The sequence below is a fragment of the Eurosta solidaginis genome, chromosome 2 (genome assembly GCF_040869045.1).
Source record: "Eurosta solidaginis isolate ZX-2024a chromosome 2, ASM4086904v1, whole genome shotgun sequence".
NCBI classification, from domain to species: domain Eukaryota; kingdom Metazoa; phylum Arthropoda; class Insecta; order Diptera; family Tephritidae; genus Eurosta; species Eurosta solidaginis.
In genome coordinates, this window is record NC_090320.1 from 288,598,326 (window position 1) to 288,723,218 (window position 124,893).

The 124,893-nt window shown below is 36.4% G+C and overlaps 2 protein-coding genes and 2 long non-coding RNA genes across 7 annotated transcripts; 1 reads left to right on the plus strand and 3 right to left on the minus strand.

Annotated features, from left to right (window-relative positions):
* Positions 1-615: 615 nt before the first annotated feature.
* Positions 616-60,312, minus strand: JhI-21 (Juvenile hormone Inducible-21). Of its 4 annotated transcripts, none has more exons than XM_067768405.1 (9): positions 60,154-60,312; positions 59,133-59,272; positions 46,801-47,276; positions 30,627-30,822; positions 24,548-24,650; positions 19,169-19,436; positions 12,641-12,965; positions 12,446-12,570; positions 616-12,368 (listed from the first exon to the last, which is right to left on the minus strand). In XM_067768405.1, exons 3-9 carry the CDS (start codon positions 47,055-47,057, stop codon positions 12,092-12,094), a joined length of 1,551 nt encoding a protein of 516 aa, XP_067624506.1. In that variant the 5' UTR covers positions 47,058-47,276; positions 59,133-59,272; positions 60,154-60,312; the 3' UTR covers positions 616-12,091. The 4 variants fall into 4 exon arrangements, with proteins under 4 accessions (XP_067624506.1, XP_067624505.1, XP_067624504.1 ...); XM_067768404.1 differs by having other exon boundaries at positions 59,133-59,341; XM_067768403.1 differs by lacking the exon at positions 59,133-59,272.
* Positions 60,313-93,477: 33,165 nt separating this feature from the next.
* LOC137242845 (uncharacterized) lies at positions 93,478-94,230 on the minus strand. Its single transcript, XR_010950386.1, has 3 exons — positions 94,052-94,230; positions 93,659-93,882; positions 93,478-93,604 (listed from the first exon to the last, which is right to left on the minus strand). It is a non-coding gene; the product is annotated as an uncharacterized lncRNA (long non-coding RNA).
* A 2,134-nt stretch (positions 94,231-96,364) lies between these two features.
* LOC137242846 (uncharacterized) lies at positions 96,365-97,163 on the minus strand. Its single transcript, XR_010950387.1, has 3 exons — positions 97,040-97,163; positions 96,647-96,870; positions 96,365-96,592 (listed from the first exon to the last, which is right to left on the minus strand). It is a non-coding gene; the product is annotated as an uncharacterized lncRNA (long non-coding RNA).
* A 14,911-nt stretch (positions 97,164-112,074) lies between these two features.
* On the plus strand, positions 112,075-114,060 carry Rack1 (Receptor of activated protein kinase C 1). The gene is made up of 3 exons (XM_067768406.1): positions 112,075-112,270; positions 112,413-112,624; positions 113,067-114,060. Exons 1-3 carry the CDS (start codon positions 112,162-112,164, stop codon positions 113,700-113,702), a joined length of 957 nt encoding a protein of 318 aa, XP_067624507.1. The 5' UTR covers positions 112,075-112,161; the 3' UTR covers positions 113,703-114,060.
* Positions 114,061-124,893: the final 10,833 nt, after the last annotated feature.

Here is a 124,893-nt window from a genome sequence, read left to right on the forward strand (position 1 = left end):
GGCTGCGCTGGCTAGGCCATGTTATGCGAATGAAAGATGATGCTCCGGCCAAGAAAGTGTTTCTATCGGAACCCGCCTATGGAAGCAGATGTAGAAGGCGGCCTCCACTCCGTTGGAAGGACCAGGTGGAAAACGATTTAAACTCCCTTGGTGTGACCAATTGGCGGAGCGAAGGAGCGACTGGCGCGCGATGGACGGCCATAACCGTTTAGACGGTTAAGTGCCAATTAAGTAAGTAAGTAAGTTCTTGGGACATAAGAAGACAACCCGTGGCAGTTCTGAGGGCTTGGCGACTATATCAGGGACGCGTAGCATGCAATGGGCTGGCCAATTGCTTTGTAAGTGGTAATGAGCGTTTCTTTGTCCTTTCCCCAAGTACTGCCACACTGACAACGTCATCAAGGGCGCTTTCAAACGATTTGGCTTTACGCAATGCGTGTTGCGCTGCGTCCATCTTGCAGAAGTTAGCGTTGTTTCTTTCATGCAGATCAATAAGTCTCTTCAGTGGTTTAATGGGTGGTTTCTATAGTAAGTTTCCTAAATCTTGCCTGCAGACCAGTCAAAAGTTGTTATGTAGATCTCATAGCAGTTTAGTTTACATTTATTAAAACAATATTTATTTTTTTTTATTTGGTATTTTTATATATAATATTTATTTTTACTTAAAACTACAGTTTACAAATTCAGTATATTGGTATTGTACATATGGGGTATTCCATCCCATTTCGACTAATTTTGAGCCCGACCCCTTTAGAATTGGCTGAAAGTTTTTCTTCTTTTTCTAGCTTACGAAAGACGTTTTTCAGAATTTTTTCAAATTTTTTCATCCAACTCAAAAAAAGTTATGAATTTTTAAAAAAACACCGTTTTTGTTTACAAAATGCTATAGCTTTTTCAAAAATTGACCGTTTGAGATCTTTTTTTTAATTTTTTTTAAATGTACTTTTCGGAAAAAATACAAAAAAATTTTTAAGGTTTTTTTTTTGTAATTTTTCAGTTTTTCGAATTTCCCCTTTTTTTTCTCGTAATAAACTTCAATCAATTCTGCAATCATCCCCACTAATCTCGGAGTGGGCCGACTATTATTATTATTTTTTTTTATTTAATTGAAAAAAAAACTTTAAAAATTTTTTTGTAGTTTTTCCGAAAAGTACATTTAAAAACAAATTTAAAAAAAAGATCCCAAACGGTCAATTTTTGAAAAAGTTATAGCATTTTGAAAACAAAAACGATGTCCAACTCAAAATAAGTTATGAATTTAAAAAAACAAAACGGTGTTTTTTCAAAATGCTATAACTTTTTCAAAAATTTACCGTTTGGGAATTTTTTTTTTTATTTTAAATTTGTTTTTAAAAGTACTTTTCGAAAAAAATACAAAAAAAATGTTTAAAGTTTTTTTTTTTTTTTCAATTAAATAAAAAAAAAAATAATCGGCCCACTCCGGGATTAGTGGGGATGATTGCAGAATTGATTGAAGTTTTTTTATGAGAAAAAAAAAATGGCGAAATTGGAAAAATCTCGAAAAACTGAAAAATTACAAAAAAAAAACTTTAAAAATTTTTTTGTATTTTTTCCGAAAAGTACATTTAAAAACAAATTTAAAAAAAAAAAGATCCCAAACGGTCAATTTTTGAAAAAGTTATAGCATTTTGAAAACAAAAACGGTGTCCAACTCAAAATAAGTTATGAATTCAAAAAAACAAAACGGTGTTTTTTTCAAAATGCTATAACTTTTTCAAAAATTTACCGTTTGGGATTTTTTTTTTTAATTTGTTTTTAAATGTACTTTTCGGAAAAAATACAAAAAAATTTTTAATGTTTTTTTTTTTCAATTAAATAAAAAAAAAATAATCGGCCCACTCCGGGATTAGTGGGGATGATTGCCGAATTGATTGAAGTTTTTTATGAGAAAACAAATGGCGAAATTGGACAAATCTCAAAAAACTGAAAAATTACAAAAAAAAAAAAAAACTTTAAAAATTTTTTTGTATTTTTTCCGAAAAGAACATTTAAAAACAAATTTAAAAAAAAGATCCCAAACGGTCAATTTTTGAAAAAGTTATAGCATTTTGAAAACAAAAACGGTGTTTTTTGTTAAATTCATTACTTTTTTTGAGTTGGATGAAAAAATTTGAAAAAATTCTGAAAAACGTCTTTCGTAAGCTAGAAAAAGAAGAAAAACTTTCAGCCAATTCTAAAGGGGTCGGGTTCAAAATTGGTCGAAATGGGATGGAATACCCCATATATATTTCAGCAAATATTAGGGGGATTCCCTTTGTACTGCAAACGGTGTACTACAATTTGTAGGAAATGAAAATGCAACCCTGCTGTTCTCTCAGTTCTCTCACGATTTTTCGTGTTTTTTTTTATCTATGCCAATCTCTTGACGCTTGTTAATGTTGCATACTAGGTGTTTTTTTTTTCAAGCGAGCTTGAAAAAAACGCTTCAACTAGCTAAACAGTTTCATTATGGCAAAACCATACAGATGGTTACTTTTTTTAGCTGCTTTGACATTTCTACTTCTAGCGCAGTATGTTTTTGACACTCAACCAGAGAATTACAAAAACAAAATACATGAAATGCGTGTGTTTGTTCGTATGTATGTCACCCTACCGCCACGCTGTTATTTTGTTATTTTTGTTTATCTGCACATTCGTATGTTCATTTCGTTCGCTCGTTCACAATAGTGCCCTATTTTTGAATATGCAATACTATACAACACTATCAATCAGGTCGACAATTACCCAAGCGGTTTCAGTTGAAATAGTAAAAGAAACCGCTTAGCCAACTCAACTCGATTACTTTTTATTGTTGCTTTCCATGCAATTCGGTAAGCTAGCTAGTGTTTTAATTGTAATAGTTTGCAACGACTATAACTCCGCAATGGGCTGCTCTCGTAGTATTTCATAGGATATACGCCATCCATGCAATCCTTGCACCATGCAAGACAAAGCGAATCCCTTTTATATTACTATACAAAGCAAAGTCTCTCTGAGTATATGGATCATATTGGCATTTCTTCAGTTATTCTTTCTTGTGGCAGGCTTTTGAACATTTATACAGTCATACATAAATATACTACATGCATGAATATATTGCATAACGTTAGATAATATCTTTGAAGGCAATATTCCCTAAAATGTCACAAATGATATTGATTTTTTACTTACAGCTACTATAAAAATATGGATGTACAGGCAATGGAAAAATATGCACAAAGATAGCTAGGCAGATGAAGCTCTACGTATTTAATAACTTTTATTTAAAAACATTTGTTTTTTTTACATTAGGAGTTTAGGATTGTGTGCAAATAGTCTAGCGTCATTGTATTTTTAACTGGTGTAGTATTTTTACACAAAACGCCAACAAATTATTATATTTTTTTCTTGATATTTTGAAAAAAAAATTGAAAAATACCAGAAGCAGTGCTTAGATTTGGGTGATTTGTTATCAACTCTTCTTTTTTAACTCAGAGTTAACCTGACATGAGGGTTTTAATTTACACATTTTTGACAAACTTTTTAATTTAATTCTGAATTAAAAAATAACTTGCCGACAAAGCAAGAACGTTGAATTTTTTTAATGATATGAAAGTTATTGTAATCTTTTCGAAATTTTTATCATTATTATAAATTTTTTTTTTTTGCAGCTTCACTTATAACATAAATATTTTTTGAAATAAGCCTGGTAGAGGTTGAAAAACTAAAAAATCATTAAGATTGAAATCACACGATAATACTTTCATCTTTTCAATTCCTTTAGAACTTTTTTTTTATTTCAAATACCTAAAATTGTCTTCTTTTTCAGATTTTGAAACATAAGTAAATTAATATTGTAACGAATTTAGGGAAACTCCGCTTATTTTACACCTTCTACTAAGTTCGTATCGCTAAATTGTTGAATAAATAAATCCAATATTCAATGATGCAAAATGGTCTTTATTAGCCTACTTTGAAAATACTTCACTATAACACTTATACTTCGCAACCAATAGCGGGCTTAAATCAAAACTGAATACGGACTTCTCAGCTTCTGCTGCTTTTATACTCTCTGCCCAAGTGTCTACACGTTTCTTCTTCTAGAATCCTCTACGTGGTCACCAGCCATACGCGCGTGTATTTGTAGTGTGTAACCATATGCGTGTGTATATTTGAGCGAAGTAGTAGCTGATGATGACATGCGTTTGTGAGTACCTCTCTGCTGATTGTATGTATGTGTGTACATGATGATTAATTTGTTTACGTACATACAATGCCACGCTTGCTTGCTTTATTGTGTTGTGGCTTTATTTACTTAGTATCAGATTAGTGATGTGAGTAGCACATAGTGTTACTAATATTCGTCACAATATTCTTTTGTTTTGAAAGTTATTGGAACTCAAAAATTGAGAACTTCACATAGGTTTGAATTTTTTTTGCATATATTACTGCTCTAAAAACTAAGTTTCGTTTTATTGTGTTCTTTTTTTTTAATTGTAAGAAAACCAATTAAAGTTTTGAGACAAACATTTTCCTCAACTTTTTTTATTTTTGAAAGATTAAAAAAAAAAATCGAACAAGCAGAAACTTGGAAAAGATATGTACATACATATCTTCAAAATTATAAATCAAAATCTTGAAATAAAAAATAAAAAGCACTGTAAAGCTGTTTTGCAATGTCTATCCTTCTGGGGCATTCTTTCTCAACACGAAGAATCACAAAATGTAATGTTCTTTTAATTTTTTTTAAATAAGTTATATAGCTCCAAAACAAAAACAATAACTTTTTGTAGAGAAATCGCAAAAAAACCAACTGTTTGCAAGAATTTTAGAACTTTGAAAATCATGAATAATATTTTTGGACCGTTTTGAAAAAAGTTTTAACAAAGAAAATTTTTTTTGTTTTTTAAATGGATTTAAAACAAGCTGACTTTTGATATAAATAATTTTTTTCAAATATTAAAACGAAAATGTTTAGCAATCCGAGCTTTGATAGACGCTTTTAAAGAAATCATAATCATCGTTCAATTTACAGACTTTGTGATGAAGGCGCGAAATTGCATCAAAATGCGTAGCAGAAAATAATTTTGTTTTTTATTCAAAGATCGAAATAAAAGCTCCTAAAACAAGCCAAAAATAATTTATTTAATAATTTGGGAAAAATTTAAACAACGTGACATCAGGACGGACAAGGCGACAGCTGTTTCGATTATACCTTGTAAATCTCTTCAAAGCCTTTTCTCCCGGGAGTGGGAGTCGAACTCGCACCCCTACGATAGTTGAAATGGTTGTAAACGCATTCAGCTACGTCATGCCTGTTGTGAAGTCTTTCCCAATTGCCTTCTTTTTGCATATTTTAATCTTTTACACATTGCATACTTCGTATGCAATTATGTGTTAAAGCTATGCTTGGTACGGCGGTTTTCAAAGAAACTTTGGTTTTGTTGCTGTTTTCGTTCTATTTATAGAACTACAACGAATTAACCAATTTTGTCTGTTTGTATGATTTTTTTAATAATCGGGGATTGCCCATATTGCTTTTTTTTTTAAATGTATGAAAACATTTATTTGAAGCAATTTTTTAATTTTATAATTTATTTAATAATTTGGGAAAAATTTAAACAACGTGACATCAGGACGGACAAGGCGACAGCTGTTTCGATTATACCTTGTAAATCTCTTCAAAGCCTTTTCTCCCGGGAGTGGGAGTCGAACTCGCACCCCTACGATAGTTGAAATGGTTGTAAACGCATTCAGCTACGTCATGCCTGTTGTGAAGTCTTTCCCAATTGCCAAAAATAGTTCAAACATTGATTTCTTCTAATTTTTGTGGAATGAAGTTCAAAAGTTTTTCAAACATTTCTCCGATTAGCACTCAACATACAAATAATTTGAATGTAGGCACCATCGTAAATACCGATTTCAATAACGAATGCTCTGATGCCGCTGCTTATCCTGAAGCTTCTACTGCCCCGAATTATATTACCTCTGAAACGGCATCTCCAAAATCTGGTGCTCCTAGGGAGGTGACTGCCGTTCCACCTCGTAGGAGCATTTTTATATCAAGGCTGCATGCATCGCTGACGGAAGCTGATATTGCTAACTACATCTGCTCCAAGCTTGGTGTTACACTTGATAAAATGTATGTCTTTAAGTTTAATTTTAAGACTGAGAGGGAAATTGCATCTTTTAAAATCTCAGTTCCTGATTCATTTTTTTATAGAGTACTCGATGCTTCTATCTGGCCCAAACATTCTGTGGTGCATTTGTACAATAGAAAGTCGAACCGTACTCTAAATAATTCAAAAAACTTGTAAGAAAACACTTCAGAGGTGGTAAAAAACTAAACAATATTTCATCAAACAAAAACTTGACATTTAATATTTATTATCAGAACGTTAGGGGGTTGAACACTAAACTAACGGAAATTTTTCTTCAGAGCCATGACATTTGTTATGATGTATTGGTATTTACCGAAACTTGGTTGAAACCAACAGTGTTTAATGTCGAAGTTTTATCAGACTCGTTTGAGGTTTTCAGAAAATATCGACTAGCCAGAGTTGGTGTGGTGTGTTAATAGCCGTTAATACTAAGTTTTCGGCGGAGGAGGTGCATTTTGCAGATTCCGAGGATGCTGAGTTTCTTTGTGTGAGGGTAAATTGTTCTCAACTTACAAATATTTTATTGCAAGTTATATTCCCCCACATTCTGACATTTATTTATATTTAAAGCATTTCTCAATCGTGAAATCTGTGTTCAGTACTGCCAGGGCCTGCGATTCTGTCATTGTACTTGGAGATTTTAATCTGCCATGTGTGACGTGGAGTCATATTGAAGGAATACTAGTCCTTACTTCTTCTCGCGCTATCTTTTGCGATTTCCTGAACGACGTATCTGATACTGGACTTTTTCAAGTGAACACCATTCAGAATAAATTTGGTAAATGCTTGGATTTAATTTTTGCAGACGATTCATAAAATTGTTTTGTAAATCGATGCGATCCCATTGCCCTGCCTGAGGATGTATATCATCCAGTTCTTGCGTTTTTTATGGAATCTCACAATCTATCTGAGCTTACCTCCAATGTAGTGCGAAAGACACCTCACCGATTTCTGTTTAGAAAAGCTAACTGGTCTAAATTAATACTCGAAGTGTCTTGAATAAATTGGCCTGAATACGATGGGGATTTTGATGAGAATATATCTCATTTTTATAGTGTTTTATACGAAATATTCCAAAAATGCACTGCAATAGCATCGTCGGCTTGGAGCACTAAAGAACTGAAGCGCCTGAAAAATCAAAAGACGCGTTCATTCAAAGGATACAAACAATCTGGTTCAATGACTGCCTATGCCGCCTACTCAATTTTACGTTACAAGTATAACACGATAAATAGAAGTTGTTACAAGAACTATTTCAGTAGGATTAAGAGCCAAATTTTTGACAATTGTAAGCCGTTTTTCAGCTTCGTTAATTCGAAAAAGAAGACAAAATGGTTTCCTTCTACAATGAAGCTGAATGATCTCATTTCAAATTGTCTCCCCTGAATTCACAGGTAGTCCCATTTATACGTACTGATGATGTTTTAACGCACCTGGAAAGTCTAAAAATTTCTTACTCTGGTGGTCCGGATCATATTCTGTCAGTTGTGCTGAAATCTTGTGCTAGATACTTATATCGGCCTCTATCCTCTTTGTTCAATGTGTTCCTGAAGCAAGGGATATTTCCTAAGAAGTGGAAAGAATTATTCATAATACCACTGCATAAAAATGGAAGTAGAACGTGTGTTATAAATTATAGAGGAATAGCTAAGCTCAACACTATTCCTAATCTACTTGAATCGCTTATTACAAAACATCTTGCTTTTAGAGTATCTTCATTAGTTGACTTTTCACAACATGGCTTTTGCAAGCATAAGTCTACGGTGTCCAACTTGCTTGAGTTTGCAACCTTTGTATCCAGCAGTTTTAAGACTAATTGTGATGCTGATGTTATTTATACTGATTTTAGTAAGGCCTTCGATAAAGTTTCTCATCCCATTCTTTTATTCAAACTTGATCGGTTAGGATTTCCTAAATTGTTCCTCTCTTGGGTTTCTTCTTATTTAAAGGAAAGAAAACAAACAGTTATATTCAATAATTGTTGTTCTAGGTTGATAAACGTATCTTCTGGGGTTCCACAAGGTAGCCACCTTGGCCCAGTTTTGTTCCTGCTGTTCAGTAACGACCTTCCAAGTTTTTTGAAGCACTGCAAGCCGTTGATGTACGCTGATGATGTCAAACTTATACTGCCTATCCGCTTACCCGTGGATAGGGCATTTCTTCAGGCTGACCTGAATTATCTAGTTGATTGGTGTAATGTAAAGGCCTTGCCACTAAACCTGCCGAAGGTTAAGTGTTTTACAAGGAAGTCCTTCCAATCACATCATTATGCTATTGGCGATTATTTAATCAAGCGAGTCATTAACTTTATTGATTTAGGCGTTACAATGGACCCAAAACTGGATTTTAAATTTCGAAATTCAATCTTGTGTGAATAGGGCTAAAGATACTTTGGCTTTCGTTAAGCGTTGGTCTGAAGAATTCAATGACTCATATCTTACAAAAACTCTCTTTATTTCGTTGTTCAGGCCTATTTTGGAATCAAGTTTAATGTTCCAAATAGGCCATCTAGATATTTTATTTCAATTTTTGTAGCTACATGCAGATCGAATTATGAAATGCACGAACCACTTCGCTGTTTATGCCATGATTTTAATAAACACTGTAAAAATTTTTACGCCTGTGACTCGTTTTTAGTATTAAAAAATTACTTTTAACCACATTAAATTTTTAACTTGAAATGAAGCAAATAACGCTAAACCGCGAAAATACTGTTCAACCCTCTATTTCAAATATAAAATACCAGTTATTGAAGCTTGATCATTACTTTTATATGTATGTACTCAAATTTATTCTGTTTAAACTTTGTCTACTATTATTTGCCAATTTCATAAATTCTCGTGTGCCCCTTGCGGGAAAACAGCTCCATCATGAGTACTCTGTGTGAAGTCTTTTTGAGATACTTACAAAAATTCATTTACTACGTTTTACTTCTGCTTACTTTCAAAATTTTATTTTGAAATTGTCAAGCGTTTAAATAAATACTGTTTAAATATTATTTTAAAATATTGCATATGTTATTTATATCGTACATTATATCTTTAAATTAATTATGTGTCTGGCATATTTCATACTTTTTTTCAAATTCGAAAGATTCCAGTTCTGGCAATGAAACAAATTTTTTAGCTTTTTGTTTAAAATTTACTCGAATTTTTGTAAATTTACCGCGGATGAAAAAAAATTTAATTTAGTTTTTTTCTGCATACATATGTTAGATGTTTTAAATATCTAGTTTTATAATCAAAACTTTTGAGAATGCCATCCTTCCTCTTCGAGATTTCAGCATCATTATTTTAGTTATTGGCTGTCAAAAAATTCAAACCTAGGGAAAGAGTATAACATATAATCGATCTAGATTTTGGAAAATATTAACATAATAACATTTTCAAAAAAAATTTCAAAAATTTACATTTTTAAAATACCTTATTTTTAAACTGATAACGACTGTTGAGCAGAATATCACCCTATCTTAGCTGTCTTTTCGAAAAAGCGCTGTCTCAGTATCCGATTGAAGAACGGCCCGTCTTAGAAAACACGACGGCTTCTTGTATTTACGTTATTAGAATTTCAAAACTAAAGTTTTGTGTCAAAATTTTTCTTTAACTTATATATTTTTTCCTTGGCCATAAAAATCTTATTTAAAATTAACACCACCTTTTTTGTATTCCTTCAAACATTTTTTTTATTATAAAACTTGCTAAATCGTGATAAAGGCTTTCATACAAATTTGCAGAGTTTGTGAAAAAAAAAATTCTTAATTTAAGTGTTTTCTGTACCGGAACTTCGTTATGACATGAAAACAGTGCTGCCCAAAAAGCTTATGCCAATCGCAAGGCTTGGATTTCGAACAACGATTTATCGTGGAATGACGCAAATTTTTTTGATTTGCAAAACAAGATTTTAATTGTTATTCATTAAGCAGTATAAATATGATTTTTATAATTTTTTATGAATTATAAGATTGCATTATAGAGCTGCTCTACTTTATTTAAAAGCCTTTTAAACTATATTCAAATGGTTTTATTCTAAACTTAATATAACTTATTCAAATTCATACGTACAAAAGCTTCTGATTTAATGACAAACTTACATATTTAAACATTTTGCGTATTAAAAAAAAAAACATTAGGGTGGAGTGAAATTCAAAATGAATCTGGCAGAGGTGGGATTTCTAGCGTCTAAACAGAGATCATATTTTGTAATTATCCGGTCAATTTACTTATAGCATTTACTAAGACTTACTTAGGCTCTTTGAACCAATAGCGTTTGGTGCAAATAAAAATAACGTATCATCATATTTTTATTTAAAAAATTTTGTGTAGTACACTTAAAGTTAAACATGCTTCAAAAAACTAAGACTTAATTGTTTAGCTTCTATCCTTTGAGAACATCTAGAGAAAACAACTTTTTTCAACTGAAGTTATTATGGAATCTCAAAAGTAGAATAAGGAAATAAAAAAATTGAAATTTTTGAAAGGGAAATTTTGTGATTATACCGGAAGTTTTTATTTTTTTCTCTATTATTTCGAAATGTCCAAGAATCAATAAATATGATTTTTTAGGATCTGCAGTTTAACTAAAATGGCCAAAACTTAGCAAATGCTACAATCTTTGTTTTCAAGGAAATTTTTTAAGTATTGGAATTCACAACTATCATCCTTAAAGAATTGGGGCTAACTTCTCATGTATAAATTTTTGCAATGCTCACAAATTTTGCTTGCAGGGAAATTTTTTTTGTGTATTTTAATTTTGAAAATGGGGGGTTTTCATAAATGGACTAATTTTGTGGGGAAATGTTTATTTGCCTTCTAATGCTTTAAAACATCCTTCAATTTAAAGTTGTCACCTTTTGGTTTAAAAATATGAGCTATGGCCAAAATTTTTTAAAATTCCCAATTTTTGTTTTCAGGGGAAATTTTAATTTTTGATTAGGCATCCCCGTAGTTAAAAATATGACCTTTTAAATGTCCAAAGTTGATGAAAGGCTACGATTTTTGTATACAAGGCAAATATTTTTGTTTGCTTTTAATTTTTGGTAACATCTTAAAATTTAAGACTGTTTTCCTTCAAATGAGACATTATTTGTCCCTACTTGAAAATAAGAAAATGTCGTAATTTGTACTCAAATTAGGCCAAAGTACTAACTTACTTCAGAAAGGGACATTTTTTCTTAGATTTTCGAATACATATAAAGTAACACAAATTACATTCTCCTACATGAAATTATGAAAATGTTGTAAAATATGATCTTTTTGAACCCAAATTAAGAAAAAGTACCAACTTAATTAAGAAGGGAAAATTTTTGTTTGCTTCGAAAAAATTTGTATTTTACTCCACCCTATTATATATGCATATGTCAATGTAGGCATATATATATATAGTAGGGTGGGTCGATTTGTATGGACGAAAGTTAACCGATATCGCGCCAACGATTTTTCGATAGCATTTGGGCTCAGGAAAAAAATTCCACTACGCATACCCAAAAAAATAATTTTCGAGCCTGCGAAATTTAATTTTAAAAATTCTTCTAAATCTCCATAAAAGACATTTTTTTCAAACAACTGCATTTACCATCGTCTTTAGCGCATGAATTCACTTGGGACTACGCCAATAGACACTAAAAAAAATTAAAATGAAAAAAAATTCATAAAAAGCGAAAAAATCGATGAAATTTCGCAGGCTCGAAAATTATTTTTTTAAATATCGATGGCGCGATATCGGTTAATAAAGCGACCCACCCTAATATATATGTATGTAATATTTGAAAATTAACTTTAAATGTAAATTATGAAATAATTACAATATTCAAAAAAAAAATCATTTTCTTAAACTAAATTATGTATTAAGCTAAAAATGTTTGTTTTTATCGCTGAGTTAATTTAGGATTGATTGGAGATTTTAATAGCCTTAGTACTGTTTAACAAATACAAGTTTTCTCTCTCGCCCTTTTTTTACTTCTCCGCACTTTCGCTGCACTCAATAATTTCTGTATTAAACATAGCTCGACAGAAATTCACCATACCACGCGATAATCGACTATAACCTGCAGGTTTATTCTTGCGCGCTATACAAAGATAATAAAACGGTATACCAGCTACCGTTATACAAATGCCTACAATTAGGTTCATAGGATTCTTAAAGCTGGGCAAAAGCACCAGCGTTAGGCAGCAAACAATGAAAACTATCGGTAGTGCTAAATTCACTTTGATGGGGCGTGGCATGTTGGGTCTGTGAAAAAAATTTAAATAAATATATTGTTTTTTGAATATTTTCAAGTCAAGTGAAAATTTATTTAAATTATTTACTTTGTATGACGTAACCACAGCATACCAGCAATGCATGCCACCACTGAAATCCACAACATAGCGCTAAAGTAGTTAATCAATACGTAAACATCGGCAGTGAGTAAAGTGAGAAGCGACATAATGCACTGAAAGAAATAAATGCAAAAAAAAAGGTTTTATATTTTAATTTTTTTGTGTAATTAACACTTCAATTACCGAAAATATAAGCGCTGGTATTGGTGTTTGCTGTGTAACATGGAAAAGCGTGAAAAATTTTGGTAAATGTCCTTCTTGTGCACCGGTTGCAAAAAGACGCGCCGAGGTGAAGAGTACACCATTAACACCACCAAATGTGCTCAAAGCCACAAAGATTGGCACCATGAAGGCGAGTGGTCCAAAAACACGATTTCCAAAAGTTACTGCCACAGCCAATGAACTGAGCATTTCCGTTTTCGAAACCACAATAAAATAGGCCAAATTTACCAGCACATAAATTGCAGTCACCACCGGCATGGCAATCCATATGGCGCGAGGTAAATTTCTGAAGGTTAAAGAAAATGTAGGAGAATTATAATTTTAATTTAAGGTATATGCTTTTGAAAGTATTTTTAGAATTTTTAGAATATCTAGTGAATAACAATGTCTAAATTATACCTATTTACATTAGGTTGGAGCTTTGAAATTTGGTTTATGTCAACGCAGCAGAGTTTCAAGGGCCAATTAAACTTCCTTAACCCTAACGCCATAGTCGTAAACATACCCATATCCATAAACATTTCCATTGTGATCGATTAGTGGTGCCATAACTTTAATAGCTGACATTTTCATAAAAAGGAGGAAAACGCAAAAGATTACAAACATATTCCACAAAACATAAGTCTCTTAGTCAAAACGTATCGAAAACAATAAATAAAATTTCCAAAAGTTAATAAATTCACCAACTCATATATTTTTAGGTTATGGATATGGCAAAAACCAAAAACCAATTGGTTGGCTATGGTATGGTTATTGCTTTAGCGTTATGGTATGACACCATTAGTATTAAATTAAGTTCCATGGGACATGCAAATTTTTCTGAAGTTTAAATTTATTGTACACGGATGTGGGACCTAGCGATTATACCTTAAGGAGACTATCGAGGCAGGGAGAAACCTCGTTACGATGGACGTCCGAGCAGACACACTTCAAGAAATACGATACATCGGCTAAAGAATTACTGATTATTAACGCAATAGAGTGACATAAGCGCTATACACTCCGTTGATGAAGCATACCGCATGAACTGAGTATTGAGAAATCGTCGGAGACGTAAGCGTTTTTTTTTTCAGGAGCTTATAATGCACACATTAACCCGGGACTCAACATGAAATGTCTATGAATTAAGGTAAAATACAACAACACTGAAGCCGGCTGAGATAACAAAAGTGAGTAGAAGACATTGCTCTTACTATAGCCATGCAGAGATAGCGTTTGCGGTAGATTCGCAGGACTCCACATATTCCCAGTAATGCCGATTCCATATTTTGACGAGTATTTGTAAATCCATCCGTTTTAGTTTATAAGCTTTCCCGGCTAGTCATCTTTCAGTTTTAGGAGGATATTGAAGAGATGGTTATCACAGCTAGCTCGATGCACTGTAAGCGTTCTTGCGGTTTTTAAGCCACTGAAAGATTGCATCTGCGAGTTCCGGCTGATCATCATATAGTTCAATGCCCAGTGAGCAATATATTTCATTTGATTACATATACTCCTATATATAGAAATACCTGAGGACTGTGCTCCTGCAAGAGTAAAATAGTTTCAACCAATTATAAGCATCGCGAAACTAAGTGCTTGGTAATACGGCTATATGGCTGTTTAAGACGAAGATGGAGACAAACCCGTAGAAGAAGGCGCGAGGGAATACGAAGCCGAAAATAAGCAAATTTGCTGTTAAGTATAAAGTGATACCCAGAAGCAAAGTTGTTATGTGCTTCTCCGTAAAAAAAGAGTGGGCAAGGTGTGAGGCAAGTAAAGTGTTGCTTCGAAAGCGAAAAGGCAAGGTAGCGTCTAAGTTGCTCTAGCTATTGGAGTACATCTTCTGTAAAAGCTTGTTACTACTGCCTTATTCTACTGGGTAATCAGTTTTACAGTTATGGTTGCTACGGTATATTAGGACGGATTTACATAAAACATTTGCGGCGTTACTTCGCTTTGAAAGTGTTATAAGATAACAATAAAACGCTTTGAAGTGCTACGTGCGGTCAAGACTATGGTTACAGTTACGGCTAGGGGTACTATGGTTTTGATTACTTTATGGTTACGGGTTCTAGTCAGAGTTTTATTAGTTTTTGTCTTTACGTATGCAACTAGGGTTACAGTTAATGTCAAGACACTGCTAATTTTTTTGGCTAATATTACGCTTCCGAATGCGCTGTCCGTTATGGTTATTATTATGGCTATGGATATGGTTAAACTTGTGGTCACGGTGACCGCTACGGCGGTCATTGTGGTGGTTACGGTTATGGCTATAGTTACGGTTACGGATCGTCTTCGGTTACGTTCAAGGTTATGGTAACAGCTACTATCCCGGTTATATTCACGGGTACGGTTATGACGACGGTTGCGGAGCCGACTGCGCTTTTGGTTACGGTTCTGGTTATCGCTACGGTTACGGTTATGGTTACGTTAATGGTCTGTTAATATAATGGTAATGGTTACGCTTATAGACTCGGCTTAAGTTAAGGTCAAGCTTATGGTTACGGTTACAGTTCTGCTTATGGATCGGGTTTAATACTGTCATGTTACGAGTCTGTCTAGGGCCTTCATTATGGTCACTGATACTAATTTGGCTAACCTCAACACAATAGTTTCAGCACACCTGTCATCTGAAGTCTGATGACTCAAGACCTTTTTTCATTTGGCTACACCCAAATCTGTTATACATATTGTGGCGAATATTAGCATCACTATGCTAGTAGTAAATAGTCACAACACATTAAAGCAAGCCACACTTGTGTACATGAACACATCAATCATCATTACACACATACATGGAAGGCGACGAGAAGTACATGCACACACATAACCAGCAGCTCGAAGTGAAGAGATATCTCACACACACATGTATTCATCAGCCGAAGTTCTTACTCACACATACACACGCATAAAACTAAATTACCAAGCAGGAGATGCAACAGTTCTAGCAAGTGAAACGTCTAGACCTTTGGAGAAATATGCGGACGAGGCAACAGCGAGTATAAAATCAGCGCAAGCTGAGTAATAACTAATCAATTCTGATTTAAACACGCTATTGGTTGTGAAATTTAATTGTGAAGTACTACTCCCAAAGTAATCTAAATAAAGACCAGTTTGCAATACTGAATATTGGAGTGATTTAGCGATTCGAACGTTAGCAGAAGGTGCATAAATATCAGAAATCCCCAGAATTCGTCACTAAATGTACATGCAAGCAAAGTTTTTGCATAAAGTAGTCTTAGCTCTTTTATTTAAATGGACAATTCATTCGAATATTTATTTATTCATCCTAAAACGCATCGGTTACATAAAAAAAAAAAAAAAATGTAAGGCGCAATAACCTCCTAAGAGAGGGGCGAGGGGCGACCCCGCTTAGAAAAATTTTCTTCTAATTGAAAAATCTTATTTCTAAAATTTTGATCTTGCTTTGTCCGGGGTTTGAACCCAGGGAATACGGTGTGGTAGGCGGAGCACGCTACCATCACACCATTATGGCCGCCATCGGTTACATACATATTTATAAAATCATCCATTTACATACCACCCACTTGTCTGTCGGTGAAATAAGGATTTATCAAAGAGATCATCATGAATTGTAAATTATCAATTCAACAAGTGTCATGTGCATACATACATACATACATAATATTAAAGTGTTTTGTAGAAATTAACAGGGTTTGTTGGATAAATCCCGTGTGACCATGAAGCTATCAATATATATCACGAATAGGAGGCCAAAAGTGATGAAATCTTACACGTACACTCCTTGCTCTTTCCAATGCAACACAAATTCATCTACATATACTTACATACATACATAGGTATATATTAGGAATGTCACGGATCTTCTATTCCAATAACGAAACGTCAGACCTTGGGTTTGATTTAAAATTCGGTTCTCGATTTCTGTTCCGAATGTGCACCAGCCGTCATACTTGGGTTCCTTATGTTGGCTTTATACTGGTCAATTTCTATTGGCGGCCGCCGTGGTGTGGTGGTAGCGTCCTCCGTCTACCACACCGAAGATCCTAGGTTCAATTTCCCGGCATGTTTCTTCCATGAAACACTTTTCTGTGGAAACTAATCTACCTTGCAGATGCCGTTCGGAGTCGGCAAAAAACATGTAGGTTCCTTCCGTCCATCCAATTTTAGGAAAAAATATAAAAGCAGAATGACGCAAATTGGGAGACAAGTTCGGCTCAAAATCTCTTCGGAGGTTATCGCTCCTGGTATTTATTTTGTTTAGAAAAACCGACCAAAAATGTGCATGGTAAAGGCAATTTAAGTAGTACTCGAATGGGAATACTTTGCTCTGCTAGCCCCAAAACCCTGATTACAGGGACTTTTGATATAATTTTGTTTGTATTATTTAATCCAACATTCTTTTTACACTTCTCTAACTATGAATTTCCTGTCATAAAATAGCACTGAATATGGCAAAACGCCGAATAATGTTTGTCTGCAAAACAAATATGACAAGGAATGGCGTAAATCGTTCCAATAATCTCTTTACCCCTTATCTTTATCCTTCCTATTCCGATTCCGATTTCTTATTCCCATTCCGGCAAACTCTCTTCCATAACATCCCTAGTACAAACATTTTCCATGCGTAAGCAATAACTTTTAAAATCAGCTGGTGGTTTTAAGCCCAAGTATGGCGGGGCAAGTGAGTGAAGGCAAATACTGCATGACGTTCAAGAGAATAAAATTGACGCACACACGCATTCATTTAAACGACTATAATGCTTTTATACGCAATGGAGCTACTTGATTGTGATTCAATAGGAATCTTGCTAAAGTGTGTACAATGGCAACTGGATGAAGAAAAGAATTACAAAGGAAGTGTACATACATACATATTTCAAGAACTAATTTGTATGACGCAAGCAATTAAATTACGACAGCACTTCTGGAAGCTTTAAGAAATTACACATTGAAGAAAGACTAAAGAAGCAATGATCGCATAGTAAAGGATGTTAGTATATATGTTTAGCGAGGAAAAGGATCTATGTATATATGTACAGCTTCAAGGTCATGAGTAATTGTGAGGACAAAATTTGTTTCAACAGTTTTTCTAAGCGAGGTCGCCATGATAAGCTTCTTAGCAAAAATTCGTGGGAAGAGAAGTTCGGCTTAAACCTCCTCGGAGGTATCTATATCGTGTCTAGTATTTATTTATTTGTTTATCCTTATCCGTATCCTCATCCTCATCCTCGTGGTTCTTATCCTCACCCCCGTCCTAATCGTCATCTCCTCGGTGGTATATCGTATCTTGTATGTATTTACCTATTTTTTATACTCAGCGTGCTTTGCACATATAGTATATTAACTTTGATTGGATAACGGTTGGTTGTACAGGTATAAAGGAATCGAGATAGATATAGACTTCCATATATCACAATCATCAGTATCGAAAAAAAATTTGATTGAGCCATGTCCGTCCGTCCGTCTGTCTGTTAACACGATAACTTGAGTAAATATTGAGATATATTCACCAAATTTGGTACACGAGCTTATCTGGACCCAGAATATATTGGTATTGGAAATGAGCGAAATCGGATGATAACGACGCCCACTTTTTATATATATAAAATTTGGAAAACACAGAAAACCTGATTATTTAGTAAATAATACACCTGGAATGTTGAAATTTGACGTGCGGACTGATATTGAGACTCTTGATAAAAATTTGGAAACATTTTTTAAAATAGGCGTGGCACCGCCTACTTGTGTTAAAAAAAGCAATTTTACAAATATTATTAATCATAAGTCAAAAATCGTTAAACTTATCGTAACAAAATTCGGCAGAGAGGTTGCCTTTACTATAAGGAATGCTTTGAAGAAAAATTTACGAAAACGGTTAAAGATCACGCCCACTTTTATATAAAGGATTTTTAAAAGGGCCGTGGACGAAAATAATAAGCTATATCTTAGCGAAAAAGAGCTTTGTATCAATAGAATTTTACTTTTTAAATTGAATTATAACATTAAATTGTAAAACACTAAAATTTTTGAAAATGGGTGTGGCACCGCCCCTTTTATGACTAAGCAATTTTCTATGTTTCGGGAGCCATAACTCGAAGAAAAATTAACGGATCGTAATAAAATTGGGTACACAAATTTTCATTATAGCAGAACATATATTTCTAGTAAAAATGGACGGTATTTGTTAAACACCACTGCAACTTAGATATAAAACAAGTTTAAAAGGGTCGTAGACTAGAATAATAAGCTATAACTTAGCAAAAAATAGTTTCGAATCAATGATATTTCACTTATCAAGTTTTATTGTAAGAGGAAATGGGGAGAAATTTTTTTTTAAACGGGCGGTGCTACGTGTTATGTAGAAAAGTAATAATAAGTATATAATGTTCGGTTACACACGAACTTAGACACCTTTACTTGTTATCCTTATTATTATTATACTTCTTTTTCTCGCCCTCATCCTCATCCTTATCCTCATTTACATCCTTATCCCTATCCATATTCAACTTCAGATAAACTTACCTATAAGGATCTTGCAATTCCTCCGTCACAAAATTCAAATAATTCCAGCCACCAAATGCAAAAAGTCCCGAATAAAATGCAAATCCAATATTGCTCGCATCATAATTACCATCCCAGGCGTTTTCGAAATTTTCATAACGTCCCAATATCAAATAGTAAATGCCAGCCAAAATGATCATGAGTAGCGCCAATAGTTTGCCAGCAGTAAAAATATCCTGTACCTTCATAGACCATTTTACAGATAAACAATTAACCGCAGTTAGTAAACCTAGAGACAAATAGCTAATTAGAAATAGGTCGATTTCATTTTTTCCGGAATAACAAAGCGTGTGGCGTAGTGTCACAGATAGTATATATACATATACATATTAGATGTGTACGCAATTAACGATAAGTGCATATACATAACTTATTTAAATTCATCAATATCAGAGAACTGCGTGAGTCATGTTTTTTGTTAACCTCATACCAATTTCACACAGCAACTTAACTGAGTCACAATTTAGTTTAATGGAATAAGTAATTTTTCCTTTTAACACTTGCTTCACTAACGAACATCTATCTGTGAGGAACCTCAAAAAAGTATTATGCTTTTTACAAAAAATAGTTAAAAGGGATAGCACACGTTTCCTCTTTAATTTTAAAAACGATCAAAACAAAATACATGCGCAAATATTTATATGTGGATGGTTTGCGCAAGGGTGCCCAAATAGCGAACGAGACGATACACGTGTAGACGTGCGGTATACTGTGCTGGTCCGGAAACAAACAGATCATACCTGGTGCCAGATCACCCAGCGTTTTTCATCACAATAAGTAATAGCCGTAACCAAAGCTGTAGAAACAGTAAAAAATAGCTTAAATTGCATCCGCGTCAAATTTTATATTGACAGCCAAGCAGCAACTAAGGCAATAATCTTGCATAGCACAGCAGTAGCGTTGGAGGGTAAGCAATTTATGGAAAGAATCAGAATAGGGACAAGCACACATCTGTATTAGGTCCCTGAACATATGGAAAGTGCGGCTTGGCAGAGAAAACGATCGAGCTCGTAGGAATTATACAGCCGGGTAAATCTTTTTCAACTGAGCCCCGTTTTCACCAAAGTAAATCACACTTATTGTCATTGTCGCCGTCGTCACTGAACGACAACGACTCACGACGACGTGTTAAATTCGGTATTGCCATCGTCGTTTTCGATAATTATTCACCCTTAATGTCTTTATCGTCGTCGTTTTTCAGTCGACGTCACATCGTATCAACGTCGTCGTCACTTCGACACCAAATCGGTATTAGCTAAGCTTGGTGAGACGACGACGACAATTTATCGATAAAACGAAAGCAAAATATACCACCTCTGCCATTTCTGGATCAGCTGTTCGATTTTTTTACTCTTTCTGTATCTTTTTTCGCGATTTGAGATTTGTTAAAATATTTCATTTCAAGATTTTACAAATATGTTTTATTATGACAGTAATGCGAGCTCTAGTAACAAAAATAATAAAGGGGAGCTTAGGCTCCAAAAAAAAAAAAATCAGAAATTACTCCGATTTTTTCTAGCTCAGCTACAAGAACCTCGAATTGTTGCGTACTCGTTATTTTCATTTGGAATATCTAAAAAACAATGCATATTACATGTTTGTATATTTAATTAATTAAAAAAGAAATATTTTACTTACAAATTTTCCTTCTGTCGTCAGTAAAAACAGCGTCGTGTGAGGGCGAAGACGACAGCAAATTTGATTGGCCAATACCAAACATGTGTCGATATTCCTCAATAGTTATCGAAAACGACGATGGCAATACGACGTTCAGTGACGACGACGACAATGACAATAAAGCTGGAGACATTGGTGCTTTATCGGTAACCGTATCGGTAACCTTTTAACAGCTGATTCGACCAACCTTATGAGAATCAATGCAATCGGTTATTGGTGCCGCTAAGGTCGTAACCGTATGGTAGCCAACCAATTGGGTTTTGGTTTACCGTCGTAACGATAAACAGCTGATTACGTTAGGGATACGGATACAGCGATACGACATACGGCACCAATGACTCCGGCTTAATGGTGATTGACTACTATCGACACATCTTTGGTATTGACTAAGCAAATTTGCTGTCGTCGTCGCCATCACACGACGCCATTTTTTTCGACGCTGTTTTTACTGACGATAGAAGGAATATTTGTAAGTAAAACATTTTTTTTAATTAATTAAATACACAAGCATGTAATATGCATTGTGTTTTTAGATATTCAAAATTAAAATAACTAGTGCGCAACAATTCAATGTTTTTGTAGCTGAGCTAGAAAAAAATCCTTGCCTAGCAAAAGGTTTTCAAACAGGTATGGCACCAGCAAATTTTAAACAACAGTGGAAAGCGACAACATAAAATTAAATTCTTCGGGACCACCTTTAAGAGACAGCGACGGTTGGCAAAAAGTGATTAAACTAATTCAATTAATGGAGCATAGCTTTTAATGAAAATATACTCTGCAGATGTGGCGAGATTTAAAATTTAAAGTGAAGAAAAAGTTATTCCTAATTTTTTTCTATTGAGTCTCTTCTTTATTATTTTCGTCACTAGAGCTCGCACTACTGTCATAATAAAACATTTTTGTAAAATCTTGAAATGAAATACATATTTAAACAAATCTCAATTCGCGAAAAAAGATACAGAAGTAGTAAAAAAAATAGAACAGCTGATCCAGAAATGGCAGAGATGGTATATTTTCCTTTTACTTTATCGATAAATTGTCGTCGTCGTCTCAACAAGCTTAGCTAATACCGATTTGGTGTCGAAGTGGCGACGACGTCGATACGATGCGACGTCGACTGAAAAACGACGACGATGTCCAATGACAATAAGAATGAATATTTTGCGATGATATTTAGTCAGAGCCAAGTTTTGTGGTCGAGAAAAACACTTTGTAAATTTTGTTGCAAAATTCTGCATGGTTTTTTTTATGAAAAAAAAAATCTGAAGAATAAGCCGAACTACTGCTGGCAGTATTCTTAATGTAATTGGCACTTGATGCAATTTTTTCTCGATCTGCTCTCGATGGTTTGGAGATCCGCCGAATTTTCAAAGGGTTTACGCCGCATTTTAGAAGAAAATTACTGACCTTTCCAATTTTAATGGCACTATCAGCTGCCCTGCATATAAAATGGGGATCGCTTTTTAATTGTCGTCCGTAGGATTTTCCACAATATTTTGCGAGCCGTCTTCAACAGTGGAATTTATCTACGTGACATAAAAAATAATTATAACCTTTGCACAGGGTATGACCACCAGTACTTACATCAGGAGACGAATGTAATTTTCCGTTGTATAAATATTTTCTACACATTCGACCCACATATTGTCCGGCTATTTCGCTAAATTTAACATTTTCATCACTTATTCGAACTAAATTTGTGTACACTCTTATGGTTTTTTTTTTTTTTTGAAAAGGGTTACAGCGGTGATTTGGATTCGGCATTTTGTTCACCAATATGCTCGTATTTAACCCTTTCGAACCTGAAAGCAACCAGAAGGAAAATTCCTGGTTTGTTGATTATTTTAGCTTTAGTATAGGCCTTAAAAGTAGAAAATTTTGAAGTGGAGTTTCTACCCCCTCCAGGGAGGTCTAGGGGGTGGGACATATGTGGCCCATTCGGTGTTTTTAGCGGGACGTATAGTTCCCGTTGAGACAGGAAGAGGTTTGTAATACATTTTTTTTCAATTACTAAAAGTTAGAGAATGTCGGCAAGCTCTAAACGGGAAATATTTATACCAACAAATAAACCTAATGGGACACATAAAACCGTTACCTGAGCTTCAATATACCAGACGGGACAGTTTGTAATGAGTTTAAATGGAAAATTAAGATTTTAGTTATAAGAAAACATTTTCTGGGATATATGTGTCCCAACAGGTCCGAAAGGGTTAATATCAATGCAAATAAAACAATTATTAATAACTCAATTTTTATTTTTTTTTCCTTATTGGCCAGAAAATTTTTAGTACTAAAGGTTCCTTAAAGAAAGCAATATTTTCAGACTACATATGTATGTCGGATCTCAAGCATTTTTTTTTTTTTTTATTTGTAGATTATCCCAGAAATGGTTTTTAAATAAACTGTTCATTAAAATTTTCGTCTGCAAAGCGCAGAAATTGTTTAAATCTTCAATTGTTTATAGAAAATTTATTGCAAACCAAAAACAAAAACAATTTTTGCAAAAAAAAATTATTTTACTCTGTATTTGAATGTCTTTTGAATCTATATCTAGAAAATTGCCCCGTTCGGAAACTTACTTTCAGATAAACAATTATTTTCCCAAAACAATCCAAATATGTTTAATTGCTAATTAAAAAAAAAAAAAACTACATAATTTTGCCACAAAATTCACACAGTGTTCTTCTCGACCACAAAACTCGGCTCTGACCAAATATCATCGCTAAATAATGACTTTGGTGAAAACGGCGCTCAGTTGAAAAAGCCTTACCCAGCTGTCAGATATAGAAGCAGCAAGTGGCAGAGGTTCTAGTATTTGCCAAGAGGAATTATTTTATAACATATGTAGGTTTTGAGTTTTGATAGGTTATTTTCAGTTTGGTCGTGAAGCATACGGTGGTAACGGACCGGCCAGTTTAATCTAACCGAATTCATAGATGTTGCACCTTACCAAATGTATGCCCCTTTTTTTAAAAGCTACATTATCTTTTAGGGCAAATGCAGCAAAAATAAAATGGAAAAATCGTCTGGTGTTTATGTATTTTTGGGAAATTATTGAAAATAATTTATTGTTGATTGACAATAAAATCTGAAACACGAAGCAAAACCGACTAGATTTTTCACTCCATTAGGCATTCAATAAAGCAATAATGAGATAATTAAGAATGTGGTTTTTTGTATGGAAGATCGAGTTCAATTAGGGCTTTAATGTAGAAAATTCGACTAATTATTTCGTTAAACGTCTGTGTGAAATTGGCATGAGTACCTACTCTTGCCCAAAAATTAGGTTGCATTGTGATCAGTACAGCATACAGCACTGATTGACAATGTTTCGTGTTTCTCGTGTAGCCTGTCGTTCCCTGACGTAGTTTTGACCATCGTTAATTCTGTTTATTTTCACGGTCCAAAATCTAAATCGTAGAAGCTGTGTTCTTCAGCTCTCTGCAGCAATCGTGCGCCTTGTACATGTGATTGCGCTGTACTTATGCAGTTCGCTGATATACATTTAATATATTGTTTATTGCTAATAATTTGTTTACTATTATTGTTATGACTAAAATATAATATTAGATTATACAAACAAAAATATTTACGTACGAATATTTCCTTATCAAAGTAAACAAATCATTTGTGGCGCGGGTGTAAAACTCTTACGATACTTACACAAGCAAATCGCTGCTAAAATTTTTACAGCCGAATCTGGAGGAGAACATTCTTCGAAGAATGGTTTGGCAGCGTATTGCGCGAATGTCAAGGCGACAATAGTCTGGAAATATGTATACAAGAAAATAAATATTGCGAGGAACACAAAAATGAATTAAAATGAAGCAAGAAAGAAAATCTAAAGGCTTGGGAGGACATTTGTTAGATCGAGGGAGGAAATCGTTTAAAATATAACCCAGCGGTAGTCGCTTTAGCGGTTGCTTAGTGAGCTAACACAATTTCTGCCGGAGGAAGTTGTTGTTATTGTAGTTTCCCAATAGTTGTGGGAGGGTGTATCAGCACATCAAGGTACTTTCTCGATAATCTCGGAAAATCATATATTATTTCTAATTGCTGTTTTTATGTACGGGTCCCTTTTTCGCACTTATTTGTGATCAAAATCTATAAATAAAGTTTTGGTTGTAAAGATGGAGATTCGGGCTATTAGCGAGCTTTGGTAAATTTTGGTCTTAGCGCTTTTGTTTAGCTATATTTTATTCAAATAATTTGTTAAAAATAAACGATTGTGAGCACACAAATAAATCTATTTGTACTATGGCACTATTGTGAATATTTGCACTGCATTGCCGACAGTTGCTACCATACACCCGATGGAATTGGTTGATAGAACAGCTAATTTCTGTTGATATTTGATAAGAGACTTTTATATTGGTTGCGCAAGATGCGCACGGGTCCGGCTCGTACTTCTTATAACTAATTTCTACGTCGTTCCATCTCTTTAACGGGGCAACGGCACCACTTTAGAGCTTATCACCTAGTACAGTACTCTAGCTTTTTGAGGTCAATAAGGGCCGCTTTAAAAAGAGGTTACTATAGGCGAATATTGCGTGTACTATCATGGAAACCTGCTTGTAAATAAGGTCGTGTTAGTGACAGCAGTTGGAAAAGCGCTGCCTGCAGGAAGAAACAATAGAGCACATTATGTTTTTATATCCAGCGTTCGATAGATTATGACTTCTTCACCTAAGGAAGACACCACTATCAGATCCCGAAGCAGTAAGTATGGTAAACCCGCGCCTGAGCTTCGAAAGAGATATTGGGGCCACAATTGAGCCGGAGGGTTGGTGCCAGGCTGCAGCAATGGGGAACATACTATACACGTGTATACGTATGGTTCCCAATTAATGGAAGGGGTTGGGTCTGCTGTTTACTGTGTCGACCCAGAAATAACTAGATCCTACAGGCTGCCAGATTACTGCAGTGTTTTCAGGTGGAAATTATAGCAGTGAAGAAAGCAGCAGAAATTCTGGGGGAAGCGTGCTTAAGCTGCAGCCGCGTCAATATATACATATATCGATAGTCAGGCTGCGATAAAGGCAATAATCTCACACAGTACTTCATAAAGAAGAGTTCTGGAATGCAAAGAAGCATTGGAAAAACTTCGCTTAGGCCGGACCATATATCTTTACTAGGTTCCCGGCTGCAGTCGCGTCAATATATACATATATCGATAGTCAGCCTGCGATAAAGGCAATAATCTCACACAGTACTTCATAAAGAAGAGTTCTGGAATGCAAAGAAGCATTGGAAAAACTTCGCTTAGACCGGACCATATATCTTTACTAGGTTCCCGGTCATAAAGGGATAGAAGGTAACGAACAGGCCGATAAGTTGTCAAAGGAGGGTGCAACTCTCGCTAAGTCGGCGAAAGACGTCCCAATCCGTTTGGGCGAAATCAAAAGGAGACAGGGGTTGCATATGGTCCATCAAGCAGGAAAGGCGTGGACAAAAGCGCGGGGCTGCAAAATTTCTAAGATATTACACTCACAAAGTGGCTCATATATCTGAAGAGAGAAGACTTAAGGCTCACAATGGGAATACTGACTGGACAGTGCCTTCTGGCGTCACATGCTTATAAGTTAGGTCTCGTCAGTAACATCTAGTGCAGGAAGTGTGAGCTGCAGGAAAAAAGCACGTTCTGGGTTCGTGTCCTGCGCTCGCCAGGTCAAGGCTCAAGCTATTAGGGGCGGTAGTGTTGCCAGATCTCGAGGCAGCAATTAAGCTGGGTCCTAGAAAACTGCTAGTATTTGCCGAGAGGACGGAGTTATTCTATAACATATGTATGTATGTCCTGGCACCTGATTAGGGTTCTTCCGTTTGGTCGTCAAACAAATTCTGGTCAAACAAATTCTTTATTGACCGGCCAGTTCAACCTAACCTAACCATGCGTTTCGCCCAGTTCAAATAAAGTTATTCTTTATATGTCACTGCAATTTAAAAACGCATACTAATTTCAAGCCCAATGTGGCGGATTGTCTCAAATAACAGCAAAAATAATTCAGTAAAGGTAATTTTATTATTAAAAAAAATAACGAATGAGTTCAGCTTGTGGCTTAAGCCGAAATTGCTCATGTCATACTGTGCAATGGTGCTTTGTAGGGCTTCCGAAATAGAGAAATATATCACATGAGTGTACTTTGCGGTTAGCAACCGATATGATATAACAAATTTGCTCAATAAAGAACTAGTTTTTTAACGTTTTTCTAATATTTTATTAGTATGAAATATTTTGAATTGCTTACATATTCATATGTATGTATGTAAGTATATATAATAGGGTGGGGGAAGAAAAACTATTTTTTTACATTTTTTGATAGCAGGTCCAATTTTTTTATACTTTGACAGAAAAAAGATTTTTTGCTAACTTGATTCGTTTATTAGTTATTTGAGATTAAGGTTCAACTTTAAATTGTATGAGATTCCCCATAAGATTTGTATGGGAAAACTAAAGTCCTGATCGGGCACGTTTGAACATTAAATTTACAGGCTAGATTTTTTACATTCTGGACAATATATTCACTATACCAATAGAAAAAAATGTTTTGGCCCACCCTTATAAACATATAAGCATTAAGTATGTACCGCGATTAAAGGTATGAAATGACCTGCTACTGTCACTATGACAAGCATTCTTTGTCAATTTAATATACGTACTTTATTTACTGGAAAATTCACAGCAAATTCCAAAAATTGAGAGACAACAACAATTGATAGAATGCCAAAAAACTCAATAACTGCACCCCACACCTATACAACATCACATCACTATAAAACTTCCATCTCCCCACTAATCACAACTGTATAAACAACCCATAGAAAGTAATGGGAAAAAACATTCCGGTCTTGTCTTTTCGCGCGAGCGGTCGTTCGGGTCATCCTCTACTCAACGTCAATTTTCGGGCTTTTTGCGTTGAGTGAAAAATTAAAATAGGCCACAAGGTTGGCTTCTGTGCATCCCTCGGGCGTTTTGGCGGAGTTAGGGGATGCGTTGCCTCCCTGACCAGGAGTTGGGGTGGTTTCTTGTGCTCCTAACAGGAATCAAAAACTCGTACATATTTAATAACTGGCGTGGCGCCATAAAAGCCAATTCGCTTTAAATACATACATAAATGATCGTAACGGGTCGTGAAAGACACTTGGCAACAGGCCACTGAAAATAAATGTTCATATACATACATACTAATGAAAATAAAATTCTCGAAAATAAACGGGACAATTTAACGGAGTGTATATAATTGATGCTGAAAAAGCATGCTCGATTTACATACTATGCAGTGTCATTGCATACATCTAACTGCAAATTATTGCAAAAAGAATAATAACGGGATTGAAAATATCCTTATTATATACTAATGTACACAGTCACGTACACACAACCAGAATAAAAATAAAATATAACACCCGACAAGACGAAAATACTTTTACAAAAATAAAATAAACGAAAAATAATTACCCCAATTGGACTAAAATCAACAATTGAATGAACTAGATTTAAGGAATTACTGGCAAAAAAAGCATAAAATAATAACTATAGCAAGCGCATTGCAGTGTAAATATTAGCAAATAAGCATAGCAGAACAACTATAACAAGCGCATTACAATACCTTGTCTAACCTGATTTCAACTTTACAATTAAACAAATTTCTACGATTGGAAGTGCAACTTTATGATTAAAATATTAATAATCTACATAAAGAAAACAAGTCACCACTTGGAATTACCCAAAAAGCTGAATTATTTAAACAAATTTAACATTGCTATTACAATGGGAGGATGTCTGAAGCCACTGGCTTGGGCATGATGGGGGTACCACTTGCTGGATGGGAGTGAAATTATGATACATACATAAAAATATAATTCACGATGAATTGCAAATTTTGAAAAAGCACATGGCAACAAGCCATATATTTAGCAATTACAAGGAGAAAATTTGTGCTACGGGTTTTTACTTTGCGACATATGTTAGCTGCTTATGCACGTCTAAATGTTGCAAGTATATTACCCTTATACCAGGCATGCTTAACCAACGAAACGATATCATTTCGTTACGATAATCAACGTTAATAAACGAAACGAACTCATTTCGTTTCGTTTATTAACGTTAAGATCGTCAAATTAACGAAATGATTTCGTTTCGTTTTCTGCCATATCAAAACGAAATCAAATCGTTTATGTTGATTATTAATTTCAAACTATGCTGGCAAAGCTGATTGATGGCGGAGTCATTAAAGGTGAAAGCATTAGCCAAGCTGATTGCAACTTTTCTCTTGAATTTTGACAGTACGAACATTTCTCAGAGTATTTTTGACATTACCACCAACGAATTACACAAACAAATTACATAGAGTTTGTGTGTGTATGTGCGCTCGTTGTTGCCACCTTACGGCTTCACCATGGCTGTAGCATTGCCAGCACAATTCAAACATAAAGTATCACGTTTTTGTTAACGTTTTTAACGTTAACGAAAGCTTTTCGTTTCGGTTAAAAACGAGATACAATTTATTTTGATAATTTCTTTATCGATAATATTTCGAAGTGTTTCAACGGAAACGGTGGAAATTTTTTGATAAACGATTAGCTTAACGTTAAGGTGCATCCCTGCCTTATACGTTTGTTAACCTGGCGATTTAAGAAGCAATTTAAAGGTCCTCTTGCCATTTATTGGAATTGAAAGATTCAATTCCCAAACCAGGAAAAAAAAATAATGGGAAAAAATTTATAAAAGTCTAATAAAAATTAAAACGAAGATTCTAGAAATGTCTAGGGGCTTCAAAAGGAAAAATTTCAACGTTCTCCCAGACCATAAAAGGTATGAGTAAGCGAGTGCAGGCGATCCGTTTTTTTTTTTTTTTTTTGTTTTGACATTAATCCAATCAGCGTCAAAACTTAAAGCCAATAAACAAAAAAACTACACTCTTGCTTGCCTGCTCAGAGGCTACAAAGAGGTTAAGTCTGTCGATGGATGTGAGTGATTTTGGTTTTGAATATTAGTTACTACTGAACAGAGAAGTAATTTCTAACATTTCTTTGGGCAATACGGAAGAGATCCTATATTCAGGAAAATCAAAGCTGCTCGGTGTCCATTTGAAATGAATCCCGGTTTTCATGCCACTGCCCGGGCCTCATTATAACCTTGCGATTGTGAACAGATGTTGAAGGCATAGTGACTGTTTACCCTGCACTAGAGGAGCTGGTGCGATGCCGATATTTAACTTAGATGAGTCTACGACGATGAACGAGCTAAAGAAATTTTTCTTGTATCTTCCCCAGAGAATATTTGAAGTGAACACTGCCACCTAACATTAAATAAACCAGAAGAATGAAAGGTGTTTGCCTTGATCTGTAATAAAAATTCACGCTACTACACTTTGCGGCATCCCAGAGACAACTACGACAACATCGTGATCACTGAGCATCAGTATACGGCTCACCAGTATTTCAACACCCGCTTATGGCAGCAGAGGAAAGGAAAGCTCGCACCCACTATGTAGAAAGATTCGGACTAGCTGGTGTTTTCTACTGATGTCAGTAATCGTGAAGGAAGAAAATAAATTGACTTGATTGAGCTCGGGCTAAGAACGAATAGCAAAAAAAATTCCTCTTTGATACCTAGTAGTTTTTTTTCGATAGGATAAATTATTTCAAAACGATTTTATGTTCTCCCTCGTAAATTTTGATTACCAAAGGATGACGGAAAATTGTTTGCAAACAGTCAAAAATAAGATTATATTCAACCAACCTGTGTTGTTGGTCTTATAATTAGCAATGCCTGCCATAATCTCAAAAAACCGACTAACGGTCCAAATGCCACCAACAAATATGCATAATCACCACCCGATCGTGTAATACTCGTACCCAATTCAGCATAACAAAGTGCACCGATCGTTGAGAGTACACCGCAAGCAGTCCAAATAAGCAGAGACGAGCCCACCGATCTGAAATGTTAATAAATCAATAAAATATATGTACAACCAATTAAAAATAAATTGAAATTGTGAGCAAAAAAATTAATTCGAGTTAAGATGATACGCGTGCTCGTAGTTGGGTATTGCGGGCGCATTTCAATGGAAACGCTCAGTGCCGGATTAACAAGTAGGCAGAATAGGCAGTTGCTAAAATTTTCTTACAAACATAAAATTCTAGACAGTGAAAGAAAAATATAATCTGAACTGAAAATAAAGTTTACTCAAATAAATAAAACTCAATTGACCGCATTCAAAAGGCGACGACCGACGAACTAAACAAGGTTCCTAAAAAGGACATTTCCGACTCATTTGACAAATTGTATGAGCGTGCAAAGAAGTGTATCGAAGTGAAAGGAGAGTATATTGAATAATAAAAAAAATTATCTCAAAATATACACTGGTTGTTTTTATTTTGAAAAATTTCGGTTATTTTTGGAAAAGAGGGTGTAGAAGCCTTCAACTCTATTTTGATTGCTATGCGTTCCGTGAGTAAGTCATTGCAAACTGAAAAAGCAGATTTGCAAACGTGCGCTTTTTTGTACGGATCGTTAGAAGAGAGTTTAGTTTCATTCCGTGAAAAGTTCAATGATTTCTAGAAAAAAACAAAACAGTTATTGACTGGTGTAGGTTATACAGAAGTCGTAAAACGTACTCGTCGTAGAAAAAAACAACCTAATGACGGAAATACTCTAGAAGTAGAATTTTCGCCTCGTGATGATGTTAGGATAAAAGGTTTCCTCGAAATCATCGACAATCTTCACAGTAAAATCAAACGACGCACAGTGGCGCCTTTTGAGTTTTTTCTTTGCAAAAATCATAACTTTTGAACCAAATAAGATATTTTAAAAATTTAAAATGCAAATGAAAGCTAATTATATGAAGTTTTATTGTGTGAAAGCTCAGAATGTCACAGATACAGGGTGCTTCAAAAAAATTCGTCACAGTCGAAAATTTTTAATGACGTATTTAAGCACTAAATAAGATAAACTAATGATTTTGATAAGATAGCGTGGCACTGCCCACTTATGATAAAAAGTTATCCAAGAGTAGTCACGTAATCAATAACTACCAAAATCGATAGACGTATTGTTTCTTTTAAATGGCAATACTCTTATAAAACTCAAATGTCCGTTTTTGGTGCCACAATAACAAGGTGCTTCAAAATGCATCGTAAAATTTTACATGTTTTTTTTTTTTTTAATTTACAAGCCAAATATGTATTTTATTAATAACTAAAAGTTATTGAAAGTGGTTCAATGAAATTTTATTTGAGCTAAAGATTAAACAGCCAACGAAATTTGGAAAAGGGGAGTGGCACTGCCCATTTATGCTAAAAAGTTTGATCTTAGTAACCGCTTTACCAATTTGTACCAAACTCGATAGACGTATTGATTTTTATAAAAATTTAATACTCGTTTGAAGGCGAAATGCCTAAGCTTTAAAATAACTTTGATAAACTTTAGAGAAATGCAATAACGAAAAGTATATATTTATAAATTACTAAATTAATTAATTCTTTTATTTGAAATAAAAAATTAACTTGTACATAGATATCTTATTTTTCAATAAAGTAAAAAAATTGATTAGTAAATCTCTTTTTCATTGTTGTGATAAGAAGTGAGAAACTTATTTTATCTTAACATAGTCATCGTCACTGGAACATATATCTAACAAAGCAACCATTTCTGAGCTATACATCTGTAAAATCTTTTTGTGTTCTTACATACCCCATAGATGATATGACTGGATCAGAAGAGATAGCTAACATGTTGAAAATGTCTTCGTTTTGTCTAACTCGTCATACTTTGCAGGTGTTCGTACATCTATATCTTTTGTAGTCCTTGTTCTTAGATTCTTGAGCTTCTTCAGACAATTCTCCTAATGGTAAGCACTGATACTCTATTAGATCTTTTCTATGTGCTAAAATTTTATGTACCGTTGATGTAAGTTTCTTCTCAGGATACTTTTGATGCAGCAACTCTGTAGTTTTAGATGCATATTCTCCAAATTTGGGTCCATTAACTGGTTCATGGCAGTTTAAAATATTTAAAATTACTCCCAATCTTTTCACAATATCTCTATCAACTCCTGTTATGCGAGCAATCACTTCATCGTTTTCAAAAAATCTTCTTGAGGAGTTACCATCATTTGTATTTCCGTATCCATACTTTGGACAGTCAACTCTAAGCCCAATCTCTTTATAGAATGCATCCTGAATTATTTTTTTTTCTCCTGTTTTGTTTCTCTTTACATGTTGTATTGTCGTCGAAAACTTCTCCTTGTTGTGGTAGTGTATAAGCGAGCTTCAAAACAAATTCCATACATCTTATCCTAGCGTGCAAAGGAGTTATTCCATACTCATAATTTAGTTCGTCAGTTATTGAATCATCAAGATTTTCAAAGTCCTTTTGGCTCTTCTTACAAATAGGTCATTTCATTGTAGATGTCGTATTTGTTATTAAGTTCAAAACTTTTCCATCGACCATTGTTAGAAGAAAATCATGCTTTATTGTAATGACATTCCCCTCTTCAATTTCAATTATTGTTGGTTCTAATTTGGCAATTTGATTTTGTATATCACTCACTGTAGCTTTTATAAGTTCCGAAAACTCCTTCTTGTATTTAAATAATATCGGACGGCACAATATAGTTGATGACGGACGTGGATTTTTCCAATATTCTGAAGCTTCATCTTTTAGTCGTGATAGAACAATAGAAGCCATAATCATATTACTATCTGTAATTGTCTCATCGTCTACATTTATTCTTTGTTTATACGCGCTTTGTCCTGATGATCACAGCCCCACTTAGTTATCAATGCTAACTCCTTTGGCAGTGATTTCAACTTTTCTTCAGTAAAACTTTGAAGGAGTCGTGTAGACGTATGATCCATTAGGTTTTGTAGCTCAATTTCAGCTGATACTTCGGTTATTTTGGGACTTAGCGGAACTGCTTCTTTCTTGGCTTGAGTAATTTTTTTGTATCCAGGTAAAATATCGGCATTACGTTGCAATAATGACTTACGCAATATAATATATTTTTTCCTCGTTAAACCGAGATCTATAAACAGCGCCAAAGCTTCTTCGGGAGTGCATTTCCTAGGTAGCGCATTTGGTGGTGTGGGAATGCTGTTTTTGATCCTCATCAGTCGCACTGGACTTGCTACCGAAACTGCTTCTGTTATATGAGACTTCACGTTTTCTTCGTCTTTTTTATATTTAATAGCCAGTACTTTTGAAAGATGAGTCGTGGCCATAGCTTTTGTGGTATCAGACAACTTCCTTTTCCTTGTGTAGGTAGAACACTCTTCTATGGGTTTTGTTGGTCTCGCTCTAGTTGGATTGGTTGACGTGCTAGGCGTTTCTTCGTCCAAAAAAGTTTTGTCAGCTAGCCACTTTTCATGTTTACTTAGAAATTTTGAATTGCTACGATAGACGTCCTTCCATTTTCTTTCTATCATAATGTATTGTAAACCAATTTTTTCTTCCAGGCCTTCCTTTTCTTTAATGCTTTTTTCACTCGCCAATTCTCTCATAATAGCCTAAACGAAGTCTCGTCTTGACTTTGTAGATTTAAACACCGCAAATAGTTTCGAGTTTTTTAGATACATATTAGAATTGGCTTCGAGTGTATCTGACTAAATATTAAACTGTGAACTATATTTAAAAATACTATTCACTTTATTTAAGTAAACAGAATACTTAGTTCCTTAATCACCGAAAGACGAATTATAATGTGCATTGTATGATGGATAGCTTTATATACCTACTAAAATTATTAAAACGAATTTCAGGTATACAATTCGTAACTAAAAACAAGTAAGAACGGGACTGTCTTCAGCTGTGCCGAAGACTTCATACCTTTCATGAATGGGGCCGAACAATAATCTTATCCCGTTCGTAATCTCCGAATAATCGGATGTATAAGATAAGAAATATATAGTGAACAGATCAAAATACCTTAACGATTTTTAAGATAAATATAAAATAAAAAACAGGTAGGTACTTTGTGTGAGGATGCAAAGTTTCAGGTTTTTTGTGGTCTGCGTGTAAAAACTATGACTACGAATCACGTATTTCAACAATATATGACGTAAACGTAACTATTTGATGAATTTTGAAGCTTCTAGCCGTAAAAAGGGGGCAAAAATTAGAGTTTATATCGGGTATATAATATATATACCACCGATCTCTATGATTTTTTCAGACAACAATATATGCTATATACGTAATCATTTGGTGAAATTTGAACATATCTAAACGATTTTTAAGATAAATAAAAAATAAAAAATAGGTAGGTAATCTGTGTGAGGATGCAAAGCTTCACATTTTTTGTATATATGACGTAAACGTAATTATTTGATGAAATTTGATGAATTTTGAAGCTTCTAGCCGTAAAAAAGGGGCAAAAATGACAGTTTTATGAAGTATATAATATATAACCCACCGATCTCTACGATTTTTTCAGACAACAATATATGCTATATACGTAAGCATTTTGTGAAATTTGAAGCTTCTAGCTGTTAAAACGGGGCAGAAATTGCGCAAAGTTTCTTATCTGAACAATCGGTTGTATGAGATATATACTATGTATATCACCGATCTCAATGATTTTTTCAGACATCAATATATGCTATACACGTAAGCATTTGGTGAAATTTGAAGCTTCTAGCTGTTAAAATGGGGCCGAAATCGCAAAAAAAATATATGTATACTATATATATATACTATATATACCATCATATATATATTATATATATCACCGATCTCTATGATTTTTTGACACAACAATACATACTATATACGTAAGCAATCGGTGAAATTTGAAGCTTATAGCTGTTAAAATGGGGTAGAAATTGCGAAGTTTCTTATCTGAACAATCGGTTGTATGAGATATATACTATATATACAACCGATCTCTATGATTTTTTCAGACAACAATATATGCTATATACGTAAGCAATCGGTGAAATTTGAAGCTTATAGCTGTTAAAATGGGGTAGAAATTGCGAAAAGTTTCTTATCTGAACAATCGGTTGTATGAGATATATACTATATATACAACTGATCTCTATGATTTTTTCAGACAACAATATATGCTATATACGTAAGTATTCGGTGAAATTTGAAGCTTCTAGCTGTTAAAATGGGGCTAAAATTTGCGAAAATATATATATATACTATATATATATACTATATATACCACCATATATATACTATATATACCACCATATATATACTATATATACCACCATATATATACTATATATACCACCGATCTTTATGATTTTTTCAGACAACAATATATGCTATATACGTAAGCATTCGTTGAAATTTGAAGCCTCTAGCTCTTAAAATAGGGCAGTAATTACGAAAAGTTCCTTATCTGAACAATCGGTTGTGGGGGATATATACTATATATACGACCGATCTCATCAATTTTTTCAGGCAACAATATGTGGAATATACGAAAGTATATAGTGAAGTTTGAAGCTTCAATCTGTTAAATTGGGTAAGATATTACAAAAATCCTCTTTTTCTGAAAAATCGGTTGTATGGAGGATATATGCTATAGTGGTCCGATCCGGTCGGTTCCGACAAATGTCTAATCGGACACCCAAATACACCCGCTCACCAAATTTTATCAAGATATCTCAAAAATTGAGGGACTAGTTTGCATACAAACAGACAGACGGACAGACGGACAGACGGACATGGCTAAATCAACTCAGCTCTTCAACCTGATTATTTCGGTATACTTAATGGTGGGTCTATCTATCTTCCTTTAAGGACTTACAATTTTCGGTTTCGTGACGAAATTAATATACCATTTCATTTTCATGAAAGGTATAAAAATGTATGTTGTTAACAAGTTCCAATAACAAAAACGACCTTACGGCCGTACTGAATTATATATACCTGCTCAGGCGCGTATTTATGCCCAAGGTTGTTTAACTTTATTTGATGCATAAAGTGAAGTTGCAGCTGGACGCAGGTAGACTTTATGAATTTAGGTAACTGAATATTTCACAAATAACTACTGTTAATTTGACGGAGCACATATTTTAACATTTTTTTTTATTTTCCATCAAAGTTTTAAAAAGGGCCTAAAAATAGGCATTTCGAAAAACAGGTATATCCGCCAACTTTTAACAAAAAAAAACAATTTTTTACTTGCTTCAATCATAAATTAAATTATCTTTAATTGCTATACAAGAAAACGACAACCGGCCGCCTTATTTACTCACAAAACCATTTTAAATACAACGAAAAAGAAGAAAAAATTCAAATTTTTCCCAATGTTGAAAATTGGGCAACTTTGAGCGGCTCTACCTGGTAAACTGTAATTTTCTGTGAACAAACAGTTGTATATTCTTGATCCCTGCAAAATTCTCTATTAGAAACATATATTAGATTTAGCGAACGCTTTCATGATTTTTTTGATTTTTGCCATGCTTTAACGGCAGAGGCGCCACTGTGCGACGTGCGAAAGTGTATATGGAAGTTTCAGAGAGATTTGCATTTCTCATCAACTTTTCTCTAAGTGATGGAGACCTCCACGAAGCTATAAATTCATAACTTAGTTATTTTTTATTCTAGAGATTTGGAAGAATTATTCATTGAAATGAAACAATTCCAAAGTTACGTGAACTCCAGATACACTGATGCACAAAAAATTCATAGTTATTTGTATAAAATTCTAATGTAAGATCAATTAGCCGTTGTACTACTTCCTAAGACAGAAATAGCTCTGCGGTTTTTTTAACATTAATGATCCCAAATTGTTCTGCCGAACGATCCTTCTCGCAATTAAAAAGAATCAAAGCTGCTGAAAGAGCTACAACAGATTTATTGAACAAAATCGATATTGATGATATAATTGATAAATTTGCTGAAAACAAATGTATAAAACGACATGTTTAAAATCTAGATAGTAATTTTATTGATATTATTATATTGTGACAATAAAAATTTCATGAAAGATATAAGTTTGTATTTTTAATCGAAAAAAGAAGGCAACGGACGTGAAAAAAGGGCCCCAAATTGATGGTTGCCTAGGGCTCCGTTGAGGTAATCCGGCCCTGGAAGCGCTTCAACAAAAATGTTCGTTAAAAAGTGCAGCTCACATACAATCATATATGTAATAATTCTATATCACTACCACTGAACTGTGCAGCCTGTCAAACATTACAGTACAGATATACAACGAGAGAAGGAGACAAAATCTCAAGGTTGTCGTTAAATTTTTGTAAAAAGGAACTAAAGATATGTATATTTCAACAAAAGCCGTGTTTTTTAACACGCGTATATCCGTTTAAGCTTAAACTTTATATGGACTGCTAAGCGACAAACTTTAAATACACCTCTGAAATTGCTGCGTATAAAATTTGTCCTACTAAATTTCAATACGCATTATACTCAGATGTAACTGAAATATGTGTCTTTGTTTCACCTTCTACACTAATTCTATGTATTCTATGTATGTCCACAATTCATCGCAACTGATTCAGCTATATGTTATACCCTATGGCCATCAGAGCGTTGTGTCTCCGCTTTCCGGAACACCCTGTTGCTGTAGCTAGTTGTTTAACCACAGCCGCTAGATGGGTCTTCTAAGCATTATCTGAGCGAGCATAGGCGTTTTTTTTCACGCATACGCGTGTAAAAAAAAAACACGGCTAATATCAATATTGTACATTGTACATTACGCTATTTCGTTCTTCAAATGAAAAATTAAGGCATGCCCAATTGAAAATGCAAAATTAAGTTTAATAAATAAAATTTTTCAAAATACAAGTGATGCATTCTCCAATGGACGATCACATAGCCATCGAACATTTATTTAGCAACGACATGTTTAATAATCACCGGACACAGCTGTGTTAGGAAGTAATAAGTTTTTATTTGGATATTCGTTTGTTTTTTGAAACGAAAAAAAGTATGTTAGAAAAAAATTTACAAAATTGGTATTATTTCAACACCAAAAGCAGCCAGCTCATACTTTGTTTACTTCAGCAAAAATTTACTTTATTAAAAAACTTAAAATAAGTAAAATTTTGAAAACGTTTATATATCGTTTGTTCAAGCTAATTCACTTTAAATTATTTTTAAAAACGTTTAAGGAAATGCTTGTTGGGATGTATATATAGTATATTTTTATATACATTTGCACAGTTTCAGCAAATAATGATTGACAGAAAATTTGCACATTAGGAAGATAGGAAAGTATTGATATGCATACAATAAATAAAAAACAAGCACTTTTCCACTTAAAAAAAAGTTTTTTAAAGTAATAAAATTTACCGTTTAAATTAGTTGAAAATGTTTTATTTGGGTTCGATGGTTTTGGATTTGTATTATAACCAGCTGTGCCGGTAGACAAATTGAGATAACAGTGGTTTCTGATCGTATAAAACATTCGAGGGATATCATTCCTTTCGCCCATCTTTAGAGTTGGTAAATATTTGAGTACCTGCGATTTTGTCACATCGACTGAAGGAACACTTCCAAGCGTATAAGAGAAATTTCCGTCCCTGGCAAACTGACGGCTTTTGGGTCTCAATCGCAATCACGCTTACCAGTGCTAGCAATCATAGCCCCAATCTTGACAATATGAACCAAAGAGACTATGATTTGTGCTGTTACTAACTACACTACCTAGAGTTACACCCTCACATGTAATGCTACATTAAACAAATCAACAAGACCTATCTTCGCCTGCACTTCGACTCTATTGTCTACGGAGAGGCTTATCCTCGAGGAGTATCCTCATTATGTTAGACAGCCAGGCAGCCTTGTGTGCCTTGCAGTTTTACACAACTAATTTTAAGCTAGTGGATGATTGCGTTGTAGTTCTAAATGATGTGGGAGCCAAAAATAAGGTTTTGTTAGGATGGGTTAGCGGTTATCAGGAACATGAAGGTAATGAACAGGGAGACAACCTAGCCAAGCAGGGTGCTATAGCAACATATGTGACCCAAGGCCCTACTGTGGACCCCGAAAGGCACACACTAGGGAAACCATAAGTAATTTTGAAACAAAGCAGATCAGACAACCCTGGATTGACTGCCCAGGGCAATTACAACCCAAATTGTTTACAACGAGAGTATCAGAGAGGATACACGAACTCTCACCTGTTACTATACGGGACCTGTGAGCTACGATATCACCTGAATACACAACTATTCCTATATAGCATAGAGTTCTATAGTCATTTTTATCGAAATCGCTTCTTCAAACCAATTACAATGTATTTACATTAAGGACTGAATTGTTTGGTTGTATGCAATTTCTTTAAGTCCATTGGAAATGTAACTTACGTACTTTGCACTGTCACATTTCAATTGATTGTTGTTGTTGTAACAGTCCAATAGGTGCGACATATTACAAATTGTCATCAATTTCCTCTAACGGGAGTCCAAAGAAACCTGCAGTTTCAACAGGTGTGGACCACACAGAAAGGGGTGTTAGAGGCGTTGGTTCCACATTGCAATTGAAAAGATGGTTGGTGTTGCAGTATCCAGTTCAAATAGAGCTAGTGTGAAGCGCGTCCCCATAGGGAGATCGCTTCCCCTTCGGCGAGCTCAGGGTTTTAGCTTTAAGAACGGGGTTCGCCGGGAAATTCCTGGCACAGAGGTTCGATGTCTTTTTGAAGATATCACTGAGGACCTTTTTGTGTTCTTCTTCTACATATGATTTAAATATCAGGTGCCGTATTTCCTCATAATGCTTGCGGGGATGAATTCTTAAGACCGAGGGGCGGGATCCTTTAATTAGATGTCTGTTGCGATGCCCAGGTTTCTGTGTATTAAACAGAAACTGTTTGTTCAGCACTTCATTTATCCCCCCACTCTTGCCTCACTATGTAGGTGGTGCTCTGGGGACAAAAGAAGATAGCCCGCATCGGTTCTGAGGGCGGTGTTTAAACAGGCCTGTATTTTCTTCCAGTGAGTAACCTTTAGACTCGGCGAACATATCGGAGACGCGTAGTATGCAAGCGGCCGGCCAATTGCTTTGTACGTGGTAGTGAACGTCTCTTTACCACAAGTGCTGCCGGCAAGAGATTTGAGGATTTCGTTCTTTAATTATCTTTAATTGTCAATTAAATTAATTTATTGGAATTTTTAAAAAGCGACAAATTGGCAATCGCTACCCATTAATGGTAGTGAAAGACGCCTGCCTAGCTAGAATGGAATTTATCGTTCGCTGATTTTAATTAAGTTTTTGCTTTCATAACTCAGCTACGTTTAAAGAGTATGATGATGATTATCTTAATGCAAATTTCAATCGATTCAATACGAGTTATGAAAAAGTTCTATAATCAATGCTATCCAACCGGTGTGGAGAAACATCGTTATTGGATATAGGAGATTTCTTCAGGCTACGTTGTGCGAATGTCCCATATCCCATAAACTGTTTCTATTGCGCTATCAGGTTCATCAGTAGTAAGAAGTCTCCCCCCCCCCCCCCCTTCACCAAAAAGCACACTATCTTAACGCGGCACAACGAACATACATGGAAGCTGACCAATAGCGCGCGAGCGCCCAGTTATATATCCCGATGGAGACGGTTACACAAATAAGTTCCCTCTCATTGAAATTGTCGGAGACTACTCTGGAATCGCAATGCTTTGGAACTCTACGCTACCTTGTCGAGTTAAGCACATTTTTACATCTAGGGTGGCTTATAGGCAACACCAAATTGTGCCGCCTTCCCAGCGCTTTCCTAAAAAGACTTGAGCGGTTCTATCTTGCACTCATCTAACTGCATCAGTTGTGTAACGATCTTGTCGAAACTCAAACTAGTTTTCTGCCACCTCACCTGCTTTCTCGATGCGACTCAACACGATCTATTAATAGCCTATGCCACTTTACTAATTGGCCCCATGCTGCAGTGGAAGGCTTGTTTGGCCTCGGCAGAAGCACGGGTTTCTAAAGCTTCCGGTTATTAGGCAGGTGTGTGTGCAGCTTAACCGCAGCTCCTGCTTACGAAAGTTCATACTTATGATGTCTTTTATCAATATTTCTCAAGCCAATGACTTTTTACCATCAACCATGCGGTTTTGAACCAGTTTATAGTCCTACCTCACGGATGATTTTCTGCTTGGTCAAATTGTTCAAGAAAGAACTCCCGTTTACAAGCACCTATCGTCTTTTGTCACTCTTCACACTAGCAAATTAATATCACATATTTCATGCAGCTTGGTTGCACTCGGTCAGATGCTGCTCCATCTCCACCTTCCATTTGGATACCCTCTATATAGTGTGCAACTGTATAGTCCATGGTGACCAGTGAGAGGATGATGGCTCCTAACCGCAGTAACTGCAGCCTTTGTAGGCAATAATCTCAGATAGACGCCTCCACCAGCGGACACCTAAGGTAATTACCCGCTCTAGGCCCCCCAGCGGGTCAGGCTTAGAATATATGTACCCGCGGCAGGTATGCCTGTCCTAAGAGGCGACTAAAATACCAAATTGATTTAAGGGGTTGTGTAGTGCAACCCTTTCAAGGTGTTGCTAGCGCAAAATATAGCTTATTCAACCCAATTGTCAATATCACCTTCCCGTGGCGAATCCTGTTACTTTAAGAGCCGATGCTCTAGCGAACCCAAATTCCTCACGGATCTATGGGGTGGCAGGGCGGTATGGCCTTGAAGGTTTCATGTGGTCATACTAAATCGTTCCCGTGATGGTCGGGCTGGTGCCTTAATGCTAATTGTTATCGGAACGTACCGGATCTGTATCCGGCCATCAACATCGATAACACTCTCCAAGGCCTTCGGGGAATGTCCTTATAGCTACAACAACAACAACAACCCGGTCTGGGAGGAGGATTCAAGGTATAGCGTAGTGCAACCATTTATGGGACTACCAGCGTAATTTAAAGCTTCTCCAATCCAATTGACAACCTCAACTACCCGTGGCGAATTCAAGGCACACCTTTCCTAAGCACACTGTTAGAATTCACGCCCGGATCGCAAGTAACAGCTTTCAGTTGATTTCGAGTTCCTGACATAATACACCTTTCAACAATCGCCTCCACCCATCTTTTTCCCCAAGCTTGGAGCCATAGGTAAGTAAGTTCACCAGACTCCTACCTCATATATGTTGTAAAGCGAACAGCGGGGATAGAAACTGGGGCACATACAGAATGCCGAACTTGGGATAATGTCAAAGCGTGAAGGTTGGTAGGGTCTAAGCAATCTTTCCCGCAGCCTTCCCAGTGCCTTCGTGGTTGTCGCTCTCTACTGCTGTGCTGTTCCTGTTATTATATCCTGCTGCTCAATTTCTTCCGACCTATCCACCTGGTTTTTAAAACTTCTATCATACGTAGATTTTTCTGGTAAAATCTTCGAACCTTATTTCTAAAAGCCGGTATATTAATCGCTTCACACTCACGACTTTCGGGTACCTTTATTTGTTCTCTTATATTTGTTCTCTTACAAGGCCTTCGTCCTTTATTACATTTAATTTGGATGTCAATTGTTGTGCCATCTCTAAAAGGTAAACTGGACCTGAAGATGGAACAACACTCAAAGCATTTTTTTTTTTTTCAAATCAAATTTGAACAGTGGAAAACGCTTTCAATGTGGAACTATATTTAGACCAAAAAAATTCCCTGAGGATGGCGCAATTCTGAAACCGATTTGTTTTCAAACTAAATTTAACAAGCGAAAACCAACGCTGAAACAGGTTTATTTCAAAGCCAAATCAAAGCCATGACGGAAAGCGTTGTCGTCTTTCATCTTTGAAAAGCAATTGAAAACTTTACTATGCAATGTAAAAATCTTATCATATCTTAATAATAACAAGTAAAGGTGTCTAAGTTCAACTATACAACTAACTTCAATTATACATTTCATTTCAAATAAATTACTTTTCTACATAACACGTAACACCGCCCCGTTTAAAAAAAATTTCTCCCCATTTCATCTTACAACAAAACTTGATAAGTGAAATATCATTGATTCAAAACTATTTCTTGCTAAGTTATAGCTTATTAACTATTCTTGTCTACGACCCTTTTAAACTTGAGTTATCTCTAAAATGCCGTGGTCTTTAACCGATCCCGTCCATTTTTACTAGAACTATTTTCTGCTATAAGGAAAATATGTGTACACAATTTCATTACGATATTGTGACGAATATTAGCAACGCTAAGGGATACTATCATCTCTAAGTCAATACTAAGCATTGACTTGTATGCACATCAACAAATCAATCATTATGTCTATGCATATGTCCATACAAGCAGCGGAGAGCAACGCACAAACACATGCATATATCTGAGATACTCCAAAAAGTAGGCAATTATTGTACAGTTTATAGTCCTACCTCACGGATGATTTTCTGCTTGGTCAAATTGTTCAAGAAAGAACTCCCGTTTACAAGCACCTATCGTCTTTTGTCATTCTTCCACACCTGGTTTTTAAAACTTCTATCATACGTAGATTTTTCTTGTAAAATCTTCGAACCTTATTTCTAAAAGCCGGTATATTAATCGCTTCACACTCATGACTTTCGGGTACCTTTGTTTGTTCTCTTACAAGGCCTTCGTCCTTTATTACATTTATTAATTTGTTGGTTTTTTTTCAATCTCCCTTTAAAATGACGCGATTTTCCTCTGAAGAGCTTTAGGCCGAGCTTATCGTCGTCAATTTCTTATTTGGAGATCAATTGTTGTGCCATCTCTAAAAGGTAAACTGGACCTGAAGATGGAACAACACTTAAAGCATTTTTTTTTTTTTTTCAAATCAAGTTTGAACAGTGGAAAACGGTTTCAATGTGGAACTATATTTAGACCAAAAAATTTCCCTGAGGATGGCACAATTCTGAAACCGATTTGTTTTCAAACTAAATTTAACAAGCGAAAACCAACGCCGAAACAGGTTTATTTCAAAGCCAAATCAAAGCCATGACGGAAATCGTTGTCGTCTTTCATCTTTGAAAAGCAATTGAAAACTTTACTATGCAATGTAAAAATCTTATCATATCTTAATAATAACAAGTAAAGGTGTCTAAGTTCGGGTGTAACCGAACATTATATACTCAGCGTGAGCTTCAATTATGCATTTCATTTCAGATAAATTACTTTTCTACATAACACGTAACACCGCCCCGTTTAAAAAAAATTTCTCCCCATTTCATCTTACAACAAAACTTGATAAGTGAAATATCATTGATTCAAAACTATTTTTTGCTAAGTTATAGCTTGTTAACTATTCTAGTCTACGACCCTTTTAAACTTGTCTTATCTCTAAGTTGCCGTGGTCTTTAACCGATCCCGTCCATTTTTACTAGAAATATTTTCTGCTATAAGGAAAATATGTGTACACAATTTCATTACGATATTGTGACGAATATTAGCAACGCTAAGGGATACTGTCATCTCTAAGTCAATACTAAGCAGTGACTTGTATGCACATCAACAAATCAATCATTATGTCTATGCATATGTCCATACAAGCAGCGGAGAGCAACGCACAAACACATGCATATATCTGAGATACTCCAAAAAGTAGGCAATTATTTGTGCAAGTATCACTCACATATACACGCGCATATGAGAAGCTATAAACGTAGTTATAGCTGGTAATTTTATAGCTGATAACTATCTAGTAAATTCTAAAAATAGAAACGCCTAGAAATATGCCAACGAGGAAACCAAACAGTTGAGACACGACCAATCAGCATGATTTAAGCAAGCTACCAGTTCCGAAGTATAAGTGTTATTTTCATGTAGTTAGTTTAATAAAGACCATTTTTGCATTATTCAATATTGGAGTTATTTATTCAACAGTTTAGTGATTCGAACGTTAGCAGAAGATTTGGAATAAGCAGAATTTCAGTAAATTCGTTACAATATGTTAATTTTTCTTCGAGTGATGGCTCCCGAAACATAGAAAATTGCTCAGTCATAAAAGGGGCGGTGCCACGCCCATTTTTTTTAAATTTGAAGTTTTTCCTATTTATTGTTATAAATCGACTTGGGAAATGAAATACCATTGATATAAAGCTCTTTTTGCAAAGATATAGCTTATTTTTATCCCGGGCAAAGCAACATCAAAATTTTAGAAATAAGGTTTTTCAATTAGAAGAAAATTTTTCTAAGCGGGGTCGCCCCTCGGCAGTGTTTGGCAAGCGCTCCGGGTGTATTTCTGCCATGAAAAGCTCTCAGTGAAAACTCATCTGCCTTGCAGATGCCGTTCGGAGTCGGCATAAAACATGTAGGTCCCGTCCGGCCAATTTGTAGGGAAAATCAAGAGGAGCACGACGCAAATTGGAAGAGAAGCTCGGCCTTAGATCTCTTCGGAGGTTATCGCGCCTTACATTTATTTTTATTTTTATAGCTTATTTTATTCGTCCACGACCCTTTTAAAAATCTTTTATATAAAAGTGGGCGTGGTCCTTAACCGATTTCGTTAATTTTTATTCAAAGCATTCCTTATAGTTAAGGCAACCTCTGCCGAATTTTGTTACGATAAGTTTAACGATTTTCTTTTATGATTAATAATATTTGTAAAATTTATTTTATCACAATTGGGCGGTGCCACGCCCAATTTAAAAAATTGTTCATTCAATTTTAACATTCTAGGTGTATTATTTACTAAATAATCAGGTTTTTGTGTTTTCCAAAATGTTATATGTATATATAAAAAGTGGGCGTTATCATCCGCTTTCGATCATTTTCAATCTATTCTGGATCCAGGTAAGCTCGTGTACCAAATTTGATGAAGATATCTCAATATTTACTTAAGTTATCGTGTTAACGGACGGACGGACGGCCATGTCTCAATCAAATTTTTTTTCGATACTGATGATTTTGATATATGCAAGTCTATATCTATCTAGATTCCTTTATACCTGTACAACCAAGCGTTATCCAATCAAAGTTAATATACTCTGTGGGCAAAGCACGCTGAGTATAAAAAAGCTATAATAATACTTACTCTGTATATTTGAAGACACCTGTTGGCGCTATGAAAATGCCCGATCCAATAATCGTACCAACAATTATAGCCACACCATTTATTAATGTCAATTTGCGTTTTAATACGATTTTATCGCCATCAGCAGCATCGCCGTACGCAGCTTTGCCATTGAGACTGCCATTGGATGCGGCAGCTGAGACGCCATTTCCAGCAACAGGTGGCTGATTTAGATGCAATAAACTTGTGTTCACACCATTCGCGTAACGTTCAGTCATTTTGATGCGACTCTATTTTTTTTTTTATATACATATGTATAAATGCGAGTTTTGTACTTTTCGCTTGATTTACACTTTTTCGCGTATTATTTAAATAAACGAATTATTTAGTTATTGTAAGTATGTCATCAAGCAAAATATGATTGGAAAATTTTTTAATGCATTTCACTACTTTTTGCTTTTTTTATTGCTGCCACCTCGTTTTTGTAATAAATTTTGCTGCAATGAAATTTATCACAATTTGCTCAATTTACAACCGTTCAACTGGAGCTCTCATTGCGCACTGAATAGTTTATCCATCAACTGCACTCAGATAGGCGATGGCGAAACAATGTAAACACGGCGTAATTATTATATGCTCATGAGAAAGCACGTAGGCATAGACGCAAACACACAAACACCCACCAAAGCATAATGTCCCACCATCGTTGCCGTTCTTGGTACAAAAAAAAAGTTGGATTTAAGTTAGTTTCTCACAGAGGTAAGAATCAGAATCTTGTTCCAAACGTACCGATGTATTTCAACTACTCTCTATTCTTGTAGTTGACTTGATAAATTTTGAATTTTTCAAACCAGTTTCATACACTTTGATATAGTTTTTGCAGTGCTTTGGATTTTTTTTTCTTCATTTCGATCCTTTTTTGGGTCTTAAGTGAGATCCAAGTTTAACGAAACTGCAACGTTCGTATCGTACATTTTCGTCGTATGGGATTTTGAGACTCAGTAGAGAAATAGAGAAATTGAATACCTGCCGGCCTGTATACTAGACTAACACTTCCACTGTTCAGCGAGAAATGGTATTCGTAAAAAACAAAGAAGAATGGCTAAGTTCGGGTGTAACCGAACATTACATACTCAGCTGAGAGCTTTGGAGACAAAATAAGAAAATCACCATGTAGGAAAATGAACCTAGGATAACCCTGGAATGTGTTTGTATGACATGGGTATCAAATGGAAGGTATTAAAGAGTAGTTTAAAAGGGAGTGGGCCATAGTTTATAGGTGGACCCCTTTCGAGATATCGCCATAAAGGTGGACTCTAGAATGTGTTTGTACGATATGGGTATCAAATTAAATGTATTAATGAGGGTTTTAAAACGGAGTGAACCTTAGCTGTATATGTGAAGGCCTTTTCGAGATATCGGAACAGGGTGACCGAGAACATCATCTGTCGGGTACCGCTAATTTATTTATATGTGTAATACCACGAACAGTATTCCTGTCGTGATTCCAAGGGCTTTGGATTTCGCCCTGCAGAACTTTCTCATTTTCTTCTACTTAGATGTCACACCCATTTTGCAAAGTTTTTTCTAAAGTTATATTTTGCGTCAAAAAACCAATCCAATCACCATGTTTCATCCCTTTTTTCGTATTTGGTATAGAACTACGTCCTTTTTTTCATTTTTCGAAATTTTCGATTTCGAAAAAGTGGGCGTGGTCATAGTCAGATTTCGCCCATTTTTAATACCAAGATAAAGTGAGTTCAGATAAGTACGTGAACTAAGTTTAGTAAAGATATATCGATTTTTATCGTGTTAACGGCCGAGCGGAAGGACTGTGTATAAAAACTGGGCGTGACTTCAACCACACAGAAAATAGTTATCGTCATAGAAGCTATGCCCTTACCAAATTTTAAAAGGATTGGTAAATTTTTCTTCGACTTATGGCATTAAAGGTATTCTAGACAAATTTAATGAAAAAGGGCGGAGCCACGCGCATTTTGAAATTTTCTTTTTTTTTATATTTTGTTGCACCATATCATTACTGGAGTTGAATGTTGACACAATTTACTTATATACTGTAAAGATATTAAATTTTTTGTTAAAATTTTAATTTTAAATTATTTTTTTAAAAAGTGGGCGTGTTCCACATCCGATTTTGCAAATTTTTATTTAGCACACATATAGTAATAGGAGTAACGTTCCTTCCATATTTCATCATGATCTTCAACGACTGCCAAATTACAGATTGCAAAACTTTAAAATTACTTTATTTTAAAAGTGGGCGGTGCCACGCCCATTGCCAACATTTTTTTTTAATTTTCTATTCTGCGTCATAAGGTAAACCCACGTACCAAGTTTCATCGCTTCATCCGTCTTTGGTAATGAATTATCGCACTTTATCGGTTTTTCGAAATTTTCGATATCGAAAAAGTGAGCGAGGTTGTAGTCCGATTTCGTTCATTTTAAATAGCGATCTGAGATGAGTGCCCAGGAACCTACATACCAAATTTCATCAATATACATCAAAATTTACTCAAGTTATCGTGTTTACGGACGGACGGACATGGCTAAATGAATTTCTTTTTTTCCCCCAGATCATTTTGATAAATAGAAGTCTATATCTATCTCGATTAGTTTATGCCGTTACAGGGTACCGTTATGCGAATAAAATTAATATACTCTGTGAGCTCTACTCAGCTGAGTATAATAAAAATTATATTAGCGCATATGAAGTAGGTAGGTACTCAGTTTCTTGGCGCTTTCTATTTTAAAAATTGAACACTGTTTTAATGTAGCTGTTTGATATCAAATCGTTCCAACGACAGTGGTATGTGAGCGAACCGTTTTGAAACCTAACTAAGGAATGTGGTACTTCAGCATTCCACAAAAACGTCTTCGAATATCTTAAAATAAAATTATATATATGTCTATCCACAACTGTGCGATAATTTCAAATCACGCCATCAACTACTTTAGTTCCGATCGTTTCATGTCACATGGTATTATATGAAACCAGTGATTGTAATATCCGATCAAATCACAACAGACCAAATCAGTTAAAATTTTATAAATTTCGATGTTGGCATATGGCATTTTAATTAAAAATTGTATACAATCATCAAAAATATCACACCATATTGCGTCATTCGATCCTATTTACTTTTAAGGAGAGATTTCATAATATATTTGTTGCGCAGAGCAAATCTGATAAAGTTTGATAATAAAATTAAGAGAATCAATTTGATAAAATATGTTATCAAACCTCAGTAACATCATATTACAATGACATAATATTATATCCCATCATAGCACTCTATGAGATGAAATAAAGTAATATCTCTCAACAACTGAATCAGTTTACACGAAATCTCTGTGAACATTTACATACGTATTACATCAAATTTAAAGGCCAATTAATGGTGACTTATCCATAACCAGATAAAACAGCTGATCGAATCAACCTTATGGAAATGAATGTAATCGATTAAATTAATAACGCTAACGCCATAACCATACCATAACCAATTGGTTTTTGGTATGGATAAGTAAATATATGGTTATGACTATGGCGTTAGGGATCAGGAAGTTTAATTGGCCTTTTAATCATATCACATTACGTGCGATGAGTTAAAATAACCATATCGAGGGATCATAAGCATCACATCCGATGAGATCAATAAGATTACGAAGCACCGACTGATATCATTTTAGTGCATATCTTATAACTTCATATCAGATCAAATAAGATCATATCAAACCACCTATGATCAGATAATTCAGAATACACCAAATAAATCGTGTACGCCGAAACTGGGCCAGTATCGTGTTATACGATCACGTATAGAAAACCATTTTCACTCATACTATAAATTTGAAGTTGTCCAACTATTTATAAATTTTATAGTAAATTGTGGGCCTACTATGCACGCATTATCCATCGCTCAAATAATGCACTAATCCGATTCACCATTTTAAAGATATTTGGGTTTAAAAAAACTGATTTCGATCACGGATCATAAAACACGATAGGGCTCCTGATCAGATCTGATCATATTAACTCCATACCATATCTTGGCTACAGTTCATACGATACCACATCGTAGCACAAAGCTTTTCATGTGTTGGTATGAAGCTAGAATTGTACGCCAATTCGATCTATGTTAAGATTTAATCGACCGATAAGTGAAGGCCACCGCACAATGAAATTTTTCATATAGATGCGTTTAACACAAGCTTATGTCAAATTCTTCTTCATATCATTGTGAATGATAACTAAGTGTGATATCTTCTGCATAGACGTCAAAATTCCAAAGTGATTGGATCACCTGATTTGAATTTGACTATCGCTGTCTCATTCTGTATCTCTTTCTATCACCCGCTGAAGATAGGCGCCGCCATATTAAACACCCTGTCAAAACGCTAAAAAGTAGCCACATTGAACATCCTGTCAGGCATTTGACAGATAAGATATCACACTTAGTTATCATTCACAATCATTCATATTGTAACGAATTTACTTGCAAATCCTCTTATTTGCCCTTTTGCTAAGTTCGTATCACTAAACTGTTGTATAAATAACTCCAATATTGAATAATGGAAAAATGGCCTTTAAGGCTAGTTTACTCAATAGTGAGGCAGTTTCCTGAGTAAATGCATGTGATACCGTCTCTGGAAATGTTGGCTTTAGGTTTGCGTATGTGGCTCGCTTCGTTTAGACGTCCCGTATGTCATTTATAAAGCTCTGAATTTTTACTCTTTCGGTGTATTCCACGGGTGCGTCGGCATTTGCCAAATGTGCAAGCCTTTCGACATCTGACGCAAACTCCTGCCAAGTCTCATTAGCTTTTTGGTAGCGGTTTTGCAACTCTATTTGGTGTATCTGCTTCCTGTGTTCGCTTCCGTATCGCCTCTCTAGAGCGCTCATCAATGTTTCGTAGTTGTTCCGCTCTCCCTCGGGAATAGTCTGTAGGATTTCAGCAGCAGATCCTTTCAATGCCACGAATAGTGCAGCAACTTTATCTTCCGCACTTCAGTCGTTCACTGCTGCGGTCTTCTCAAACTGAATCTTAAACACCTGGAAAGGAACAGAGCGGTCAAAAGATGGAGTTTTTACCTTCGTATTGCTTGCTGAAACAACTGGGCGAATTAGTTACAACTCCTGTATACGACCTCTCAAAGCATCCACCTCTGCCTCGAATTTTTCTTCAAACTGCGTTATTTTTTCGTCCATACGCGCTTCGAGTTTTGATGATATACGCGCCTCTTGCTCTTTCAGTTGTGTTTCCATCTTTGATGTAATCTGTGTCGACATTTCTGAAATACGTGTCTCATGTGATTCCAGCTGGGATGCCATATATGTCTTCTGCTCTTCCAGTTGAGATGACATTTGCGATGACATTTGTGAAATACGTGCCTCCTGTGCTTCCATATTGGATGTTAAACGTGACGACATTGATGCTACTGTCGATGTTTGTGCAGATATTGCAGCCAATATTATGTTCAAGTCTGTGCTCGTAACCTCCTGCGATGTTTCGTTTTTCTCTTCAATTTTTGTTGTCTCCTCGCCATCAAGATGAAAGACATACTCTTCCACATCAATTCCTTCTGCTTCCATTGCCACTCGTAGCCGTGCTTGAAGTTCGAGTTTAACGCCGTTTGTATTCAATCCACGGCTCTCCAACTCCTTCTTTAGTTGCTGGATCTTCAATTCACTTTGCCATGTCCTTGTTGTCTTCTGGAATTTATTCAACAATTCCTCTTCTTACACCAATTGTAACGAATTTACTTGTAAATCCTCTTATTTGCCCTTTTGCTAAGTTCGTATCACTAAACTGTTGAATAAATAACTCCAATATTGAATAATGGAAAAATGGCCTTTATTAAAGTACTTCACAATAACACTTATACTTTGCAACTAGCTTGCTTAACAACCAAACTGATTGATAGTTCAAATGAAAATCTACTATTGCCCGCCAGATTGCGTGCTTAATCAGTAACTGCTTGATAGCTAAAATCAAACTGAATTCCAGCGCCTCTACATTTGCTGCCTTTTATACTCTCTGATTTCAACGTTCGCATCTTCTAGGCGCTTCCAGAATTTACTAGTTCATCAGCTCTCAAATTTCTCAGCTGTAACTCCAATTGCACGATTTTATAGCTCCTCTCATTGCATACTTTAAGGAGTATCTCAGATATATGCATGTGTTTGTGCATTGATTCTCCGCTGCTCGTATACGTACATGGTACATATGTGTAGACGCAATTATTGTTTCGTTTATGTAGATACATAATAATTGATCTATTGATGTGAATTCATGTCACTGCTTAGCATCGGCTTAGAGATAGCAGCACCCCTTAGTTTTGCTAATATTTGTAAAAATATGCTTTGCTTGCAACAAAAGTTGCACTACTTTTTCACGTCAGATGACGCCAGTGTCGCACAATCTACTCATAATGCATAAGAATATGAAAAACTGCTTATGTGACGGGGCTTTAAGTAAGAAATGTATTGAGAATTTTAATTCAAGTTAAACGGCAACCATGGTTTTTCGCACATCTTTTGTACTTCCTTATTTGTAAGTATTTAGCATTAATTCATGAGTGATATTTCACGTCGCCGTGCAGATTTTAGGGCATCGCCAACGCTTTGAAAGTGCGCACTTTTCAGCATGCAGCTCTTTATGTATAATTCTTTCCAAATTTATAAGGGTAGTTATGCTTCTCTTTCTTGGATGGCGTGAGTTCGTGAGGTGAGCGTAGCATAGGGTGAGTGATTAAAACGGAAACTTTGTTTTTAAAGCTAACTAAATGTCGATAAGGTTGCTAGCTACAAGCAGCGAAAGTTATTGATAAAGGCAAGGTGTCCCTATTATAGATGACCTGCCCAGATTTTTGAAGGAGGCACTTCCAGTAGATTTTAGATATATCCTGACTAAAGGCCGGCATTTTCACTGAAAATTATTTACTGTCTATTTTTTGTGTCTCCTGCAGTAATGGCCTAATCATACTAACATTGAATCAGTACTGTTATGTAAAAAAAAGCTGACAATATCTCAGAATATGTGCAAGTTTTAATAAGTTTTATAATTACCAAGGCTGGGTCAAAGAAAAGACGCTATCCATTAGTGAAGCTACAAATTATAACAACTCTGCAAATATATGGAAGTAGCTTTAATTTTTTAAATAAACGCACTTTTAAGGAATCCAATAGTATAGAAGTAATTAATTTTTCTTAAATGATTTCTTTGCTATAATGTAAAATTAAGTGTCACGGGTGGGGCAGCATTTTTCACGGGTGGCACGTGTTCGAATAAAAAACGCTAAATTAACTTGTTAATAGTAAATAAAGTATTCCAAAGGTTCAAAATATGGTTCACGTCATGAATTCATTTCATGGGCTAAACATATTTGAGTTACGGAAAATTCTCAGATTCAAGAGCCATGAAACCCCTACTTCGTATTTTGATTAAAATTTCTACTGGACGGGCCTTTTGCTTCATTAAGCGTCAGAAGCCCCAAAAAATTGGATATAAAAAATATCATAATGGAAAGAAGACGTTTCTTTCTTAACTATAAATAGAATCAAAATAAAATGCATGCGCAAATACCCATAGATGTTGCACCTAACCCAATATGTGCCTATTTTCGAAGAAGCCATACTATCTTTTGCAGCAAATGCAGTGAAAATTAAATTTTGAATTTTTTCGTGTTTTTCTATTTTTAGTAAATTATTGAAAATAATTTATTTTTGATTTTTATTTGTAACATTGACAATAAAAAGCAAAATCTACTGGATTTTTCACTCGATTAGGCATTCAATAAAGCACTAATGATATAATTAAGAATTTGTATTTTGCATGGAAGATTGAGTTTGGGCTTTAATGTAGAAAACTTGACTAATTATTTCATTAAGCCTCTGCGTGAAATTTGCATAACACTATTTGATAGATCTTATAATAATAATGTAAGGCTTATATAATTTGGTATTTTAATGAACTCCATTAAACAATGATGATACAGTTATTTTTCCCATTAATCTCTCGAGTATTAAATAATAACTTTTTCGACATTTTCCACCTAATTAAAATAGTTCAATTGGCGCTTAACTTTAAAAGGAAAAATAGATGTTGAAAATGCATTTAAAGAAAAAATTTAATACTTTTCGTTTGATTGAAGGTTTTTACAACAAAGGGCCTCCCGTTTTGTAATAAAAATTATCTCGCACCAAGGTGCACTTTCTCATGGAACCTCCCCGTACTCAATGTATTATCTTACTATGTATAACGCCTTATATAAAACTGCTATGGAATCGTAATATAAGATCACGGATCGAAAGCTATTTTCACCAAAGCGATAAAAATTAGGTATCGAACTATTTAATAAAATCACCATTTATACTATTTCTAATTTCTGTTTTTATGTACGAGTCCCTTTTTCGCTCTTATTTATAAATATAAACTTAAATATTAACTCTTCGAGTAGCTACAGACTGAATGAAATTTGTGCACGTAGCGCAATGAAACAAAAAATAAATTTCAATACAAGAGTCGCGGAAACTTCTTAAACAAAAATAGATTTATTATATGCAAACGCTGATATACTGTCTTGTGTAAATCTTTAAGACCACAGAATATCCGATCACGAAACTATTTCATTTGCTATAAAAGTAAGTAATTCAAACCATTTCAACTATCGTAGGGGTGCGAGTTCGACTCCCACTCCCGGGAGAAAAAGCTTTGAAGAGATTTACAAGGTATAATCGAAACAGCTGTCGCCTTGTCCGTCCTGATGTCACGTTGTTTAAATTTTTCCCAAATTATTAAATAAGTAATTCAAACCCGTTACGAAGAGTTATTTCATCAACATCCTTGACCACTCTGCTGAGGAATTGCGATCTCAGTTTAATAATAAGCATGAATGTCAACGACATGGTCAACTATATAAATACTTGTTTACTAGATTCTATGGCAGTATTAACGTTTGAAAAAAAGTACGGTAAAGTTTAGAAATAAATGGTATGACCAAGAATTGACAGAATTGAATAAACTAAAATACCGGTTGCACTCACAAGCTAGAGCAACGGGTGACTATACCGAATATAACATGGTCGCGAAGTACTACGAAAAACTAATCAAATTTAAAAAGATTAAATACATGGAGAATAATATTGATATCAATAGTTCAGATAGCAAGCTAATGTGGAAGCATCTTAAGCATGCTGTAAAATTAACGGGGCCGCAAGAAAAGATCTTGACGGTGATCGTAAAAGGTATGACATATGATACACCTCGCGATATTGCTGAAGCATTGAACTCCTTTATAGATAGCATTGTTGATATAAACAGGGAAATTGAAGTTGTTCAAAGTCAGAACGACTTCCAATTTACAGCTAGGACATGTTTAAAATTCGAAGAAATTATGGTTGAGGATGTTACACATATAGCAAAAAGGTTCAAAAATAAAACTGGGGGAAAAAATTTACTTTCAAAAGGCGTAATTAAAGATGCGGTATCGTACATGGGTTTCTTCTATGCAACCGCTATAAACAAATCCATGACTACTGGAATAGTGCCAGACATGTGGAAAATTTCGACAATAGTACCAATTAGGAAAGTAAAAGATTCAATAATGGCAGAAGAACTAAGGCCGATAAATACATTGCCGAACATAGAAAAAATTCTAGAAATTGTAATAAAAAATCAACTGCTTAATTACTTAGAAAAGGAGAAAGGCACTCTTGCCAGACGGCGTTAAATTACGTCATATCTAGCTGGAAGGAAGAGCTGAGCCTAAAAAAACATATAGTAGCAGTTTTCATTGACCTGAAAAGAGCGTTCGAAACAATTGATAGGAATATAATGCTCGATAAACTACAAAAAGTTGGTATTAGGGAAAATGAATTGCAGTGGTTTAGAAGCTTCTTATCAGATCGGAAACAAAGAACAACCATCGAGTCAGTAGTCTCATCTGAGGCACCAGTGGACATAGGTTTACCACAAGGGTCGGTTTTAGCACCAATCCTGTTCAACATTTACATACACGATATATCATCAGCACTGAAATATAGTAAAATCAGGTTGTTTGCAGATGATGCGTTACTTGAACTAAATGAAACGAACATTTCAATCAAGGAGCAAAGTTCAAGAAGATTTGGACTCATTTGTATAGATGGCTTTGCATTAATAAACTCAAGCTTAACGTTAACAAAAATTGGATTTTGGAAGAGATCGTGTAAACTTATTAGTAAGAAATAAAAGTTGAATGTATATAGATCCATCATAGAACCGCACTTCTTATATTGCCCTACAATATTCTTTATTGCCAATGAAACACAAGTAGACAGGTTACAAATTATGCAAAACAAAGCTATGAGATTTATATTGAAAGTGAGGTACGATACTTCCATAAAAAGTATGCTTGATGCACTAAACTGGTTGAGTGTGAAACAGTTGATATTTTACCGTAGTATGAAATTTGTATTTTATATCAATCATGGTAAATTACCAGCCTACCTAAGTGAAAAACTTGTTTATGTGAATGAAACCCATTCTTACATAATCAGGGAAAATAATAATTTTAGATTACCTCTTCTCAAAACAGAAATGGACAAGCAAAATATATTTTACAAAGGCCTGAAATGTTTTAATGAACTACCTAATTATGTTAAAAATTGTGAAAACTTAAACACCTTCAAAAAACGTTTTTTAGAATATTGCAAAACCCTTCCAATAAGATAAAATATTTTGTATCTGTATTTCATGTTACTGATCCTTCAGCGTACATGGCAATCCAAATAGACACAGAGGAACCTTATGCATCAGGTCAAATACATATATCGCTCGGAATCAAATTGGGAAAGAATTCCTGAAAATATCGTCCCAGACAAACAGTTAGAGTTTTCATGTGAATCACGTATATTCCTACAACAATGATATATTATAATTAATTATGTTTACATAAAAGCTGGTACAGGGATGATTGCAAACACGTCCTTTCCAACCGTCCGATAAGAGTGGCTCATTCTGCTGAGCTGATAGCTTTTGGGTTGACCGGAATCAAATGCATTCCGACAGCATAAATAATAAAACTGTGTAATCATACGTCTTGGAGTAGGGCAGGATTGAGAACACGTCCTTCCACCCTCCCAATGAGCTGACTCCAAGACTCGCCTGTTGGGACCACCAGTTCCCGTGCTGATCGGAATCTCATGCATTCCGACACCCCAAACGCTATAAATCCTATTAGTATTAAAATGTATTTATAATTTGTAATAATCTAAGTTTTAGGCTTAAAACGCCGTAATAATAAATAAATAATAATAAATATAGTTTTGTTTTATAAATAAAGTTTTGGTTGTAAAGATGGAGATTCGGGCTATTAGCAAGCTTTGGGCAATATTGGTCCAATTGCTTTTGTTTAGCTATATTTTATTAAAATAACTTGTTAAAAATAAACGATTGTGAGCACACAAAGAAATCTATTTGTACTATGGCGCTATTGTGAATACTTGCACTGCCTTACCGGCGGTTGCTATTGTACGCTAGATGTCAGCGCAAGCTGTATTGTGTGCTAGATGGTAGCGCAAGCTGTTAGTTTTGATTGATTGTCGGCAGTTGTTATTATACGCTAGATGACAGCGCAAGCGGTTGGTTTTAATTGATTGGCGGCAGTTGCTATTATACGCTAGATGGCAGCGCAAGTTGTAAGTTAATAGAACAGCTGATTTCTGTTGATATTTGATATGATGCTTTCATATTGGTTGCGCAAGATGCGCACGGGTCAGGTTCGTAATAATATATTATGGATCTAGTGAGTACGCGTTGTCCCTAGTTCACATATTGCAATAATCCGATACACCATTTCGGAGCTATTCTGATTTAAAAAACGGCATTCGATCACGGATCGTATGTTACGATTATGCTCCACATTTCGAGTTGGTTTTTAGAGCTCATAAAAGGTCGTACTACAGCAAATAATGCCTTATGTGAGCCTTTTTGTTTGGTACGTAAGCCTCATAATAAGGTTGTAATAATCTTCCTAATGGCTTATAATAGTTCCTTATGTAAGCCTTCTTTTATATGGGCAATAAGCCTTATACATAACGTTATCTTTCAGATAAACCTTATGCCTGCTGACATAAGTACAGAAAAATAAGGAGCAATATAAGTAATACACCATAGAACTAATATTCCTTTGCGAATTAAGTCCTGATGCTATAAATTAGGCTTCGGGATCTATTGAACTAAAGAACGAAAGAACTAAATCTTTTAATTGAACTAGTTCGTTCAGTAAAGTGAACTAAACTTTTATGTGGCAACTTTTAAATTAAAATTTCAAAATGTATGGCAACTCACTTCTTTGTCAAAATTAATTCAGCTGATCGAATTTCGCGATGCTTACCGCCATATCGTCATTTTGTGAAGTTTTACAATTTATTTTAGAAGTTTGGTCTTTTAAATGTAATAGTGTTTCCATTTTGCTTTCATAAATTTAACTAGAAAAATGTGTGCTTAATACATAATGATTTGTTTCAGATGCCAAAGCGAAGTCACATATGGAAGCGCTTTAAATAAAATAAAGTCGTGAAGAAAACAAAAAGAAATGCAAGTACTGCCAAATTTCCATAAGTGTTGCTGGCAGCATATATGATGTTTAAATCAGGGAGTGAGTAGATTTGAATTCCGAATTAAACTATTGAATATAGTTCAATTAGGTGACCGAACTAAGAGTCAAAAGAACTAGTTCGATGGTGAGAACGAACAAGAAGTGAACTAATCTTTTCTTTGAACTAAAAATCCAACTCTATTATAAAACGTTTCGCCGTTTTCGGTTTGAAATAAGCCTTTTATAAGGTTAAATTTTTTTGCTGGGAATGTTTTTATATTTGGATACAAAAGCTTTCCAACTTTCCGAGGTGCAATGCAAAGTAAAATTTCATCAGCCAATGTGTTCCTTACTACACGTGTAAATATTTCTGTTCACGATAAAATATTTTGCTATTCTATGGAGTTTTATGAGCAATTTTTCTTAGAAAAATTTACTCCATAAACTATTTGTCGTACATTAAAGCACATAATATTGCACAAGTTATTTAATTTATTTATTTGCTGGCACTTATTGCCGTGTTGGTTATGTGGGAAAAACGCTTGCCAGGCGTATGAATTTCGAAGAAGTGCACGTTTAGCAGTTTACTTAATCAAGAAAAAAAATACTCTTTTAATGTGATTCGTTGACATCTGTGCGATGTGTGTCATTACGCAGTTCCCCCACTGATAACGTTCATTTGTATGTAATAGGTGTTTGCATTTCTGCATTGGAATATTTTTCGATATTAGCACAATTTCTTATAGTTTATTTTTTACAAAAGAAACTCACTATATTCTATTTTATTTTTCCATATTCTTAATTTATTATTTTCTTCACTTCAATAAAATGATTTCTTCAATTCACACACGCTTTTATAACATCAAAAAATGCGGCTTTAAAAACTTCCACAATCGGCTCGTGCGCTCCAACTGAACAGCGTTTGCCTCTTTGGCATTCGTATTGGCTCTGCGTCTTCTCAATGCCGGCGCTAGCTTTTGTGCGTATTATGAGCGTATTATGAGCGGACCTAGTGGGGTGTCCATATATGTATGTACACATTTGTTCGTAAGTATCCAGAAAAAACTGACATAACCGGTTATAAGCGATAAGGAATACTGATTTTATCCCCCAGCGGGTTAGGGGGTCAGAATATACCCGCGGTAGGTATGCCTGTCGTAAGAGGTGACTAAAATAAAGGATTCAAGGGGCGTGTAGCGCAACCTTTTCAGGTTCCCAGCGCAATATATAGCTTATCCAACCCAATTGTTAACCTCACCTACCCGCGGCGAATCCTGTTTCATTAACAGAGGAGGCTCTGGCTCCTCATGGAACTTGGAGGTGGGGAGGGAGGGATGGCCTTCTTCTGTCTGTGAGCGACCTTTTCTAAAAAAAACAGTTGCTATCTCTGCCCAATTTTTTATTATAAAAATGAGCTATAAACCAAATTAGGATCGCTAGCGCAGCGGCCTATGCTGCAAAGAACAATGGTTAAGCACATAAAAAAACCGAAATAATAGTCAAAACTATTAAGTTATCGAGGGTTCGAATCGAGCTCAAGGCCTAACAATAATTTTTTATCATTATTATTGTTATGATAAATTTTTTCTTAATTGAAAAAATTTTTAAATTAGAATAGAAGAAAGAAAAAATTTAGACAACTGCCAAAGCTCGTTGTATAGATCCATTTCGGGAACTGCTAAATTCCTTCATCGGCAACGTTTAGGCGCCGCTGCTATAACCATTCAGCCATCACAGCGGTTTTTTGTTTGTCTTCATTAATCCTACTTCTATTCTGGTTCGTGCCAATTGATATTCACAACACTGCGACATCTGTTGCAGAATGGATGCGAAAATTGGACTTGTTTGATGGCAATGCCGCCATAGTGTCATATTTTATTGACACTTTTTCCCCGTGCTCTGGGATGTATTAACAATTTTTGTTGTTATATCGGCCTACTGATTTTAAGATCGCGGGTTCGAATCGAGCTCAAGGCCTAACAATAATTTTTTATCATTATTATTGTTATGATAAATTTTTTCTTAATTGAAAAAATTTTTAAATTAGAATAGAAGAAAGAAAAAATTTAGACAACTGCCAAAGCTCGTTGTATAGATCCATTTCGGGAACTGCTAAATTCCTTCATCGGCAACGTTTAGGCGCCGCTGCTATAACCATTCAGCCATCACAGCGGTTTTTTGTTTGTCTTCATTAATCCTACTTCTATTCTGGTTCGTGCCAATTGATATTCACAACACTGCGACATCTGTTGCAGAATGGATGTGAAAATTGGACTTGTTTGATGGCAATGCCGCCATAGTGTCATATTTTATTGACACTTTTTCCCCGTGCTCTGGGATGTATTAACAATTTTTGTTGTTATATCGGCCTACTTATTTTAAGATCGCGGGTTAAAAGTGTCAATAAAATATGACACTATGGCGGCATTGCCATCAAACAAGTCCAATTTTCACATCCATTCTGCAACAGATGTCGCAGTGTTGTGAATATCAATTGGCACGAACCAGAATAGAAGTAGGATTAATGAAGACAAACAAGAAACCGCTGTGATGGCTGAATAGGCCGATATAACAACAAAAATTGCTATTAAGTTATCTTCTAGGAATTAACAGGCATATAATCAGTTATCCGTTGACCCAGTAAATAGCCGCGAATCTCCTTGAGATCCTCATCGGACTATTAAAATGAAATGTTCTCAGTTAAAGCCTATGTAGATAATATTATTATTAGTAGATAAACCTTTACCTAATGTCACAAAACTAAAATATAAGGAGTATTATAAGGAATACACCATACACCTAATATTCATTATATAATCAAGGCCTTAAGCTTGTTTCCCCTTATATATGGTCATTTGTTTTGCTCGATAGATACATACATACTTATTGTGCCCATCTCCACGAAGAACGTACAAAAAAGAAACAATTTCGTGGAAATAAAATTTTAGGTTTTCGAGAATTATTTGGACCTCGATCTGACACGCATAGTAAATATCAGGGGCCGGATAACAATTCTAATCGGTTCGGGTTCGTAGTTCTGCGTTTTCAGATTAGTTTACCAAAGCGGGCTTTTTGGTCTTTGAATCTGGTTTGGTTTAACTGTTCGAAAATGAAAAAACATATGTACTTTTGTATACTATTTGTTTCGCCTTCATTCAGTATTAATCCAAAAACTATATATGAAAATACTTACAACACACATAGCAGAAGTTCTTTGATTTTATTTGCTGGTAAATATTATGGGACCAGGTCGAATAGGTCCGAGTTACAACTAATTAAAGAAAGAAAACTGTTACAAGAGAGGGAGAGCGGGGGAATGATCCTAAAATATGTAGCCTCGACACAATGCTGGCAAAGGTTCCGAAAGAAACGCGCAAAGTTATAAGTCAAACAATCCCGAAATAGTCCGGAGATAACAAAAACAATCCAAAAGTTTTCTAGAGATGGTCACGAAATTGGCGGTGGTATCCTGGAATTATCTCTAAAACACACCGAAATAATTTGCAAAGCAAAAGGTAACGAAACCAATCCCGAAGTAATACCTAAATAATTCAGATACAGTCCGGAAATAGTCCCGATACCGTTTCAATATAGATCCTTGAAAGTATCCCAAAATAGTTTCGAATAGTCCAAAAAAAAAACAATTCTGAAATTATACCGAACATAACCCCCAAAATATCTGGAAATAGTTTTGAAACAGCAATCAAAGGTAATAACGAAAACGGTACCAACTAGTTCTTCTTTGGTAATAATTGGCAGGTTTATCGAGCCGCTGTTGTACAACTTGTACCACCAGCCTCGCCTCGCCTTTTACAAAGCTTGGATTTTCTTCGTAAAAGTGGATTTTCAGAATGGGTACTAGCAGAATACCAATTGATGTGAAAATAATAGTTAGGAGGCGATACGCCTCCGAAGAGATTTAGGCTGAGCATCCCTTAATTTTTCTTAATTCTTCCTAAAATTTTACGGGAAGGGCATGGCAGAAATACACACGAGGTTTTTTGCAGGCCACAGGCGAGGGGCGGCCCTGCTTAGAAAAACTTTTGTCCAAGTGAAAATTTTTTTCCCCACATTTTGGATGCTGCTTTGCCCGGAAGTTGAACCCAGGACCTTCAGTGTGGTAGCCGGAGTACCTACGGCCGCAGTGGTGTGGCTAAATTTTCTTGTGAGGCACATGGGATACTTGGAAAAGTTACCCCCTTCTCCCCCTCTAAGATTGGATCTGGGTATGCTCATGGCTGAAAACATGAAACTTTCAACATATGTAGCTTAGATTCTATTAAAGTATTATAAGTAAAATAAATCTATCGATTTTTTTTTGTTGAAGCTATAACGAAATCTTTTGGAGGTAAACAATACCCTAGTAGACGCCCCTCAGAACCGCGCCCGCCATGTAAACAACATACACACTATGCCTTTTACATACATATCTATGTATTCTCAGTCATTGTGGGCCTTTCACGCAATGTAACACCGTCAACCCCAATGAAAGGTGGCAATGTAGGTACATGGCGATTGTATTTTAGTTGTCGTTGCACTTCGGTGCGTTCATCAACCCAAATTTGCTCTCTTTTAAATTTGTCATCAATTGATGTGTGTATATTCTAAAGTATTACGCTTAATCGTATCGTATTTAGATATAGTATGTACATACGTGCAATACGATGCAAGGGAATGGAATTGAATGCATTTTGCTACCTATATTTGTACACTGCCGAGCAGCAGAATAGGTTAAACAAGTAAGGAAGGTTAAGTTCGGGTGTAACCGAACATTACATACTCAGTTGAGAGCTATGGTGACAACATAAGGGAAAATAACCATGTAGGAAAATGAACCGAGGGAACCCCTGGAATGTGTTTGTATGACATGTGCATCAAATGAAAGGCATTAAAGAGTATTTTATGAGGGAGTGGGCCATAATTCTATAGGTGGACGCCATTTAGGGATATCGCCATAAAGGTGGATCAGGGTTGACTCTAGAATTTGTTTGCAGGTTATGGGTATCAAATGAAAGGTGTTAATGAGTATTTTAAAAGGGAGTAATCCTTAGTTCCATAGGTGGACGCCGTTTCGAGATATCGCCATAAAGATGGACCAGGGGTGACCCTAGAATTTGTTTGTACAATATGGGTATCAAAAGAAAGGTATTAATGAGGGTTTTAAAAGAGAGTGGTGGTAGTTGTATAGGTGGTCGACCTTTCGAGATATCGCCATAAAGGTGGAGCAGGGGTGACTCTAGAATGCGTTTGTACAATATGGGTATCAAAAGAAAGGTGTTAATGAGTATTTTAAAAGGGAGTGGGCCTTAGTTCTATAGGTAGAAGCCGTTTCGAAATATCGCCATAAAGGTGGACCAGGGTTGACTCTAGAATGTGTTTGTACGATATGGGTATCAAATTAAAGGTATTAATGAGGGATTTAAAAGGGAGTGGTGGTAGTTGTATAGGGGTCGCCTTTTCGAGATATCGCCATAAAGGTGGACCAGGGTGACTCTAGAATGCGTTTGTACAATATGGGTATCAAACAAAAGGTGTTAATGAGTATTTTAAAAGGGAGTGGGCCTTAGTTCTATAGGTGGACGCCTTTTCGAGGTATCGCAATAAAGGTGTACCATGGGTGACTCTAGAATTTGTTTGTACGATATTGGTATCAAATGAAAGGTGTTAATGAGGGTTTTAAAAGGGAGTAATCCTTAGTTCCATAGGTGGACGCCGTTTCGAGATATCGCCATAAAGATGGACCAGGGGTGACCCTAGAATTTGTTTGTACAATATGGGTATCAAAAGAAAGGTATTAATGAGGGTTTTAAAAAGGAGTGGTGGTAGTTGTATAGGTGGTCGCCTTTTCGAGATATCGCCATAAAGGTGGACCAGGGGTGACTCTAGAATGCGTTTGTACAATATGGGTATCAAACTAAAGGTGTTAATGAGTATTTTAAAGGGGAGTGGACCTTAGTTCTATAGGTGGACGCCTTTTCGAGGTATCGCAATAAAGGTGGACCAGGGGTGACTCTAGAAGTTGTTTGTACGATATGGGTATCAAATGAAAGGTGTTAATGAATATTTTTAAAAGGGAGTGGGCCTTCTTTCTATAGGTGGTCGCTTTTTCGAGATATCGCCATAAAGGTGGACCAGGGATGACTCTAGAATATGTTCGTACGATATGGGTATCAAATGAAAGGTGTTAATGAGTATTTTAAAAGGGAGTGGTGGTAGTTGTGTATGTGAAGGCGTTTCCCAGATATCGACCAAAATGTGGACCAGGGTGACCCAGAACATCATCTGTTGGATACCGCTAATTTATTTATATATGTAATACCTGCCAAGATTTCAAGGGTTTTTTAGTTCGCCCTGCAGAACTTTTTCATTTTCTTCTACTTAATATGGTAGGTGTCACAACCATTTGACAAAGTTTTTTCTAAAGTTATATTTCGCGTCTATAAACCAATCCAATTACCATGTTTCATCCCTTTTTTCGTATTTGGTATAGAATTATGACATTTTTTTCATTTTTCGTAATTTTCGATAGTGGGCGTGGTCATAGTCGGATTTCGTTCATTTTTTATACCAAGATAAAGGGAGTTCAGATAAGTACGTGAACCAAGTTCAGTAAAGATATGTCGATTTTTGCTCAAGTTATCGTGTTAACGGCCATGCGGAAGGACAGACGGACGACTGTGTATAAAAACTGGGCGTGGCTTCAACCGATTTCGCCCATTTTCACAGTTAGCGTCATAAAATCTATGCCCTACCAAATTTCAAAAGGATTGGTAAATTTTTGTTCGACTTATGGCATTAAAAGTATCCTATACAAATTAAATGAAAAAGGGCGAAGCCACGCCCATTTTGAAAATTTCTTTTATTTTTGTTTTTTTGTTGCACCATATCATTACTGGAGTTGAATGTTGACATAATTTACTTATATACTGTAAAGATATTAAATTTTTTGTTAAAATTTTACTTTAAAAAAAATTTTTTTTTAAAGTGGGCGTGGTCCTTCTCCGATTTTGCTAATTTTTATTAAGCGTACATAGAGTAATAGGAGTAACGTTCCTGCCAAATTTCATCATGATATCTTCAACGACTGCCAAATTACAGCTTGCAAAATTTTTAAATTACCTTCTATTAAAAGTGGGCGGTGCCACGCCCATTGTCCAAAATTTTACCAATTTTCTATTCTGCGTCATAAGTTCAACTCACCTACCAAGTTTCATCGCTTTATCTGTCTATGGTAATGAACTATCGCACTTTTTCGGTTTTTCGTAATTTTCGATATCGAAAAAGTGGGCGTGGTTATAGTCCGATATCGTTCATTTTAAATAGCGATCTGAGGTTAGTGCTCAGGAAACTACATACCAAATTTCATACAGATACGTCAAAATTTACTCAAGTTATCGTGTTAACGGGCGGACGGACGGACATGGTTCAATCAATTTTTTTTTCGATCCTGAGGATTTTGATATATGGAAGTCTATATCTATCTCGATTCCTTTATACCTGTACAACTAACCGTTATCCAATCAAACTTAATATACTCTGTGAGCTCTGCTCAACTGAGTATAAAAATGTTGTAACTTAAGAGACGATGAATCCTTTCCACGTCATTTGCAACAAGATGTGTTAAATTGTTGCTCTTTTTTTCTCTGTCGTTTTGCTTTAAGTTTTTCCGGACTCTTGTACATTTTCTACTGGTAAGGATGCAGCCTATATTTACATTCCGATTCTGGAGCGAGTGGGCGGTCAAATGTTGGAGGACAGCTCGCGTTATCTTCCTACCAAATACAGAAATATCAGAGTGAAGAAAGCCCTAATGGCATTATTTGCATGTAAAAACGTGCTGGGATGTACATATGTGAGGATCTCGCGGGGCACCAGGGGACTGCGCATTTTTTGTTTGCACATGTGCTTTTCGTAAATTAAATTTTTTGCGTTGAACATGCAGTTTTAGTGAATTTTTTTCCTTTCTCTTGAAGAAAATGCCTCGAGCCAGACGTCAAAATATCGGTCGACGTACGCGTAGTGCTAACAGAATGTTACTTCAAAGACGAGCGCAAAGCATTGATGACCTGTCACAACAAAATGAAATGCGACGTGAACGATATGCACGAAATAGATCTGCAGAACCAGAGCGGCAAAGAAAAGACAAATACGACGTCGTGTTCTAGAAAATATGTATCGTGCTACTTTTAGTTACGATCCACAAATTGATTACAGTATGCATGGATATATTGGATTAATGAGTGCGATATGTCCACATTGTGAAGCAGCTAAGTTTTTGGGTGAAACGGCTGGCATGTGTTGTGCTAATGGCAAACTGAAATTGCCGGCATTTGAAACTCCACCTAATCCATTGCACTCATTGATTTTTGGAGGATCACCAATGTCGAAGCATTTTATGAATCATATACAAGAATACAATTCATCATTTCAAATGACTTCTTTTGGTGCTACAAAAATTATAAGAGACAATTTTATGCCGACATTTAAGGTGATTACTTCATGTGGAATATCTAATTTTTCTGTAGATCTAAGTAACAGTTTCTACAATTTTTTTAAGGATTCTGATCCAACATCAAATTACATTGCATACATATTACAGATTCAAGGTCAGATTTATCATCGAGTGGGTGCATTGTTACCATTTCCTAACGCTAACTATCAATTTTTGCAAATATATTTTATCGGAGATGAAAATCGTGAGTTGCATGAACGTTGCACAATTGGTTCACATACAAAACAAGCGATTATTTGCGATCTTCAAAGATTTTTTCATCAGAACAATGAATTGGTGAAATTGTTCAAAATCGCTCTCGATCGTATGCCATCTGATAATCACAAAATCATAATCAGAGCGGATAAAACGCCTTTTGGTGAGCATTCCATAAGATTTAATGTACCGACGATTGATGAAGTGGCAATTATAATTGTTGGCGATCAGTTGCAATCCCGCGATATTGTACTTCATCGTAGAAATGAACAATTACAGCGTGTTTCGGAGCTTCATCGCAGTTACGACGCATTACAATATCCAATTCTGCATTGCGAAGGTGATGATGGTTATCAAATTAAGAAGAAGAACCAGTAAATAATATACTAATTATATTAATCAGATATTAAATAAAAACTAAAATTTAAAATCGAATGAACATATTTTTTACAGGTCGAGATGTTCAAAAGAAAGTTAGTGCGATGAATAATTATTCTTATCGATTGATGATTCGTGCACAACAACAAAATTACATTCTGAGATGTGGTAAACTTTTTCACCAATACATTGTAGACATGTATGCAAAAATTGAAACTGAACGTCTCAATTTCATCCGATTCAATCAAGCCAAATTGCGATCTGAAGAGTACATACATTTGCAAAATGCAATAGCGAATGATGCCAATGTGAATGATATCGGACCTCTGACGATATTACCAGCTTCTTATATTGGTAGTCCACGCCACATGCACGAATATGCACAAGAGGCTATGTCATATGTTCGAAAATACGGCCGACCAGATCTTTTCATCACTTTTACGTGTAATCCGATGTGGAACGATATAAAAAATAATTTGTTCGACGGTCAGTCCCCAACAGATCGACACGATGTTACAGCACGTGTATTTCGGCAAAAATTGAAGGCACTGATGGATTTAATTGTGAAATTAAGCGTTTTTGGAAAAGTACAATGTTGGATGTACTCGATTGAATGGCAAAAAAGAGGTTTTCCAAACGCACACATATTGTTATGGCTGGTACGTAAAATAACACCGGACGAGATTGATAGCGTCATATCAGCCGAAATACCAGATCAAACCATCGATCCAGAATTATTTGAAGTGGTAACAAAAACATGATCCACGGTCCATGCGGTGAAATAAATATGAATTCACCATGTATGATCAATGGGAAATGTTCAAAGCGGTATCCGAGAGCATTAATTTCCGATACCATAACAGGCAATGACGGATATCCATTGTATCGACGTCGATCATTTGAAAATAATGATAAAACGGCGATAATAAGATTACGTAATCAAGACATCGAAGTTGACAATCGTTGGGTCGTGCCATATTCACCGATACTGTCAAATGTTGAGTACTGTAACTCAGTAAAGTCTATATAATACATTTGTAAATATGTGAATAAAGGAAGTGATATATATGGCTGTATTTAGAGTAGATGGTGAAAATAGAAATGATGAAATCACTCAATATCAAATGGGGCGATACATAAGCAGTAATGAAGCAGTTTGGCGTACCTTTTCGTTTCCTTTGCACGAAACACATCCTGTTGCTGTCCATTTGGCAGTTCATCTGAAGAATGATCAAAGAGTTTATTTCACTACTGAGAATATACAGCAGAGAGCAGCACAACCACCAGCAACTACTTTAACTGCTTTCTTTCAATTGTGTGAAATCGACACATTTGCCAGAAATTTGATATATGTTGATATACCGCAATATTACACCCGGAATGCATCATCGAATAAATTTCAACGGGGTCGCCCGCTTAGAAAAATTGTCTTCTAATTGAAAAACTTTATTTCGAAAATTTTGATGTTGCTTTGCCCAGGGTGTGAACGCAGGGCATTCGGTGTGGTAGGCGGAGCACGCTGCCATCACACCACGGTGGCCGTATAAATCTATTATATCACTTAAACAGAAGAGTCTGGGAACAATGTATGGAAATTTCCAGACTTTCACTCTATCCTATTCTACATTCCTAAGCAATAACATCAACTTATATTAATATTTTGTATTTGATGATAAGTAATTTGAAAGACCTGTAGTGGAATTCACTAATTTTTTTAACGACATTTGCCATCGCTTTATTTGCGCATCGATAACTATAACGATTTCGTTATTCAGTAACTATTTTGTATCGATGCTCGTTTATCTACGATCAACTAAAAAAAGAAAATCGGAACTTTAATTAAATGCTTTCAAACACGAAAAGTTACTTTATTTATAAATCAAATGGCATTTGAGTACTTGGCGTACGTTTTATCACAAGATGAAGAATTAATAAGTCCATCGTCAGTGGATAGACACCTTCTTAGAGAAGTAGATACCCTATTCCACTTGAATGCAACGGAGTTTCGAAAGCTGTACCGACTAACCCCACACTTGGCTCATGATATTATTTCTCAACTTGATGGTCAATTAAGAGGTAAAAGAATAACTGCGATATCAAGAGAAAAAAAAAAGAAAATACCGCATTTACTTACCTTTTGTTAAAATATGTAAAACCTTGTACAATAATGCCTAGGGCCCGGATTTCTATGCAGTTGCATTTTTTTTTTTTTTTGGTAAGTCACAGGAACTTAAAGAATATACGATTTTTCGAATCAAGAAATAAGTGCATATATTTGCATATTTTTTCATAAAGGTATATTTTGTCGCATATATTTTAGTATTTTGTCAATTTCAGTTAAATACATTTCAATATTAGTTGGTAATCTTATCGAACATATGTTTTTAGACCAATAATGCATTTGCCAATGCGTATGTGTATATAGTTAGTCTATACTACAGTCTGTGTGTACCCTGCAAAAATTGTTGGATTACGTGTTCCATTTTCTTCATGTTGGAGTACAATATTCCTTTGCAATGCGTTTGCGGACCACCATCAGCCGATCATTGCTCGACCGTGATCACGACACAATGACGATCGAACAGAGTTGCCAAAATAAAATATTGCATACAAATAGCTGATAATAAAATTTTGCTATGGCAACTCTGATAAAATGCAACCACCCTTCAAAAAACGCGAGTACTCTATAAATAGTGTAAGGAATACTCCTTTAGGAGTATAGGAGTGTTCCAAAACTAATCTGTATTCATACAAAAAATGTGCTCCAATTAACATTGCGATGTCCTAGGAGAGGAGTAGGTGATCGCACTCTCTCTTTTTTTGTGAGTATTCCATAGAGTACATACGTGAGAGTACTTTCCAAAGTACTTTCACTGTAGTACCAAAAATTTTTGAATATAAAGATATTGCATGCGCGAACTTCGGTGGAAAGCAGCGGAGCGTAACAAAATTCTAGTAGGTCTCTTTCACCACACCAAAAACTTTAACACAATTTTTAACATAATTTAAGCACAGAAAAACACTGATTGGAGTTTTAGTGAGTAAAAGTTAAAATTCTGAACACATTAGCTGAATAAAAGTGTACAAATAATTATTAAATAACAAATACAGACAGTGGTAGTTTAACAAATTCTGCTGTGGTAAGTGGTGAATGTGACCTACTAGAATTTTGTGAAGCTTGCCTCACACGATTTTTCGTCTATGCAATGTCTCTTTATTATATCGTTTCTGGTAGTACTCCATGGAGCACCCACATAGGATCATATGCCAAAGTACTAAAGAGGAATTGTGTCGGAAAGAATTATCGGAGTGAATTTAATTTAAAATGAAAGTAAATGAAGAGGGGCAATACAACTTTTATATTTTATACTATGAATATTCTTATGTTATTTAGCATTTGCGTGAATAAAGAAACTAATATTTCTCTATATTATAATATGTATACATATAACCAGTGCGCGGTTACATTTTATCAGAGTACCCGTAGTAAAACTTTATTACAGTTATTTGTATGCAATATTTTACTTTTGGCAACTCTGTTCGATCGTCATCGTGTCGTGATCATGGTCGTTAAAAAACGAGCAATGATCGGCTGATGGTGGTCCGCAAATGCATCGCAAAGGAGTATTGTTAGAGTACTCCAACATGAAGAAAATGGAACACGTAATCCAACAATTTTTGCAGGGCACGCACTGGTTTTATGTATACATACTATATTATAGAGAAATATTAGTTTATTTATTCACGCAAATGCTAAATAACATAAGAATATTCGTAGTATAAAATATAAAAGTTGTATTGCCCCTCTTCATTTACTTTCATTTTAAATTAAATTCACTCGATAATTCTTTCCGACACAATTCCTCTTTAGTTTAGCCTATATTAATTCAAACTACAGCTTCTTGCCAGATATTATAAAAAAATTGGAAGGGAAAAAATCGTTGGCTGAACAATTGCATATTGTGGAGGCTGCTGTTACAACTATTGAATGGGTGCAAGGTGAAATTGCTGCAAAGATAAGGGAGAAATGGAACACCGTTCTGTAAAAAAATACTGGGTTCCAGGAACTTAAGGAAATATCCGGTGTGCTAAGTTCATGTGAACAAATGGACCCAAGTGACAGTTGTAACGAAGGTAGTTATGACCCCCACGAATTATCTTGCTTCAAGTACACCCCAATCATCAGTGTTGAAGTAGAAAGAACGTTCTCCTTGTACAAAACATTTTTGCGCCCAAATAGGGAAGGCTTTAACTTTGAAAATTTTAAAGGACAATTTATCTTGTTTGCCAATAAAGCCATCAACAAAGAAGACTGAAAGTTTTAAGTATGTGTACATATGTATGTATAGATTTGAAAATAATTTATTGGTATTTTACTTTTAAAAGTGCTTAACTATTTATTTTATTGTATACTTTAAAAATGTATATGTATGTATATTTTATTAATTTGGAGTCTTTCACACTAAGAGTACAATATATCCTTGCGTTAATTAAAATCTTAAAAAAAAAGTAAAAGCTAATAAAAAAAATAAAACAAAATAAATGTGAAAATTGTTTTTGCATATTCTTTATGTGTTTAGTGCATATTTTTGATTTTTTAGGTCATATTATATGCGCATATTTTCCAGTTTATAGTGCATAAAAATCCGGGCCCTAATAATGACTTTTAAAAGCAGTTAGTATACGGAATTTATTTATTTTTGGCATTCCTTTTGTGCTTTTCGCATTTTTTAGGTTTCGTTAACCTGTGCTATTAAAACGAAATTTAAATGTCATTTATTTCGAGTCGTTAAAACTAAGTTAGTGAATAGTACAATCGATAAGGCAAGCGACAAAATCGTTAATTAAAATCTCGACCTATCGCATCGTTATAAGTTAGTGAATTCCACTACTGGGCAGCAAAACAACAAGGGCTTAGCATTTTGCAATCTGAATTCTGTAGCAGCATTCATATAGGCTTAAAAAACTTGCAAATTTTGGTAGAGTTTTTAATTTCGACAATGTGGTCCCGGATAACCCTAGCGGCAGGCGTTGTATGGTGTTAGTGTGCTCCGCCTACTACACCGGAGGTCCTGGGTTCAAGTCCCGGGCAAACATACCTTAAAAATTTATAGAAAAAGATTTTCTTTGGCAAACGCTCCGAGTGTATTTCCGCCATGAAAAGCTTCTCAGTAAAAATGTATCTGCGATGCTGCGATTCGGAGTCGACATATAACATGGAACCTACATGTAAGTAAAACTAAAAAAACGCCAAATTGCAGGAAAAGCTAAAAAAGAGCACGACACCATTTGGATGGTATCAACATAAATAGGTTTCTACAGAATATCTCCCCATATTCAAAGATTTTGAAGCAAATAATGAATCGGGTAGCCCGAACATGCCCTTGAAGAATATGGGCATTAAACAAGGATATTAATGTGGTCTTCAGTGATTGGTGGTTTTCAGGGCAATGTTTCGAATCAATCCAGCGGCAGTAGTGAAATTGCGCTAAGGTTGTGGTATCGGAGTACCGGATGGTGTTTGGGAGTAATCTCCGTCAAAACGAACTGAATGAGCAGTAAGAGCACACTTCTCATTATTTCCCGACCATCGAAGGATCAACTAGTACAGTGGGAAACATGCTCTGCCTCAGAAAGGGAGAAAATTCAGGCGCACGTTTCATCTGAGAGCTACAAGCGCTATAAGTTATGTTAGTACGGTGATGCAAAGAAGTATTGCTTAATCCTACTTAATAAAACGAAAAATGAGGCCTACAATTTTTAGGTAGAGGAGCTTCAGTTGTCCGTCCTAAGAAAAAATGTCATGCCTAATTTTTTTTTTTTTATTGTCGTTAATGTGACGGAACAGGCCGTCCACTAAACTAGAAAAACGCTACAATTTGAAATATCGACAGAGTCCGAGTAGTTTACACCATCCAATACCCCCGTCCCGCACAACTGAGTTCATCTTGGGGCTGTCGGTGAAGATTTATTTGTGTGGCGGTTTCAACTGCGTTCATGCCTGCTTTCCAACCATGGTTAGGTTGAGCTGGCCGGTCCGTGAGGACCTCTTATAGACGAGTTACTCTATCAGAAACAGGTCATGATGTTATAAAATAATTGCATCCTCTTGCAAATACTTGATGCTTTCTAGGACCTATGCTATTTCCTGCTTCTAGATCCGATAGCTGTGCCACTCCTAGTAGCTGGAGTCTTAGTCTGACGCACATAGCGTGGTCGATCGTCCTCCTCCAACCCGCACCTCATACTCAAATCTGCTATAACTGACTAGGCCTAATTTTAAAGCATGTACGCCAGAAGAGAGTGCCAAGTCAGACTATACATCATAAGCCTGCAGTCCTCTTTTTTTATTGATAAGAATAACATGGTTAGTCTATGGCTGTAAGGCCTGCAAGTTATATTATACTTAGTTATAAATAATACTGTATCATTTTGTTATGTATTTGAAAATTGTTAGACTTGTTAAGTAATATGTGAAAATGTTATAAAACGAATATTCAAGATTGTCATATTTTTTCAGTTCTGAAAAACACTTAGTAAAGAAATTAGTGAAATACTGTTTCATTAAAAGAATGTAAAAAATGTAATAAACAATTAGATTTACCAATTAAACAAACCGAAAGATCATCAATAAAATATATTAAAAAGTTGCAGCATAATTTTCCAGATTTTCACAACGACTCAAGTTCATAATATTAAACATGGGTCTGACTTTAACGGAATGTCTTCGTGAAGCAAGAAGTCTACCTGCATTCAACGGAAGTTGTGATTATACATTATCAAATTATTTAAGGGACGTTACAACCGTTTTACAGTTGACACCGGCAGAACATCAAGATACTCTTCAAACTGTTTTAGGTAATCGATTGCAGGGTAAAGCATTGAGAGTAGTTGAGACATTAGTTAACCCTACTTGGGAAAGTGTAATTATAAAGTTAAAAGAAGAGTTTGGTATTAAAAGGACATTTTTTAATTTGAGAAGTGATGCTCTAAATGTAAACGCAAAAAATATTGAGGAGCTACATTTAAATTTAAGAAATATTTTAAGTCAAATGAACACAAAATTTAGTTTAGAACCAGATAATTTATATACTCCTGAGAATAATGAAAAATTAATCTTTGATATATATGTTAATTATTTGCACATTCATATTAAATCATTATTGTTGCAAAATCATATAAGATCTACTAACACTGCATATAGTTTCTACTTAGAAAATAATATTTTTAATGATATAAAGCTGGTAAATTATAAGTATGGTTATATTTTTCCAAATAATTTTAAAAATGAACATACCTTCGAAAATAAAAATCTTCAAAACAGAGTTAATTGTTCAAATTGTGACAATTTCTTAAATGAAAATCAAACTTTCATTTTAAATCAAAATTCCAAAATAAAAAAAAATTATGATAACAATAATTATTGAAACTTTAGTAATCAAAATAACAGAAACAGTTTTTATCAAAATTTAAATAATAATAATGGAAAAGGTGGATATCAGCAAAATTATAACACAGGGAATTTTAGGGGCTTACATCGAAAACGAAGTAGAAATTTTGTAAGTGTTAAGGGTTAAGAACCGATGGAAGTTGATATTATAAATACTGTTACGAATATTAGCAAAACTAAGGAGTGCTGCCAGCTCTAAGCCGATCTAAGCAGTGACGTGAATGCACATCAATAATTCAATCATTATGTATCTACATAAACGAATCAATAATTGCGTCTACACATATGTACACATTCCGACGAGCAACATTTACATACAAGGCAGCAAGAGATGAGATGTCACACACCGATGAATTTACTTATACGCTTATGTGTGTGCGGGAGACTGTAAACTACAAACACATGCATATACCTTATCTGAGTTGTCACAAGAGAGAGCAATAATTTGTGCACGTAGTTGTGGCTGGCGATTTTGTAGCCGAAACAACTAGTAACTTCTGGAAATCGAAGAGCCTAGAAGTATGCAGCGTAAACTATAAAAGCGGCGCCAGCGAGTAAGAAGTAATTCAGTTTGATTTGAATTGTCAAGCAGTTACGAGTAAGACGATATCTAGCGAGCAATAGCACTATTATTTTGAAAGTCAGTTTCCTTTAAGATATGAGTTTGGTTATTAAGCTATTCGTTGCACAGTTTGAGTGTTATTGTGAAGTATTTTAATGAAGGCCATTTTTCCGTTATTCAATATTGGAGTTATTTATTCAACAGTTTAGCGATACGATCCTAGCAAAAGGGCAAATAAGAGGATTTGCAAATAAAAATTCGTTACAATACAAATGAAAATTTTCATTTGCAACCTCGCTTGGCAATTATACATTTTTTCAAAATATGGGAATTCGCAAAAAATTAGTAAAACCAATTTTATTGAATACGTTAGTCAGTGAAAACATTAGTACAGATAATGTTATAGTAAATGTGCCAACAGTATTTAATGATAAAAATAGTACTATGTCAATAAACTTAATAAAATAAAGGAATAAAAATTTTGACTGTATTATTGGTATAAATATTTTAGGATCAATTGGAACGATTATAGATTTTCAAAATAATAAATTGACAGTAAATAATAATGACATTAAATTCTTCGATAATGGTTTTAATATTAAATATGAAGAGGTTAATTATTTGGAAAAATTTTAAATTTCGGAATTGTGTTAAACACAAAATCATAACAACATCATCTAAGCCAATATATTGCAAAAATTCTAGGCATCCTCAATTTTTGGAAAAGGAAATTGAGTCGCAAATAGATGACATGTTAAAACAAAATATTAATCGAAATAGTAAGTCGCCATATAATTCTCCCTTGTGGATAGTTAAAAGAAAATCCGATAACTCTAAGACACAAAAATGGCGATTAGTTATTGACTTTAGGAAACTCAATGAAATAACAGTGGATGATAAATTTCCATTTCCAAATATTGAGTCATTAGCTCAGTATTTTTCTTCACTTGATCTAGCAAAAGGTTTTCATCAGATATTGATGGACGAAAGAAACATAGAAAAAACGGCAGTTTCGACGTCGAGGGGACATTTTGAGTTCGTCAGAATGTCTTTCGGTCTCAAAAATGCGCCTGCTACTTTTCAGCGCATGTTAAATTTTGTTTTGGCTGATTTTATCAATAAAATTTGTGTAATATATATGGATGATATACTTGTTTTTTAACTTTATTAACTGAGCATATTGAAAGCTTACAAAAAATTTTCTCAAAATTGATTGAATTTAATCTTAAGGTACAAGTCGATAAATGTACATTTTTATCTAAAGACACGAATTTTCTTGGGCATATAATTACAAGTGAAGGTGTAAAGCAAATCCGGAAAAAATTGCGGAATTCAAAAGTTAATATTACCAGAGACTGTGAAAGAAATAAAATCCTCTCTTGGTTTAACCGGATATTACCGGAAGTTCATACAAAACTATTCTTTTATAGCAAGTCCTATTATAAAGTATTTAAAAAAAAATACCAAGATAAATGCTAAAGATAAGTCGTATATAGATGCTTTCGAGAAATTGAGGAATATTGTAATTAACCCGCCTTTACTTTGTTATCCTAATTTTAATAAAAAATTCGTTTTGACTACTAATGCTAGTAATTTAGCTATCGGTGCAGTGTTAAGCCAAGAAGGGAAACCAGTGAGTTATGCTAGTAGGACATTAAATGGACATGAAAAGACTTACTCGACTATAGAAAAAGAATTGCTAGTTATAGTTTGGTCCGTAAAGTACTATCGTTGTTACCTTTATGGTCGAAAATTTCTTATACAGACAGATCATCAGCCTTTAAAATGGTTATTTTCTCTAAAAGACCCCAACTTGCGCATTATTAGGTCGAAAATTTTATTAGACGAATTTCAGTTCGATATCTATATATATAAAAAGAAGTGTACATTTTGATTGTCACTCCATAACTCGAGAACGGATAGAAAGATTGCCATGAAATTTTTGGGAAAGATACAGGAAGGAGAGATGATGGTTAGTTGATTTTGAAATCTCAAATCGGTTTAGCCATTCTTGAGTTATGATTTTTTTTTAGAAAAAATTCAAAATCTATATATATAAAAGAAAGTGGTGTTAGTTACACTACGCATAACTCAAGAACGGATGAACCGATTTGGCTGAAAATTGGTGGAGAGGTAGCTTAGAACCAGTGAACGAATATATGATACTTATCCCGTTCTGGCTAGGGTCTTGAGATCAAAACGTGGACCTGGGTAATCCTCGGATGTGTTTGTACAATATAGGTATCAAATGGAAGCTGTTTATGAGTACTTTGTTACTGGGTATTTTTCGTACCCCTGGGTGACTAGGGTCCCGAGATATAGCCCAAAACGTGGACCCAGGCACCCCTAGAATGTGTTTATACAATATGGATATCAAATGAAAGCTGTTGATGAGTGCTTTAGTACAGGGTAGTTTTCATACCTATTGGTGACTAGGGTCGCGAGATATAGGCCAAAACGTGCATCAGGGTAACACTATTATCTGTTTTTAAATTATAGATATCAAATTGAAGCTGTTGATGTGTGCTTTAGCGCAGAGTAAGTTACATGTCGCTGGGTGACTAGGGTCTCGAGATATAGGCTAAAACGTGGACTCGGATACACCTAGAATGTGTTTTTACATTATGGGTATCAAATTGAAGCTGTTAATGTGTGCTTTAGTACAGAGAAAGTTTTACACCGCTTTGTTAATAGGGTTTTGAGATATAGGCCAAAACATGGACCCGGATACCCCTAGAATGTGTGTGTATTATGGATATCAAATGAAAGCTGTTACTGAGAGCTTTAAAGTAATTTTCATTGTGATATTCGATTTAGTCTAACAATAATAAGCTCTGTCTTAATGCATCTAAAACACAGGCGATTGCCATTTCTCATTATTCTGATAATTTGGATAACGTTTCTCCAATAATACTTAATGGGAATGTTGTGAAATTTGAGGAGACTGTTAAAACGCTTGGCTTCATATTAAATAAGCATCTTACTTGCGCTGATCATGTAAATTCATCAATTAGTAGGTTATATTATATATTGAGACATTTATGGAAACGGCCAATTTTATTAGTGAAGATACCAAGCTTAAACTTGTTAAAACTCTATTACTGCCAATAATATCGTACCATGAGCTGATATATGGTTGCCTTGAAAAAAGGTTCCATGAGGAAATATCAACTTATAATTAATAATTGCGCCAGATATATTTTGCATAAAAGGAAATACGATCATATTTGCAGCTTCTCAAGAACGATTCTTGAATGTAGTTTATCTTCGTTCTTTGATCGCCGTCTACTATTTTTTATACATAAAATTATTTATTCGCGTTCCCCAGAATGTCTGTTTTCGAAGCTTTTGTTTGCGCGGTCAACTCGTACTTGCAACCTTATTATACCGCACTTTAAGTACTCGGTGACATCCAGAATGTTTTTCGTTAGAGCTGTGCAATTGTGGAATGCGTTGCCTAATAAAGTAAAGTCAGAACTAAAACCTAAGCGCTTCAAATTATCTGTACACCAGATCCTTTGTTAATGAACGTATGAAAAATATCTATGATGAAGAAATGAATTAATAATACCCACATACCTATTTACATACGTCCTACTCGATTTGCCTGATATTTGGTATATAAATTTGCCTATATTAGTATTTACGACGCTTTTTTCCGCGAAGTAGACCAGAGACGGACTGGGACTGTGATTAGGACTAGAACTGGGACTGAGACTCGGAGTGGGACTTGGACTGGGATTGAGACTCGGAATGGGACTGGAACAAAATAAATACCACCCTCTGGGACTGGTAATAAGATATTAAGAAGAATGAGAAAAACTTGAGAGAAGAGAAAAGAGAGAAGGAGACTGCGAAAGAGATAGAATGAGACGAAGATGGAGATAGATGAAGCGAAAAATACGGAGGGAGGAGTGAATACAAAGATTAGGAAAAAGTGTAGAGGGGCGAGGGCAGAGTTAGACGGAAAAAGCTTATTAAAATGTATGCAGATAGACCAAATTTAGGGCAGAACAACGCCTGCCGGATCTGCTAGTTGAGTATATTAAAGGGAAGGAAAATACAGTAGCGGATTTTTTAAGTAGAGTTTCAATAAATCAAAGTTCTTTGAGTAGTTTTCATTGTTTTCAAGGAAACTTAATTAATAATTTTATCACAACCGATTCGATTATTAACAAATATCGAACTCAGATTAGAATACTCAAAAATAAACATAGGGGAAAAGAATTACTTTTTAACAAATACAAAATAGTTTACATTGCCGAAGAAGATTTAATAAATGATCGTTATTTAAATGATTTATTTAGAAGAGAATTAAAAAAAGGGAAAATTGGAATATATTCTGAGATTGAAAAAGATAAATATAACATAATAAAATTAATATTAATTGAACTTTTCTCTAATGACAATAGTTTTAAATTTATTAAGTGTTTAAAATTGGCTGAGGACATTGAATTTGAGGAGCAGTTATTATATTATATCAATGATAATCATTTAAAGGGTAAACAAAGAGGGATTCAAGAAAATTATGAAGAGTTAAAAATTTATATTTTAATCCAAAATTATTTAAACATATAAATAGATATTGCAATAGTTGCAGAATTTGTAAAGAAAATAAATATGATAGGAGACCGATAAAAAAACAATTTAAAAATACGTTTACACCTGATAAACCAAAGTCTGTGGTACATTTAGATATTTTTCAAATTCAGAAAACTTGTTTATTAACAACGATTGATAAGTTTACAAAGCTAGGTACGGCACATAGACTTAGTGATAAAAATATGATTACTGTCAAAACGAAAATTGAAGAGAGAATTGCATTTTTAAGGAAATCAGAAAAATTAATAATGGACAACGGGTTCAAAAATGCATTGATAAATTTTTTTTGTGAAGAAAATGATATTGTAGCACATTATACTACAGCGGATTCCCACACTGGGAATACAGATATAGAAAGGATGCATTCAACACTTCTTGAGCATATTCGAATATTAAAAAACAGTAGTAATATTAATAACGCAGAAGAATTGATACTTAAATCGATACATTTTTACAATAACACGATTCACAGTACAACCAAAATAAAGGCAATTGACTTTATAAATAAAACAAACATACATTTTGAAGAAGTTAAGATGGGAACTGAAGAATGTAAGAGAAAGACAATTGAAAGAGTAAATATGAAGAGAGAAAATATGAATTTGGATTTGAAAAATACAAACTTGTATAGTAAAAATCCTAACGCAAATAGACAGAAAACTGGTAAAAGGTATAATAAATATAATTATAATGCTAAAAAAGTAGATATTACTCAATTTCGCAGACCCTCTAAATCCATATATATGTAAAAAAAATAATAATGTAACGAATTTACTTGCAAATCCTCTTATTTGCCCTTCTTTTAAGTTCGAATCACTAAACTGTTGAATAAATAACTCCAATATTGAATTTGGGAAAAATGGCCTTTATTAAAGTACTTCACAATAACACTTATACTTTGCAACAACTTGCTTAACAACCAAACTGATTGATAGTTCAAATGAAACTCTACTATTGCCCGCCAGATTGCGTGCTTAATCAATAACTGCTTGATAGCTCAACTCAAACTGAATTCCAGCGCCTCTATATTTGCTGCCTTTTATACTCTTTGATTTCAACGTTCGAATCTTCTAGGCGCTTCCAGACTCTACTAGTTGCCATCAGCTCTCAAACTTTTCAGCTGTAACTACAATTGCACGATTTTATAGCTTCTCTCATTGCATACTTTCAGGAGTATATCAGATATATGCATGTGTTTGTGCATTGATTCTCCGCTGCTCGTATACATACATGGTACATATGTGTAGACGCAATTATTGTTTCGTTTATGTAGATACATAATGATTGAATTATTGATGTGAATTCACGTCACTGCTTAGCATCGGCTTAGAGATAGCAGCACCCCTTAGTTTTGCTAATATTCGTAACACTGCCCTCCACCTAAGTCGTATCGTCCCGATCAGACAAATCTCTCGATCTAAACGCTGCTAGCATGGCCAAATGTACCGCTCTTCTATTTCGTGATTTCCCAATTGCTTGTATGCGGTAGATGACATCACTGATCGTCTTCACAATTCTGTACGGGCCTTCCCAACTGCACCGATATTTGGATGGAACACCTTTCCGCCGGTGAGGGTTGTATATCAATACCAAATCTCCCTCCCGGAAACCTTCCGAATTATTTTCCTTGTCGTACCTGTGTTTCATCTTACTACTCATTATCCTGGATCGTTCCCTCGCACTCTGTTGATTGGCCAATGAACTACTTCGTAGAGCTTGCGCTTGACGGATTGGCTTCGCATAATCAGTATCGTTCCCATGTTTCACAACAGTAGTGCGCTCCGGCTTGAAACTACCCTCGCATTCTTTCTCGGAAATTCGTTGCTTCGTTTTCCTGCGTCTTTTAGGTTTTGTCAATGCCAGTGTTTCTCTCGCAGGTACTTTTGATTTGGCTTTATTTGGCCCATTCGACCTATTAACCTTTGCCTTTGACTTCCGTGGTTTTTGTCGAGTCTTCTCCACCAGTACTCGATTACTACTGAATCCTTTCTGCAAACTGAACTTAAGTGCTATATCCTGGTTCTTATAACGCATTGCCCTTTTCTGCATATCGATCTTGATGTCATGGTCAACCAAGAAGTCCACTCCCAATATGACTTCATCAACGATCTCCGCCAAAACGAATTTGTGTAAAACCATGACCTTCCCAATTAGGACTTCACATATCAATTCTCCCTGGACTTGGTTATACTCACCTGTAATCGTATGCAATCTTGCTCCAGGTAATGACTTTACTTTCCTGTTGACCAAATCAGATCGGATCAAGGAATGAGATGCGCCCGTATCTACAGTCAGTACACGCTCCTTGCCATCCACATTTCCTTTGACGGTAAGACTGCTCGATTTCCTTCCAATTTGCAACACAGATATCACAGGGCATTCAATAGCTGGATCTAGCTCTCGATCTCTACCTCTTACTCGCTCTTGCTCATCTCCTCCAGCTTTGCGTTTACGGCTACCCACATTGTTGGAACTATTAGGACCAAGATCGCAATGACGTGCAATGTGACCGGACTTCCCGCATTTGAAGCATTTGATAACTTTTTCACTCCGCTTTTGCGATCCTTTCAGCGCCTCCAATATTGCGTCTACCCACTCTGGCCTTTCTACTTCCACACGGCGTGCTTTGAAAACTGGCTTACACAAAAGTGACGCTGTTTCCTGAATCAGCGCATGGGATACCGTTTCTGCGAATGTGGGTTTTGGGTTTGCATATGTCGCTTGCATCATTTCTACGTCCCGTATGCCGTTTATAAAACTCTGGATTTTTACCCTCTCGGTGTACTCCACGGGTGCGTCCGCATTTGCCAAATGAGCCAACCTTTCAACATCCGAAGCAAACTCTTGCAAAGTCTCATTAGCTTTTTGGTAACGGTTTTGCATTTCTATTTGATACATCTGTTTCCTGTGTTCGCTTCCGTACCTTCGTTCTACAGCAGCCATCAATGCGTCATAACTGTTCCGTTCGTACTCTGGAATAGTCTGTAAGATTTCCGCGGCAGGCCCTTTCAGTGCCACGAACAGAGCTGCAACTTTATCTTCAGCATTCCAGTTGTTCACTGTTGCGGTCTTCTCAAATTGTAGCTTAAAGACCTGGAAAGGAACAGAACCGTCAAAGGATGGTGTTTTTACCTTTGGATTACTCGCTGAAACTGCTGGACGATTTAGTTGTAACTGCTCGATACGTCCTCTCAAAGCATCCACCTCGGCCTCGATTTTATCCTGTCGACCACTGAAGCCTTCATTAAACTGGGTTAGTTTTTCTTCCATATGCGCTTCCAGTTTAGATGATACACGGACTTCCTGCTCTTCTAGTTGTGTGGAGACCTGAGATGATATCTGTGCTGAAATTTGTGCCGACATTTCTGAAATACGCGTTTCTTGTGCTTCAATCTTTGATGCTATACGTGTCTCTTGGGATTCCATCTGGATGACATATACGTTTTCTGTTCTTCGAGTTGAGTTTCCATCTTGGATGTAATCTGTTTCGACATTTCTGACATACGCGTTTCTTGTGCTTCAATCTTCGATGTTATGCGTGTCTCCTGCGATTCCAATTGTGATGACATGTTGGTAGATATTTGTGATGACATTTCGGACATTTGTGCCGATATTGCAGCCAACATCATGTTCAGGTCTGTGTTCGCCATTGTCTGCGGTGTTTCATTTTTCTCTTCAATTTTTGTTGTTGTCTCGTCCCCATCAGGATAAAAGACAAACTCGTCCACATCAATTCCTTCTGCTTCCATTGCCTCTCGTAGCCGTGCCTGAAGTTCGAGTTTAACGCCGCTTGTATTCAATCCACGGCTGTCCAACTCCTTCTTTAGATGCTGGATCTTCAATTCACTGAACTTTGCCATGTCCTTGTTGTCCTCTGGAATTTATTCAACAATTCCTCTTCTGACACCAATTGTAACGAATTTACTTGCAAATCCTCTTATTTGCCCTTCTGCTAAGTTCGAATCACTAAACTGTTGAATAAATAACTCCAATATTGAATTATGGAAAAATGGCCTTTATTAAAGTACTTCACAATAACACTTATACTTTGCAACAACTTGCTTAACAACCAAACTGATTGATAGTTCAAATTAAACTCTACTATTGCCCGCCAGATTGCGTGCTTAATCAATAACTGCTTGATAGCTCAACTCAAACTGAATTCCAGCGCCTCTACATTTGCTGCCTTTTATACTCTTTGATTTCAACGTTCGCATCTTCTAGGCGCTTCCAGAATCTACTAGTTGCCATCAGCTCTCAAACTTCTCAGCTGTAACTACAATTGCACAATTTTATAGCTTCTCTCATTGCATACTTTCAGGAGTATCTCAGATATATGCATGTGTTTGTGCATTGACTCTCCGCTGCTCGTATACGTACATGATACATATGTGTAGACGCAATTATTGTTTCGTTTATGTAGATACATAATGATTGAATTATTGATGTGAATTCACGTCACTGCTTAGCATCGGCTTAGAGATAGCAGCACCCCTTAGTTTTGCTAATAGTCGTAACAATAATAATAATAATTAAAAATCATCTATATATATAAAAAGAAGTGTACATTTTAATTGTCACTCCATAACTCGAGAACGGATAGAAAGATTGCCATGAAATTTTAAGGAAAGATACAGGAAGGAGGGATGATGGTTAGTTGATTTTGAAATCCCAAATCGGTTTAGCCATATACATATCTATATATATAAAAATGAATGTTTGTATGTATGTCATCGATTAACTCAAAAACTACTGGACCGATTATTATGAAAATTGGTATATATATGTATTTTTCCACCGGGAAGGTTTATATAATGAGTACTTTGATACCGGGTGACTAGGGTCTCGAGATATAGGCCAAAACATGGACCCGGGTAACTCCAGGAAGTGTTTGTACAATATGGGTATCAAATGGAAGCTGTTTATGAGTACTTTGACACTGGGTATTTTTCGTACCCCTGGGTGACTAGAGTATAAACTACAAACATTCACATCAATAATTCAATCATTCTGTATCTACATAAACGAATAAATAATTGCGTCTACACATATGTACGTATACGAGCAGGGGAGCGGCAATGCACAAACACATCCATATATCTTATCTGAGTTGTCACAAGAGAGAGCAATAATTTGTGCACGTAGTTGTGGCTGGCGATTTTGTAGCCGAAATTAACTAGTACGTTCTGGAAATCGAAGAGCCTAGAAGTATGCAGCGTAAACTATAAAAGCGTGGCAGGCGAGTAAGAAGGAATTCAGTTTGATTTGAGTTGTCAAGCAGTTTGATTAACACGATATCTAGCGAGCAATAGCAGTGTTATTTTGAATAGTAGAGTTTCATTGAGCTATCAATCAGTGTGGTTATTAAGCAAGCTATTCGTTGCACAGTTTGTTATTGTGAAGTACTTTAATAAAGGCCATTTTGCATTATTACAAATTGGAGTTATTTATTCAACAGTTTAGTGATTCGAACTTAGCAGAGGATTGCAAATAAGAGGATTTGCAGCAAATTCGTTACAATTGGTGTCAGAAGAGAAATTGTTGCATAAATTCCAGAGGAAAACAAGGACATGGCAAAGTTCAGTGAATTGAACATCCAGCAACTAAAGAAGGAGTTGGAGAGCCGTGGATTGAATACAAGCGGCGTTAAACTTGAACTTCAGGCACGGCTACGAGAGGCAATGGAAGCAGAAGGAATTGATGTGGACGAGTATGTCTTTTATCCTGATGGGGACGAGACAACAACAAAAATTGAAGAGAAAAACGAAACATCGCAGACAATTACCAGCACAGACTTGAACATGATATTGGCTGCAATAACTGCTCAAACATCGACAGTAACATCCAAGATGGAAGCGCAAGAGGCACGTATAACAGAAATGTCATCACAAATATCCACCAATATGGCATCACAATTGGAAGAACAGAAAACTTATATGTCATCACAGATGGAATCCCAAGAGACACGAATAACATCGAAAATTGAAGCACAAGAAACGCGTATGTCAGAAATGTCGACACAGATTACATCGAAGATGGAAGCACAAGAGGCACGGATATCCGAAATGTCGGCTCAAATTTCAGCACAGATATCATCGCAGATCTCTGCTCAACTGGAAGAGCAAGAAGGACGTATTTCCTCGAAGTTGGAGGCGCAAGATACAAAAATTTTACAGTTTGAAGAAAAAATCGAGGCCGAGGTGGATGCTTTGAGAGGACGTATCGAGCAGTTGCAACTAAATCGCCCAGCAGTTTCAACTAGTAATCCAAAGGTAAAGACACCATCCTTTGACGGTTCTGTTCCTTTTCAGGTCTTTAAGCTACAGTTTGAGAAGACCGCAGCAGTGAACCAATGGAATGCTGAAGATAAAGTTGCAGCTCTGTTCGTGGCACTGAAAGGGCCTGCCGCGGAAATCTTACAGACTATTCCAGAGTACGAACGGAACAGTTATGACGCATTGATGGCTGCTGTAGAACGGCGATACGGAAGCGAAAACAGGAAACAGATATTTCAAATAGAATTGCAAAACCGCTACCAAAAAGCTAACGAGACTTTGCAGGAGTTTGCTTCGGACATTGAAAGATTGGCTCATCTTGCAAATGCGGTTGCACCCGTGGAATACACGGAAAGAGTGAAGATTCAGAGCTTTATAAATGGCATACGGGACGTCGAAACGAAGCGAGCCACATACGCGAACCCAAAGCAAAGATTTTCTGAAACGGTATCCCATGCATTGACTCAGGAAACAGCGTCATTATTGAGTAAACCAGCATACAAAGCTCATCGTGTGGAAGTAGAAAGGCCGGAGTGGGTAGATACAATTTTGGAAGCTCTGAAGGGATCACAACAGAAAAATGCCGGAGTTATGAAATGTTTCAAGTGCGGTAACCCAGGTCACATTGCACGTCATTGCAGTAGCAATTCCAATAGTTCCAACAATGTGGGTGGCCGTAAACGCAGAGCTGAAGGAGACGAGCAAATCTCCAAATCCACTCAATCGTTAAACTAAAGCGAGTCAGCCGCAAGGGGCGACAGCTGGCTCCCTCAATTGAATGCCCCATAATCTCTATCTCGCAAATTGGAAGAAGGTCAAGCAATCTTACTGTCGGAGGACATGTGGATGGAAAGGAACGTTTACTGACTGTAGATATGGGTGCATCCCATTCCATCATTCGATCAGATTTAGTCAACAAGAAGATAAGACCATTGCTTGGAGCAAGATTACGTACAGCCACGGGAGAGGACACCCAGGTAATTGGAGAAGTAGAATGTGAAGTAGCAATTGGGAACGTCACGGTACTTCACAATTTTATAGTGGCAGGTATTGTTGATGAAATCATAATTGGAGTAGACTTCTTAATCAACCAAGGCATCAAGATCGATATGCAAAGCAAGACGATGCGATATAAGAACATGGATGTGCCACTTAATTTCGGCTACGAGAGAGGCTACAGCAGTAAACGAGTGCTGGTGGAAGAGAGTCAGCAAATACCACCAAAATCAGAAGCAGTCATCTGGGCAAAGGTAGATGGAGATTGTGGGACAAACAAATTGTGGGTTGTCGAAGCAGCAAATAAATCAGCACTGAACATACTTGTAGGAAAAACCCTGGCTATGACAAAACAAGATGGACGTATTCCGGTAAGAGTACTCAATGAGTTCAAGTCACCATTCAATTTGACCAAAGGAGCTGTTTTGGGAAGATGCCAAGAGGCCGAAGTAGTTATTAACTGTGAACAGCTCCAAGAATACGTTTCATCTAGTAATACTGATCTTTCAAATGATATCACGGCATGGACGCATGGGCTAGAGGAAGCCTATCAGAGTAAGGCAAAACAACTGCTCATAAAATACGCGAACATATTTGACCAGGATGGTTCCAAACCAGGCCGCACCAATGTTGTGAAACATCAAATTGACGCTGGAGATGCGAGGCCGATCCGTCAAGCTCCACGTAGTGTTCCACTGGCGAAGCGGGAAGTTGTGAGTCAAATCATACAAGAAATGAGTGACAGCGGCGTCATCGAACCATCAGCTAATCCATGGAGCTCACCGGTAGTACTTGTAAAGAAGAAGGATGGAAAAATGAGGTTTTGCGTGGACTACCGAAAGTTGAATGACGTTACGAAAAAGGATAGCTACCCGTTACCAAGAATTGACGACACTCTGGACTCGCTATCTGGTACGAAATGGTTTTCCACACTGGACTTGAAAAGCGGCTACTGGCAAGTTGAGGTGAAGGAGGAAGATAAAGAGAAAACAGCCTTCAGTGTCGGTGATGGTCTTTGGCAATTTACAGTGATGCCTTTTGGACTTTGTAATGCACCAGCTACTTTTGAGAGACTCATGGACCAGGTACTGAAAGGACTGCATTGGAAAACATGCTTAGTGTACCTGGACGACATCATCGTATTGGGCAAGAGTTTTGATGAACATCTTAAAAACTTGGAGGAAGTTTTCCAGAGAATAGCTGGCGCTGGTCTGAAGTTAAGTCCCAAAAAGTGTACGCTGTTTAAAAAGGAAGTAAATTATTTGGGCCACAAGGTAACGACAGAAGGTGTCTGTACAGCGAATGAAAAGATAGAAGCAGTAAAGGATTGGCCAAGACCACAGAATCTGCATGAATTGAGAAGTTTCCTTGGGTTGTGCACATATTACCGCCGATTTGTACCAAATTTTGCCAGCGCAGCCCATAGTCTCCACGAGCTAACAAGGAAAAATAAAGCTTTTGAATGGAAGAAGGACCAAGAAGTAGCTTTCCAAACATTGAAAGAGCGGTTGTGCACTGCCCCAATGTTGGCATACCCGATTCCAGGAGCAACGTTTATTCTAGATACAGATGAGAAGGTAGTTGCATATTACAGCCGTTCAATTGGAAAACCAGAGAGGAACTATTGCGTTACACGGAGAGAGCTGTTGGCATTGGTAGAGTGCATTAAACATTTTCACAAATACCTCTACGGCCAGCGATTCCGTGCCAGGACAGATCACGCAGCGTTGAAATGGCTTCTGCAGCTCCGTAATCCGGAAGGACAATTGGCACGGTGGATCGAGCGACTACAAAGCTATGACTTTTCCATTGAGCATCGAAAAGGTAGTACCCATGGCAATGCTGATGCAATGTCACGAAGACCATGTAGTCTGGAATGCAAGCACTGGTCAAAGGCCGAGGCTAAAGAAGACATTATAGATGTCCGGCTAATGAATATAACGTGTACGGATGAATGGGACAAGGAACAACTAAGAAAGTGTCAGCTAGAAGATACAGATCTGTCACATGTTATGCAAGGGCTCGAAAGAAACGAAAGACCAAACAGAGAGGAGATGTCAGCAGAGAGTCCTATTGCGAAGTCATATTGGGCACAGTGGAACAGTTTAGAATTGATATCCGGTTGCTTGCATCGAGTATGGGAGAGTGAGGATGGTCAATGCAAGAAGAAACTGATAGTTGTTCCCAGGAAGAGGATTCCTGACGTGCTCAGCGAGCTGCACAATGGTCCAAGTGGAGGTCATCTTGGAATCACGAAGACACTCGAAAAAATTAAGCAGAGATTCTATTGGGTTGGTTGCCGTCAGTCGGTCACCGAGTGGATTGCCAACTGCGAGGTATGCAACAGAGCGAAAGGGCCCAAAACCCGAAGTCATGGCCAGATGAAGCAGTATATTTCAGGTGCACCATTTGAAAGGATCGCCATGGATGTCGCAGGTCCATTTCCTACTAGCAACCGCGGAAACAAATACGTACTGGTGGTTATGGATTATTTCAGTAAATGGCCAGAGGTATACCCAATCCCAAACCAAGAAGCAGAAACAGTAGCAGAAGTGGTTAAAAACAAATGGGTTGCAAGGTATGGTGTACCAATGGAGTTACATTCTGACCAAGGCAGTAATTTTGAATCAGCTGTGTTCCAAGAAATGTGCAAGAAGTTGGGCATTCGAAAAACACGGACAACTGCATTGCATCCTCAGTCCGATGGTATGGTGGAACGCTTCAATAGAACATTGGAGGAGCATTTAAGGAAAGTAGTAGACAAGTACCATAAGGACTGGGATACACACATATCATTATTCTTGATGGCCTACCGATCGGCAGTACATGACACAACGGGCCAAACTCCCGCAAAGGTAATTTTTGGCAATGACCTTCGACTGCCAGCTGATTTGAAGTATGGGATAGATGCCGATGCGGAGAGGAATGTCAAGAAATCCACTGGTGTCTTGGAAGAAGAGCTGAGAGAGATACACGATCTGGTAAGGCAACGAGCAAAGATTATGAGTGACAAGATGAAAGCGAGGTATGATAAAGCAATTAATTCGGAAGGGTTTCAGGAAGGAGATTTGGTGCTGCTATACAACCCACAACGAAAAAAAGGTTTGTCCCCGAAATTGCAGTGTAACTGGGAAGGCCCATACAAAGTTGTAAAACGGATCAACGATGTAGTGTACCGCATACAAACCACTACCAAACCACGAACCAAAATGAAAGTGGTTCATTTGGAGAGATTAGCAGCGTTTAGATCGAGAGATTTGTCTGACCGGGACGATCAGACTTAGGTGGAGGGCAGTGTCACGGAAATTAGCATCGCTAAGTTATACCATCACTAAGGCGATGCTAAGGCCACGATAAGCAGAATTTACGTCAATAATAAAATCATGTATACACATATATAAGGCAGCCGAAAGATGTCACACACAGATGCATTTACATATACGCCTATATATGCGCGAGAGAGTATAAACTACAAACATTCACATCAATAATTCAATCATTCTGTATCTACATAAACGAATAAATAATTGCGTCTACACATATGTACGTATACGAGCAGGGGAGCGGCAATGCACAAACACATCCATATATCTTATCTGAGTTGTCACAAGAGAGAGCAATAATTTGTGCACGTAGTTGTGGCTGGCGATTTTGTAGCCGAAATTAACTAGTACGTTCTGGAAATCGAAGAGCCTAGAAGTATGCAGCGTAAACTATAAAAGCGTGGCAGGCGAGTAAGAAGGAATTCAGTTTGATTTGAGTTGTCAAGCAGTTTGATTAAGACGATATCTAGCGAGCAATAGCAGTGTTATTTTGAATAGTAGAGTTTCATTGAGCTATCAATCAGTGTGGTTATTAAGCAATCTATTCGTTGCACAGTTTGTTATTGTGAAGTACTTTAATAAAGGCCATTTTGCATTATTACAAATTGGAGTTATTTATTCAACAGTTTAGTGATTCGAACTTAGCAGAGGATTGCAAATAAGAGGATTTGCAGCAAATTCGTTACAATATATTGTAACGAATTTTCGGAAATTTCGCTTATTTGCAACCTTCTACTAACGTTCGAATCACTAAACTGTTGAATAAATCACTCCAATATTCTGTATTGCAAAATGGTCTTTGGCATTGTTTTTGTTTTACTACTACAGCACTCCTCGTTGCACGCATTCTTAAGTTTAGGTAAATTGAAGTAAACTACCGACCACCGAACTCTCAAACGTCTCATCCCAGTTTCAGAAATCCCATGGCGGAACGATACAAGGTGGCATACCTACAAACATAAATAAAAATTCCATGTACTTTGCTTTTGTCAATTCGATGGACTAATGTCAAAATCGTACTGCACCGGAAGTTGATGTATCAAATCAAATAAAAAATATTTTAAAAATATTTTTATTTGCCTTCAAATATTATAATTTATTAAATTTTGATGAACTCGAGGCAGTTTAAAAAATTGAAACACAGTTTAAATGTTTATATTTCAATTTTATTTGGTCGATATTTCGATCTCTTTCTGAGATCATCCTCAGGAAACAATTGAATAGTCGGTAAAATAAAATTGAAATATAAACATTTAAACTGTGTTTCAATTTTTTAAACTGCCTCGAGCTCATCAAAATTTAATAAATTATAAAAAAATATTGTAATCAGCTGTCCCATGCTGCCACCTTGTATCGTTCCGTCAAGAGAAATCCAATTCAAATAAAATAAATAAACAGGCCCGTAATCATAGTCGCTGACTAATATACTCTTTAAATAAAATCTTGCCTAAATTAAAAATGGGATTTAAAATTTTGGTCTGTCATAGACATATTAACAGTTTTCAGCTAAAATAAGCATGGACAGGGTAACCGCATAAAAAAAAGGTATTCAGCCCCATTCTGCATTTCGACTTGGATTGGATTTTTTCGATTTGGCAATTTTGGTATTCTGTGTTCCAATCTCTTTCCATCCAACTTCGAATCGATTTTGTGTATTCTGCATTTCGATCGTAGTTCCGTTTTTCTAAGTTGCAAATTAGTTAGCGGAAAAATATTTTATTTTTATTTTTTTATTAATTCATAACAGAAGTTTAACAAATATGTAAGTAAAACTTTTAAGAAACGTAGAAGGCTTGATGGTGATTGTTTTTTATATGTTTCCAGGTCAAAAAAAACATGACGATGTCGAAGTCCTTGGACGTATTTGCCCCGAAAAGTATCTAACACATACTTGAAAGCATCCTTATTAAATCGAAAGTTTTTTTGGACCTAAATAAGAAAATAAGTCATTAAACTTTACCACTTTTAAGTTCAATTTCTTACAATTCGTCACTCATCTCAAATGGATTACACAAATCTCGCAATATTTGCCTTTCCATTCTCGCCTGGCCATTTCGTATGCGTTGCTTTCCAACTCCACAAATAATGCCGCGGCTATTGATTCCATTATAATAGACAGCTATAATTTGTGTCTTTTGGTTGGGTCCAGTTATATGCCAAAGCAAGCTGCCGGAGTAGAGGAAGGTGAAGCGAAAACGTAAACAATCCTTGCGGAAAGAATAAATAAATCTTTATAAAGTATTTTAGGCCAGTGCAATGAAATTAGCATCCATAAAATTCAAGAAATGTCAACTATATTCGTGCAGGAATCCATTTTAACAAAACTTGGTGGCCACGGAAGGGAATTGGCCAAAAGAACGACAAAAACACACTTACAATTATGAAAGCACTTCACTTAAAAAAATATAACACTGCGACAATATATTCTATTGCCTTTTTTTTGTACAAAATGGCGTTGATAATAAAATATAAACGTTTATCATTGTTTTTTACAAATTTTCTTTAATTTATTTTGTTCCAATGTTCACACATTCCGTACAAACAGCTGATTTCGCAAAATCATTTGCTCTTCCTCTTCTCGTTACAATTCCGTCGTAATGCAGAATACCCAACTTCGATTAAAGCGGAGCGTAGAACGGGAACGTAATCGAAATGCAGAATAGGGGTGATTGATTGGCGCTATGAAGACATTTTTTAGAAATTTTAAAAGTTCACCCTCTTCCTTACAACCGTGATTACTTGACTCCACGTATAAAAAATGGTAATTTTTTACTTGACAAAATCTCTTACAATAGGACAAAAATTGTCAAAGGAGTACCTGAAAACGCGTTTTGATCATAATCCGGTGGCGCATAATTATCATGCAATTCTATGTAAAAGTTATTAGCAAACGTGTTTTGTAAAAATGCAATGTTTTTTATCAGCCGTCAATTTAAAATTGAGTGCACAATCTTTTAATTGAACATGAACATACTTATTTAAAGAAAATTTACTTAATTTCGTTCTTAAAAAATTATTTAAATCTCGCAACATAAACGAATAAGTATTTAAAGCGGATTTGAGCTCTTTAAAGCAAGGGAAGCAACAAGGCTATCCACTCATACACTCGTATTCATGTGGAATAGTCTATATAGTTTGTAATGATAATTACAATAATTCAATCATTCTGTATCTACATAAACGAATAAATAATTGCGTCTACACATATGTACGTATACGAGCAGGGGAGCGGCAATGCACAAACACATCCATATATCTTATCTGAGTTGTCACAAGAGAGAGCAATAATTTGTGCACGTAGTTGTGGCTGGCGATTTTGTAGCCGAAATTAACTAGTACGTTCTGGAAATCGAAGAGCCTAGAAGTATGCAGCGTAAACTATAAAAGCGTGGCAGGCGAGTAAGAAGGAATTCAGTTTGATTTGAGTTGTCAAGCAGTTTGATTAAGACGATATCTAGCGAGCAATAGCAGTGTTATTTTGAATAGTAGAGTTTCATTGAGCTATCAATCAGTGTGGTTATTAAGCAATCTATTCGTTGCACAGTTTGTTATTGTGAAGTACTTTAATAAAGGCCATTTTGCATTATTACAAATTGGAGTTATTTATTCAACAGTTTAGTGATTCGAACTTAGCAGAGGATTGCAAATAAGAGGATTTGCAGCAAATTCGTTACAATATATTGTAACGAATTTTCGGAAATTTCGCTTATTTGCAACCTTCTACTAACGTTCGAATCACTAAACTGTTGAATAAATCACTCCAATATTCTGTATTGCAAAATGGTCTTTGGCATTGTTTTTGTTTTACTACTACAGCACTCCTCGTTGCACGCATTCTTAAGTTTAGGTAAATTGAAGTAAACTACCGACCACCGAACTCTCAAACGTCTCATCCCAGTTTCAGAAATCCCATGGCGGAACGATACAAGGTGGCATACCTACAAACATAAATAAAAATTCCATGTACTTTGCTTTTGTCAATTCGATGGACTAATGTCAAAATCGTACTGCACCGGAAGTTGATGTATCAAATCAAATAAAAAATATTTTAAAAATATTTTTATTTGCCTTCAAATATTATAATTTATTAAATTTTGATGAACTCGAGGCAGTTTAAAAAATTGAAACACAGTTTAAATGTTTATATTTCAATTTTATTTGGTCGATATTTCGATCTCTTTCTGAGATCATCCTCAGGAAACAATTGAATAGTCGGTAAAATAAAATTGAAATATAAACATTTAAACTGTGTTTCAATTTTTTAAACTGCCTCGAGCTCATCAAAATTTAATAAATTATAAAAAAATATTGTAATCAGCTGTCCCATGCTGCCACCTTGTATCGTTCCGTCAAGAGAAATCCAATTCAAATAAAATAAATAAACAGGCCCGTAATCATAGTCGCTGACTAATATACTCTTTAAATAAAATCTTGCCTAAATTAAAAATGGGATTTAAAATTTTGGTCTGTCATAGACATATTAACAGTTTTCAGCTAAAATAAGCATGGACAGGGTAACCGCATAAAAAAAAGGTATTCAGCCCCATTCTGCATTTCGACTTGGATTGGATTTTTTCGATTTGGCAATTTTGGTATTCTGTGTTCCAATCTCTTTCCATCCAACTTCGAATCGATTTTGTGTATTCTGCATTTCGATCGTAGTTCCGTTTTTCTAAGTTGCAAATTAGTTAGCGGAAAAATATTTTATTTTTATTTTTTTATTAATTCATAACAGAAGTTTAACAAAAATGTAAGTAAAACTTTTAAGAAACGTAGAAGGCTTGATGGTGATTGTTTTTTATATGTTTCCAGGTCAAAAAAAACATGACGATGTCGAAGTCCTTGGACGTATTTGCCCCGAAAAGTATCTAACACATACTTGAAAGCATCCTTATTAAATCGAAAGTTTTTTTGGACCTAAATAAGAAAATAAGTCATTAAACTTTACCACTTTTAAGTTCAATTTCTTACAATTCGTCACTCATCTCAAATGGATTACACAAATCTCGCAATATTTGCCTTTCCATTCTCGCCTGGCCATTTCGTATGCGTTGCTTTCCAACTCCACAAATAATGCCGCGGCTATTGATTCCATTATAATAGACAGCTATAATTTGTGTCTTTTGGTTGGGTCCAGTTATATGCCAAAGCAAGCTGCCGGAGTAGAGGAAGGTGAAGCGAAAACGTAAACAATCCTTGCGGAAAGAATAAATAAATCTTTATAAAGTATTTTAGGCCAGTGCAATGAAATTAGCATCCATAAAATTCAAGAAATGTCAACTATATTCGTGCAGGAATCCATTTTAACAAAACTTGGTGGCCACGGAAGGGAATTGGCCAAAAGAACGACAAAAACACACTTACAATTATGAAAGCACTTCACTTAAAAAAATATAACACTGCGACAATATATTCTATTGCCTTTTTTTTGTACAAAATGGCGTTGATAATAAAATATAAACGTTTATCATTGTTTTTTACAAATTTTCTTTAATTTATTTTGTTCCAATGTTCACACATTCCGTACAAACAGCTGATTTCGCAAAATCATTTGCTCTTCCTCTTCTCGTTACAATTCCGTCGTAATGCAGAATACCCAACTTCGATTAAAGCGGAGCGTAGAACGGAAACGTAATCGAAATGCAGAATAGGGGTGATTGATTGGCGCTATGAAGACATTTTTTAGAAATTTTAAAAGTTCACCCTCTTCCTTACAACCGTGATTACTTGACTCCACGTATAAAAAATGGTAATTTTTTACTTGACAAAATCTCTTACAATAGGACAAAAATTGTCAAAGGAGTACCTGAAAACGCGTTTTGATCATAATCCGGTGGCGCATAATTATCATGCAATTCTATGTAAAAGTTATTAGCAAACGTGTTTTGTAAAAATGCAATGTTTTTTATCAGCCGTCAATTTAAAATTGAGTGCACAATCTTTTAATTGAACATGAACATACTTATTTAAAGAAAATTTACTTAATTTCGTTCTTAAAAAATTATTTAAATCTCGCAACATAAACGAATAAGTATTTAAAGCGGATTTGAGCTCTTTAAAGCAAGGGAAGCAACAAGGCTATCCACTCATACACTCGTATTCATGTGGAATAGTCTATATAGTTTGTAATGTTGTAAAGAAAAGTTGTTTGCATTAAGAAAGATGTGACGGCCAAAATAATGCAAACCTTATATGTTAACCGTTAAAGACGTTTAACTTAATAGACCCGAAACCGAATAGCGATAGGTCTAACCTCGATACTAATAAGTATGCAGGACATTCAATGATAATCAGGTTAAATCAAATTTAGGTTTGTCTTCGCAAAGTCAGCATAAATAAAAAGAGTTTAGTATAGTTTTCCATAGGAAAGAAGTGACCTAGAATGTTGAGCCATTGTACATGGACCTGCAAAATGTAAGTCCCTTCCACATTAGAAAATCATTGAACTCAAGTCGATCATGACATAGACTAAGTGGGTGTCAAAGAGGGGAAGCAGTTCAGCAGCGCCCATACCAAGCAATTCTTAAAATTTTTGTTGCTAATTCTTGTTGTATTCCGTGTTTTATTTCACGATTTCTTTTAAGAGGAATTGAAGACACAAGAGGAAATGTCAGCAAAATTTAATTCAAGAATACTGTTATGTAATTCAATAATTCGAAGCCGAAAATAAGAAATTGTTCTTTTATTAATAGATATTCACAAAAAAATCGAAAAAGTACCCTCAAACGGCTGCGAAACTGGTGAAAATTGTACCAGCGCAAAACGCCTTTTTACTTACTTAATTGGCGCTTAACCGTCTAAACGGTTATGGCCGTCCAACAAGGCGCGCCAGTCGCTCCGCCAACCGGCGACAATTGGTCACACCAAGGGAGTTTAAATCGTTTTCCACCTGGTCCTTCCAAAGGAGTTGGGGCCGCCCTCTACCTCTGCTTCCATAGGCGGGTTCCGATAGATACACTTTCTTGGCAGGAGCATCATCTTTCATTCAAACACCTTTTTAGTTAATTCTTTTCTGTGTACAACAATATCACCAAAATTACATCAACCACATGAAAGTCTTAAACTTTTTTTTTGCAAAAATATCTTGACAGAGTAAAAGTATTACTTTGCCGCCTGCGGATTATTGCTTCCGAAATTAAAACACGTCATTTCACACATCTCCCGAAATTTTTTGAAATGTATTAAAAATCAACGCCTGTGGTAAATAGTTCTTTCCACCGAATATTTATTTTTAAATTTAATGCCAAAATCAATATACATATGTAGGTAATTTTTTCTCAAAAGATACTAAAATATCAAAACTCACAAATATCTTTAAATGCGAAATAGTCTTAATTAAAGATTTAGCATAATTATGTGGATCCAAGTAACCATCGCACATTTTAAGATCGTGTAATTTTCGTCACAAACATATTAATATGCATTCTAGGTATAATAAGCCTTTTTTCACTTCCATTTAAGTTCATCGCGTTTAGACAGCAAATTGTTTAATTTCTCGCAACTTTTGACAGCAGACCACCAACTTAAAACCTATTTTAAAAAGTTAAAATCGGGCTCGTGTCATTTTAAATTTAAAATACTTTTTTTGGAGATAAAATAGTGTTTAAGTGGACTATAACAGACTTAAAATGATATTTAATTTAGAACCATGTTTAACCAATAAAACTCTATTTTATTTCGACTATGATTACGGGCCATAATTTCTTAAAAATATCTATTTACATCCTATACCGCAACACGCAACATCCCAAACACCAATATTTGGCACACGGAAAATAAGCATCGCATAATATGGTAACAATGGCTGAGCAACGGCATGCAAGCAGTGTTGCCAGGTGATGAAAAAAAAGAAGCTAGATTGGCAAAAGGTTAGAAAAAGCTAAATTTAGAAAAAAAAGCAGCTAAAAAAAGGCCAGCAATTTTTTTGGTTAATTCATAAAAATTTTTTTTTATATTTTAGTTTACACATTTGAAAATAAAAACTTATAAACATAACTTCTTGTTTCAAAACATATCAGGCACATTTTCCTTAACTAGTACATGGAATTACTTTAAATGATTGCATATGTGTATATACAAAAAAAAATATTACAAACTAATTATTTATATAAAATATTCCCCGTCTGAAGAATCAGAAGAGCTTAGGTCTGCGTATAAAGTTTGGCTATTTACCATAGATATGAGATCATCGGTAATTTCAAAATCATTACAACATTTAGATAAGCGTTTTAACGAGCATCTAATATTAAGCAGCTCATTAAACATTTTAATTTTTAGTTTGTTCCTTAATTTAGTTTTCAGAATTTTCATGCCACTAAAAATTCTTTCAACCTCCGCGTTACTCAGTGGTAATACTAAAAAACTAAATATGAATTCGACAAGTTCTAAAAAAGGAGGTTCGTTTAATTCATTTTTATGTTCTCGGACTTCCGACCAAATTCCATGGTGGAGTGTACATTTTTCCATTGTATAGTTATAAGTTTTCGCCACTGCAGCCTTATTAATGCTATTTGACTTGAAGAATAACTACACTTCTCTTTTTCAAAGTAAGAAAATACATCTGGCTTTGAAACTTTCAACGAATTTTCAGCAGAAAAAGAATTAATCTTTTGTAGAGAACTCATATTATTAGGTATTAGGTGTTCACAGGAACTATTGAAATTATTTTATTTTAGAAATTATTAAAAATACATTCGGAGTAAAAAAGGCTAGAAAAGTCACGAAGCTAAACCCAAAATTTCGAGGCTAAAGGCAAAAACAAAAGGCTAAATCTAGCCTCGAAAAGGCTAACCTGGCAACACTGCATGCAAGTGTTCACCACAATACAATGGAACACCATAAAATAATCGGATGAATGCTGGCGAAATGCGCTGAGTGCCTGGTAAACGAGCTGGGTTCGCAAGAAAATCTTTGCCGAAAAAGTTGCGGCTAATATGGAACAGTCACAATGAGTGAATGAAACACACCGACCGACACTGCTGATTGGAGTTCCTTCCATAGCATGGGTTCCAATTGTTTTCGCACTCGACCAAGTGTTTTCGTATTGCAACCAGGCATGCTTAACCAACGAACCGATATCATTTCGTTACGATAATCAACGTTAATAAACGAAACGAAGTCATTTCGTTTCGTTTATTAACGTTAAGATCGTCAAATTAACGAAATGATTTCGTTTCGTTTTCTGCCATATCAAAACGAAATCAAATCGTTTATGTTGATTATTAATTTCAAACTATGCTGGCAAAGCTGATTGATGGCGGAGTCATTAAAGGTGAAAGCATTATCCAAGCTGATTGCAACTTTTCTCATGAATTTTGACAGTACGAACATTTCTCAGAGTATTTTTGACATTACCACCAACGAATTACACAAACAAATTACATAGAGTTTGTGTGTGTATGTGCGCTCGTTGTTGCCACCTTACGGCTTCACCATGGCTATAGCATTGCCAGCACAATTCAAACATAAAGTATCACGTTTCTGTTAACGTTTTTAACGCTAACGAAAGCTTTTCGTTTCGGTTAAAAACGAGAGACAATTTATCTTGATAATTTCTTTATCGATAATATTTCGAAGTGTTTCAACGGAAACGGTGGAAATTTTTTGATAAACGATTAGCTTAACGTTAAGGTGCATCCCTGATTGCAACGATTAAATTCGAACCGGAACACGAGTGATGTGTAGTAATATTATTATAGACTATTTTGTATTTAAAAATGAGGTACTATGCATACTACAGTGTATATATCGCCTGAGCCAATGGTACAAGGTCTTTTTTTATATCATTTTACTTTTCTACTTTCACACTACCGGAAATTACTGTTACGTCGACATTCCCCATCGCAACATCATTTCTTTCGATTTGGTTGCCGCCCTGTGCACAAGCAACACAACAAGTTTCAAAAGAATATCGAAACATTTTGAATTCTGAATCCCAAATAGCAGGCACCCAGCCTTGCTGAAGCAGTGTAGTTGGTGTAGTAGCAATGCATGCAACACTTTTGCGAACAGCGCATACCAAACAGCGCCAATAAGCACATGCTGTCATCTCTATTCAACAAAGACGTGTTGTATATTGTATACATGAATAAGGAATAGGTATTTCAGTCATGGAAAAACTAGCCATTTTGTGCGCGGTATTTTGGAGCAGAGTGGTACCAAACTAAATATACAAACACTCATTAGGGTGTCGCTTTGTTCTCAATTTTCAGATCTTGGGAAATTGCCAATAAAATTTGTACTATTTTATACTAACTTCATTAAAATTTGTATATTTCATTACCCAGCAGTTTCTAACGTTAGAGAAATATTGTAATTTTACATTAGAATTCTAATGTAGTTCTCTAATGCTTTTCGATTCGAAAACCTGGGGCCCTATTCGCTAACTGTGAGTTTTAAAGTGTACACAAGAAATTGTGTAAACTTTGAAATTCTGATTCCGTAAAGCAAAACTGTGAACAAAAAACTCACTGATAAAAACTTCGTGAGTTTTCTTGGCAGCCAGTGTATACTATTCTGATATTCAAAACTCATACGCACTGTTGCAGAATGACTTTTTTGTTTTCATGGCGTTTGATGAATATTTTCTCACTGACATAAGACTTTTACATTCAGCGCTCATTCAGCAAAACAATGTACACAATAATATACAGAATCGCATGAAAATTTAAAGTGTAAATTGTCTGTGCAAATGAGTTTTCAATGAGTGTACATTTTTCAGTTTTTCACAGTTACGGAATTGACACCCAGGTTAGAGAACTAGGTTAGAATTCGACTGTGAAACGATTCCAATAACAGTAGAAATGCGATGTTATGATCATTGTCACAGTTATCGATTATTTGCACGACATGATCACTCATGCTTAGTGTTATACAAACAAAATAAAAATAGTGAAAAGTTGTGTGGAAATATTATAAGTTGCGATATAATTTTTTTTTTTATAATAAATACTAGTAAAGCGCCAAATACACGACACGAACATTTCCGCGAGCATTCCCGTTATGTCATGTTTCTGCGACCTTTTCTGTCGTGTATGGTGGTGTTTGCCAGTTCGCGCAAATGTTCGCCAAAAATCAAAATATTTTAATTTTTGGCGAACATTTGCGCGAACTGTTCGTGCGTGTATGGCGAAATAGCTCATAATCGTAGTAATTTCTGAACGGAACAGACGTGCGCGGAAAAGTAAAATGGACAATAAAAAATTTCTGAGTGAATTTATTGAAATGTATAAATCTTTGCCATCATTGTGCCAAGTAAAAAGCAAAGATTATTGAAATAGAATTAAAAAGAATTATGAGTATGCGACTTTAATCGAAAAATTAAAAGAAGTAGATCCTGATGCCACAAAGGATACAGTTATAAAAAAAATAAGTAGTTTGCGGGCGCAATACCGGCGTGAATCCAAGAACTGCTCGTTTTTTAAACCATTCTTTGTACCAAATTCTTTTTTTGCGATCTTCTCTCTTTTTTTACGCTTGTGTATGGCCAAAGCTGCGAACAAGATTGCGGAATGTTCGCGGAAATGTTCGTGTCGTGTACTTGGCGCTTAAGTAAAAATTAATAAAAAAAAAAAGTTAAAAAAGGAAAGCGAGCAGATTATTGTAGTGCTATTTGAATGGCATGAAGAAAACGCTTCCTCATCCGTACTTCAAACCAACGCTGAGCTCAATCTTTAAGTACGGTTTCAATTTAGTATAATAGACAAAGTTTTTGAAATATGTTCATTCTTAATACATAAGCTTATAATCAAATAAAAGTATTTGATATAATGAAACAATGAAAATTCCACTGATTTTAAATAATTGAACTTAATTGCGCATCACTTCAAAATTCTCATTAGAAGCTCATTAGAAATAGACGTTAGAATTCGATTAGAATTCTAACCCTTTTCTCGATATCGAGAACGAAGTCCCCTTTTTGTCGAGAATGCGCGACAGTTTCGGAAATCGTTCCCTAACCTTCTACCTTAGAGAAATACATTAGAATTCGATTCGTCTTCTAATCGTTTTTTAGCATAAATGTTTGTTGGGTACTTACGCCCAGAGCTGGGCAAACTCTATTGGAGTAACGAATAAAAGATGAATGATTTTTTATCGGTTATTAACTTACACAGTTAATTTTGTTTAATTAAGGAAATTTTATTTGAGTGACGATTAAATTGTTTTGTTCTTTGTCCGAATAACAATAAACACAAAAAAAAACTGGTTTTCTTAAAGTTAACAAACAAAATCTTTTTATATTAGCAAACTATGAGTTTTTGAAAAAATTTTCAATCGGAAATTTTTTTTAATATTGAATTTTTAGAATGAATTAAGGGCTTAATTCTGTATTGCGAACGATAGCTCAGACGAACGATTCGCCTCCAAACGATTTCGTCTAGCAATGGTATTCTCTATCATTTACGTTCGGACTATACGTTTTTTACTTTATGTCAAACAGGAAGGTGAAAGCAAGTGCCAAATGATATGTTACCATCGTTTAACATAGTGCAAATACACTAGCGATGCATCTCTGAGGACCTAAAATATGACATATTTTTTTAGAGAAGCTAAGAATTTCTGCTAGATAGATAAATATGCGATTAAATAGATAAATATGAACGATTTAAAAAAAAATAACGCAAGCGAAACCTGCAGGTTTCGGCCGAGTACGCGTTAGCTTAAAAATTTGCAATCATTTTGAATTGAAAGAGAATACCTCAAAAATTGCAGAAAAATTGTTATATTTGAATGCATATAGCGTTGTATTTCGAAACTCTCAAAGGTATAAGACCTGATATACGCAAACTATTTTGACGCTTTACCGTGACAGAATAAAACCAGCCTAAGAAGCATCCTAATGTAAACATACATACTTATCTACATATGCATTTATGTAGCACTGCCATCAGCATTTGGGAAAGTAAATTGAACAATAGTGCTGGAATAACATCGATAGCATCTTCGATAGTATTTATTGTTACACATTATCGAGATTAGAAATATTTTCACACTTGCACTATTTCGTATTGGTGCCACAATTTCTCTTGATTTTGTTGGGTAAATTTTTGTTTATAAAAAAAATTAACAAATTTTCTGAATAAATTTCATCTGACTTATTAAACTATGTTCATTATAGCAAACACTGAAGTTTCGCAGGCTTTAGATGCAGCACACCAATACGTATTTATCGTTAATTTCAATAATCTAGGTAGGTATTATAGTTTTTTTACAACACCTTATCCTAGCATGTTCAAGTTTCAAGGCTCTAGGTGCACGGGAAGTTACGATTTCACATTTTGAAATTTTAGACAAACATGAATGTGACTTACAGCCTGTTTCACGAATGATAGTTGTGTTGCAGATATCGTCTGATCTGAAGCTTACGCTGCCGTTCATCGACGAGCTTTAAGGCCTCCTGCGATTTACAACGAGATAGACTGAATTTTTGTATGTGTGCGTGTCGGGTATTTGACGCTTGCCCCGCGCTATCAAATAAAATGCCATCAATCAACATTTACACTGAGAAACCGTAGCATTCGGACGTGAATATGTCGTCATCGGATGATGATTTTTTTTACTTGCAACTATAGCAGTTTTATTAAAAAATAAAAATTTTATTAAATAATAATAAAAGCTTTACATTCCATAAAAATTGGTAAACATTGATAATTTTCAATAAATTTTAATATGAATTGCTGTTCTTCCGCGCACTTTTTCATTTTGAATGTCGACACAAACTAAACACAACACTGCTGTTTTGTCAATCACACCCCGCGACTATCAAATAAGCAAGCGTCAAATGAAAAAATCAAAAATTTTTGATTTTCATAAAGCCTTCCGCGATTTACAACCAGATTGACTGAAGTTTTGTATGTGTGCGTGTCGGGTATTTGACGCTTGCCCCGCGACTATCAAATAAAAAGCCATCAATCAACATTTGCATTGAGAAACCGTAGCGTTCGGACGTGAATATGTCGTCATCGGATGATGACTTTTTGTTTTTGCAACTACAGCAGTTTTATTAAATAATAAAAAAATTAATGAAAAATTTATTAAATAATAATAAAAGCTTTACATTCCATAAAGCTGGTAAAAATTGATAATTTTCAATAAATTTTAATATGAATTGCTGTTCTTCCGCGCACTTGTTCATTTTGAATGTCGACACAAACTAAATACAACACTGCGTTTTGTCAATCACACCCCGCGACTATCAAATAAGCTAGCGTCAAATGAAAAAATCAAAAATTTTTGATTTTCATCAACGTGTAGCCGACAACAAATACGTGTGTCACGAAGCCACCCGACTGCACTAAGACACACAAAATTCAGTCAATCTGGTTGTAAATCGCGGAAGGCTTATAAACGTGTAGCCGCCAACAAATACGTGTCACGAAGCCACCCGACTGCACTAACACACAAAATTCAGTCAATCTCGTTGTAAATCGCAGGAGGCCTTTACGTTTTTCGTCAACTGCACGAAAGCAATTGTCAAATTTCTTTTCGTCCCTTGTTTATGACACCTTTTTCCCCTTTCACAACAGCTGCATGTCGGAACGGAGATAATGCAAGAGTCGGCTGTTATATTTTGCCTATCGTATTGCTATTCGAACGAAGGTCGTTTTGAACACGATAACGTTATTCGTCAACTGCACGAAAGCGATTGTCAAATTTCTTTTCGTCCCTTGTTTATGACACCTTTTTCCCCTTTCACAGCAGCAGTTTGTGATAGAGAATGTCGGAACGGAGATAACGAAGGAAAATCGTTTTGAACACGATAGCGTCAAAGGTAATATTAATTTAACAGAAGTATATAATTTATTTCGAGACATTTTTCAAAATCGCAAGCTATCGATAGCACGGCTACCGAATATCGATAGTTTTCATTCCATCTCCATTGAAGAAACAGGTTTATTGAAAACATATATGCATACGAAGTTGCTAAATCATACAATCTAATCGGTTAGCGGGTAATTACTTGTTGTGCAAAACTGCTTGCCTGTGAAAAAATGTCGGTGACGTGCCTAAAAGTACGGAATTGCGAATTCAGGCATCTCGATAATGTGCGGAATTCGCATTGTATGGATACTTTTCAACGAGCACACACACTGTCCATTTTGTCTGTTTCGCCAAAGAGGATAGATATATCTATCCTCTTTGGTTTCGCTAACGATTGCATAGCAATGCAATATCTCCTTTTTGGTATTCGATGTCTGCATCGTGAGGTCATCGATGATATATCTCGGGTCTTGCTAATTTGGCTGTGGTCCTGTTATAAATAGAGCTCGATTACGCTGTATTATCGAGAAATTCACCGAATCGAGCGAGCAGCATCGATGGTAATGCCGGTCAATTTAGTTAATGAAGCAAAATCACCCACCCCACTCCACTGCTACAACAACCACCGGTTCCCCCTCGGACACCGAAACGCATCCGTGGTGTGCTTGGTCTTGCTGTACTGAAAAGGAGCATAAAAAAGTAGTGGAAGGTAAAAGAACTATTAATTCCGAACTAGACCCAAAGAAAAAACTGCCATGGAAAGTACTAAGAAATGAAGTTAAGATTGCCGTTGGAGCATGTTCAAAAACATACAAATTACATTTAAATCTGCTTCTTTTTTATTGGAATGATGGGGCCAAAATTGCATTTTTATTCAAAACCACGGAATCAAAACAGTATTTTTTATGCACCTGTCCTCTGTTAAAACTTGACAGACCTGTACATTCGCATTCAGCATTGGGTTTTTTGCTTGAGGCTTATTTGTGATTTTTAGTTCTAAGTCGGCTAGTCTATGGCTGATTAAGAATTTTGCGGTGTATCTGAACCTATGCTGGAGATTAACTTTGATGGTTGACAATCGGTTGCAGCTTGTCGTCTATACAGAGACCTAATGATAGCCTCATCGAAGATGACCTTGTCATAAATGGACTCAGTCGGTTATAAGATCTTCCGAAACTTCGTCAATCTGCAACCATTTTTGCTGTGTTGATTGGTTTTTGTTTGTTTGGAAATGTTTGGCTATCGATTGGATAGTCTCGGCGATATATCTTTTTGGCATTCGATGTATTTCTCACTGTTCTGCGTCTTGTTTTCATCGATGATACGCATATGGATCTTGCTTATTTGGCTGTGTGCCTGTTATAAAAAGAGCTCGATTACTTGATGTATTATCGAGAAAATCATGAAATCCGTCATCGGACGAGCCAAGACACATTAAGCCATGGATCACATTGTTGTTGCATTTCCTGCAAAAATGGTTGGATTACGTGTTCCATTTTCTTCATGTTGGAGTACTCTAACAATACTCCTTTGCAATGCGTTTGCGGACCACAATCAGCCGATCATTACTCGTTTTTTAACGACCGTGATCACGACACGATGACGATCGAACAGAGTTGCCAAAAGTAAAATATTGCATACAAATAACTGATAATAAAATTTTACTTTCGCAACTCTGATAAAATGCAACAGCGCATTGGTTTTATGTATACATACTATAGTATAGAGAAATATTAGTTTCTTTGTTCACGCAAATGCTAAATAACATGGAAAGTACTCTCACTTATGTACTCTAGGGAATATTCACAAACAAAGCGAGAGTGGGATCACCTACTCCTCTCCTAGGACATCACAATGTTAATTGGAGCACATTTTTTGTATGAATACAGATTAGTTTTGGAATACTCCTATACTCCCAAAGAAGTATTCCTTACATTATTTATGGGTACTCGCGTTTTTTGAATACATTAATGTATCACACAAACTTGTTTTTCGCCGATAACTTTTGAACGGGTGAAAAGAGTTAACTTCCGCTTTCGGATTCTTAATCTAGACGTAAATGCGCGTCTTTTGATACCTCACTTGAAAATCTTGGCACAACTTTAGGGTGGGCCCCAAAACTGCACTACTACCAAAATGTTATTGAATTAGATAAATTAATTTAATAGTCAATACAAGGTGTAGTTACTTTAGAAATGTCAGCCCCAAGTGAGTTTCATTCAACATAATTGTATTTTTACACATACTTTATTTAGTTACGGAGATGTGTTTTAAATTGCATTACTCATTCCCTGAGTATTAGAAAACCTGCTAAGTAAGTATAATTCTTCGAGAATTTATTGTAAATTCATCTAAAATTAGATCTTTTAACTCCGTATCATTTTCCGCTGCCAATTTTCTGTGAGCACTTTTGAAAAAAAAAAACAATAAATATATTAAAAAAAACTGTATTTACCATTAAGGCGAGATTCTGCCATTGCTGTTCTCAACCACGTATTTACCCTCCTTAGAGTGCTGAAGGAGCGTTCCACAGTTGCGGTTGTGCAGGGCATTGCAAGCAGAATTTCAAGTGCTTCTCTTATTTTTGGATGGAATGCTGTCTTCTCGAAGGCATATACAAGATCTGGTGGTCCCAGATTTGGGCAAGCCCTGTACCACAACTCCAGTTCATTATCAATACCATATAAATTATAAAAAACCTTGGCATCGGCAAGTTTGCTTTCAATGTCTTTAAGACTCATCTTCATCTTATTCAAAATCATTCATCATTTTAGTTACTTTATTAGTAAGAATAGGTAAGTATTATGTATATGTATGTAGTTATTAATAAATTTATGTAAATAAATATTATTAAACTCATAATTTGAAAAAAGGTGAGGAACTAAAAACCTTTTATGTTGTTGATGTTCAACTTTCAGTTTTGTGTTCTTAGTTTGCGAAGGGTGGGGCAACGGCCCCTTCCCCCTGCATACGCCCTTGAGCGTAAACCATTCAGGTTGCCAGCGCAATTTATAGCTTCTCCAAACCCAATTGTCAACCTCACCTATACGTGGCGAATACTGTCCCATTAACAGCCGAGGCTCTGGCGACCCCGAACTCCTCATGGATGTAGGGGGTGAGGTGGATGGGATGACCTAGAAGGTCGCATGTGGTCATGACAAATAGTTCCCGAGATGGTCTGGCTTGGTAACGGAACGTACCGGATCTGCATCCGGCAAAGGACGATCAACATCGATAACACTCCCCAAGGCCTTCGAGGAGAGTTCTTATCGCTACAACAACAGTATAAATTATAATAGATCTTTTTATTTATTTTATTCAAGTACATGTAGATTTTAAAATGACCTTGGTTTTCCAACAGCATAGAGGCGATATGCAATCGCTGGCATAGTAGTTAGAGGTGACTTCTTATGTTCCAGGGAGGTGGGGCTATCTGGCTATCGAACAGAAACTGTTTGTTCAGCATTTCATTTCTCTCCTTTGCTCTGGCCACACTGTGTAATACTGTTTTCACACAGACGGCTTATTGAATAATAAAGGCAGTTTTCTACATTAAGACGCTTATTGAGCTCAATCTTCCCTACAAAATTCGAATCTATTATTATTTCATTAGTAGCTAATCGAATGCCTAATGAAGTCAAAAGCACAATGCAACTCTGTTGGCAGCGTTCCGCTTCCGTTTCCGCTTCTTAGTTTTCAAAGCAAATGTCATTGTCTGCATGGCGGAACGATACAAGGTGGCCGCATCGAACAGCTCATTATAACCTTTTTTATTTGATTTGATACATCAACTACCGGCGCAGTACGATTTTGACATTTGTCCATCGAATTTACAAGTACATGGAATTTTTTTTGTTTTTAGGTATGTCACCATGCTCTCACCTTGTATCGTTCCGCCATGATTGTCTTTCTCATCCTTCATACTAATCGAGCAGTTACTTCTGTGTGAAAGCAAAAAATTTACGATTTCATTAGCAGGTGAAATGAGATCATTAAGTTTCTGTGTGAAAACAGTATAAATGATGTTCTGAACGCGGTTTGACTTCGTAGGAGCGAGTCTTTTAGCCTTAAGCTGGAGACATTGGTGCTTTATCGGTAACCGTATCGGTAACCTTATAACAGCTGATTCGAACAATCTTATGAGAATCAATGCAATCGATTATTGGTGCCGCTAAAGCTGGAGACATTGGTGCTTTATCGGTAACCGTATCGGTAATCTTATAACAGCTGATTCGACCAATCTTATGAGAATCAATGCAAACGATTATTGGTGCCGCTAAAGTCGTAACCGTATCGTAGCCAACCAATTGGGTTTTGGTTTACCGTCGTAACGATAAACAGCTGATTACGTTAGGGATACGGATACAGCAATACGACATACGGCACCAATGACTCCAGCTTAAGGTCGTAACCGTATCGTAGCCAACCAATTGGGTTTTGGTTTAAGCGCCAAATAGACGACACGAACATTTCCGCGAACATTCCCGTTATGTCATGTTTCTGCGACCTTTTCTGTCGTGTATGGTGGTGTTTGCCAGTTCGCGCAAATGTTCGCCAAAAATCAAAATATTTTAATTTTTGGCGAACATTTGCACGAACTGTTAGTGCGTGTATGGCGAAATAGCTCATAATCGTAGTAATTTCTGAACGGAACAGACGTGCGCGGAAAAGTAAAATGGACAATAAAAAATTTCTGAAAGAGAACTAATGTTCGGCCAAAAGTTCGTATGGTGTATGGCCAAAGCTGCGAACAAGATTGCGGAATGTTCGCGGAAATGTTCGTGTCGTGTATTTGGCGCTTAACCGTCGTAACGATAAACAGCTGATGACGTTAGGGATACGGATACAGCGATACGACATACGGCACCAATAACTCCGGCTTTAACCGAAATAAGTATGTGTTGCTACCACAAATCACAATCACAAGATTGCGCCTTGCGCATGTAAACAAAAGATAAGTTGTTTTTTATGGGCAATTTTTACGTCATTTTCCTTTAGCTCTTGTTTTTTCTCTCTCTTTCATTCGCTCAAACAGTCAAGTGTGACGTATATGCGCAGAACGAAGCAATTTTGAACTCGTGAATGCGCAATCTTCTGGGAGTGATTTGTGTGTTGCGACAATTGCCATCATCCGGTGGCAAGATCCTGAGCCAGATGAATAATTTTGCATGTAAATGCAACAACAACGATTTGAGCCAGATAAATCCAGATAGAAGTCTGGTTCAATTTGTGAGTCAGATAATTTGTTAATTACTGGTCTTTAGTTTGGCAGAGCGGCCTTTAATAAACCTACTTTTTCAAAAATAGATGTCGCTGCTAAGCCTTTCGTCGTATGAAAAATATCCAAACCAGGGGTGGGATCCATAGTATTTTTGCGCATAACACTTTTTTGCATTGGCGGCCTTTGGCCGCGCTTTTAAAAAATTACCCTGGGTGGGTCCAACACCGGTATGGAGACCAAAACTATATCCGCACAAAATACTTATATTCATGAAATTTGATAGTGAATCAGAGCTGGGTGGCTCATTGGAACGCCTTATTTATCTGCACGGCCCTCTTGAAATTCACCACACACAACTGGCGGCATCTAATGTAAAACAGAAATAACACAGCTCATCGCGGCCAACTTCAAGTCAACCATCAAATTTCCTTCTTTTCCAAAAAACCTTGCGTAGGTTAAGTTTTCATTGCAATTCGAAACAAAATTAAAAAAGTTTTAAGTAGAAATGACTGAAACTTTGCAATTACGCGGTACCCTTGTTGGACACACTGGTTGGGTAACACAAATTGCCACCAATCCAAAAGATCCTGATACAATAATCTCTGCCTCGCGTGGTAAGTACATATTGGCTAAACTAATTTTTGAGGTTAATTCTTAGCATACAATATGTTATATTTTATCCGTGCATATCTTCTTGTTTAGTTCGTCACAATTTAGTTGGTCAATATTCATAATTTCTTATTCTATTAATTTCAGACAAGACCCTTATTGTATGGAAATTGACTCGCGACGAAGATACCAACTACGGCTTTCCACAGAAGCGTCTCTATGGGCATTCGCACTTCGTAAGTGATGTTGTACTCTCATCTGACGGCAACTACGCTTTATCTGGTTCATGGGACAAGACTTTGCGCTTGTGGGATTTGGCTGCTGGCAAAACTACACGGCGCTTCGAAGATCACACCAAGGTGGGGCGATTTGTCACAATTTTATGTCAAAACTTTTGCGTCGGTTAGATTTAGTTAGGGCGTTAGCACTTGTGAATTGGGAAACAAATTATGAAATCTGCACTCTACATAATAAGTTTAAGGGCTAAAAATTGGCTAGGAGCACAAGGTGGTGCCTAATGCAGGGTCACAATAAATAACATGGTTTTGGTAAAGTCAAATTTATTGATTATTATACTGAGCTTAGTAGGCGTGGCACCACCTTATAAGAAATACGTGCCTATGCGAGGCAGAATTCTGGTTGAGTGTCGTGGAGCACCTTCTGGGTACAACTTCACAGCAACAGCAAAAGTGGTACAATTGTAAGTGGCAAGCGGTAAAAAATTTGTTAGGGTTTTTTTATTCATATGTCCTATACCCACATTTTCAAAATACTCATCCCTTTTTATCTCAATGTTAATAGGATGTGCTATCTGTTGCTTTCTCCGCTGACAATCGTCAAATTGTCTCTGGCTCACGTGACAAAACCATTAAATTATGGAACACTTTGGCCGAATGTAAATTCACCATTCAAGAAGATGGTCACACCGATTGGGTATCATGCGTAAGATTCTCTCCCAATCACTCCAATCCCATCATTGTGTCATGTGGTTGGGATCGTACTGTTAAAGTATGGAATTTGGCAAACTGCAAATTGAAGAACAATCATCATGGTCACAATGGTTATTTGAATACTGTAACTGTATCACCTGATGGCTCGCTGTGCACCTCAGGTGGCAAGGATTCCAAAGCTTTGTTATGGGATTTAAATGACGGCAAGAATTTATACACCTTGGAGCATAATGACATTATAAATGCATTGTGTTTCTCACCCAATCGGTATTGGTTGTGCGTCGCTTATGGACCATCTATTAAAATTTGGGATTTGGCATGCAAGAAAACTGTTGAGGAATTGCGCCCAGAAGTTGTATCCACCAGTTCGAAAGCTGATCCACCACAATGTTTATCATTGGCTTGGTCCACAGATGGTCAAACTTTGTTCGCTGGTTATTCGGACAAAACTATACGCGTATGGCAAGTTTCCGTATCTGCTCATTGAACTATTGGTAGTGAGGCAGCAAAGTGAACGCTTAAATACAGCAGCATTTTTTTCGTTTTTAATTGCAATTTTAAATTTATGCATTATAAAAATATGTATGTATGTTGCCCAAAATTATATGGGCATTCACTCGTTGAATTTTGTATGAGAAAAGAAAAATGTGTGTACTGTATTTAAACATAAAATGTTTATTAATTGAGCGCTGATTTGTTTATTATATAAGCAAATAAATAACAAGTAAATGCAAAAAATCCAAAAAAAAAAGAAAGAAAGTTGTATATATTTAGTTGTAGTAAGTGTAATTATAAGTACAATTTAAATGCTAAATATAATTAGGGATAATTTATTTTTACATTAATTTCGGGTGTTTTCTTCGTTTGATAGCTACTTTATTTTACACAGGCTAATGCTTATTGATTGACGGCGATGTGTGGGGCAGACATTACTTATTCTTAGGTGGTGGTTGTTGTTGTTGGTGTTGGTGTTGTAGCGATAAGGTTTCTCCCCGAAGGCTTTGGGGAGTGTTATCGATGTGGTGGTCCTTTACCGAATACAGGTACTGTACGCTCCGGTAACAGCTCCATTAAGGTGCTAGCCCGACCATCTCGGGTTCCAAAAAGACCACCATAAGTGCTAGAGCATCCTACTAAGCCATTTTGTTGTGATTTGTTTGGGGATGTCTGTGTCCAACGGCAACAGCTGCTATACAGTGGACTAACCAGGGGTTTTGAGTACTGTACTGTGACAGGTTGAAACCTAAGGCAGTCGGTTCAATGTACCGGAGCGACTCGGGATTTTTCCCGACCTAGGACTGTCATTTCAGTGTAACCCCATTTAAACTTGTCTATCCAGATTGAAATCGGACACAGAAAATGTATGTCCTGCTTGCAATGTGTCCGCACATGACACCAACCATACGTTGTTGTTGTTGTTGTTGTTGGTGTTGTTGTTGTAGTTGTAGCGATAAGGTAGCTGTTGTTGTTGTTGTTGTTTTTGTTGTTGTAGGTGTTGTTGTTGTAGCGATAAGGTAGCTGTTGTTGTTGTAGCGATAAGGTAGCTGTTGTTGTTGTAGCGATTAGTTACTCCCCGAAGGCTTTGGGGAGTGTTATCGATGTGATGGTCCTTTGTCGGATACAGATCCGATACGCTCCGGTAACACAGCACCATTAAGGTGCTGGCCCGACCATCTCGGGAACGATTTATATGGCCACATTAAACCTTCAGGCCATCCCTCCCTCCCCACCCCCAAGTTCCATGAGGAGCTTGGTGTCGCCAGAGCCTCGTCTGTTAGTCAAACGGGATTCGCCGCTCGAAGGTGAGGTTGACAATTGGGTTGGAGAAGCTATATAATGCGCTACACAACCCCTTGAATCCCTGTACGGTAGATCCCCGAAGGCTCTGGGGAGTGTTATCGATGTGATGATCCTTTGCCGGATACAGATTCGATACGCTCCGGTACCACAGCACCATTAAGGTGTTAGCCCGACCATCTCGGGAACGATCTATGTGGTCACATTAAACTTTCAGGCCATCCCCTCCCTCCCCACCGCCAAGTTCCATGAGGAGCCCAATTGTCAACCTCACCTATCCGCGGCGAATCCTGTTTTACTAACAGACGAGGCTCTGGCGACCCTAAGCTCCTTATGGAACTTGGGGTTAGGGAGGGAGGGGATGGCCTGAAGGTTTAATGTGGCCACATAAATCGTTCCCGAGATGGTCGGGCCAGCACCTTAATGGTGCTGTGGTACCGGAGCGTACCGGATCTGTATCCGGCAAAGGACCATCACATCGATAACACTCCCCAAAGCCTTCGGGGAGCAACCTTATCGCTACAACAACAACAACAACAACATGAGCTGAGGGCCGCCAGAGCCCCGTATGTTAGTGAAACAGGATTCTCCGCGGATAGGTGAGGTTGACAATTGGGCTTGGAGAAGCTTTATATTGCGCTGGCAACCTGAAGGGTTGCGCTACACAGCCCCTTGAATCTGCTTTTTTTGTCGCCCCTTACGACAGGCATATCTACCGCGGGTATATTCTGACCCCCTAACCCGCTGGGGTACATTTCGTTTGTAAATACAGCCGTTTTGAAAAACGTCACCAGAATATGAGTGTCCACTGCTCACCGTGTTTTAGGGATGTAGAAATCTGTGATATTGTGCCAATTGGTGAATGTCGGCCACTTTCCAAAACTGTACGGTTCAATGTTCTCAAAGTTTCCAAAGGCCAAGGGCCAAAGAAGAGCTTCAAAAAGTTTTAAGTTTAACTATTTCAAACACCAACCATCTCTTCAATTGTTATGTGGAACCAACGCCTCGTAACACCTCTCTCACTATAGTCCAACCCTGTTGAAACAGCAAGTTTCCTTGGACTCGCGTTAGAGGACATTGATGACAATTTGTGATCGGTCGCACTGCTACAACAACAACCAGGAGTTTTGCAAGGAATTTGCTGATATTTCAATGTATCGCGGCTCAATTTCCCGCGGATCGTTCAAAAAGTTCCATGAGTAGCTCCTTGCCGATGAATTGTCCTTCGTTCACTTACGCCATGGAGGCTTCAAACCTAACCGCGGTTTTAAGGACTGTTACTGCTGCATCTGCCGAAAAAAGTCAAATGCCTTAAATGGTCACACTTTTGTCTGTATGTCTCGTGCAAATTGTAGTTTCACCGAACGAGATGTTCTGGGCTTACTCTTAATACTAAGACCCCAGAGGGGATTGGATCTGGAGTCGTTGGACCCAGAGCCAAGATATCAATACCCCTGGGAGCATACCCGAGCATTTTTCAAGCGGAAGTATTCGCCATAAGCCAGTGCACGGACCTGAACCTTCAGCGGAAATACTCCAATGAGAAAATTGCCATACTCAGTGACAGCCAGGCCGCCCTCAAGGCCATCTCGGCATTTGAAATAAAATCAGCACTAGTCCTTGAGTGCGTGGAAAAGCTGAATCAACTAGGATCACACAATGAACTACTGTTGGCCTGGGTTCCTGGCCACAGGGGAGTCGAGGGAAACGAGCAGGCGGACAGCCTGGCCAGAGAAGCAGCAACGATACGACCTATTGGTTCTGAGCCATTCCTACCAGTAGGCCCGCAGGAAATTAGGGGGCATCTATTAGCAGAAGAAAAGGAAAAGAGGGAAGAACACTGGCGTAATATGCCAGGCCTGATACAATTTAAGCTACTGTTAGGGGGTTACTGCACAACTCGATACAGGGCATTTATAGGCCTCTCGAAAAATAACCTAAGAATTCTAACAGCTATTCTTACAGGAATCTGTAGACTGAACAGCCACATCCAAAAGCTGGGTATAATATCGAACAACACATGCCGATTTTGTGATCGATCAGCGGAGACGGCGGACCATATCTTCCTGGAGTGTGATGCAATCTCAAGACGTAGAGCTAAGTTTATGGGCTCACCATGGCCAGAGCATTCTCACATTAAATCCCTCAAAGCCAGGTGAACTGCTAGGGTTCATCAGAGATGTCGGCTTGGATGAGGTGTTGTGAATGTGCAGATGGTCGCAGGGCGATCGTCAATTAATTATATATCTATCTACTCTTAATACTCGTCGTCGACCCGTCCACCAGCGGGTTAGGAGGTCAGAATATACCCGCGGTAGGTATGCCTGTCGTAAGAGGCGACTAAAATATCAGATGCATGGGGCTGTGTAGCGCAACCCTTCAGGTTGCCAGCTCAATATACAGCTTCTCCAAACCCAATTGTCAACCTCACCTATCCGCGGCGAATCCTGTTTCACTAGCACGACGCTCTGGCGACGCCAAGCACCTCATGGGACTTAGGAGTGGGGAGGGATGGATGGCCTGAAGGTTTAATGTGGCCATATAAATCGTTCCCGAGATGGTCGGGTTAGCACCTTAATGGTGCTGTGTTACCGGAACGTACCGGATCTGTATCCGGCAGAGGACCATCACATCAATAACACCCCCCAAAAGCCTTCGGGGAGCAACCTTATCGCTACAACAACAATAACCCGATTTCTTTAAATAATTTGTGGATCCTTGCTCTTTGAGGATTAGCATCAATGCTGGCCTATTGCTGATCGCGCCAAAGGGTGCCTCCAGTTTTTCGGCTGTTTTTAAGAGTTACAGTATCCATAGTTCTAACAGTAGCAATCCCGGAGTGGCTTTCCCTAATTCGATATCGATCAAGAACGAGTATAAAATAATCGTTTTCGCTTTCCGTAACACAAATTGTCGACGCGTCGTATCGAACGTTCGAGACAAACTGTTCGATGCCAAATTAGGCGTCGAATTGCCTTTTTGAAAGTTATTATTTTATGCTTTGGTGATTATTTCGGGAATGATTTTATCTTCAGAGATTAAGAAACAAACGCTATTTATAAAAGAAAATATTTTGGTGGCTACAAAAAGCTTTCTAAACACCTTTTGAAATCTGCAAGCGAAAGAGATCATACCAAGATACGGGAACTAAAATTGCATCATCGAGCGTTCGATATCGACTTGAAGTATCGAATCAACGAGTATCGACTATCGAATTACGGAAAGCCATCCCCGACCACCAGTCGCTACCGCGCCTCCTGGCCCTCACACCGTATGCCAGCACAGAAGCTATAGGAATCCGCTTCGAATTTATACCTTTGTCGGCGTCACTATAAGCTCTAGGTATCGGTCGCCGTGGTGTGATGGTAGCGTGCTCGGCCTACGACACCGAGGATCCTCGGTTCACGCCACGGGCAAAGCAACATCAAAAATTTTAGAAAGATTTTTCAATTAGAAGAAAATTTGCCTAAGCGGGGTCGCCCCTCGGCAGTGTATGGCAAGCACTCCGAGTGTATTTCTGCCATGAAAAGCTTTCAGTGAAAACTCATCCGCCTCGCAGATGCGTTTCGGAGTCTGCATAAAACAAGTAGGTCCCGTCCCGCCAATTTGTAGGATAAATCAAAAGGAGGACGATGCAAATTGGAAGAGAAGCTCGGCCTAAAATCTCTTGTTGTTGTTGTTGTAGCGATTAGGTTACTCCCCGAAGGCTTTGGGGAGTGTTATCGATGTGATGGTCCTTTGTCGGATACAGATCCGATACGCTCCGGTAACACAGCACCATTAAGGTGCTGGCCCGACCATTTCGGGAACGATTTATATGGCCACATTAAACCTTCAGGCCAACCCTCCCTCCCCACCCCCAAGTTCCATAAGGAGCTTGGGGTCACCAGAGCTTCGTCTGTTAGTGAAACGGGATTCGCCGCTCGAAGGTGAGGTTGACAATTGGGTTGGAGAAGCTATATATTGCGCTACACAACCCCTTGAATCCCCCTAAAATCTCTTCGAAGGTTATCGCGCCTTACATTTATTTTTTTATTCTTGGTGTAGCTCCGAACAGCTTCTGACAGATGTTTTTGTCGCGCTATGCTGCCGAGCTACATAGCCCACAAGAGACTGTGCGAAGTACCAGAGAAACACCTTCAAACGTTAGGGAGTAACTATTCGGCCAAGGATGCCGTCTTCGAAATCATAAGCTGTCTAAGTGGATATCATTGTGTAATTCATGTTTGAAAATCGTAAAATCCTAGGGGCATCTACATAATCTCAATTTTACAGGGATCAAGGATAAAAAATTTTAAAATGTAGGCCAAAATTTTCAGATTTTTGAGTTCGGAACGTTGATTTCAATAGTATTGTTTAAACCAAAACGATATTTTAAAATGAAAATGGACCAATTTTAAGTTGAAAGATGTTAATGATTTTATGTTCAGTCCGAACTGTTTTTTCGCGGCCATTATCATAGAGTTTATTATGGATGACCACGTAGTTTCAGTCATTGTAAATTTTACCAAGTAGCGCAACTAACAGCTGATCGGTGAAAATTCGCACATTCACACGCACAGTTCTCGACTCAGTTTCAAAAAAAACTTTAGATTATTTAATTCAAATTTTAAAGTAAGATCATCCTTGTCAATTTATGTATACAGAATATATATGGCGTTTTTGTTGTTATTAAAACAATAGTTTTATTTATATTAAAGCTTTTATCATTTTTTTTTAACTTTGAAAAACTCCGAACACCATTCCTTCATTATATGACATTCGACTGCCTAGTCCACTGCCTTCCACTCTATTCACAACATAACCTCTACTTAAGCTTCCAAACTATATAGTAAACAATGGTTTCAGTATTCCGACTAGTTCGACTGTTCACTACGTTAGGGTAGTAGAACCATAGTGTACCTATACCAAGTGTGTTCACTAAGCGATAAACGTCAAAACTACAAACAGCCTCGCTCACCTGATGGAAATCTCAGGTCTAGAGTCGCATTTTTGGTCTCAACGACAACATTTTTGTCTACCAATCGTCTCGACTTTTTCAATTTTTCAATCATTCGGAGCATTCGGTAATGGTATCCATTTTGAATTCGCTGTCATTCCGAATCCAGCGAGTGCCTGTCAGAATGCTTGACAGATAAGTCAACACACTTGTACTGGTACACTATGAGTAGAACACCCGGTCATATGTTCGACAGACTTGGGAAAGATTTTTCATTTAAAAGGGATATTTAAAATTTAAACCCCATTGTGTCTCCCCTCGAAAACTGAGGATTGCAGCCCTGGTTTGGTGTAACTGTAGACCAATTGTGTTCGAAAAGAGAATCCGGGGTGCGTATTTAGTACTTTATGTATTGATCTTTCCATGTCAACTGAAGCTACTAAAGGATTTTGCTTCACCCATTTCACTTATTCTCTTTGCAAATCGGGGTATAGAGTTTAAAAAAAAATCTGCACCTTTTTTGGATAACTTGCTTTCAGAGCTGGGTAAATTCAATTCCATTACATTCCTCAGTAATTGGAAAAAGTAATCAATTACTTTCCTCCACAGCAAAGGAATTGATTACATTTCAATTCCTCACAAAAAAGAAAAAAAAATACCAAAAGTAATTTCGTTTTTCTGAGGATCGAGTACAAAAAATTTTTTGTTTGTAATTGAAAAAAAAAATACTTTGCGCAATCGTAATTTCTTTCCCAGTACTTTAGGAATTGCAAATGTAATTGCAAATTTTCCAATTACATTACAAGGAATGGAAAAAGTACTTTCGAATTTCCCATTGCATTCCTCAAAGGAATTGCGAAAGCAATTGAAAAATTACAAGTTAGTTTGTATATAGGAACTTATTCCGCTTGATGTGGGAGACTTTTCGGGTCACACTTCATTATTTCATTAGATTTTTCTTGTGAGAAAAGCATTTGGAAACACCAGTGAATATAAAATCATTATCCTCTTAAAGTTCCCAGCTAAGGAAGGGGATCTCCTTTCCTTCCTCCGCTATCAAAGGATGGTGGCTATAGGAAAGCGGCATACTTTTTAATTTTCTTTGATACATTCAGCTGACATAACGTAAACACCATCAATGTTCCGGACAACTTTTTTCTCATATTCTTGATCTTTTGGTCCATCCATAGTTGCCTGCTCTGAACCACATTGTAATAAATAATATTAGAGCGGACAATGACAATTCGTCCGTATAAAACCTCAGAAGCGTTTGAAGTGAAGTGTAACTAAGGTATAGCGGCACCAGGTGCTACTACATTTGCCAATGCCAAATGCTCATTGATTTTAAGTCGAGATATTTGCATTTCCACCTCCTTACAGTACGATATTTTTCCTGGTACCAGGTCCAAGGACTATGTTAGACAGTTTATCATCTCTCCAGCTTTGGCAAGGAAGCGTTACGCAAAATTTGTGAGTTTTTAGGTAATGGTATCCCCATTATTCCTATAACTCCTAAAAAACTGGACCCATTTTATTGAATATTTTTTTATATGTTCAAGGAGAATTGTGGATGCTTTAGATTCACAGCTTGGCTCGTTTTCTTTCTTATTTTCCCGAGAAATTAACCAGGGGCCGACATATTTTAAACAAAATTAATTTATGGAGCGATTTCCTTGTAATTTCTTTCCGGCGTTTTTGGCGATTTTTCAGACAACAATGCTTGCTACTTTGTTTAAACAATTACCATTTGACGAAAATATATTTTCTGAAAAATCGGTTGTATGGGGCACCAAAATATACTCGCTCCCTTAATTTCAAGATATCTCAAAAATTGAGGAACTAGTTAGCGTTCAAACAGACAGACGGATAGCAACAGTTCCTATCCTGATCATTTCGACATGCTTACTTGTTTGTTTTTCTTTTCTCCTTTAAGGAGAATGGCAGAATGAAGAGGCTTTCAAGAGTCTGAAAGGACCCAGTCCCAGAGACGCGAGGCAGGGTAGCCGCATAGACAAGATAAGTAGGCCTAAAGCTGTGGGACATGTGGCAGGACAGTGAGAGAGCAACAACCTATGTCGACCATTTTGAACATCCACGTCGATGGCACTACGCTACCGACTGTCCGACACCCCAAAATCTTGGGTGTGACGTTTGATCAGGATCTACATTTTGGTGAGCACGCAGCCGCAATTGTTCCGAGAATTCAGAGCCGTAACAAAATCCTCAAATTCCTCGCTGGCAGTACTTTGGGAAAAGATAAAGAAACGCTCATGACTACATACAAAGCAATTAGCCAGCCGATTACGTGCTACGCGTCACCCATATGGTCGCCAAGCCTAAAAATCACCCACTGGAAGAAACTACAGGCCTGCCAAAATACTGCTCTCAGAATCGCCGCGGGCTGTCTTCTTATGTCCCCAGAACACCATCTGCATAATGAGGCGAGAATACTCCCCATCAGGGAGAGAAATGAGATGCTGACCAAACAGTTCCTGTTGAATACCCAGAAACCTGGGCATCCCAACAGACATCTGATTGATGAACCAGCACCGCCTAGGGGCTTAAGGAGTCATCTCCGTAAGCATTTTGTGGAAATACGGCACCTGAGAACCCAGCCGTATGAAGTGAAAAAACACAAGCAAGTCCTTGGTGAACTCCATAAACAGGCGTCGGACCTTTATGCCGGGAATTGCCCGGTGAATCCAGTACTTAACGAAAATTATCCAAAACTTGCGGAAGAGGAACGCATACTCCCCAGGGAAACGCGTGTCACTCTTGCTCAACTTCGTTCTGGATACTGTAACAGGTTAAACTCTTACCTATCCAGAATCAACCCCGACATACAAAATGTATGCCCCGCTTGCAATGTGTCCCCACATGACACCAACCATCTCTTCAATTGTAATGTGGAACCAACGCCTCTAACACCCCTTTCCTTATGGTCCACCCCTGTTGAAACGGCAAGTTTCCTTGGACTCTCGTTAGAGGATATTGATGACAATTTGTGATCGGTCGCGGCTATTAGGTGGGGCGAGCATTGCTACAACAACAACAACAGCAACAATCTCGAAAGCTGCAAGTCAGGGGAAGGACATCAAAAGTGGCGAAGTGCCAACTAGGGAAGTAGGAGATAAGCCAAAGGGAGATAAAGCTGAGGGAGCAAGCTACCTGACGCACGTTTTCAAGCCTGGGAAACCGGCTAACGAGGGTGAGTTATAAGACCGGTATCACTCCGTCGCCAATAACGAAGACATTGGAAGCCTTCCTGCTCAGTCAGTTTAGTGCGAATCTTCGCTTGCTGTATTACCGGATCTGTATCCGGCAAAGGACCATCACATCGATAACACTCCCCAAAGCCTTCGGGGAGTAACCTTATCGCTACAACAACAATAACAGTAGATAATATAGCAACGCGCATTGCTACAACAACAACATAGCAACGCGCCGAACGCCGTGCCGGTATTATTGACATTCGGCAGCAGAGTGCGAAAAACGACCAAAATCGGCTTGTATTCATTCAACAAATTCCAAGGCTCGATGTGTGTATGCGGAAAAGATGCTCCTCCAACTAACTATATTGCATACTGTAAATATGTATATAGTCAGCTAAACAAAAACCAAAGAAGGCACTGGTGCATCAAATTTCATCATGTCCAGCGAAAAAGTTTAGAGATAAAACATCAAGATCAATAGCTTTGAAAGGAGCTTCAATACATATATAATTGAAGGACGATACACTTAAAATGATCCAATTTTGAGTTTCCAGCAGAGTCGCGTACTTGGAACTCGAAGCGAAACTAGTTGACCAATACTATGGGTGAAGTTTGTAACCCTCTTCCAGACGGGGGTTGTTGTTGTAGCAGCACTGTGCCCCATCCAATAGGTGCGACCAATCGGGGGTGTTCGCTCAAGTCTGAGCAGATTAAAATCTGTAAGCGGATACTTCATTGATAACATCACTATACTGAGTAGCAGTCAAGTCATACTGAAAACTATATTTTTTTTAGTGCTTAAGTACGTAGAACGATACAACTACATATTATCACGCAAGTTGGTAGACATGACAGAGAAAAGTCCATACGAGGATGAGAAGCCAATAGAAATATATTCTTGAGAGTGCACTTCTTGGGTTAGTTTCTGCAAGGAAATACGGGCATAAGGATCTGTGTTAGAAGACTCATGTTGTTGTTGTAGCAGTGCTTCGCCCCATCCAATAGGTGCGACCGATCACAAATTGTCTTCAATGTCCTCTAACGGGAGTCCAAGGAAACTTGCTGTTTCAACAGGGGTGGACCATAATGAGAGGGGTGTTATAGGCGTTGGTTCCACATTACAATTAAAGAGATGGTTGGTGTCATGTGGGGACACATTGCAAGCAGGGCATACATTTTGAATGTCGGGGTTCATTCTGGATAGGTAAGAGTTTAACCTGTTACAGTATCCAGTTCGAAGTTGAGCTAGAGTGACTCGCGTTTCCCTGCGGAGTGTGCGTTTCTCTTCCGCAAGTTTTGGGTACTGTTCTTTGAGTACTGGATTTACCGGGCAATTCCTGGCATAAAAGTCCGACGCATGTTTGTGGAGTTCACTGAGGACCTGCTTGTGCTTTTTGTCTTCGTATGGCTGAGTTCTCAGGTGCCGTATTTCCTCATAATGCTTACGGAGATGACTCCTTAAGCCTCTTGGCGGTACAGGCTCATCAATCAGATGCCTGTTGGGATGCCCAGGTTTCTGGGAATTCAACGAACTGTTTGGTTAGCATCTCATTTCTCTCCCTGATGGGGAGTATTCCCGCATCATTATGTAGATGGTGTTCTGGGGACATAAGGGGAGAGCCCGTGGTGGTTCTGAGAGCAGTATTTTGTTAGGCCTGTAGCTTCTTCCAGTGAGTAGTTTTTAGGCTAGACGACCATATAGGGGACGCGTAGCATGCAATCGGCTAGCC

What these genes read in the sequence shown, in the direction of transcription:
- JhI-21 (XM_067768403.1), bottom strand. Translation starts at nt 47,057, where the DNA reads ATGACTGAACGTTACGCGAATGGTGTGAACACAAGTTTATTGCATCTA. An exon ending in GAATTGCAAGATCCTTATAG is followed by an intron (nt 12,966 to 19,168) that starts GTAAGTTTATCT and finishes TTTAACCTTCAG; the next exon opens with AAATTTACCTCGCGCCATAT. An exon ending in TACCAGCGCTTATATTTTCG is followed by an intron (nt 12,571 to 12,640) that starts GTAATTGAAGTG and finishes TATTTCTTTCAG; the next exon opens with TGCATTATGTCGCTTCTCAC.
- Rack1 (XM_067768406.1), top strand. Translation starts at nt 112,162, where the DNA reads ATGACTGAAACTTTGCAATTACGCGGTACCCTTGTTGGACACACTGGT. An exon ending in AATAATCTCTGCCTCGCGTG is followed by an intron (nt 112,271 to 112,412) that starts GTAAGTACATAT and finishes TATTAATTTCAG; the next exon opens with ACAAGACCCTTATTGTATGG. An exon ending in GCTTCGAAGATCACACCAAG is followed by an intron (nt 112,625 to 113,066) that starts GTGGGGCGATTT and finishes CAATGTTAATAG; the next exon opens with GATGTGCTATCTGTTGCTTT.